This window comes from Mobula birostris, chromosome 9 (assembly GCF_030028105.1).
Source record: "Mobula birostris isolate sMobBir1 chromosome 9, sMobBir1.hap1, whole genome shotgun sequence".
Taxonomy (NCBI): Eukaryota; Metazoa; Chordata; class Chondrichthyes; order Myliobatiformes; family Myliobatidae; genus Mobula; species Mobula birostris.
The window spans coordinates 112,274,313-112,418,491 of NC_092378.1; the positions used below are offsets into that span (position 1 = coordinate 112,274,313).

Consider the following 144,179-nt stretch of genomic DNA (forward strand, 5'->3'; position numbering starts at 1 on the left):
TAACTCCCTCTTAAATATAGCCAATGAACTGGCCTCAACTGTTTCCTGTGGCAGAGAATTCCACAGATTCACCACTCTCTGTGTGAAGAAGTTTTTCCTAATCTCGGTCCTAAAAGGCTTCCCCTCTATCCTCAAACTGTGGCCCCTCGTTCTGGACTTCCCCAACATCGGGAACAATCTTCCTGCATCTAGCCTGTCCAATCCCTTTAGGATCTTATACGTTTCAATTAGATCCCCCCTCAATCTTCTAAATTCCAACGAGTACAAGCCCAGTTCATCCAGTTTTTCTTCATATGAAAGTCCTGCCATCCCAGGAATCAATCTGGTGAACCTTCTTTGTACTCCCTCTATGGCAAGGATGTCTTTCCTCAGATTAGGGGACCAAAACTGCACACAATACTCCAGGTGTGGTCTCATCAAGGCCTTGTACAACTGCAGTAGTACCTCCCTGCTCCTGTACTCGAATCCTCTCGCTATAAATGCCAGCATACCATTCGCCTTTTTCACCGCCTGCTGTACCTGCATGCCCACTTTCAATGACTGGTGTATAATGACACCCAGGTCTCATTGCACCTCCCCTTTTCCTAATCGGCCACCATTCAGATAACAATCTGTTTTCCTATTTTTGCCACCAAAGTGGATAACTTCACATTTATCCACATTAAAATGCATCTGCCATGAATTTGCCCACTCACCCAACCTATCCAAGTCACCCTGCATCCTCTTAGCATCCTCCTCACAGCTAACACTGCCGCCCAGCTTCGTGTCATCCGCAAACTTGGAGATGCTGCATTTAATTCCCTCATCCAAGTCATTAATATATATTGTAAATAACTGGGGTCCCAGCACTGAGCCTTGCGGTAACCCACTAGTCACCGCCTGCCATTCTGAAAAGGTCCCGTTTATTCCCACTCTTTGCTTCCTGTCTGCTAACCAATTCTCCATCCACACCAATACCTTACCCCCAATACCGTGTGCTTTAAGTTTGCACACTAATCTCCTGTATGGGACCTTGTCAAAAGCCTTTTGAAAATCCAAATATACCACATCCACTGTTTCTCCCCTATTCACTCTACTAGTTACATCCTCAAAAAATTCTATGAGATTCGTCAGACATGATTTTCCTTTCACAAATCCATGCTGACTTTGTCCGATCATTTCACCGCTTTCCAAATGTGCTGTTATCACATCCTTGATAACTGACTCCAGCAGTTTCCCCACCACCGACGTTAGGCTAACCGGTCTATAATTCCCCGGTTTCTCTCTCCCTCCTTTTTTAAAAAGTGGAGTTACATTAGCCACCCTCCAATCCTCAGGAACTAGTCCAGAATCTAACGAGTTTTGAAAAATTATCACTAATGCATCCACTATTTCTTGGGCTACTTCCTTAAGCACTCTAGGATGCAGACCATCTGGCCCTGGGGATTTATCTGCCTTCAATCCCTTCAATTTACCTAACACCACTTCCCTACTAACATGTATTTCGCTCAGTTCCTCCATCTCAGTGGACCCTCTGTCCCCTACTATTTCTGGAAGATTCTTTATGTCCTCCTTAGTGAAGACAGAACCAAAGTAATTATTCAATTGGTCTGCCATGTCCTTGCTCCCCATAATCAATTCACCTGTTTCTGTCTGCAGGGGACCTACATTTGTCTTTACCAGTCTTTTCCTTTTTACATATCTATAAAAGCTTTTACAGTCCGTTTTTATGTTCCCTGCCAGTTTTCTCTCATAATCTTTTTTCCCCTTCTTAATTAAGCCCTTTGTCCTCCTCTGCTGAACTCTGAATTTCTCCCAGTCCTCAGGTGAGCCACTTTCTCTGGCTAATTTATATGCTTCTTCTTTGGAATTGATACTATCCCTAATTTCTCTTGTCAACCACAGGTGCACTACCTTCCTTGATTTATTCTTTTGCCAAACTGGGATGAACAATTGTTGTAGTTCATCCATGCAACCTTTAAATGTTTGCCATTGCATATCCACCGTCAATCCTTTAAGTGTCATTTGCCAGTCTATCTTAGCTAATTCACGTCTCATACCTTCAAAGTTACCTCTCCTTAAGTTCAGAACCTTTGTTTCTGAATTAACTATGTCACTCTCCATCTTAATGAAGAATTCCGCCATATTATGGTCACTCTTACCCAAGGGGCCTCTCACGACAAGATTGCTAATTAACCCTTCCTCATTGCTCAAAACCCAGTCCAGAATAGCCTGCTCTCTAGTTGGTTCCTCGACATGTTGTATATTGGAAGGTTCCTCGATATGCTGTATATTGGAAGGGCATTCAATAAAAGAGCCATCAGAGCTAAGCTAAGGCTTATGTTATTCACTGACTGCACCAGTGCATGTCTGAAGTGTCAACATAACAAAATATGCATATTACCAGGGAATCTTATCTTTAATGAAGTCTAACTTCCCATGTTCATTTACACGTGCTGAAACTCCAATATAGTTGTAGAATAACACGCACAAAATGCTGGAGGAACTCAGCAGGTCAGGCAGGACTCTGATGAAGGGTCTCAGCCTGAAACATCAACTCTGTATTCCTCTCAATAGATGCTACCTGACCTGCTGAGTTCCTCAGCATTTTGTGTGTGTTACTTAGGATTTCCAGCATTTGCAAAATTTTGTGTTTATCTAGTTGTACAATCTAGTCTGCTCTCAGTAAAGCAACAAGTGTTTGGGACCCACCTCCCTGAAACCTGCCTTTTCTCCTGAGTGGAATCAGTGTGTTAGAAGTGAATAGTGTCCACATTGCTGTCTGGCCAAACAATGCCTCCACGCAAGGTTAGAGCAGTATATGTAACATCATACAGTGAAGTCAAAGTATAAAAACTCTGAAACATTGGGCTGAATTGAGCTCCGATATAGGGAGCGGATCTCAGGAAACCACCCTTACCATCCCTTCCCCAGTGTGCAGCATGTCTTTAAATTCTGCATCTATGTACTGAAATGCATTCTCAGAAGTACCCTCATTCTGTCTTCTTGAATTTACTTCTTCCACCACTTACATCATGTTCTTGGTGAATGGACGTAAGCTTCCCCTTGCCACAAAGAATGCTCCAACTCCATTCTGAGTGGCTGCAGTCCTGAGGATCCTAAGAGTTGATGGAAATGTTACCTTATTTTAAGAAGGATTAGAAAACATCAACATTTCTCTCTCTCTACCTGGCAATGACTATTGATTCACCATTACCAGTTCATACTTGACACCAATCCCTTCAGTTTTACATCACCATGCCAAAGAACAAGAGACAACCACATTCATTAGGATATGATGACATTCATGAAAAAAAATTAAACAAGGTTAAGTTTTTCTCTTTACATCAACTTATATTTTAATTCACAGTAGGCTGATATACTTTTAACAACTCATTATTTTTGTTTTGAAAGTAATTACTTCTTAAAACAATTTAAACTCCTTTGAAGTTTCTGAAAGAAGCTTTTACACAACCATTGGAAGATGCTTGACTGTAGAAAGTTGTCAAAGGCCATCAGATTGGCTGTGAGAGACAGGACTCAGTGTGCCAGATCTGTTGCCTCAGGGAAGAGTGACAGAGTGAAGATCACCAGTGTGATGAAACATATAGGTGTTATAACAAACAAGTGTAATTATAGGTGTTGTGTACAGATAGCAAGATGGATCAGTCAGGACCCAGTTCTTTAGCTCAGCCCATTGGACTGTTTTACATATTACATTTAACACAGATTTCAATATATTCAGTCTGAAGGAAGTGTGATTTATCTCTTCCAATCATATTTGGGTGCCATAGTAGCGTAGCAGTTAATGCGATGCTATTACAGCTCTGGAGTTTGGAGGTCAATTCTGGCACAATTCTGCAAGGAGTCTATGTATATCCTTTCCATAGAATGCATTGAGCTTCCTCGGGTGCTCCGTTTCCCTCCCACAGTCCAAAGATGTACCAAGTAGGTTAATTATTCATTGTCCCATGATTAGGTTAAGGTTAACTGGGTTTGTGGGGTTGCTGGGGCGGCATGGCTCAAAGGACCAGAAGGGCCTACTTTGTGCTGTATCATTAAATAAACAAATAGATATTTGTACAGTATAGGTCGGAACTCACTAGGAAATGTCAGTTCTTCAGAACTGAACAGTTGCCATTTCTACCTCCTCCAGGAAGCTTAGGAATCACACACAAGCATGGAAGGTTGAAGTTTACCAGCTGAGCTCCACCAGCAATTCTGCGGCTGCACTGTAAAGATTGCATGGAGCCAGTGTCAGACCACAGTCTCGCTGTAGTTTTCCAGCAGGGAACCTGCCCACTGAACCTGTGGCAGTCAAGTGTTGGCACAGGAAGGGCAGACCCATTGCACGGAGACAAAAGGCAGTGAGAGAGAAGAAAGAGTAAAAAAGCAACATACACTTCTTTGCAATAACTGTGTTAGCATCAAATTTCAATTGTTTAAAAGTGCTTTAGTGTTCTCATTCTATAAGTTTTAATCATTTTAATTGTCAATGGCAATCAGAAGCATTCAAATCCTCAGTAGGTTTATCAGCTGGCAAAGCCTACTATAGGTGGTTTTGTCAGATGCCAAGCTCTTCCAGTCATTCCTTAGGCAGGTTTTATTGTCAATAATGGATCTAGAAAACATGTTATTGGTGAGTTAGCCAATGGTGAACATAGACAGTTCGCCATCGGCAGCAAGTTTTAGCTCATTGTAATCTTTCAGAAGCTTATATAGGGAATACTACCCCAGTCCCGCCAAACCTGTGAGATCGAGACGACTCTCCCACCCCAAATCCCGGTCTGTGTGGATGCTGTGTACTTCGCTACCCTGTTACAACTCAATGCCAAAAAATAACAGATAGCACACTGCATTCAATTAAAGGACTTACATTTATGAATCTTACTTAAGTAAAGGATTAGAAAAGAAAGAAAAAAACGATTCATTATAAACAGTCAAATGTGCACAAGTTGGAGCTCATCTTGAACTTTGTCATCACTCGCGCACTGGGCCCTCGGTCTGTGTGAAAGCACATTCCAGCTTCCGAACGCTGCTCGCAATCCATCTCGAACAAACGGGTCTCCTACCGGGTTATATCTTACATCCGGTTCTCCCCAGTGTCTTCTCTCTTCACCTCCCGCCGAACAAAAGGACCCAGTTCACACCGGTGTCAGGCAGACAACACAAAAACACACTCCCCTCATTGGTTGGCTCACATTCCAAGGTGCCCGTAATCTCGAACTATAACCCAAATACTGCTTCTACAGAAAGACCATTATGTTAGCCAAGGAAACTTAAGTGGTGATATTTTAAGTAGTGCCCTGTTTTAGGCCACAATCATTAACATTATCTTCTATCACAGCATATACCCAGACCAATTGAAATGTCACATGTGCCCCTGTTGACTGTCTGTGTCTCACTCACTAGAATGCAGTCCTAGGGTCGACACTCTTCTTTCTCTTCACTCACCCAAGATTTGACATGAAAAATCTAAGCTCACCAAACTTCTATTCAGGGACAATATCAAATGCCGAAGTAACAAAAATCATAATTGTGCAAAAGGTGTGGACCACTTAAAAAATACTAAGGAAGATATTACTTCACAGGGATACAACTTAAGGGGTAACAGAAGTTCCTCGTTAAAATGTAATTAGGAGAAGTCGTTGCCCTGACCCCCATAGTGATGAAATATTTTGAAAGGCTTGTCAAGCCTCATAACACAGCCAGCCTCCCCTCATCACTGGATCCTCTACAGTTTGCTTATCGTCCAAATCGCTCTACAGAGGACGCAATATCCACCACACTGCACACAGTTCTCTCTCACTTGGACAACAAAGAATTTATGCCAGAATCCTGTACATTGATTTCAGTTCAGCGTTCAATACCATCATCCCACAGAGACTAGTGGAGAAACTGTCACTGCTTGGCCTTAACACTGCCATGTGTCGCTGGATTCTGGATTTCTTGACAGAGAGACCACAGTCAGTCCGTGTTGGCAGGAACATCTCTGACTCCATCACGCTGAGCACTGGATCCCCACAAGGCTGTGTGCTTAGCCCATTGCTGTTTACACTGCTAACACATGACTGTGCAGCCAGATTCAAGGAGAACCTGATCATTAAATTTGCTGATGATACCATTGTGGTGGGGCTCATCAGCAAAAATGATGAAACAATGTACAGGGAGGAGGTCAGAGAGCTGGTGCAGTGATAACAATTTGAAGCTTAATGTCACCAAAACCAAGGAGATGATCATCGATTTCAGACGGTCTTAGCCTGAGCACACACCCCTCAGCATCAGCGGCTCCACAGTGGAGAGAGTGGAAAACATCAAGTTCCTTGGTGTGCAGATCTCGGACAACCTCACCTGGTCCAGGAACACCACTGGGATTGTGAAACAGGCCCAGCAGAGATTGCACTTTCTGAGGAAGCTTAAACAAGCATCACTCCCCACTAACATCTTAACTACATTCTACAGAGGCGTGGTTGAGAGTGTGCTGACCTCTTGCATCACAACCTGGTACTCCAGCTGCAGTGCTGTCGACAAGAAAGCCTTGCAGAGGGTGGCTAAGGGAGCAAAGAAGGTTATTGGGGTCTCCCTACCTTCTGTCCAAGACCTCTTTCAGAGTCGACGCCTCCAGAAGATACGGTACATCATTAAAGACCCCTCACACCCTCTCCATGAACTGTTTGTTCTTCTGCCATCAGGCAAACGTTACAGGAGCATCAAAACTAAAACCACAAGGCTACTAAACAGCTTCCTCCCACAGGCAGTCAGACTGCTAAATAGCTGCTCCACCTGACTCTGCTTTGGACACTTTTAAATTGCACTGGACACTTATAACTTGATTTTAACTTGACATGTGGCTGTTGTGTTTTACTATTTATTATTATGTTTATTATTTAGTGTTGCATTTGTTATATTATGATTGCACTGCTCCTGGGAAACGCTGTCTCATTCTGCCCTGCAGAGCTGATGTACGGTTAGAATGACAATAAAGTTTTTTGAATCTTGAAAGCAGGAATGAATGCTAAGTACCCCATTGTGCCCTAGACATGGACGAGCAGTAGTGCAAGGACTATATTGGAGCATTTTGCTCTGATAAACATGTCTGGCTAATGCAATATCCAGACAGGCAGTGCAATATGCTCAGATGTGTCCTGCAAGCCATTCAGAAAATGAAAGGGTATGAATTGAGAGATGGGAGTTCCACTCATATGAGCATGAAGGGTCTTGCCAAGGACATCCTGTATACATGTGTGGCTTGGTCCAGTATCAAACATTTATCTTTTTTTTAAAATACTTTATTTTCAATATTTTCAAAAAGCAATATGTTACGTACCCTGTAACTGGGTTGCCAAACCAGCAGAAATGGACCACTTAGTTGGAGTCTGGATTACTAGAACTAAGAAAGTTTTATTAAAGAAATAAGCAACACAGTACTCTAATGGTAAGGATATAAATGCAATAGGTTAGCAATGAATAAACACACATGTACACAGAACTAGGATAATAGGATCAATCAAGCTCTATCGCAGTCTAGGGGTAAATAACCAGTTTCAAGTGACGCAAAGTTCAGTTCAATTGAGTTTAGTTCAGTTCGCAGTAATCACTGTTGTGCTGTTGGGTGGGGAAAAGGAGAGAGAGCGAAAGCGAATGAATATTCAAAACGGATTCCACACAGACCTTCGATATTCCTCGCAGTTAGCTTTCGGGCGAGTCCTTGGTAATGTCTTCTGAGGTCACCGACTGTGACCCCTCCGTTCCAGACACGATCGTTCTTCAGCGGTGAACCCGGCACCCAGGCAAGGGCGGACACACACTAGGTTCCCGCCGACCGTATCTTTCCACCCTGTGCGTCTATGGCTGGTACCGCGATCAGATCTCCAAAAACTCCCACCGACTTGTGGGGGTGCACCGCTTCCAGGGTCTCGTTACCTCGTGGTGTCGTGTGTGGTGTCTTAGCGAACCTGCCCCTTTTTATCCCCCTGCTGGGGTATCGCCTGTCCATCACACTTCAAACAGTTCAGGGTTCAAAAGGAGCCGGTCTTGACAACACTCAGACCGGTGTCTCCTTCCGTTAAACTCTCTCGTCTCTTCATTAACATTTCCAAATGCTGCTCCATTGTCTTACTTATCTCTCTCTCCTGAAGACAGGTGGCAGATCAACTGTTGATCCCAGGGTTCAAAAGGAGCCGGTCTTGACAATATTCAGACCAGTGCCTCCTTCCGTTAAACTCTCTTGTCTCTTCATTAACATTTCCAAATGCTGCTCCATTGTCTTACTTATCTCTCTCTCCTGAAGATAGGTGGCAGATCAACTGTTGATCCCACTGGTGCTAGCACAGGACAGTTAACATCTTAGTCTATGTGTACTTTTATAACCCTCTTTCGTCACAAATAAAATTAGCAGGAACGTATAAGCTCAGACATGTGTGAAAATAAAATGAGTAAAAAAGAAGAAAAAAGAGGACATAACATTAGAAGGATACCTGTTGTACAGAGTGCACAAAAATGCTAAACGTTAAGTCTCGAATGAGGGCTGTGAGAGATTAGCTGGGAGGAAATTGTTCATCTGCCCCCGGCCTCATCTAGGTGGGCAAGAAATGGATCCCAGATAGCCGAATGTTTTTTAATTGAATTGGTTCTCAAGAACCTGAGTCTCTCCACCTGTGTGACTGAGATCATGTCAGCCATCCATCTTTGGAAGGAAGGGGGAGAGGGTGATTTCCATTCCCTCAAGGTAAGACTTTTAGTGACAGTCATCCCCAGCATCAGAAACTGTAAAATTACTTTGAAAGAATTATTTAAAGGAGGCTGACAAGCCCTGAGTTCAGCAACAACTCCGGGGAACAACCATTGCAGAAGTGGCAACCCCTTTTCCTGAGATGAGGTGAAGGGGAGACGCCTTGAAGACCTGGTCAGTTCACAAGTATCACACATAAAAGTTGCTGGTGAACGCACCAGCAACTTTTATGTGTGTTGCTTGAATTTCCAGCATCTGCAGAATTCCTGTTGTTTGCAGTTCACAAGTATCACAGCTTTATAATGAAGATAGTGCGGATGATAAGAAAAGAGCCAAATGAAAAGCAATGAACTATTAAAGAATCCCTTTTGTTTGTTCTGATTTGCTGTGAATGTCATAAGGTTCAAGATTCAAGATTATTTATTGTCATTCATCAGTACTGAAGTGTAAAGGAGAACAAAGTGATTGTTACTTCAGATCAGATGCAGCATAAAAAATACACAATAAGCATAAAGAACACAATAAAACACATAAATGCATAAGATTGGTTTGTATACATAGACTGATTACATATAGATAGATAGATATACTTTATTAATCCTGAGGGAAATTTGGTTTCGTTACAGCCGCACCAACCAAGAATAGAGCGTAAATATAGCAATACAAAACCCCCCAACAATCAAACAACAAAATGCAAACTATGCCAGATGGAAATTAAGTCCAGGACCATTCTGTTGGCTCAGGGTGTCTGACCCTCCACAGAAGGAGCTGCACGTTCGATGGCCACAGGCAGGAACGACCTCCCATGCCGCCAAGTGTTGTATCACGGTGGAATGTGGCTGAAGTCCAACAGTAAAAAGTTCAATATTCAGTCTGCAAACACGTCCTTGATCGTAATATGCCCCGGATTGCACCATCTGTTGTTAACCAGATCAGTAAGCACCCAACTCCTTTACGTTTACTGCTCTCAGTGCACTTCCAGTCAGCCAGAACGGTATTACCCATCGAACTCCTCTTCTCCATAAGTCTCTGTTGTCTCGACCTGGTCCTCTTTCCTCAACTTTGTGATCCCCCTCTGCGTCCTCTGTGTGTTTTCCTCCGGATTTCAGCAGGGGTGTCCGCCGCTTTGCTCGCTAAACCAGCCAGCATTAGCTGGTTCCTGGAATACACAATGCAACCTTACTTCTGTCCCATGTGTCGGGATGTAACCATTTCCAACGCTAAAAAAAAACCAAATAAAACTCTCTCTACCAGCATGTTACAGAGGGTGCAGCTTCAACATGTTACCGTGAGAAAAAAAAATACAAAAAATAACGTAAATTAAAAAGTAAGAAGAAGAAAGTAAGAATAGATCGGAACGGCTGCACCAGGCTGCATGCACGACCAGTGCATGTGCACATAAAGCGACACTAGGTACAGGCGTGTCTGTACATAAGGTGCCTGTGACGGGACATGATCGGGACATGATGAAGTAGTGGGGGGGGGGGAGGTGGTAGGGTGAGTTAGTGGTTGGAGGTGTTGATCAGCCTGACTGCTGAGGGGAAGTAACTTTTTGAGCCTGGTGTTCCTGGTGTGGATGCCGCAGAGGCTCATCCCTGATGGGAGTGGGACAAACCGTTCATGAGCAGGGTGAGAGGGATCCTTCACAGTGGTGCTGACCTTCTTCTGGCACCTTTCTGTATATATGTGCTTTATGGGATTTAAGCTGGCGCCAGTGATGCATTGAGCAGTTTTAAGCTGTTGTACAGCTCTCCTCTCTGCCACCATGCAGCTTCTGTTCCACACAGTGACGTGTAGCTCTGTTCCACACAGTACTACAGCGTGTTTTCTATTTATTTATTGAGATACAGATGCAGGCCCTTCCGGCCCTCTGAGCCACGGCACCCAGCAATCCCCCAGTTTAACCCTAGCCTGATCATGGGATAATTTACAATGGCTAATTTTCCTACCAAACGGTGCATCTTTGGACTGTGGGAGGAAACCAGAACACCTGGCAGAAACCCATGCAGTTACGGGGAGAGCACACAGATACCCTACAGGCAGCGGCGGGAATTGAACCCGGGTTGTCTGTACCATAAAGCAATGTGCTGACCACTATGCTGTCAACAGCATGTCTGTAGAAGGTGATGAGTATTGATGTGGATAGTCCTGCTCTCGTTTGCCTTCTCAGAAAGTAGAGGCGTTGGTGAGATTTGACTATGCAGGATGAGTTCTGGAACCATAAGACGCTGCACTAGATATGAGCTTCCAGGGTTTCGAAACTGTTCACAGTTTCCTCTGCTGTGCTGCCAATGTGAAGATGAGTGTGAGTGGTGGGAGTTTTCCTGAAGTTGATAACCATCTCGCTTGTCTTGGTGCCACTGAGGAAGAGATTATTTGCCTGGGAAAAGGCCTGGAGCTCTTCCACCTCCGCTCTGTAGGCAAATGACATAGGGTCAGACAGTTACACGGCAACAGCAGCAGGCCCATCACCCAAATTTGTCCATACTGACCTGAGCTCATCCCTCTTGGCCTATATCCCTCTAAACACATCCTATCCACGTGCCTGTCTAAATGTATTTTAAATGATGTAGCTATACCTGCATCTCCCACTACTCATTCCACACACCCTCCATCCTTTATAATGAAGTGTCTCTTGGGTCCCTTTAAATCTTTGTCCTCTTATCTTAAATCTATGCCTCCAGCTTTAGACTCCTGCCCTGGGCAAGAGACTATCTATGCCCCTCTTGACTTATATACCTCAATAAGGTCACTATAATGTATGGATGTACTTCTTTTCGAGCAATAACCCCCTCCCCACACCACCCCCACCCAGCATATTGATCTGTGTCTACACATGCACATTGTTCTCTCTCTCTCACTGCAATGTGAATACACCAGTTCACGCCATGTCCTGCATGTATGCTTTTATTTAATTGATATGTAGTTGTGTGCAGACAGAACAAATTGGCGAGGGGGTATGAATCTGAACGTCAGAGAATATCACGAATTGTACAGACATTATGGAATGAAACAGACAGTTAAGTATCCTGAGAAAGTTGGAGGACCCGTGAATAAAAGTGAAAGAAGTGCTGAATTTAAAGTGAAAATAACGTGGCGATGGCTCCAGTTGGGAAAGTTGGTGAATTTGATAGCGCTAATGAAGGCTGGGAGTCATATGTTGAGAGGGCAGAACTGTATTGTAATACAAACAACGTGGAAGGGAAAAACAAAGCACCTACGCTTCTTAGCTTAGCGGGTGCAAGAACGTACAGTCTCTTACGCAACTCAGTAACCCCTGCAAAGCCAGCAGGAAAGACGCTCCATGAAATTAGTACCATTTTACAAAATCACTTGAGCCCTAAACTGTAACAGCTGTGCGATTTAGATTTTACTAATGGAACCAATCAATACATTGTACAAACTTTCTCAGTACTGTGACTTTAGATGCATTTAGGGACAGGCTTGTATGTGGCATGCATAGTCAAAGCACTCTAAAGAGGCTACAATCTGAAAGAGACCTCACTTTAGAATGGGCATTGACCATTGAAATATCATTGAAGACCGCAGCAAACGATGCAGAAGGACTACAGAAAAGGAGGTTAGAATGTGAAATGCACGAAATGTCCCTGAATGGTGCAAAAAGCCAACGATTTTGTTGATGTGGCAAATCCTTCCATGATGCAATTGACTGTTGATTCATAGAAAAAGTCTGCAGGAAGTGTCACAGACAAGGTCACGTAGAGAGATTGTGCAAGGCAGACAAAAAGCACAACTGGGTGAAAAGTCCCAAACACAAAACTTAGCAAATACATGAAGTTACCAAATAGAATCTGACAAAGGCGAACTGTCATGCCTAGAATTACATAGTATAACTGAAATAGATCACAAAATAATTTGGATAACAATAGATGTGTCTGGTGTAAAACTGAAAATGGAGCTGGATTCAGGGTCAGCTTTGTCCATAATTTCAGAGACCGACAATAACAGACTCTTCCTAAGACACCATTAGAGAAGACCTCGATGATGTTAAAGACTTATACAGCTAAGAAAATGTCCCCCAAAGGCAAACGGAAAGTAAATGTGATGTATGAAGGTCAAACACAGCAATTAGAGCTTCGTCCATTGAAAAGTGGAGGGCCAGTACTTCTCGGACGTGAATGGTTGAGAAAAATCCAACTAGACTGGCACTCAGTCAAAGGTCTCAGTGTGACATCAACAGGCAATAGCACCCCAAATGGGAGCACTAACCAGAGATTGACACAGCTGCTTAATGCTAATAAGAAGGTGTTTGAGAAGGGGATTGGTAAACTCAAAAGCATGAATCCAGAATTGAACTTGATAAAACAGCAAAATCAAGATTTCATAAAGCATGTCCAGTGCCTCACATACTACATCCTAAAGTGGATGCTGAACTTCTTCTGGTGATCAAGAAAGGGAAAGCCGGAGCCATTTGCATATATGGGGATTTCAAGGAGTGCTGCGTACTGTGCAGTATCCTCTGCCACAAATAGAAGACATTTTTGCATCTTTGGCACATGGCGAGAGGTTTTCAAAGGTTGGCTTGTCACAACCCTATCTGAAAATGGAGACTGAGGAGTCAAGCTGGAAGTTCCTCACAATCAACACTCAGAAGGGACTGTTCCAGTAAAATCATCTTGTCTTTGGCGTTGCATGAGCTCCAATAGTTTGGCAAAGGGCCATTGACCAAGTGCTCCAAGGTATCCCAGAAGGACAATGTTGACATCAGCATGACTGGCAAGAATGATGAAGAGCAGCTCCAGAAGCTTGGTAAAGTGTTTACCAGGTTGAGTGAGAGAGGTCTGTGTGCGAAGAGAGACAAATGTGAGTTTTTCAAGTATGAAATCTCATACTCTGGACCTGTCATTGACAAGAATGGGTTATGTAAGTCACAAGAGAAGACTGAAGCAGTGCTACAGGCACCCAAACCTGAAAATGTGTCACAATTCAGATCATAATTGGGCCTTGTAAGCTGCTACCACAGTTTTCTCCCAAACATTGCTGCAGTGCTGCATCCATTGAATGCACTGTTTCAAACAGGAGCAAAATGGAATGGTCAGAAAGATGTGAAGAAGCATTCAAGGGAACAAAGAGACCTAATCACATCTGATGAACTGCACACCCATTATGACCATCAGACTGGAATGCAACATGTCCCCTTATGGCATTGGAACCATTTTGTCACACATAATGAAAGATGGATCTGAGCGCCTGATTGCATTTGCTTCAAGATCACTGACAAGCGCAGAATGCAACTATGCACAGATCAATTGAGAAGCCCTTAGTCTGATATGAGGAATAAAGAAGTTCCACCACTACCTCTACGGACAGAGGTTTACACTAGTGACAGATCTTCAGCCCCTTGTGCCCATTTTCAATCCCAGGAAGGGAATTCCAGTGATGACTGCTACCCGGTTACAACATTGGGCACTATTATGAGGAGCCCACTCTTTTGACATTGAGTTCAAGGGTACCAGACAGCACAGCAGTGCCGATGAATTGTCATGTCTTCCACTATTGGAAACTGAAGAAGAAAAGTCTTCAAACTGTGACCAGCAGAAGTGTTCCACACCGCACTGGTGGACCAGTTGCCGGTAACAAATTCAGAAATACAAAGGAAAACAAGGAATTACCCAACATTGTCAAAAGTCTATGAAATCACCATGCAAAGACGGCCAGCTCATGGTAACCATATGTTTCCAGAGTTCTCAGTGGGACAAGACCAACAGTCAGGATGACAAAGAACCTTGATGTGGGGATCTCATATTGTTGTACCTTCTAAACTGTGCACCAGAGTGTTAGTAAATCTGCATGAAGGGTACCTGGGTACAGTCAAGATGATGAGTCTCACCTGGAGCTATGTGTGGTGGCCAGGAATAGACAAACTGATTGAAGACTTGGCCAAAAGCTGTTCACAATGTCAAAAAGTTCAAAATGCACCCCCACAGGCACCATTACACCCCTGAGAGTGGCCATCATCACCATAGCAAAGAGTACATACTGACTTTGCTGGGCCATTCATGGACTACATGTTTTAGATTGCTGTTTCAAATTGCTCATTCAAGGTGTCGGGAGGTTACACCAATGAAGTCAACCACCTTGGCAAAGACTGTCTCCATTCTGAGTTCACCCAGTAATTTGACATACCACAGGCTCTCTCTGTCACAATGGGGGCAGTGGTAGCGAACCCAAGTGCAAGACACAGACACTGAGATACAAGGAACAGGACTTGACTAGAGTAGGGACTTGACAGAATACAGACAAGGAGCAGGGACAAGAATGAAGGCTTGGGGAGGACCCCAAGCCAGAGACTGGACAAGGACCCAGAATCTGGGTCTTGCCTCGGGCTCGGGCCCCAGAACCAGGCAAGGACATGACATGATTACAGGACAGGATGTGGCTGGGGTCTAGAGGCTTGGATCTGCAGGCTGGGGTCTTGAGTCTTGAGGCTTGAGGCTAGGGTCTTGGGTCTTGAGGCTTGAGGCTGGGGTCTGGGTCTTGAGGCTTGAGGCTGGGGTCTGGGTCTTGAGGCCGCAGGCTGGGGTCTTGAGTCTTGGAATGCGGAGGCTGATAACTCGAAGTCTGGAGCTCGGAGACAGACTGGGAACTGTACATCAACATAGAGCCGGGGCTTATCCTTCAAAAAGCCAGGACTCATCTTTAACTCGGCACTAACATGAGATTGAACAGTACATAGACATAGGGCTGGGACTTATCCATAGACAAGCCAGGACTCAACTTTATCTCCACACCAAGGTGGGACAGGACCATCCGTCGGGTAATGGCAGAATGGCCAGACTTACCCAACAAAGGCAAAGACAAGATAAGAAAAGACAGGACCCTCCCACAGGGCGACAGCAGAATGGCCTGACTTACCCCACAGAGGCGAGGACAAGACAAGACAGATCCCCCTGCAGGGCAACGGCAGAATGGCCTGACCTACCCCATGGAGGTGAGGACAAGAAGAGACAAACACCAAAGAATGACAGACAGTTCCATCTCTGCATTGGGGTTGCTCCAAGTAGCAGTTATGGCCAGCAACCTTGGCTGGCTACAGAAACAGCCGGATCCCTACCTAGCTCGGAGTGGCTGACGGCCACTCAGCTGGCCCAGGAAATGGCCAAATCCATACCGCAAAGACAGCTCCGACTACTGACAGCAAGGCTCCATGAGGGGATGGTTCCCCCAGTCGCAGCCTAAAGATGGCGAGTAGCCGCTCTGGCCTTCCACCGGCAGGTTGCTCCCAGGGGATCTTGACAAGACAAACCAGCAGTCCACAGTTAACCCCAAGGCTACTTATATTCCAAGCCCCAAGACAGGAATCAAGTGCCTATGATTAACTCAACCAAAACAAGGGACAGCTGGAAGACCCGAGTCTTGAGTCCACGGACCGGACTGTGAACCGGAATGTGGACTTCACGGACCGGACCATGACACTGTCTCTCCCTAATAAGGGAAAAAAGAGGTGTCCCCATTTCACAGCGAGAGGGGGGACATAACAAACAACTCTCTGATTTACGATGTTAAAAGTCTGTTGCGTTGCCTTTTCTGAGCTCTGTGCCCAGAGACTTGGCACCAAAAAGCCGCAGTTCTCCGGATGCATAATCCCTGGCAGCTAACCCCCTGCTCCCGATGTTCTGTGTTCTCCCGCAACACTTCAGTCAGGGGCATCGCCCTAGAATCAGCATGTCCACAGAGCAACAAAATCTTAGAACCCTAAAAGTATGCTCCTCTTCCAGGCCTCGTCCTTGGGATATCAAAAAGCCGCTGATCATGAGGCCCTGAGAGCAGGTCCCATTCCTGCAAAGAACTGGAGTCAGAGTATAATTCCAGGTCAGGATCTTCAAAAGTACCCCCACACCCTGAAAAGGAAAAAAACGAGATATCAAAGATAGAAACAGAGCTGTTTCAAAAGAAGCAAGCGAAGGAGCCACTGCTTAGCGCCATCTTGACTTCACCCCGCCTTCAATCAGTTCTGGCCGACTCTTTTCTCATGTCTCTTTACTCCACTGTAATACTGATATATTTGGCTTTAGCTTCTCCTTCTCAAATTTCAGGGTAAATTCAATCATATTATGATCACTTTCCCCTCAGAGTTTTTTTTTCACCTTAAGCTCTATAAGCAATTGCATTTCATTGCACAACACCCAATCCAGAATAGTTGATCTCTTAGTGGGCTCAAGCAGAGCTGCTCTAAAAACCTCTCTCACAGGGATTCTAGAAACTTCCCCTCTTGGAATCTAGCACCAGCCTAATTTTCGCAATTTACTTGCATATTGAAATGCCCCATGAGTATTGTAACATTGCCCTTTTGGCATCTATTTTCTGCCTCCTATTATAACATGTAGACCACAGCCTTAATACTGTTTGGGTGTCTGTATACAACTCCCATCCAGGTCTTTTTACCCTTGCAGTTCCTTAGCTCTATCAACAATGTTTCAACACCTTCTGACCATATGTCACCTCTTTCTAATAATTTGATTTCATTTTTTACCAACAGAGAAACGCCACCCCCTCTGCATTTCTGCCTGTCCTTTCAACACAATGTGTATCCTTGGACATTAAGCTCCCAGCTATAATCTTCTTTCAGCAGTAATTCAGTGATGCCTACAACATCATACATGCCAGTCTGTAACTGTGCTACAAGTTCATCGACCTTATTTCGTATACTCTGAACATTCCAATGTAACAGCTTCAGTCCTGTATTCATCATTTTCAGTCTTGTCCATCTTTTATGTTGCAACTCATCCTGTTGACTGCAATTTTGCCCTATCATCAGTTTCTCATTTCTGGGAGATGCACTACACATTGCCTTTGTTTGTAAACCAACTACCTCATCTTCAGCAATATCACTCCGGTTCCCATCTCCTTGCCAAATTAGTCTAAACCCACCTGAATAACTCTCGCCAGCCTACCCACAAGGATATTGGAGCCCCTCGGGTTCAGGTGTAACCCATTCCTTTTGTACAGGTCATACCTTTGCCAGAAGAAATTCCAATGATCCATAAATCTAAAGCCTTGCCCCGTGCACCACTGCCTTAGCCATGCATTCACCTGCCAGATCATCCTATTCCTACTCTCACTAGCATATTACACAGGCAGCAATCCAGAGATTATTACCCTGGAGGTCCTCTTCTCAGTCTTCTACCTAGCTCTCTAAAATCTCTCTTCAGGACCTCCTTGTTGTTGCGTGAATGAAGTCACTGGAGCAAATTACTGGTAGATACAAAGCAGCTTCTTTTTTCGACAAAACAAGACACAGCAGGCATCATATGGAGATGCTTTCAGTCGAAAGGTCTGTTGGCCAACATGGGGCTCGATACTTTATGTGCCAAACATCAAATGACAACTCCATATTTACAATGCTTCCTTTGAAACTACATGCAACCTTCACCCCTCCTGATTCACATCCCTACCACAGACATCCAAATGAATTTTAATCAGCATTGTCTGGTCTGTGATCCACAGCTTTTAGGAACCCATTGTTCAGAGCTGCACTCTAAATTAAATGCACAATACTTTATACTTTATTGTCGCCAAACAACTGATACTAGAACATACAATCATCATAGCGATACTTGATTCTGTACTTCCTGCTCCCTGGATTACAAATCGATAGTAAATATTAAAAATTTAAATTATAAATCATAAATAGAAAAATTAGAAAAATGGAAAGTAAGGTAGTACAAAAAAACCGAGATGCAGGTCCGGATATTTGGAGGGTGCGGCCCAGATCTGGGTCAGGATCCGTTCAGCAGTCTTATCGCAGTTGGAAAGAAGCTGTTCCCAAATCTGGCCGTACGAGTCTTCAAGCTCCTGAGCCTTCTCCCGGAGGGAAGAGGGACGAAAAGTGTGTTGGCTAGGTGGGTTGTGTCCTTGATTATCCAGGCAGCACTGCTCCGACAGTGTGCGGCGCAAAGTGAGTCCAAGGACAGAAGATTTGTTTGTGTGATGTGCTGGGCTGTGTTCACGATCTTCTGCAGCTTCTTCCGGTCTTGGACAGGACAACTTCCATAGCAGGTTGTGATGCACCCTAGAAGAATGCTTTCTACGGTGCATCTATAAAAATTAGTGAGGGTTTTAGGGGACAGGCCAAATTTCTTTAGTTTTCTCAGGAAGTAAAGGCGCTGGTGGGCCTTCTTGGCAGTGAACTCTGCAATGCATTTTCAGATGTGAAGATTGGTAGCGAAAGCCAATTGCTAAATGTATATATCCTAGACCCAAAAATCGCTCTAACACTCCTCACCTTTCTCTACCTATGTCATTGGCACCAATATGTGCCAAGACCTCTGGCTGCTCATTCTTACCCTTGAGAATGCCAGAGACACAATCCAAGACATCCCAAATCCTGGCACCAGGGAGACAACATACCGTCCAGGTGTTTCTGTCGTGCACACAGAACATTGCCTCTGTTCCTCTGATGAAGGAACCTTCTATCAACACTGCAGTCCTCTTCATCTCTCTGCTCTTCTGAATCACAGTACCAGGCTCAATGCCAGAGACACAGTTGCTATGGCTCCCCCCGCCCTGCCGCCGGTAGGTCATCCCCTTCAATAGTATCTAAAGTTGTATAATTATTATTGAGCAGAATGCCCACAGGTGTACTCTGCACTGGCTGTGTATTTCCCCTCCTTCTCCTGACAGTCACCCAGTTACCTGTCTCCTACAATCAAGAGGTGACTACCTCTCTGTAGCTTCTGCCTACACCTCCTTATTCTCCCACGTGAGTCGAAGGTCATCGAGCTGCAGCTCTAGTTCTTAATACGTTCTCTCAGGAGTTGCATCTCAGTTCACCTGGTGCAGATGCTTTTATATGGGAGACCTCCAGTCTCCCAGACTTCCAACATCCCACACAGTACAAAACACTGCCCCTGGAGCCAATTTCATTAAGCTGCTATGCCCGAGTAGATGAGGAATGAACAAATAAGAACAGAGAGAGAGTAACTTACAAGATACTTTACCTCACCCAAGCCCGATGAGCCGAAGTCACTCTAAAGTCTGGCACACTCAAAGAATGGATGTTCCATTTGCATTTGTATTATTTTTATTGGCCCTTTCTAATGAATCCCTCTTGCTGACTGGTCATCCTCAACTCAGAGAAAGTGCCGTGAAACTCTACCGTTAAAATCTCGATTGCCGTCCTGATTAAAAGGTAGCCCTTTTTATGCACACCTGATGTGGATTGTCCGACTCAGAGAAAATTGTTTCAGAGCCCTGCTTTTTAAAGCTTGAACATAGACCTGACTGAAAGGTAACTCTTTTTACGCACTGCCTTATCCTTAAGATATCCAGTGTCAGTAACATTCTTGTGACCCCTTTCTGCCCCCTTTCCAGCTCAGTGTCGCCCCCCCTATAGATGGATGACCAGGACTGCCCACAATATTCCAAGGGTGGTCACACCAACATGACATCCCACCTCTTGCTCCCTGTTCCCTGACCAATACAAGTGTGCTGAGTGTCTTCTTAACCATCTTGTCTTGCTGTGAAATTTCTGAATTTTGTTTAGATTTCTTCAATTTTTGTGGAAACTTAATTCTATTAAGGCTTTTATTCACTGGCTGTGTAATACAGTTTTATTCATTTAGAGATACAGCGCAGACGGGCTCATCTGGCTCAACGAGCCTAATCACAGGACAATCTACAATGATCAATTAACCTACTAACCAATACGCCTTTGGACTGTGGGAGGAAACACACACAGTCACAAGGAGGACATAGAAACTCCTTACAAATAGCACCGGAATTGAACTTTGAACTCTGATAATCCGAGGCTGCAACTGCACCGTGCTAACCGCCATGCTACTGAATTAGATAGTGCAGCCAGAAAGGGGCCCCTTCCTCCATCTCCTCTCCCCTTTTCAACCCTTCTTGCTCTGCCTAACCCTGCTCTGTTGCTACATGAGCTGAGCCAATATTATAGCCACATTGTGGCTGCTGTGATGGTTGGGAAGCGGGAGCCAGCCTGTGCCAGCAGAACATATACTCAGCACTGTCTGTTTACTCAATAACATTGCAATTGGTAACGCTGTTGACATTTTAACCACGTTCACCACATTACAGTGGAACAACAATATTTGGCAATAAATTAGTTCAGTCTAATCTGCTTTGGTCCTTCTGCGTTCTCAGACACCACCTCACGAATGAAAAAGGTGGGAGAGGTGTACAGATTCAGCATTCGCAGAGAATTTCACAGTCACAGTTATCCTTCTGCATGTAGGAAGATGAATGGCTGTCAACCAGCAATATTGGAAAGAATATGTTTATTGATTTACTTATTTAAGGATAAGTGGATTGTTTTAATAAACCTGCATTAATCTTTATCTTCCTGTTTGTGAGCAGTTTGAAGCTGAGTTTCCTGAGGGCCTATGTCCTGGGTGGAATGTGACAGTGAGGGGCGAACCGACCTCAGGAGCCAAAAGGTAATTGGAGAGTCTGCTTGACTGCCTCAATGTTCATGCTTTCTGACTGGGTTCATATCTCTTGAAGCACTGCCAAAGATCTGCACGGATTTCCACTCCCGACCAGAAGTTCGCTGGATGCAGGCAGGTGTGCCCAGATATCAAACAAGTGCAGAAGCAAATCAGAGCCTGGAGCTCCTCCTACCAGCTGAATTGTTCAAATAAAATCCATAAATTAGACTCGCACATTTCCTCGTTCTTTTGTCTCTCCAGCTTCCACTGTCCTTTCGACTCGGAATTTTCTCCCGTTCCTCCACCTTCATTTCCTTTGTATTTCGATCAGCCACTCGCTCATTGTGAAATGCACTGAAACACATCAAAGAGATGTCAATCAACACTAACTCGCAGGGCTCTTGTTTAGGGATATGGCTGCAACACCATCACTGCCACTGATGCAAATATATTCCAGGCAGGGGCAGAGAGAGTGAACACCCAGTATAGTCTGATGAAAATTAGATCAATGCCAATTCCTGGAACACATCAAATCTTGGAGATATTTGCATATGTCTTTTCCTGTATAACTTTAGCTTTACTTAATGGCTTTAAAAAAAATCTGCCCGTGTGTACACTTTTGCTTGTCACATTGTAGGAAAGGTGTGAATCCACTGCAGAATGTATAGTGAATTCACCAGGATATCATAGAGTCAGAGACATAGAATTGTACAACATAGAAACGAAATCCAGACCTACGCCAGCATTTTGCCCATATTCGCTAACCCCATATGCATGCATTAGAGCAATGCTGCTATGTCCTGCCTATTCAAGTATCTGTCTAAATGCAGAAATTGTATCAGCTAATAGCAGCATGTTCCAGGTATCAACCACTCCCTTGGTAAAAACCTTGTAAGGTTTAAAGAAGGCAAATGCAGGCTGTGCCACTATCTCTGAGGGTTAATAGTTTTCATTTAAAAATATTACTAAGTTGTGAAAGATACTTCAGTTTAATTCACAACATTTTCTTTGATTATTTACAATCTGTAGGGCTTTTTGGCGTAATTTAGTTTTCATTTAATAAACCATATAACCATATAACAATTACAGCACAGAAACAGGCCATCTCGGCCCTTCTAGTCCGTGCCGAACTCTTACTCTCACCTAGTCCCACCGACCTGCACTCAGCCCATAATCCTCCATTCCTTTCCCGTCCATATAGCTGTCCAACTTAACTTTAAATGACAATAAGGACAATAAAGAGCTAGTAGGGGTTTTATTTCCTAACTCTCTACACTACACTTCAGTCCAGTTGGTGGTGGTAATCCACCTTTAAATTGGACTGCCAACTGCCATTAAAAGTCAGAAGAAGATCATCTTTAAGACTCCTTCCTCTCACATTAAACTAAAAAACCTTTGTCATTGATACTCCTAAAAGGAGTAAAAGGTTTTGACTACCCTATCTATGTGTATCATAATCTTATATATTTCTATCAGGTGATGGATGTTGCCTGGGGTGGAACATTTCTGTAATGAGGAGAAGAGACCAGGGATCTGCCTACGATCCTATTTTGTGCTACGCTGTTTAAATGAGATCATTTCACTTGCCCTCAGCATGGATGCAAGCACTGTAAAACAAGAGCAGTCCCTGTCCTACTGTCTCCAATTCATTATTTAGCATTTTCTCTCTGCCTGTCATTAGATCTGGGGTTTCTTTGTACATCTCACTCCATTAAACAGCCTTGGTCAAAGTACAGTTGTTAATTGGTTAATGTTGATGCAGCAGCATGATTTAGGAGCCAACAATATTTACATTTTGCTTAATTTACTTAACATCAAATGGCAGAGAGCTACTACTGGGAATGTAATGTTGCTCTGGAAGGGGGAGGACAGGAGAGACTGCAATCTTGTTCTGTTTGCAAATGCACACTGTGCATTGTCAAATGAACATCTGGCTGATTTGGGTAGTTTATGTTCAGACCAGCTACCTAATCTGGCCAGAATTCAGAAACTTTTTCAGGGTAACACTGGACAGTTCAAATAATGATTTCAAAAATAATTTCATAAAACATGATAAATAGTTCACTCTGTTATCCAAGACACCTCTAACATTTCGAGTGTGTTTCCTTGCCTTCCTTGCTGTCCAATATTGGAACAAAAGTGGAAAGTTGGAGCTGGTCAATGTTCCCTCTAAGGTGGCGTGTGTGTGTGTGTGCACTCATATTTTGCTACTAGCACACAAAGGAATTGAAATTGTGCACAAAAGGTTGTCACCCTCTACCTTGTTGGCATGTCAAGTATACTTCACAATCACATTACCTTTTCTAGTTTCTGATATGGACAGTGTTGACAACATGGAGTTTGCGATGATCTGTCTGCAGATCTGAGAACTGACCTTATTTATACTGTTTTTATTGAAGAATTTATTGAATCACCATGTCAAAATCCAAAGAAGCAAAGGAACTGCTAGGTCAGTTAAAGTGGAATGGCTTAATGAAACAGTAGAAACTGCTACACCGAAAACTCTTGAGGTCAGGAACGTGCAACTACGAGAAATATTTATGTACCATACAGAAACTGGTGTTACCTCTGTGTATTGTCACGATGCAGAAGTTGCTGAGGAATTTGCAAGTGAGAAGTGGAGTGATATTCTGAAACTTGACCTACTAAAGCATCATTTAGCAAGCAAGTCATATATGTATGGTATGCAAAAACTCCAGAAAGAACATCTTGCATTATCCACTACAGGCCTGCTACGTATGTCTTGTGACAGTGCAGATGAACAAGAGCGAAAATGGTCAAACCCAGACAAGTTCGAAGTTCTTATTGACAGTGTTTTGCTAGCTGTTAAATTGAATACCTCGATATATAAAGTTCAATGTGCACTTGTTGTCACTGGGCAAAACATTGCAGAGCACAATATTTTTACGCACACAGGTCATTACAATATAGAGGGAACACAGGAGCCTGTAATGTCACTAAACTCACTAATTCAGTATGTTCTCAAAGACTGAGTTTGCCATTGCTGTGGGATGAATCTGCTCTGATTGCTGAAGGATTATCCTATTCTTTTGCAGTTATTGGATAATTATCCAAAATCATTGATGTTTCACGGTGTTCCATGGGTGAATTAAATTAAATATTAACATTACGATGATAATTCTGCTTCAGTAAAGTTTAAATCATCTCATATATATTCATTTAGCTTAATTGAATTGAAAATAATTTTAATAAAAATATACTTTTCCAACTACAGTGGCATGCAAAACTTTGGGCATCCCTGGTCAAAATATCTGTTACTGTGAATGGCTAAGCGAGTAAAAGATGATCTGATTTCCAAAGGGCATAAAGTTAAAGATGACACATTTCTTTAATATTTTAAACAAGATTATTTTTTATTTCCATCTTTTACAGTTTCAAAATAACAAAAAAGGAAAAGAGCCTGAAGCAAAAGTTTGACCACCTGCATGGTCAGTACGTAGTAACACCCCCTTTGGCAAGTATCACAGCTTGTAAACGCTTTCTGTAGCCAGCTAAGAGTCTTTCAATTCTTGTTTGGGGGAATTTCACCCATTCTTCCTTGCAAAATGCTTCTAGTTCTGTGAGATTCTTGGGCCATCTTGCATGCACTGCTCTTTTGAGGTCTATCCACAGATTCTCGATGATGTTTAGGTCGGGGAACTGTGAGGGCCATGGCAAAACCTTCAGCTTGCGCCTCTTGAGGTCGTCCATTGTGGATTTTGAGGTGTGTTTAGGATCATTATCCTGTTGTAGAAGCCATCCTCTTTTCATCTTCAGCTTTTTTTTACAGATGGTGTGATGTTTGCTTCCAGAATTTGCTGGTATTTAATTGAATTCATTCTTCCCTCTACCAGCGAAATGTTCCCCGTGCCACTGGCTGCAACACAAGCCCAAAGCATGATCGATCCACCCCCATGCTTAACAGTTGGAGAGGTGTTCTTTTCATGAAATTCTGCACCCTTTTTACTCCAAACATACCTTTGCTCATTGCTGCCAAGAAGTTCTATTTTAACTTCATCAGTCCACAGGACTTGTTTCTGAAATGTATCAGGCTTGCTTAGATGTTCCTTTGCAAACTTCTGATGCTGAATTTTGTGGTGAGGACGCAGGGAAGGTTTTCTTCTGATGACTCTTCCATGAAAGTCATATTTGTGCAGGTGTCGCTGCACAGTACAACAGTGCACCACCACTCCAGAGTCTGCTAAATCTTCTTGAAGGTCTTTTGCAGTCAAACAAGGGTTTCAGCAGCCTTTCTAGCAATCCTATGAGCAGTTCTCTCGGAAAGTTTTCATGGTCTTCCAGACCTCAACTTGACCTCCACTATTCCTGTTAACTTCCATTTCTTAATCAGATTACGAACTGAGGAAACGGCTACCTGAAAATGCTTTGCTATCTTCTTATAGCCTTCTCCTGCTTTGTGGGCATCATTTATTTTAATTTACAGAGTGCTAGGCAGCTGCTTAGAGGAGCCCATGGCTGCTGATTGTTGGGACAAGGTTTGAGGAGTCAGGATATTTACAAAGCTTTGAGATGGCGGCGCGACGCAGTGCGCGCGGCCGCTCCGATATGATATCGTACGTGTTAACTAGGGGCCGTGCACAATCCTGATTTGATGGAAACGGACGTGAGAAGCATGGAGGAACACCTGGAGAAACTTCTGAAATGCCCGATTCGCTGTCACTGCTACTATGCGATCAAGAATCTCCGGGAGGAAGGCCCCAAATCCTCGACTTTGCCTATTGCCTGTTGCCGGGGCTAGGGTCAAAGCGCTCGGCAGAGATGGTGCTCAGTGCTCGGTGTCGGAGGGGTTGGTCGGAGGCTTGAAGTTTTTGGACAGGCTCAAGAGTCGGCTGTGGTCGGGTGCTTCCAGGATGCTGCATCAGCAAGTTTGCGGCGCTGGAAGCTCATGGCAGGAAGAGTTTTTTTTTCTTCCTTCTACCGTCTGCGTGAGATGATGGGACTTTCGAGAGACTTTGAGACTTTTTACCGTGCCCATGGTCTGTTCTTCATCAAATTACAGTATTGCTTGGCACTGTTGTAACTATATGTTATGATTATGTGTCTTTTGTCAGTTTTTTTAGTCGGTTTGTCTTGTGTTTCTGTGATATCATTCTGGAGAAACATTGTATCACTTTCTTAATGCATACATTACTAAATGACAATAAAAGAGGACTGCGTGTCCTCATAATCTAATCTAGTCTAATTTGCATCACCTGGCCTTTCCTAACAATGACTGTGAACAAGTCATATCCCTAACAAGCTAATTAAGGTCTGAGACCTTGGTAAAAGTTATCTGAGAGTTCAAATCTCTTGGGGCGCCTAAACTTTTGCATGGTGCTCCTTTCCTTTTTTTCACTCTAACATTGTACAAAACAAAAATAATACACTAATCTTGCTTAAAATGTTGAAAAGAATGTTTCATCTTTAACTTTATGACTTTTGGAGATCAGTTCATCTTCTACTCACAGTAACAGAAACTTTGACCGGGGTGCCCAAACGTTTGCATCCCACTGTGTATAAGACTTGAATCCAAACGCAACAGGATATTTATATATCAAGGTACTTCCTTTACAAATCAAAGTATTGAGTTCAGGAGATAGCATGTAATAATAGATTGGCGAGACCTAATTTGGAGTATTGTGTGCAATTTTGGTCGCCTACCTACAGGAAAGATGTAAATAAGGTTGAAACAGTACAGGGAAAATCTACAAGGATGTTGCCAGGTTGGGAAGACCTAAGCTATAAGGAAAGATAGAATAGGTTAGAAATTTGTTCCTTGGAATGTAGAAGACTGAGAGGAAATTTACAAAATTATGAGGGGTAAACGTAAGCTGACTTTTTCACTGAGGTTGGGTGGGACAATAACCAGAGGTTAGAGGTAAAACGTGAAAAATTTAAGGGGAATGTGCAGGGAAACGTCTTCAGTCAGAGGATCATGAGAGTGTGGAATGAGCTGCCAGGACAAGTGGTGAATGTGAGCTCAATTTTAATGTTTAAGAAAAGTTTGAATAAGTACATGGACGGGTAGGGGGTATGGAGGGCTATGGACCTGGTGCAGGTCGATGTGAATAGGCAGTTTGAATGGTTTGGCATGGACTAGATGGGCCAAAGGGTCTGTTTCTGTGCTGTCCATTTCTATGACTCTATGACTCTACAGCATTGCGGTTTATTTAATCGATAGTTAACCCAGACCACTGGACAAATGAGACACGTGAGATAAATAAGTTGAAATCCCAGAACATCAGCTTGGAAAATTTAAATTCAGCTAAAGAAATAACCCTAATAAAACAAAACTAGTGCCAGTAACATTGAGCATTAAATTCCGTTGTTTTATGAAGTTACTTGGTTTTCACTAAAGTCCATTAGGAGAGCAAATATTATTTGGATAATCAAGATGTGAGGCCAGACAACAATAATGGGGTTAACTCCAAAATGGCCCCAGGAAGTCATTCCATTTCTCCTCAGCACAACAACCAGACAGTTAACTGTGGATTAGAATGGTTTTCATCACCATCTTCTTACAAAATTACCTTGACAGTTACACCTACTACTGACAAGTGAATATTTTAAAACCTTTGATTACTATATCTATCTCATCTATCTCATAAATATTGTATTTTATTTTAGTGTCAATATACCTCCAATATTAGATTATTCCCCACAACACTTCCAAATCTGAAATCAATCTATGACCATTTTCAAAAAGCCTAAAATCCCTGCTGCCAACAATTGTATGTGTCGTCCCTTTCAGTAAATGCTTTATAATAACTCCTAGATATTGATGGGTTTGAGTTTGGAAATGGTGAGACCAATGACCAATGCTTGGTTATGGACTAGAAAGTTAGGGATATGTTAATACCAGAATGTATCTTTGGATGCTAGAGGAATGGGATTGATAGTGAGTGCAGTTAGCCAACAGGGAACAACTAAAATCAAAAACGAAAAGCTGCAGATCCCTCAGACTTTAAAAGAAACAACAAAATTCTGGAAGTACCCAGCAGGTCAGGCAGTAGCTGTGGAAAGACAAATAGAGATGTTTTTTTCCCGTTAACTGAGGCTTTCCCTCTACAACAGTTGACAGAGCCCTTGACTGTAAGCCAAATATTTCTTTTGCCTCTAATCTTAACCCTTGTGTTCTCAACCACCAACTTTCGCAATTTTTCATCAACTCTGACAAGATTTCACAATTAGACTCACCTTTCCCTCCCCCTCACCTTTCAACAGGGGCAATTAACCATGTTACTTCCTCCCTTCCATCTCTAATCACTCCTTCCTATAGCATGCTGCTATGCAACACCATCACATTACCTCATCCCTTCCCACCATCCAAATAGTCCTTTCAAATGACGCTGTTATTGACTTGTACGTCATGCAGTCAGGTCTATAGCAAGTTGTGCTCACAATATGATCTCCTCTACATTGAAGAAACTGAACACAAATTAGATGACCACTTGCCCTTGGGTAACCTTGAGCTTCCAGTTGTTTTTATATTCATTTTGTCATGCTCTGATCCAACAAGGCCCAATAAATGCTTGAGGAACAGCACCTCTTTTTCTGTATGCAGCCTTTTGAACTCAACATCGCAATCAAAAAGATGGCTCTTGTGTTTAATTGGAGTTTGCCATTTCTGTGGTAATGTTATCACAGAACTGCTTGACTTGCTGAGCACATTTCCAACATTCTCTTTCTGGCTTGGATTTCAGGAACAGGTCAGGCCAGTTCTTTACTGCTTTAATGTCCAATCATTTATCATCTCTCTCTAACTGCTTCAGCAACCAAATGACACATTAAACACTGGAATCAGCTAGACAACCCTGGCTTCAGCCTACTGAAGATATCTCCTTTACCCCTTTCCTCCCTCTTTCATATCTTACAACTAACTGATTTCCTTATTTTCCCAGTGCTGATGAAGGGTCTTTTATATGTAATGCTATTTGTTGTCTTTCTTCCACATATTCCACTCCTGCTGAGAGTTTCTTGCATTTTGCTTTCATGTAAATAACTATGGGAGCAAGGCGCAAGGTAGGAAGAACTCCTGTTTTGGCTGGTCCATGGCAATGGTGTAAAACATCTGAACTTTTTCTAAAATTGCTCTAACCTCTATTGATTTACAAGATCACATATCCTTGGAAAATCCTTCCCCAAAAGATTAAAAGAATGATGGATTGAATAAGATTGTCCTAGACTCTTTATATTATTCATCTCTGGCCACAGATGAGAGTTAGTAACCCCTTATCCCTAGATCTTGAAATGAGCATTTGTAGTTGCTGTTGAGATTTAAAACATTTTTGGAATTCACTGACTCCAGTGTTGCGTTAACTTCAACCAGACTCCTGAGGACACAGATTAATCTTCTGGTCAGGAAAAGCCTGAAGTACAAGTTAATGCCTCCAGGAAGGAAGCAATGACAGGGGCAATTATTCCAAAATTTTGAGCCGGGTATAAAATGACCTATGGGCCCATCAGCACAAAATTTGATGATTTTATGTTATGCTTTGGGAGAAGATTGATTCTGCGGCACAGACTATTGATAACATATGTCGACAGTACATATTTCATTGGTTTTCTGTGTGGAATATTATACTTAAAATGTTCACAAGATCCATATGTAAACAGAGTCTCCATTCTCCATGATGAAGCATCTGAAGTGCTTGTCTCAGTGTTTACTTTGGAATTTTTGTAAACAATCATTTTACATGTGCAGTTGTCCCAGAGTTTTAAAGGGGGTGACCAGTTTAATCTAATTGTGTTGATACCAGAAGAAGCTGTGGTTAGGATACTGGCCAAACTTTATGTTGGCTTCTAAATTTCATTGGCTTATTTTTAAAGTTCCCTTGGGCATTAACTGCTAAATCTGTGACAGATGGATGCCAGTTTAACATCTCACACAAAGGATAGCATTTAAACAATTAAGACCTCTCTCAGTGTTATGTTATTAACCCATTCAGTGGAGTTCCTCATGCTCTGACACGAAAGCAGGAATACTACCAACTGTGCCAAGTTTGCACTTAAACTGAGAGATGGCGTGGTAAAGTAATCATCAATTTTATCAGTTATGTCTTCTGTCTACGAAACTGATTTTTACATGAAGTGTTGAATTCCTCAAAATTTTGAGGAAAAATGTCATTAGTTTATGGATATTCATCCTGTGTCAATCCGTAATTTATACTGCTTGATGGAAGACCACAAATTGCTTTATGCCAATGAATCATAAAAGAATAAACCAGCCATGATTGCCTATCTTAAACACTTTGATGGTAGATATTGGATCAGGTTTGTGAGTGAAATAAATTAACTACTATCACTCAAGCTCAATATTTTATGTCAGTGGTCCCCAACTTCCAGGCCGCGGACCAATACATTGCCGCGAAGAATGCAGTGGTGCAGTGGTAGTCAGAACGCATCCAGCACATCTTTAAGAAAAAAGCCAAAATAAACAAGCTAATTAATTAGGTGCCACTCAGCATGTAAATGTCGCCTCTGATCTGGGCCAACATTTACGTTCCAGGCCGCACCTAATTAATTAGCTTGTTGATTTCAGTTTTTTTTCTTAAAGATGCGCTGGGTGTGTTCCGTCTACCGCTGCACCACTGCATTCTTTGCGGCAATGTATCGGTCCATGGCCCAGAGGTTGGGGACCACTGTTTTATGTGGCCAAGATACTGGTCTTGAGAGTTGGTAAATTGTTGAAAGCCAATAGTGTAACAAACAATGTCCATGGAAAGGTATGCTACCAAAAGAGCAATCATGAGTTGGGAATCAAAGAAAGAGAAAAATTACATTTTTGCCCTTCGTGAAGGATTAACCTAGTTAATCAGCTTAGACAATAATGTATGGAATTAAATGCAATCTAACTATGGTTTCTTTGCCAATAGGTTTGATATCAATTTTCTGTGTGACAGAAGCGAAGAGATAGCATTTCATTTTAACCCACGCTTTACGGAATCATTGCTTGTGTGTAATTCCTACCTTGCAAACAAATGGGGTAAAGAGGAACAGAGCACGACATGCCCATTCGAGGCTGAAGAGCCATTCCAGGTAATTATCCATGGGGTATTCAGTGCACAATTTAAACATAGCACTCTTTTGGTGAGGCTCTAAACTTTGCAACATCTCTTTCTTGGGAAGACAAAGCTTCACCTTCGGTGATTCTTTTATGTCATGCATATCAGAGCTAATGCCTCATTCTTCATCCTGCATCAGACTCAGTGAGGGTTGATTATCGTTCAGAATAATTCATACTCACAGAGTATCACTGTGACCCCTCTCTTCTGTGTTTTCATTCAGCTCAGCAGAATGCAGCTACAGTATATTGTTCTCTTAAGGAGAGTTCCCTTAATCTCCAAACCTCTTCCTAGTGACCAGCATAGCAAGTCAGAGCTTTAAATGCAGCTACCATCAGGATCTACACAATCCCATTTTAACAAACAAATCTGGATATAAACTGCAAACAACAGGAATTCTGCAGATGCTGGAAATTCAAGCAACACACATCAAAGTTGCTGGTGAACGCAGCAGGCCAGGCAGCATCTCTAGGAAGAGGGTCAGTCGACGTTTCAGGCCGAGACCCTTCGTCAGGACCTGACGAAGGGTCTCGGCCTGAAACGTCAACTGTGCCTCTTCCTAGAGATGCTGCCTGGCCTGCTGCATTCACCAGCAACTTTGATGTGTGTTGCTTGGATATAAACTGCCACTATTTTGTCTTTTAAAGTTTGTTTGGCCAATTTCCTAATTTTGTTTGTGGTGATTCCAGTTGGGCCTTACTCCTATAGCCAGCATAAGTTTATTGCTCAAAAAAAAGGGAAAAATTGAATTTTTAGGCAGATGTCTTGCCCATGAAGTGATACAGGTTGAAGTACATAGAACATAAGATAGAGTCCAGATCAAAACTGGAACAGGCTCGTCAGCCTACAACGTCTGTGCTAACCATGATGCCAGTCCAAACTATTCCCACCTGCCTGCACATGATCTATCTCCCTCCATTGCCTGCCTGTTCACGTGCCTGTCTAAATGGCTATTAAACATTACGGTTGTATCTGCTTCACTACTTTTCCTAGCAGCATGTTTTGGGCACCTGCCACTCTCTGCATGGGGAAAAAAAATTGCCTCTGAAATCTCCTTTAATTTTGTTCTCCTCACTTTAAGGTGATCCCTTTTAGTATTTGCCAGTTTCACCCTGGATAAAAGGCCTGTGACTTTTCTTGTTTATGTTTCTTATGATTTTAGGTACCTTTGCTGGGTCTTCCCTTAGCCTCAGGAGCTCCAGAGTAAATAATCCAAGTTTGTCCAGTCTCTCCATCAAGCTCAAACTCTCTAATCCAGGCAACAACCCGGGGAACCTCACCTACACCTGCTCTAAAGCCTCCACACCCTTCCCAATATGTGGGCCGCCAATGGTTACAAATCTCCATCACTCCATCATTATCCACGGCTTTGTATTGCCGATTCAGTCTACCAAGTCTCCATGGTTCACATGTCCCTTCATTTTCTGGATCAGCCTACCATTTAGAGACTTTTCCAAAGGATTTATTAATGTGTTGTATACATATCTATTGCACTACTCTCATCAATAATCTTTGGCAGCTCTTAAAAAAAAGACTCAATCATGTTTGTAAGACATGACCAGAACCGTGTAAAGCATTGCTGATTGTCACTAATGCTATTCCTGGTTGTCTTACATTCTACATCTGGTACACTTACTTGCGAAACATATTGTGGGCTGCATCCACACAGCAATGCAAGCCTCAGTGAAGAAATCAGTCTGCATTCAAACACTGAAGGGGAGTCAGGGAAGCTGCAGAGATTTGTTTCTCCATCCTCTGTCTGTTTGATCCACTCTAGAAATTCCCCAAGCTGAACAAAAATGCAGGAACCAAATGCAGTCAGAGGCCAGCTGTGCTTTCAGAGAACACTGAAAGTGTCCTTTCTAATCAGAGGGACATTAATTTTTCAGAGGAACGTCTATAACACAGCTGGTAGGGTTAAGAGAGACAGACTGCTCTAGCGCTGTATCATCTTAACAAAGTTAACAATTGTAGCCTTATACAATTGTGCCATGGGTTCTCTCTATTTTTTGAAGCATCTGAGCTATTTTTGGATACACTGTGGAAGGTTACACCTGGAGGATTGCTGCCTTCTGCGTGCTGCTTTATTTTTCTAACTGGTTTCCTCATCCTTGATAATGGGAAAGAGACGCATTCCCCTGGAAAACATACGTTATATTTCTGCTGCCACATCATATTGTTCATCATTAGAATCCACCCTATTATAGTTGATTTACTCCTACAAGAAAAACACTTTTTTAAAATCTATATGAAACTAGAGTGTTAAGAATTTTACATTATAGACAATTATACTCAAAAGACCTAGCTAAATAAACTAGCTAAAGGTCATTTTCTCATATCCCTACCAAGATCACACCTGAAACACCTAAGTGCATTTTTGTCTATAAATATATATATTTTTTACTCCTGCAAGATTTTTTAAATCATGGAGCAAGTATATGAGAATCTGCCAGTTATGTTTCTGTAGCATCAAATCACTTTCAAAGTTTGGAGGATTAAATGGTTAGCAGTTAACACAGTGTGGAGAGGCCTCTGTGTGACTGGAAATGGTCACGACTTGAATTATACAGGGTGTCCAGCCAAACTTTGATTATGCAAATTAGAAAGGGAAAGCTTACATTTACACAGCAGTTCGTTCACCCCCTGTTATGTTTCATACCTGATGGATCACCTTTGAGCAGCAGTTCCCATTACTGTGCTGACAATTAAGGTAGCCAATCCTCATTTAGTAAGGATTAACAATTCGAACATCAGAAGAGGAGTTTAATTCCCTCAGTAATGTTGTTCAGGAGGCATAAAGAAGGCTTTGTGTTTTTGGAATTGTACTGTGGGATTTCAGTAGTACATCAAATCAGCCAGGTCTGTAGTTTAGTATTGTAGATTTTCAGGAACTATGATATACACATTATGGATTAACCATGCACTACAGAAGCCATGGACACCAAAGAAAATAATATTCATAATATAGTGTTATTTCTAGGTGAAATCCAGTGCAATGATTTCAATGACACGGATACCTCTCCACACTGTAAAAAGGTATTGCTGTAGACTGCTTTCAACCTCAGAAAGAGGATTCTAGGCGAACAAAATTTTAAACTTGACATTTTTTTGTAATAAAATGGTAACTGAAGACACATAATCATTGATATGGACTAGAGTATGACAAATAGCATGGATCAGTTGCAGAGGAGGAATCATTTTCCAAAGTGTCCAGTGTAAAGCCAGTTGAAAAGGCAAGTCCAATGGTCAATGTGGACTCTGAGATTTATTGTATAAACACTTATAATTACCCTATCAGTAATGTCAGCCATTTATACTGTAAATAGATTTGCTTATGAACACGGAGGTCATAAAGGTACAGACCAGTGCATAACTACAGTACATGGTCTACAATGCCTGTGAAAAACAGCATGAGATTCAGTGGTTGATATAGAAAGTGGCTTCAAGTGAATTAAAGCAAATTGTTTTCTTCAAAACCATGCCACATTTTATAGGAAGCAAAGGTGAGGACTGAATTGGATACAAAGCATAACCACTCATTATCCTGATAATAGTACAATCAAATGAGGAGCTTTAATTGTTGACAATCATTTGAAATTGTTTGAAATGCATAATAAGTTCACTCGCATCTGAAAACAAAAGATCGGATTCAAGGCAGGCAACTAATAGGATCAATACAAATTCAGTACAAACAAATGATGAGGTAACAAAAACATATGAAGGGTTCAGGTACGGTTCCAATTTCCAACATTTCGATTGCCTGCTGAACTCAACTTTGTTTATTTCGGCTCCAAGTTTTTATTCAAACCACGCAGAGATCCTCTCCAGACAGCTGAATGTGAAGCCCAAGCTGTTTAACTGTCAGGCTTCATTAACTTTTACCTGCACTGCCTCCCACATGAGACCCACAGGAGTGACAACATGGTCAATGTGAAGGGGCAGGAATGAAAATGTAAACTGACACGTTCAGGGATCTAAGAAGGAGAAGCTGGCCTAGGGCCTGCGATTTTCAAGGACTCCATATGGGGACTTGACAAATTACTTTTCTTTCTATTGGCACACATGGGGCATTGGCTACTAGCTGTTGTTTCCTGACCCTGTCAGTTCATGCTCTTGAGTCCGACCCAGTTCCTTTCAAGTTCTGCCAACATCAGTGGTACAGTGCAGCAATGCTTTCTTCAATATAAAGCAGGTCTGCATCTGATTGTGATGGGCAGCACTCCTGTGCTTCATTTTCCTTACATACAAATGCGTTGAGAATGTGAGTAATCTCCTGACTTCCACTTTATTAAGCACATAGTCAAAATACAACCTTTAGTTTTTGAAGGGTAAGTTCAGCTAAGTTACACTTTGCAATTAAACCAATATAATTTCCATGGGTTTAAAGAGTTCAGCTACTTTATTCTGTTTTTATGACAGATAGAAATTTATTCCGACAAAGAATATTTCCACGTTTTGCTTGACGGAAGTGCAGTTTGTCAGTTCAAACATCGTGTGGAGAACCTGAGCTCCATCACCAGATTCCAAATTCTGAATGATGTCAAAATCTCGTCAGTGGAAATCACCAAAAATATCTGTATGTGATGTTGTGAGAAAACTTGGCACCCGGAATCCTCTCGCCATTGCTCAGCGTGCTGGATGGAAGAGTTTAGAGGAAGAAACTAAGCTTTTACTGGCAACCTTAATGAAGACCAAAATCTAATCACAGATCCAATACCACAGTGACCATTCCAGAAGGTCTAGAAGCTGCTGTGAATCATGAATTTATGATGGAATTCCCACATGTGATGTAACAACTCTTACTATTAGCATAACAAAATTATGAATTGGATAATAAATAAATGGCTTTGAATAAAATGGCATTAAGAGAAAAATGTCTTCTAATTACCTGAAAAGAAACAAGATCTGCAACACATGCTTACAAAATTATGGATAAGTTTATGAATAGAATGTGGGCAAAGTCATTAATGAAGAACCTGAAGTAATCTGGCCTTAAGATACAGAGTAATAAACTGGAGCAGAAATTATTTAGGTTCAAGAATTCTACACTTCACTACTGTCGGGAATGACTGCAGCCACTGAAGGTTTCTTCCCCAATGAATTTGCATTTTTTTTTGAGTTCCTTAATTGTTACACACAGTCAATAAGCTGCCTTGATAATGAAGGCTAACATTCTCACCTTAACTGTGAAGTACAGTTCTTCATGCCAGTTTTGGACCATGATTTTAATGAGATCTGAAAATGAGTAGTCCCCTGCAGGTTACTAACTCACTGTTGGCTGAATTAGGTTTGACTATTCTTGTGAAAAGGATAATTAGTAAAGTATTTGCCAATGGGACAACTACGGTACTGAAGCACCTTCAATAACTCCAAAAGACTGAAGTTGGGTAAAATACTGAAAGGCTTTTAATCGCTGTACAATACGACCTCCATGCTGAGTGTCTTCCCCCGGACTGATGGGGAGGGGCAAGGCAAAATCTCCTTTATACAGGAATCTGTGGGAGGAGCCACAGGGGCAGTCAGCAGAGGGGCGTGTCCAGACAGTTAACCCAGTTACAACATATATATGGTTTACCACAGGCACCATGACAGCATAGCAGTTAGTTCAGTGCCATTACCGTTTAGGGTGTCAGAGTTCAGAGTTCAATTCCAACACATTCTGTCAGCAAATATGTACGTTCCTTTCCGTGTAAACATGGGTTTCCTCCAGGTGCTCCAGTTTCCTCTCACAGCCCAAATATGTACCAGATAGTAGATTAAATGGTCATTGTTAATTATCCCATGATTAGGACGGGGTTAAGTTGGTGAGTTGCTGGATGATGTGACTCGAAAGACCAGAAGAGCCAGTTCTCTGCTGTATCTCAAAAAAAACTGGAGCAGAGACCTTGAGCATTATATGGGAGTCCCACAGCATTGTTGAACACAAGGGGCTTTGGCCACGTCTTGCTGTTGACTCCAACCCCTGTCAGTTCGCACTTGAGTCTCGCCCATCGCATCAGTGTACTCAGTCAATTCTTGACAATGCCTGGACAATGGCTGTACATTGGCATCTGCAATGGTGGAGATCTGTGGAGTAGACCAAAATGCAGGAATACTTCTGGCTGAGAAAGATTCCAAGTAGTTCAGTCACGTCTTTTGCATTAAAATAATGAACACCATAAGAGCCTAAAAGTATTTTAAAAAACCAGGAAAAGGTCACATAGCACTTCAGGCTTGCCAGTCCTGTATCATATGCACTTTTCCACATAACTCCTATAACCCTTGAATATCAAAGACTCTGAATCTGAGCCTTGAATATACATGGTGGCTGATCACTGCTGTCCTCGCCAGTAAAGTAATTCAAAATATTTACTAGCCTCTGAGCAAAGTAATATAAATTTCTCCTCACAACAATACAAAATGGACAATCTGCTATTCTAATGTGACTTTAAAATGGAAAAGAACAGCCTCTCTATATCCATGTTGTCAATCCCTTCCAGAGCCTTATTCATTACAATGAGATATCTCTCATTGTACTAAATTCCAATCAATGAAGGCCAGATGTGTTCGAATATACATCATGTGGAAGCACATTCATCTTAGAAATCAATTAAATGAATGTGCACTCTACCATTTCGAAGAACATAACCTTCTTTAGGGATGGCAAGAACTGTGTATAATGCTTCATTTGTTTTCTTATCAAAATACTGTACCATAGCAGCAAGATTCCCTTCCTCTTTGCTTTAAACTTGTGATATATCATCATTGATTCAATAGGAACAGCCTCTCACTGTTTATTCTACCCAGAGTCATCATCATTTTATGTTCAAATCTTTCCTCAACCTTCTCTTAAAAATAAATCTTATCCTTACAGGAAACATTTTCATAACTCTCTGAATCTTCTAAAAACCCTTCAATATGACAAATAAAATTGAACATAATACTCCAGCTGAGGCCAAATCAGTAGAGAACTTAAAATAATACAGCACAGGAACATGTCCTTCAGCCCACAATGTTGTACTAAATTAATCAAATTAGTAATCAAAGTTCAAAATATATTTATTATCAAAGTGCCTATACTGTAAGCCACCATATAATACCTTAGGATTCATTCTCAGATTAAATGCCCAAATAAACAAATCCCTTCTGCTCACACAATGCCCATATCTTTCCATTTCCTGCACATTCATGTGTCTGCCTAAGAGCTCTTGAACGTCTCTATTCTTTCACATTTGTCTCCATCATCATCCTAGGCAGCACATTGAGGACACCCACCACTCTCTGTGTAAAAGACTTGTTCCATGCGCCTCCTTTGAACTTAGCATTAAATGCATACCCTATGGTACTAGACATTTCAATCCTGGGAAAGACATATTGGCTGTCCAATCTATCTATATCTCTCATAATCTTACAGACCCTTATCAGAACATTCCTCAACCTCTACCACTCCAGAGAAAACAAACCAAGTTTGTCCAACTGCTCACTACAGCACATGCCCTCTAAGCTAGGCAGCATCCTGCGAAACCCCTTCTGCACCACTGGCATTCTAAGCCTCGACAGCCTTCCTGTGATTGAGTGACCAAAACTGAATGTAATACTCTAAATGCAGCCTAATGAAAGTTTTGTAAAGCTGCAAAGTAACTGCTCAACTCTTGAATTCCTCAAATAATAAAGGCAAGCATGCCGTTTGCCTTCTTAACCACCTTATCAAATGTGTAGCTACTTTCAAGGAGCTATGAATTTAAACACCAAACCCCCTCTGCTCATTATCACTGTTAAGAGTCTTGCCATTAAGAGTGCCATCACTGTTTTATGCTCCCACAGCACCACCAATTTTTGCATCATCTGCAGACTTACTAAATGTGCATTTATGTTTGCATCCAGGTCATTAATATATATCACAAACAGCAAGGGGTGCCAATATGGATTCCTGACGGTAACTAGTCACAGGCCTCCAATCAGAATAAGTTCCATCAACCACTACCCTCCGTGTCTTCTGTGGGCAAGCCAGTTCAGAATCCAAACAGCCAATTCACCATGCATCCTATGTGTCTCAATCTCTGGGTGAGCCAACAATGAGAAACTTCATCAAATGCCTTACTAAAAATCAATGCGTACAACATTCACAGCTCTACCATTATCAGTCACCTTCATCACTTCCTCAGAAGTCTCAATCAAGTTAGTAGGACATATCTTGCCTTGCAAAAAGCCATGTTGACTATCCCTAATTAGGACCTGGTTTTCCAGATGGTCCACTAATAATATCTTTAAGAATCTTCTCCAGCAACTTCCCTACCAATGGCAAGATATTCCTGGATACCCTTTGTTTTCCTCCTTCAATAATGGAACTACATTAGCTACCCACCAGTCCTCTGGGACCTCATCTATGGCTATAAGGGACAGGAAGACATTAGTCAAAGCCCCAGTAGTCTCTCTCCAAGAACTTGGAGTATATCCCATTAAGATCTAGGAAGCATCTGCCTTTATGTTCTCCAAGACACCCCAGATTACCTTCTTCTTTATCTTGAAATATCCATGCAAATTAACATGCTACAAACTAATTTCCCTATCTTCCACCTCTTTCTCCTTTATAAATACTGATGTAAAGTACTAATTTAGGATCTCAGCTACATCCTCCTTCACCAAGCATGTATTCCCTGATTTTCTCTTAAGTGGTCCTATCTGCTAACTAGTTTACCTTTTGCTCTTGATGTGCATATCAAACACTTGAGGTTCTCTTTAACCTACTTGCCAAGGACTTCTTAAGGCCCACCCAGATTCTTCTAATTTCCTTCTTAAGTTCTTCATAATTTTCAGGAGCTTTGTTTCAGTTTAGCTTCCTAAACCTTACACGCGCTTTCTTTTTCTTCTTGACTGAATTCACCACCTCTCTCATCATCCAAGGTTCTCTTACCTTGCCATTCTTGTCCTTCTTCTTGGAACATACCTGTCTTGTACTCTTTATAGTTGGTCTTTAATCACTATCCACAAGTCAGATGTGGACCTGCCCAGAAACAACTGTTCCCAATTAACTCTCCCTAGTTTCAGTGCCTAATACTCTCGTAGTCTACCCTGCTCTAATTTACTATTCTTCAGCAAGGACCATATTTATCCTTCTTTATAACTATCTTAAAGCAAAAGGAGTTGTGATCACTCTTCCCTAATTTTTCACCTACTGAAAGGTCAATCACCTTGCTGGGCTCATTACCCAACACAAGCTCCAATATGGACTCTTCGTTTGTTGGACTATATATAGGTTAATTTAAGAAACACACCTGGATGCACGGAACAAATTCTGCCCCATCTAAATTTCTTGCTCTAAAAAGGTCTATATTAGGGAAATTTAACCCACTGATTATTACAACCCTATTGTTTTTACACCTTTCCCTAACTTGCCTGATTATCTGTTCTTCAGTGTCCTTGTAGGCATCGGGGGATCTGTAGTGGTGTGGTGGTGGCATCTGTAAGTCTCGCGAGACCATGGATCTGCGCCTGGAAAGTCTTGCTTCAGTCTGCGTTAGAGCAGCGTCTGTTGTGGCTGTAGAGTCCCACACAGGAGTGACAGTCTCGGCTGCAGCGACCACACTTGAAGGCACTGTCCTCCAGTGTTGTCTTGGTGCTGTTTTTCCAACGAGTGCGCTTTTCTTCAGCAGCAAGCCTCAGCTTCTTTTCTCCTCTTTTTAGACCTCTGCGTAGTTCCAGCCTCCAGAGGGAGCGATCGCTTGCGATGTCCTCCCACCTCTCGACATTCATTTTCAGTGACTTCATGTCTCTTTTGCAAACGTCTTTGAAACGAAGATGGGGCCACGTTTGTGCTCTCTTGCTGGAGGCCAGTTCCCCATACAGCAGGTCTTTCGGGATCCTCCGGTCTGACATGTGGGATCCGTAGTATAATCACATCATAGTGATTGCACCTTTCTTTTTTTTTTTGCAGAGATTGAGATTTACTTTGTGTACCTCAATTGATGCATCTCAGAATTGTGTTTTTACAACCAGCCCTGCCACTTTCATTGCCTTGTGTACCCAGAAACCTATTTCCCTCTCTTCCTGCATCCTTTTTAGTCTATATTGCCTCTCTTCATTCTTTCAATAAATCATTTCAAATTTGCCCAGTAAAACTTATTGATTGTGTGTCCGTCCATTCCACTGGCTGGTTTATAGCATCACTACCGTCTTTGGAATTCATGGTCCTGTAAAGTTTTGGTTCATCGACAAGTTTAGAATTTGAAGGTTACTCCCTCGACTCTGGGTCATTAATATAGATCTGAAAAAGCTATGGTCCTAATAACAATGCTGGAAAATGCAACTAGTCATCTTCATCTAGTCCTAAAACAATCATTCACTATGAGTTACCACCGGTTGATTTTAGCCAACTTTGTACTCAATGTCCCTATGGTGCCATATGCATCATCTTAGCCGACGAGCCCGTTACACAATATGTTATACACCATAGCAAATGCAATACCCTCATCAAACCTAACTACTATATTATCAAAAAATTGTATCAACTTAATTAACTCTTAGTTAAAACTCAACAAATCCAACCTGACCTGTCTGAATCAATCCATTTTCCTCCAGGTGACTATTAATCCTGTCTCAGGTCCATGTTTCTAAAGCTTTCCCAGCACTGACTGACCTGTAGTGGCTGGCCATTCTTACTTCATTGTTTTTTGAACTACTGAATAACATTCACCAATCCCCAAGTCCTCTGGTATTATCTGTGTACCAACAGAGCATTGTAAATTTCCCCATATTGTCCTTTTTTTAAGTTCAGTCTGTTTTAAAAAAATATCTCTGCACAATCAATTGCAGAAATGCTGCCTGTCTGTTGGATCAGTCTGTGAATGAAATGAGGCATACACAAGGATTATGATGTTGGACCTTGGGAAGTTGGCTGAAAGTTGGAATCTGATGAATAGCACAATAACTACACCTTGAATGGTCTATAGGATACTCCCAACTTCAGTGCTAGTGACTTCCGTTAGTGAGCAGTTTTTAAGGGGTCAATTCAGCCATTGATTTGTTGGTTTCAAATAACAAAGATGGGTAATCGATCCAGTTTTTATTTCCTGTAATAATGACTTGATACAACTAAATGGCTTGCTAAGTCACTTGGAAAAAGAAGTATTCTTCCTTGCCTGAGGAAGGTTAACAGACCTGTTGATTTTGTTGCAATCTGATAGCTACATTTTACTGTTTCAGAGTTCATTTCATTTTTGTTTTCCTGACTTAAATCAAATTCACAAACTGTGTTGATGGTATTTGAATGGAAGTCTGCATTATTAGTCCACTGAATCAACCATTACACTATCACATTAGCTTGGTACCTTTGCTGACTCATGACTGCAGAAGTTATAATATCAAATATTTTAACTCTTTACTCTGCCAAAGTCCCACTATTTGTCTGCCTACTGGTGGGACTTCCTTTGATGCAGCTTAGAACATTTTCCTTCACCACATATATTATTTGAAACCCTGATCCACTTTCTAAGGTACCCCATGCTTTACATATATGCTTAAAACTAACAGTAGATTAAAACAATCTTTCCATATTTTGTTGGCATGGGAATAAAGTAGAAGATGACTTTACTTTTTTCCAGTAGTCATTGGACACCAAGTTATTCATAAGTAGCAGATATAGACTGTAGTTTTATTAATATACCCTTTAAAGGAATACTGGGAATGAGATTATTCTTTGGCAATGGTGTAGAATGGATAACAATTTGACAACACATGTTCCATCTGCCGAATGAAGAGGGAATTGATGAGACTTAAAATGGACTGTCATTTCAAAGTCAGCAAATGTTCACTTGAGATAAAGAAAAACAAGTAATAACTTTCCTGGGGTTTCTCATCTTTCAATGCACATAGACACTGATCCAATGGCAGTTCAGTGTTTTTTGCTGCAGCAAAGAGTTAGACATTTCTACACTTTGAAAATAGTCTTGGCACAGGAATACAGAATGTCAAGCATGACTCAGAGCTTTGCTAATAATTCCTGATCTGTTTCTGCTGGAAACTTCTATCTTTCAGTACATCTTAAAAATCATAATACAAAAACATGTCATTCACTGCCACATCTCTATACGAATATTAATTATCTACTAGGAAGATCCTCCCATATTTCTTCATCTAATACTATCAATGTCTCCCTCTATTCCTTAGTCCCTCACGTGCTTCCTTAAATTTCCTTTAAAATGTATTAATGACATGTAGTTCAACAAATTATGGTTCCCCAAGTAAAGTTTCCCTTGAATTTTTCATGAGATTTATTTCTGACTATTTTGATCCCTGGTTCTAATCTCACCTACAACTGGAAATGTTGACCCTGAATTTCACTTTTGTTTTTTAACTGGACCAGATGGATTTGAAGAATGAAATGCAATTGGGAGTTTTGTACAATCCTCTTAAGATTCAGTTATGATCTTGTGTGCACCTGATGACCCCATGAAGCTGTGAACCTTTCTCACCGAGCAACACCTTGATGTCGATCAATGCACAGAAAACATTGCTGCTGCAAGAGTGAACACCTGAAGAAACTGTATGGAATGGAATAGCAGAAATTAGTAGCCAGCAATTCAATACATGCAAACAGGAACCCTTATCTTCTATAAAATCTGGTTGCTATGGAGCTATGGAATCTTGTGGACCAATAAGCCAGATGTTACTGGATGCTCTGTATAACCAGATGATTCCAAATATTCTATGTCTAAGTACCTCCAACACTGCAATGCCTGTCACATTTGTTGTCACCTCCTTGTGATGGTACTGGTTCAGCCAGTTTCCATTGAGAAACACTGCTTGAATTAATTACTTTACTTTATTGTCGCCAAACAATTAATACTAGAGCGTCCAATCGTCACAGCCATATTTGATTCTGCACTTCATGCTCCCTGGGGTACAAATCGATAGTAAATAGTAAAAATTTAAATTATAAATCATAAATAGAAAATAGAAAAGGGAAAGTAAGATAGTGCAAAAAAACCAAGAGGTAGATCTGGATATTTGGAGGGTACGGCCCAGATCCGGGTCAGGATCCGTTCAGCAGTCTTATCACAGTTGGAAAGAAGCTGTTCCCAAATTTGGCCATATGGGTCTTCAAGCCCCTGATCCTTCTCCCAGAGGGAAGAGGGACGAAAAGTGTGTTGGCTGGGTGGGTCATGTCCTTGCTTAACCTGGCAGCACTGCTCCGACAGCATGCGGTGTAAAGTGAGTCCAAGGGCAGAAGATTGGTTTGTGTGATGTGCTGCACCATGTTCACGATCTTCTGCAGCTTCTTCCGGTCTTGGACAGGACAACTTCCATACCAGGTTGTGATGCACCCTAGAAGAATGCTTTCTACCGTGCATCTATAAAAATTAGTGAGGGTTTTAGGGGACAGGCCAAATTTCTTTAGCTCTCTCAGGAAGTAAAGGTGCTGTTGGACCTTCTTGGCAGTGGACTCTGCTTGGTTGGACCAAGGCAGGTCATTTGTGATATTGACCCCGAGGAACTTAAAGCTTTTGACCTGTTCCACTTGCGCACCACTGATGTAAATGGGCTTCAGTAATGGTGGGAGCTTGCACACATAGGTTTGCTTTTTTGTGCTGTTCTTCATATTCAATGAAATAACTGCACTGAAAACCTAAGACTTGCCCATTTTTTCCCTGACCCTTCATATGCAAAAGAATATCAGTCTGCCCCCTCCCCACCCAAATGACTATTCTGAGCTAAATGCCAATTTAGTACACATTTTTATGCAATCTCTCCACATTGCCCTCTAAGATCTTAGGTGATCTATCAAACCTGCCCCCAGTCTGCCTACCCCCAGGTTTAATCATCTATTTGAGTAAATATATTTTGCCACTGTATTTATATCTTCTGATATCATAGAAGCATAGAAAAGCTACAACACAATACAGGTCCTTCGGCCCAGAACGCTGTGCAGAACATGTACTTACTTCTTAAGTTCTGCTTACTATTGGCTCCACTAGAGTGATCCTCCTTTGCTTGTTTCTAAGTTCTACTCAGGCTTCACTGGATGATCCTCTACGCACTGTTGTTACATCAACCCATATCAAAAGGCAACACTCCATCCTTGCTTGGCACTTCTGCATCCCCCATTGCCACCACATACTTCCCATAATGGGGCCACTGAAACAGCACACAATACTCCAGTTGCAACCCGACTAGAGTTTTATGAAGCTGCAATATAACCCTTGAATTCAGTGCCTCAATTAATAAAGGCAAGCATGCCGTAAATTGTGTTTACCCTGTTGACTCCGTTAAAGCCTACAAATGCTAATTTATGTTTGCAACACATTGGGAAATGAAAAAGATCATGCATGAATGCAGCAAGAGCTGATTGACATTCGGTAAGGGCTGGTGAGCAATAAGTCACATCCACAATGCAGAAGTGGATACTGTTGGGGGGAAGTGGGGAATGACCTAACAGAGAAAAGTCACACTGACCAGCAGTTAGGCATGGTGAAGAAAGTGACTTCCTTCATCTTTACAATACATACTTTACAACTTGAGACAGTAACACTAGCTTACATCTTAACTTGCTAATTTTAGTCTAATCGCCTACATTTGACATTTACTGCCCTTAATGTTGCTGAATATGCCTCTATCCACTGAAGGGACATTGTCAAGAAACTCAACTGAACCAGCCATGTAAATACCAGAACAGGTCAGAGGCCGGACATACTGCAGCAAGTGATTCCCCTCTTGACTTTCTACAATCTGCAAAGCACAAGTCAGGACTGTGAAGGAATTCTCTCCACTTGCCCGGAAGATTGCAGCTCTCACACTACCCAGGAAGCTCAGCACCACCCAGAGCACAGTTTCCTGCTTGAGAGGGAAACTCAATCGAATAATGGATATTTAAAACTCGCCTCTGGTTTTGCTGGCAAGCTGCTGACCTGCAATAACAGGATAGCTGTAATCTAATCCTGCATTACTCTCATTTTTAATCTACATTTTCATTCTAATAATCACCCAGACTTGTTCCCCATTTTTGTAACTGTTATGATCATGGCCCCTTTGTAAAATACCAAACAACTCCAATAAAATCCCAGAAGTAGACATGAAAATAAAATTATAAAAATTACATTGCAATGTTACCATCTTTGAGGTTATTATTACTTAACCTTCTTTCTTGAAACTGGAAATGAAACCAAAATGTGAAATGAAAGCATTCATGCAGACAGATTTTTAATCATCTCAATTTTGAAGTAAAGCCTAAAACCGTGATTCCAATCTTCTGTATACCAGTCAGATGGTAAACCACTATATTCAAAAATCCTTATCCATTCTTGTAACCATCTAAAGCAGAAGCAAGTTCACCTTAGCATTAACATTTCATGTCATTTCGTAGGTTGTATTAAACGAGTTAATCCTCTTACTACAACATTGTAGGATTATAAAATGACATTGCTACTCTTGTACATGAATTTAAAGCACAGAATTTACAGTTGTGCATCTTAAGTGGATGAATATAATGAAAATATAGGATAGGAATAAAATGATCAAAATAATATTCAATCCCTCTGGGCAAATCTGTTCCTCGTCTCTACTTACCTTTGAACATATTCCCTGACACCTTAAGAAAAGTAAACCAATTGTTTTGAGGGGAAGCATTTCTAGATTTCCACTACCTCTTGGGTGAAAAAGTGCTTAGTAATTTTACTCCAACATGGCCTCCTCTGACTTTAAGATGATGAGTTCTTGCTTGGCAGTGCTCTATAAGATAAAAATTCTTCTCTGTTCCATCATCAATCATATTATACGTCTTGTCTAGATCACCTCACCATTTTTTTAAACACAAGGGAAAGCAAATCAAGTTTAATTTATATTCCACAATAATTATTTGAGCCTTATGATCATGCCACCTACCAAAGCCAAAATATCCTGCTGAGCAAAAATAGCTGAGAGCTGGGGTCTACCTAAGGTTATGTAAGGATGAGGTGTAATATTTCCATTTTTAGATTCCAATTTAATCATTTTGATTTCTGTCATCTCACAATTAATGGCTTTTAGTCCAATCAATCAGATTCAAACCACAGTGAATTCCATCCACAACTCTTTTGGTCCAGATTCCCATCTAGCCTTGTTCACTCATAATGCCCCTGCTTTTAGATTCCACTTCTGCTCACTAATACACATTGAGTCAGGCTGTGTTTGAAACAACCCATCACCTTCACATTACTGGGGCAACATATTCTGTTTGGCTCTGAGGGACAAAACAAGCTGAAGCCCAGATCGTCACCCGAAATTCAGCAAAGCATCATAGAATGTTGTGGCCTGGAGGTGGATCCCAAGGCCAGGGTCCAGAATATCCTCATGGCTTTTTAACAGCTGAGAATACTACTTCTCATGAACTACACAATTACTTCTGGCAGGTATTTCTTTATATTGAAAACTATAATTCTCAAATCTACACCTAAAATGCATAATTGATTTTCAAATCCATATTTTTCAATACATATTGTAAGAAAAGTGAACAAATGACAGAGATTTGCATTGTAAGAAGTACATTCCAGAAGATCCTGATAAGGTGTGTCTTTCTTCTCAAACGAATACTTTTGTATTCACTGGAACATACATACTGTATGACTCATTTTGAAACCAGAGATGTGTTCATGGCTGCATCTGCAACAGATGAAATTTCACATTATTCCACCCTTTAAGAGTTCAAGGTTTATAATATTGAAACAAAGCGCAGTTTAAATTATTAAGCTTTACGTAATACAAGTGGAAATCATGCTTATGATAAAAGAAATGACAGCAAATGTTTCTATTATGAAATACTCTAAGGTCAAGTATGACAGGACACATACAAATGATGAATTACACCAAGACACAGCTTTCCATACACTTCACAAGCCTCTGCTATAATTCAGCTCAAGTAAAATACTCATTGAAACTTTTCTATTTATCCCATATAAGGGAATCTTTGTAATGTCAATGACATGAACAATGGTGGGAAGAATGATATCTATTTATGGTATCTTTTCCACTTGACTATTATGGACTTACTTTCATGAACTTCAGTTGTTCGTTTGTTTTTGATGTTTGCATGATTTGTTTTTTCTTCTGCACATTGGGTGTTTGGCGGTGTTCTTTTTAAAAATGAGTTCATTGGGTTGCTTTGTTTTGTGGCTGTCTATAAGGAGGTGAATCTCCAGATTGTATATAGTATACATACTTTAATAATAAATGTACTTTGTACTTTGATCTTTTGGAAGGTCACATTATGCTGGTTTTAGGGACTCTTTTGCAATAGGAGCAAGTGCTGATTCATGTTTACTTTCCAATTCCCATAGATTTCAACATCAAGAAATCTTCTTGTTACAGCAAGCTTCAATTAATGTTCTGCGTTCTCTTTATTAGGCTACTTGAATTGTTTAAAACATCAGTAAAATAATTAATGTCACACATGCAATTATATAAGTTGGTAAGCACACACTTGGAGTACTGGATTCAGTTTTGGTCACCATGTTATCAGAAAAAGTTCTTCCCTACACTTTGTTTGGCACATCAGACGACACCTTTGCTGTGCCTTTAGCATATGTCTGTTTTACAAGGCCAAGTTGCTAGCTCGAAACTCAACCCAGCTTGGATGGAAAGCATGCAAGGAGCTGGCCAGACTTGAACCCAGACTTTTTGTTCTGATGTCCAGGTGCAGATACCTCTGCAGCACCAGCACAGACTATGTTATAGGAAGGATGTGGTTAAACTGGAAGGCGTGCAATAAAGATTTACAAGCATACCAGGACTAGAAGATCTGAGTTACAGTATAGGAAGAAGCTGGCCATGTTGGATATTTAATATTTGAGTAATAGTTGTAAATATATTGTTTGATTAAGCATCCTATGTTGTTTACATAATGCACTGCAGTTTATATGTAAAAGTACATAAGTAGCATATGTCATTATGTTGCCACATCATAAGTGCACGCCTCGTTTAAAATTAAAAAAATGAAACGTATACATTTATTCCTGGCTCCATGTTTTCATTCAATTAGGTCTTATATTTTGGAGTTACAAAACTTAACAGTGGCGACGAGGAATTTTTAAACAAACTCAAGATGACTACTTCCTATTGAAGCACAGTGAGACTTTCAAGTTAAAAACAAAAGCACAGCACTTTTTTTTCTTCCAAGCAGCATATCTTCTTCAATAAAGAGACAGTCAAGTATTAAAACATGGGCAGAAAATGGACAAATTCACAGGTTCCTAAACAGGGAGTCTCGGTGAAAATAATCATTAAGAAAAAGTAGGAATTGCTGGCTACATCAGAAAGATAAACACACTTGATTGCACAAGAGATAACTGGTTATTGTGTATGGAACAAATTGAGCAGTATTTTCAAGCAAACGAAACAGACAATGAGAAGTGAGTGCAAGTTTTGCTGTGTGCATTGGGTTTAAACATAAACAGTTTTCTTAGAAGTTTTACTGTTCCAACCAATCCAGCTGAGATTAGCTTTGCAGGTACCAAGTAAGTAATGCAGGAACATTTAGAACCAAACTCATGGCTGATTGCAGAACCCATTAGGTTTCAAAAGCAGAATCAAAAGGAAGGAAAATCCATTTCAGCACATGTGGCTGAATTGAAGAAATTGGCTGAGCATTGTCAGTTCAGTGATGGGCTAATGATGCACTGAGAGAGTGTTTAGTTTGTGGAATCTTACAAGGAAGCATTCAGAAATGGTTCCTAACTGAAGCACAACTTATACTTAAAAGAGCAGTTAAAATTGCAGTATCAATGGAAACAGTAGCCAGAGATGCAATTGAGTTGCAATCAGGAATGAAAGTGAGTGTGAACAAAATTGTATCATCTAGATGGAGGGCTGACAGGCTGAACAAATTGTGTTACTGCAGTGTCAGGAGATCACATACACTAGACCTGTCACAATGGAGGGGGGGGGCATTGAGAGCAAGGGTGGACCCAAATGCAAGACACATCTTGTGAGATTAATTAGATTTAGTTTATTGTTCAATACCAGGAGAACAAGGCAGGAGCAGGAATAGCGAGCTGGACAAAGACTCAGGACTATGACTAGGCTGGGACTAAGGGTCTGGGCTAGGACTCGGAATCAGATCCCAAAACTAGAGGTGACATGAAGAGGCTACGGTATGGACTCCGAGCTAGAGACTGGGCAAGAACCCAGTTCCTGGGTCTTGCCCTGGGCTCAGACCCCAGAACCAGGCATGGACATGACATGGGCTAGGGAGAGGAGGAACATGGAAAAACAGAGCCTCGGTCTCGGGAGAGCTGGTACATGGAACCATGGACACATACACAGAACACAGAGTCGGGACCCCTCCTTGGGTACAGGACTTAGGGCCGGGACTCACACACAGAAAAGAGAGCCGGGACCCCTCCTTGGGTACAGGACATAGGGCCGGGACTCATGACCCCCTCGCAGGGCAACAGCAAGACGGCCTGACTTACCCCACGGAGGCGAGGACAAGACACGACAAGACATGACGCCCCACGGGACAACGGCAAGATGGCCTGACTTACCCCACAGAGGCGAGGACAAGACAAGACCAAGGCGAAAGAACACCAGACAGTACCTATCTAGCTCCAGCAATAGAACTAGACCGAGGTGCAGACGAGGGCTACAGGCGAGAGGAGCAGAGAAGGGATTCAGACGGGGGGTAGGACAGGAATCACAGACCACCAGGGCCGGAACTTGACTCGGAACTTGGATGCCGCCAGGGACGGGACTCGACTCGGTACGTGGATGCCGCCAGGGCCAGGACTTGACTGGGTACTTGGATGCCCCAGGAGCTAGGACTTGACTTGGAGCCTCCGGGTAGTGGCGAGCTCTCGATTCAGCCCGGGAACAGTAGACAACGGTTCTTGATTCCCTCCGGCGGGTTAACTGACGGACCCATCTCGGTGAGGAAACTTTGCGGGCTCGCTTTGGCGAGGTAACTTGACAGGGTTGCTCCGGTGAGGAAAGGCGAATTACCGGCACTTGCTTCGGGTGGAGACTAGGCTTGCTCCAGCCAGATGACATTGGCACGCCGTGACTTTGGTGACTTTGCAAACGCTCTCATGCCAAACAGTTGAAAGCCGGAGACTATAAACTACCGGTTCAGCCGAGAGTAAATTGCCTCTAATCACCAAGGCCGAGGGACACGGGAAAACAGGGAACCAAAGGGAAACAGGGAGTCAACGGTCCGGATTGTAACATAAACAAAGTAAATTTAAAGAGACCCCAATCTGGACCATGACAAGACCATGCAGGTTTAAAGGTGAAACTTGCTGAAAATGCAACAAATTAGGACACATACAAAGACCGTGTCAGGTAGTCAAAAGCAAATGGACTGCACAGGGAAGAGAAAAATATAAAAAGTCAAGCTGCATTTCCAAAGAGCATAATCTGCATGTTGTTGATGAAAAATCTGATGAAGGTGAGAGTGACATGGGGCTAGTAATAGACAGGCAACATGGCAACTACACCAGAAGTGAATGGCAAATTAATTAAAATGCAATTGGGCAGTGACTCAGCTGTTTCAGTCAATCCGCAAAATGAAATAGAAAGGCACTGCAAATATACTGAACTGAAGTCTGCAGATATCCAACTAAGAACTTGTACTGGAAAAAAAGATAATACCTGTGGGAATGACATTCATTACAGTGAAATGCAACAGCCTATATGCCACATTGTATGTGGTAAAGCAGGAGAGCCAGAACTGTGGAGACATGACTGGATAAAATAACTATAACTTAATTGGAGATGAATCTATCATTTACGTGCCACTTCCCCTGCAAGAAGGTCAACTGAAAGCAAATTAAGAAAGGTGCTGGATATGTCTTCAGAAGTGTTCAAGGATGGCATTGGAAAACTCAAACATATCAAGGGTAAAATTGTGTTAAATGAAAATGCAGCACCTAAGTTTTTCAAAGCCATTCCAGTTCCTTATACCATCTGTGATAAAGAAGCCAGTGGGAAACACCAGTGGTCGCAGTAGCCTAGAAGAACGTGTCTGTCAGGATCTGTAGTGATTTTAAGGTCACCGTCAACCTACTACTGAAAACAGATAAATGCCCTCTGCCCAGGATATCTCTGCAATCCTTCCTGGAGGGAAACACTTCAGCAAAGTGGAACTAGCTAAGGCTCACCTACAGATGGAAGAATAATCCAAAGTGTTTCTCACCATGAACACTCACAAAGGGCTTTCTCACTGTAATAAGCTTATTTTTGGAGCAGTGTTGTCACCTGAACTCTGCCAGAGATCTATGGTCTGGGTGCTGCAAACCCAGGCAGTCAGTGTTACTCGCATGACATCATTGTTACCAGTAAGGATAACAAGGAACATTTCCAAAATCTCAAGACAGTGTTAAAAAGATTGGAAGATTATGAGTTCAGAGCACAATGCAATATGTGCGAATTCTTTACATCAAGCATCACTTACTGTGGTCACACCATTGACGCACAAGCATTACACAAGTGTGCTGAGAAAACTCAAGCAATGGTGGATGACCCAAGACCAAATGACTTATCACAGTTGTGGTCCTTTTTAGGATTTGTCAATTACTGTTACAGCTTCTTGCCAAACCTGGTGACTCTGCTCCATCTCTTGAACTCATTACTACAGATCAGGAAGAAATAGCAATGGACAAAGCATGTGAGGTGGCTATCAATAAGGTAATGGAAATTGAAAGTGACCCCCCATAGCCTTTTCATCACATTCCCCTACAGCTGCAGAGAAAAACGTGCACAGATTGACAGCTTGGGGTGTAAACCATTTCAACCAGTGGTTGTTTGAGAGAGAGTTTACCATCATTACTGATCATCAACCACTCGTGTCCATTTTCAATCCCAATCCACAGAAGGGTGTTCCACTAACAGGAGCAATACAAATGCAGAGATGGACTCGGTTTCAAGGGGGGCACCATTACAAGATCGAATTCAAGAGGACAACTAACCATGGAAATGCTGTGGATGTCTACATGGTAGTTGTATTATATAGTATATTGTATTATATATATATATAATCTGAGATGCATTCTATATTGAGTTGGACTTAATAGCTAAGCAAGGTGGAATGTTGTGTATTTAATATTTAGTAGTATTTGAGTAATATTGTAAATATAGTATTTGATCAAGTATTCTTTGTTGTTTGTGAAATAGCCTGCATTCTGTGGATACTGTGTCATTTGCTATCCTGTTACAAATTAATGCCACAAAATAACAGACAGCACACTGCATACGATTAAAGGAATTATATTTATGAATCTTAACTAAAGGGTCAGTAAAGAATAACAAAAAGAAAAGGGCCCATTCTAATTAGACAGCGAAATGTGCACGAGTTGGAGCTCATCTTGAACTCCTCTGTCACATGCACGCACTGGTCCCTTGGTCCATGTGAACGTACACACTACCTTCTGAACGTCGCTCACAATCCATCTTGAACAAACAGGTCTCCCACCGGATCGTATGCTATGACCAGTTCTCCCCAGTGTCTTCTCTCTTCATCTCCTCCTGAACAGAAGTTCCCAGCCCAACCTTAGTGTCCCTCACCCAAGAAATCTCCCCTTAATTGGACCATCATAACTGGATGGCACACATTTCTTCTCATCTCTTATCTTCAACAGTAACTCAAACAAGCATGAAAACAGATCAGCCTGCTCTTACAGAGCTGCCAAAATGAAATATGCACAGCATAACAGTAAAAATATGATCCAGGGCATTATAGTTACATAATTCGTTACAGGTTATGTATAAAAGTATGTAAATGGCACACATCATTACGATGCCACATAAGTGCACAGTTTGTTTAAAGTGAAAAAAAATGAAACATATGTATTTATTCCCAGCTCCATGCATCCCTTCAATTAGCTTTTTATGTTTTGGAGTTACAAAACATAACAGGCCAGGTTAGGTCTTTATGTTTTACAATGTAGGAGATTAAAGAGGCAACCTTATGGAAGTATTTAAAATTACGAGAGGTATACATAAGGTAAATGATAACAGTCTTTTCTCCAGGGGAGTCCAGATCTATGGGGGATAGACAGAGTGAAGGGAGAAAAGTGAGACCCGATGGACATTTTTATCATACAGAGGGTGGTGAGTATATGGAAGGAGTTAACAGAGGAAGTGGTTGAAGCAGGTGTAATGGTGTCATTTGAGAAACACTTGAGTAGTTATGTACAGGGCAGGGCTTGGATGGATATGGCCTAAACACAGGAAACTGGGATTAGATGTGTGGGGTACCTTGGTCAACATGGGCTGCTTGGACAAAGGGCCTGTATCTGAGCAGTACTGTTTTATGACTCTACAGGAAATGATCCTATTTGTTTGCAAACTGTTACATGCCCCGTAACTGGGTTGTCAAACCAGCAGAAATGGAACACTCGTTGGAGTCTGTGATTACTAGGAACTAATAAAGTTTTATTAAAGAAATAAGTAATACAGTACACTAACTGCAAGGATATAAATGTAACAGGTTAGCAATGATAGTATACATATATACACAGAAATAGGGTAATAGGAATCAACCAATCTCTATCGCAGTCCAGGGATAAAATGATCAGTCTTAAGGTGAAGCAGAGTTCAGTTCAGTCTAGTGCAGTTCGAAGTAATCGCTGTTGTTGTACTGTTGGAGAGAGAGAGAGAGTGAGAGATGCAGTTGGTTTCAGGCAAACCTTTCGATGCCTTCTGACCCAGCTGTGGTCACCGACTGTGACCCCCTCCATTCCGGATGCGATCATTCTTCCGTGGTGAACCCGGCACCCAGGCAAGGGCGGACACACACCAGGTTCCCACCGATCGTACCCTTACACCCTGTGAGCCTGTGACCAATTCCCGTGAATCGGTCCTCCAAACTCCCACCAATTTGTGGGGCACAATGCTCTTTCCAGGGTCTTGTGGCGTGTGTCATACCTTAGCAGACCTGCTATTTTTATCCCCCTGATGGGGTATCACCTGTCCATCAAACTTCAAACAGTTCAGGTTCAAAGCAAACTGTCTGTGGCAGATGCCAATATCTGAATTATGTGTCTCCTTCTCGTTAATCTGTCTTTTCTCTCTTATTAGCATTTTGAATGGTTCTCCATTGTCTCTCGTTATCTCTCTCATTAGCATCATCCGTTCTGCAGCTCTGCTTGGCTTCACACATGACAAAACAAAAAAATGATCTAGTCACTTGATCTTGATCTAGTCACTTCTTTTAAGACTATTTAGCCTTATAAGAAGGGCAGTGTAGCCTTAAGTGCTTACTACTAAGACAAAGATTTTGAGTGGTATGACAAGCACGGAACTCAAAACTGAGATGATACACTTATTTTTATATTTATTTTTGCTTCTTTCACTGTGACAGAGAAAGATACCATTTGACCCATCAAGTTAATGCCAGCTCATAGAGAAATTGTCTTCCCCTACTCCATTTCAAAGTAACATTCTTTTCAATATTGGAACCCAAGTGCAGAGGAAAGACAGACTTTGACGTAGAGGTGGCGATGACAGGTTATTCATAATAATTCCAAAAGAACATCAGTGGTTTGGCCATGCGACACTGAGAAGAAACATTCTCAAAAATAGCGCCCTGTGATTAGTGCTAATCGGTGTCTGCTTACATAATACAAGTAACATGATATCCCCAAACCTATCGAAATAAACTTAACAAGAGTACTTTCATTAACCACTAATTAACCATTTCAGGTGCCATAAAAACCTCAGAGCCCAACGCTTTCCAGCACCCCACACAGGCCCGAAAAGCTCATTAGATTACCACTCCTCTCCCTGTGGATGGTTTCTGAAGGCCATGGAGACCTGTGGAACTCGATATCCAAGGATTACTCAGGAGGCCGGGGAGCTCAAGACAGAGGGACTTCAAGAGAGCCCTGGGAAATCTCAAAGGAGCTCGAGATGCAGGGAACCTTTGAGACATTGAGAGGCAGAGAAATTTGGGGACCTTGAGAGAGACATGGGAACCTTGAGGGACTAGGGAACCTCGAGGGGTATCTTAAGTGGGCCTGGGACCATCAAGGATAAGCTCAAGAGGGAGGCCTAGGAATCTTGGGAGTCCTCAAGACAGACTTGGAGTCTTCAAGATGAGGACATTGAACAAACCTTGGAAACCTTGAAAAGTCCTGGGAAGCCTTGAAGTCCTGGGAAACATTTGAGTCTTGGGAAACCTGGAGGATCATGGGAAATTTGGAGGGATAAGGGAAACCTGGAAGGCCATAGCAGGCCTGGAGAGCCATGGGAAACCTGGAAGACCATGGGAAACCTGGAGGGCAATTGCAGGCCTGGAGCGCTAAGGGAAGCCTGGAGGGCAATCGCAGGCCTGGAGAGCGATGGGAAACCTGGAGAATGTTGATGACTTGGAGAAGCTTGATGACCTTGAATGCTTAAACTGGGACCCTTAGACCCAGAAAAAGCCCTGAGACATGGAAAATCCTTGACACCCAGAAAAATTCTTCAGCCCAAAAACCTGACTCTTTGAAAGCATGAAACTCAACACTCAAAAATTGAAACCTTGCAGGATCCTGGAAGGACCTTGCACACAATGTTTTACTCTTCACTATTTTACCAGAGGTGATTAAGATACGGACGGCTGTACTCTCAATTTCACCAATTAAGACAACATTGTCAGACTTTTCTTTTCACTGAGCTAGCTGTTTCACTGTAATTCTGTTTCATTTGTTACATAAAAATTCAATTTTCACAGTCAGTACCATGATTTTCATCAAACAGTTAAATTTAAAGTAGCTTACTCTTCACTGGGTTGCTTTACTGTGTGCTTGCACACTCCAACCAGGAATCAGATTTTGGAGCAGGGCACTACAGGTTTGCAAGCTCACCTTACTGTTTTAGGAAGTTTTTGTACACCGGAACATTTGCTGCCATTAGTATCACTCATCAGAACACACATACAGGAATTAAAAGGTTAGTCCATCCCATCCCACTGCAGTTGTTAGCATGAAAGCTTATTTCAATTATTCCGGATAGTGTCCTTCTGAACATTGATTTGACATTACCAAAGGCATACCATCACGTGCAAGGAACAACATCAAGAAAGAGCAAGTTCTTCCAAAATTGACGTTGTTGATTTGAGTGCTGATTTGTTGAATCAAACGAACCATTAATAAGCTGCTTAAGCATTCAATTGTTACACAGACCTGACTCACGGGACCCCAAAGCTAGGAACCCCGGTACTCATGACTTGAAAAGCCCAAAACGGAGACCAGAGAAACTCAGAAAGTAAACTAGACAAGCTCAGAGCATGGGCTTGAGAAACTCAGAATGTAGACTAGAGACACTCAATTCAAGTCAAGTTTATGGTCATTTAACTACATGCATGTATATAACGTAAATAACCATATAATGAATATAGAAATGTGACAAAGTTTCTTTGAACCAGGGTGTGAAGCACAGTAGTACACATAACACATGATAATTAATGAAGGTAAGGGTAAAGCCTACAGATGAATCACACATAAATAACAAACTAAAGTGCATTAATATTAAACATTGTAAGGTACGGGACAGATTAACCAGTGACACTACGATTATGATGCGGCATGGAGTTCAGAAGCCTTTTGGCTGGGAGAAGAAACTGTTTCCCATCCTGACCATTCTTGTTTTTATTTATCGAAGTCTCTTGTCTGATGGTAGAAAGTCAAAGAGGATACAGGATGGGTGGGTGGGATCCTTAGTAATACTGAGGGCCCTGTGTATGCAATGCTCCTGATTAATGTCCCTGATGGAGGGTAGGGAGACACCGATGATCCTCTCAGCTGTTCTCACAGTACTTTGTAGGGACTTCTGGTTCGATGTTCAACTGGTTCCATACCAGATGGAGATGCTACTTGTCAGGACGGTCTCAATGGTGCTCCTGTAAGATGGAGTGGGTTGGTGGGGGGAGCCTAGCTTCTCTCAATCTTCCTAGGAAGTGGAGGCACTGCTGTGCCTTCTTGTTCAGGGAGGTGATATTAAGGGACCAGGTGAGGTCATCTAAGATGTGAACTCCCAGGAACTTGGTGCACTTAACACTCTCTACAGAGGAGCCATGAATTCATCTGCACCTTGCTGAAGTTCACAGTGATTTCCTTTGTCTTCTCCGCATTCAGACTTCAGTTGTTCTTCTCACACCAGTCCATCAGCTACTCAACTTCCTTGCTATGTCTCATCATAGTTTTTGATAAGGGCCAAACACTGTTGTGTTATCTGTGATGACACGGTCTGAGCTGGGTCTTGCGACATAGTCATATGGCAGCAGTGTGAACAGCAGCGGGCTGAGCACACAGTCTGGGGAGCACCAGTGTTCAGCGTAATGGGACGAGAGACATTTCAGTCCACGTGGACTGACTGTGGCCTTATTGTTATGCAACATAAACTTGAGAGACTCTGACCATGGACTTGAGAATAGATGGCATTTTCACCTAAAGCCAACCGATGTTAAAACACCACTGTTCAACTTCCACTGTGTCCATTACTTGGCAGGGTCCTTCTGCTACATTGTGTGCTGGCAATATTGGAACCCAAGTGCAGAGGAAAGACAGACTCCGATGTAGAGATGGTGATGAGAGCTTATTCATAATGATTCCAAAACAGCATCGGCAACTTGGCTGAGTGATGCCGCGAGAAGTAACGTTCTACAAACTAGGACCCCGTGATTAGCAGTAATTGGGCATCTGCTTAAATAATACAAGTAACACAGAATTCCCAAGCCTATCCGATAAGATTAGCAAGCTTAAACAGAAAGCAACAGGAGACAGCATTACAAAGACCGTGTCGCTTGAGAAAAACACAAGGAATTCTAAACGATTTAAGACTTTCATTAAACAACAATTAACCGATTCAGGTGCCCTAAAATCCTCAGAACCCAACACTCTCTGACATGCTGCACAGGCCCGAAGACCTCATTACATCTACTTACTCTACAGGCAATTTTACAGAGGCCATTTATACAACCAAACTGCATGTGGGAGAAAACTCAGAGGAAACCCAAGACGCACAGGACGATGAGCAAACTCCACACAGATAGTGCCAATAAGCATGATTGAACCTAAGTTTCTGGAGCTGTGAGTTAGCTGCGTTACTATCTGTGCCACTGTACCACCTTAAGTTCACTTATTACATCTGTGCTTTAATTTATTGATCCAAATATTCTGCCCTTCGTTGCATCAATTAATTAACACATTCACCAGATTTGAGAAATTGAGTTAAGTTCCATATTTTTCTGAATATGAAAGCTCAATCAATAAACAATTTTGAAATAAGATGGACTATATAAACTGCCATCTGGAGTTTGCTTCAATATCTGCACATCTAGAAAGGCAAGCTGCTGTTATATGAATTTATCCTTTTTGATAACGTGGTTCCCTTTACCAAATTTATTGCAGTGGGAAGTCATTAAGTGATATATCAGCTACAGAACTGACGTAGATCCTGTACAAAATAACATTGTTAATTCAGTAAATATGTACATGTCTTAATAATTTCTGCTAAAATCCTCTTTAAGCTATCCTGGTTTTAGCCACTAGTGTAATTAAGCTTTGCACCTCTTCCTTCAATTCATTTTTAGAATTTGTACATTATGAGTATTTCCTTGTTAAGCTGTCAATAGCTAACATCTGAAAATGCTGCCTCACTGCTAATTAAGATTTTCTGAACTGTATTAAAAAGGACAGATATTTACATTCTATATCTGAATCTTTCATCTAATACATCACATGGAAAATTATACAGCACTTACTAGTGCTAAGAAAACAAAACATTATTCTTCAGAGGCTAAATAAAACAATTTGTTTTGAAAGCGCTGATAAGAATTGATCGTGTTTTATTATAGAAAACCTCAGACAAAAAAGTTTGTCAGCATTCACCGCTTCCCTTCCAAAAAAGCTCTGAAAGCAACACTTTACAGGAAATCCATGGCACTTCTGTTCACAGACTCAGCAGCCATTTTCTCTCAAGCATGAGAGATAAAGCACCGTATCTTGTAAAGAAAAACCTGAAGGCAAGATTATCTCAGTTAGAGAAAGGTACTAGCTGGCTGTAGGGAGAAGGACAATAGAGGACGATTGGAGGGTGATTAGACAAGGTGAGGTAAATGGGCTGGGGGAGATAGTATGCCCAAAAGATGCAAAAGAGAAATCTGAAATTGGTGTGAGTACCCATTTAGCAATTGAGTTTTTGAAAAAGGAACAAATTGCACAAGTAGCAAAAAAACAGACAATATACCTAAAACACCAAACCACAAATAGTCAAACAGTCCAGGCATATTCAGTTCAGCACAGTTCGGTTCAATCTAGCTCTGTGCTGCTGGTCAACTTCAAGTTGTCTCAATCAAAATTGCACAAAATAGCAACAACAATGGAGCAACAAGAAACCAGGAACACATCATAACATAAACTACAGAGTCCAGTCCACAAATCTCCTCGATTAAATCTTGCCCAAGTTCCTGGGCTCCAGTACCATCCTCCGGCAACATCGAGTGAGACGGAGGGAGAGAGAGAGAGGGACCATGCAAATGCAGGACCCCTACTCTGGGAGCAGTGAATGAGAGGAAGAGAGAGAGAGACAGACACATGCAGGCATCTTCCTCCGGCAGCAGCCCACGAGAGGCTGGTTGACGGCACTGAAACAACACAGTGACACAGTGAAACAATGTGATATTTGCAATTTATTTTTACAATCTAGCGTATTTTCCATTTCTTACTGTGAAACCTAATTACAAAATCCATTTAGTCATTCAAATAACATAACTGAAGTTCTTAATGGGAGTGATATAAACACACACAGTATTGGACAGGTGTGCAGGAACCTACCAAGCAAGAAAAATGATGAGAAGACCACACGTGAAATCAGTGAAAGGGTATTTGTGCTGTTATCAATAATAAATGACTTGTGGAAGACTGAGTAAAAAATAAAGATTCAAATGTGACTGATACAAAAAGGCCAAATTATTTCCAAAACACCTTAAAAGGCTGAAAATACTAGAATTTAAGGAAACTTACAGAAATGTCAGAACTTGCCTAAATGAAGACTGGTAGACATTCAGCACTGAAAACATAGATATCATATCATCAAGTTGAAGACAAAGTATTGTCACTCTCTAATCTGGCTCCATGCCCACCTTTCTGTTACTCCCATTTTTCCTGATCTGATTTGGGCTATTTATTTTCGTACTTTCAGCTTCCATCTATTTCAAACTCTTTTCCTTCCTCATTTAATTTTGTTTCCACTTTTACGAGGTGGAGTGAGGTGTTGACTGATGGGGCAGAGAAGTGGCAAATGGAGTTCAGTCTGAAAAAGTGTGAAGCAATACACTTTGCAAGATCAAATTTGAAAGTGGAGTACAAGGTTAATGGCAGAATTCTTAGCAGTGTGGAGAAACAGAGGAATTTTACATTCCATGTCCATAAATCTCTCAAAGTTGTCATGAAAGTTGATAGGATGGTTAAGGTGGCATGTGATGTGTTAACCTTCATTAGTCAGATGATTAAGTTCAAGGGCTGCATGGTAATGTTGCAGTTCTATAAAGTTCTGGTAGACCACCCTTGGAGTATTGTGTTCATTTCTGGTCACATCATTAGAGGAAGGATGTGCACACCTTAGAGAGGATGCAGACTAGATTTACCAGAATGTTGCCTAGATTAGATACTATGTTTCATGAGGAAAGATTGAGCAAGCTTAGGCTTTTCTCTTTGGAGTGAAGGAGGAGGGGAGGCAACTTAATAGAGGTGAATATAATTATGAAAGGCATAGATAGAGTGGAGAGCCAACACTTTTCTCCGAGGATGACAATTGCCAATACTAGAGGACATCTGTTTAAGGTGAGTGGAAGAAAGTTTAGGGGAGATGTCAGATGTAGGATTTTTACACAGAGAGCCAGCAACCCACAGCTGGCGGGGTGGCGGTAGAGGCTGATAAAATAGCAACATATGAACAAGAGACTCTTAAATAGGCAAATGGCCATAAGAAGAATAGAGGGTAATGGGCTGTGTAGGAGGGAAGGGTTAGATTGATCATATAGACTAGCACAATATCGTGGCCCTAAGGGCCTACGCCATGTTCTACAGTTCTATGTTCTATGTACAATGTTAAAATCTTAAGTGGGTCACTGAGTTAAAATCCAGTTACTGAAAAGATCAAAAAAATTGAATTCATTTATCTCAGAAAACATAATGAATGATTTTTGTGTGAACAAAAAAATGGCACCTAACATAATTAACACTGGGAATTTTGTTAAGTGCCACTCTCTCAGGTAGGACTTCCCAACCATTTTTAGGCCATGAACCAATACCAACAAGATTGGTCCATGGACCCAGGTTGGAAACCCCTGGTCTAAGGTAGGAGATCAATTTAACAGTTAAGTAGAAGTTTCAACAAAGGAGTTTCAAATACATTTTTAAATGGCAATTTATGATTGAAACTCTGAATCTATTCATAATTAGCTTTAAAGAAAACATAGAAACAAAGAATATTTTATTAGTTCTTATAGTCACTAAACAAATTGTCCTCTTAATTAAAGTTCACAATGAACAATATATAAATGTAATTTGCTGCTTTCACACTTGCACTTAACTGTTACTTTGTCAGAGTTATTAACTGCCAACATTTTTACTCTAAGCCATTTTATGCCTCATAATATTTTACACTGTATTGACTTCAATGGAGAGTAAAATTTGGTGCGGTGTAAACTGGGTATCTGAACCTTGCTTGTTTTCATCAGGATTCTGTGATGAGTATCCCTGTTAATTTGCCAAAGACATCATGTAATCAAAGGAAGTTATTATTCCTTGCCCAATGTTTGCAACTCACCAACTTTATTAACAAATTATAACTTTAATATATTTATGTTGAATAAGGTCACTTTCAAAAAATGCATAAGCTCCTGTGTGACGGCTGTAGTCAGGTCCAATTTTAACCTTTGGAAGAAGTGTCGAATCAGGCTGGGTCTGATCTGAGCCACCCTACCGCTCCCCCACCTCCATTTTCATCAGATAGTTTCATTAAATCTTTGACCTAGTACTTTACTAACTGTTTTAGCCATCGGTATGGCTTTTTGGAATCATTCTATCTTCACGCTGTCACTATAGAGTGATTTGCTTAAGGTTCTAGTTAAAATTCATAGATCTCCCTTACGTCTGAACTGTACTTGGGAGTTTGGGTGACGTGGTCCCTGACAATAGCCTGCAGTGTATTTACTCTGGCAAGTACAGTATGATACTTAATGGCATACAATAACATTGAAGGAATGCTGGAGGTTTCAGAACAAGTACTTCCAATTTACAAAGTACAAATGGTAGCTTACATGCAATCAAACCATTAAAATGCACTTAAATGCCACAGTTTTATTGCAATAATCTTCAACATGTCTTTTAAAGGGGATATATCTTTTATCCTTCTATATATATATATATATATATTTGCTCTTTTGGGTTTTAACAGTCTTTTTTGTGCAATTCTCTGGAAGATTCTGATATCAGTTTTTGCTCCGCGGGCATTCATGACAATGCAAATTAATGTTGGATTTTGCAAGGAACCTGGCCAGGGAGGCTTATATTTTCAGAAACCAGATTACATTTTCTGTTCTAACATTGATATAATTTATCATTTGTTGATTTGAAGGCCGAAGAAAACAATAATAATTTGCAAGTGGACATAACCAGATTCACGGGCACCTTACTGACATAGTGCATCATGTAATGCTTTAAAATGTGCAAACAACAAGATTAAGAAATAACAGTGTTATAAAAACATCAATTCAGCCATCAAAATTGTTGATAGCCTAATGTAAGTAGACATATTTAAGTTCATATCAAGAAGGTAGATATACTAGAATACAAGAATTATGCAACAATCCGTTGCTCTGTTGCAGAAAAATCTGCTATACTCATGTTTAGTATGCCATCCGGTTCACCTGGAGCTGTTTCCCATGCTCCCTTTAAACTCACTAGTGCTTCGTTCCCACACTCCTTTAAAACTTCTCACAACCCAGTTCCCACACTCCTCTTAAACTCACCAGATCTTCTTCTTGCCATTTCTTTAACTCACCAAAGCCCTGTTTCCCTCACGCAGTTGAAACTCACTGAGGTCCCTGCCAATATTTCTTCTTCATTAACTGGGCCCCTCTTTCCCCACTTCACTTTAAGTTTTCCTTATTATTATCCTATTGTGTTACAAATTTAAACAAAATAATAATTGTAAGTGTGTTGGTCTATTAAAAGGAATAAGGTCCAGTTACTCCTGAACCTCATCCTTAATAATGGTCTCCAAAGATCTTCTCAACCACTGATGTCAGGCTAACCTGCCTTTAGTTTTCATTCTCCTGCCTCACTTCCTTCTTAAAGAGTGAAGTGACATTTGCAATTGCCACTATTCCAGAACCATTCTAGAATCTAGTGATTCTTGAAAGATCACTATTAATGCCTCCACAATCAATTCAGCTATAAAATCTCAAAACTCTGGGGTATAGTCCATTTGGTCCAGGTGACTTATCTATCTCCAGACCTTTCAGCTTCCCAAGCACCTTCCCCTTAAGGCTGATTTATACTTCTGCGTCAAATGTACACCATAGGTAAAGCACAGCGGCATATCCTATGCTGTACGCTACGCCAAACCCTACACCGTAGCCTAATGCGCACCTCTCCCAAAATGTAACTGCACGTTGCGGTGATGCAGACCTCAACAAGTGTGATTGGTCTGCTTGGTAGCATTGCATTTCCTCCTACGCTGCAATAACTTGCCATTGGGTGACTGAAGGGCAGGGAAGGAACTCTGGCTGCAATGCTTTCCATAAAGCTTTACAGACCTCTGAAATTATGGAGGACCCTGTGCTTGATGCCAGTTTGTAACTAGCTGCTAGAGCCTGTTGGCTTCCACCTGAAGCTAAAACTCAAATGGTGATTGCCAGTCTTTGAGTATACTATGCATACACTGATGCAAAATAAATGGTTGGAGACGATGAACCAAATCGTCAAATCTACCTGTCGACATCCAATCATATTTGAAATGCATTTCCTCGTCCATGTCTCTCAGTGGACGGACAAGCACAGAAAATACACTCTCCTTCAGTTTCAGTCGCCATTGTTTGAAGTTTGAGTTTCTTCATGTTGAGTTTCAACACGAAGAAACTCAACACAGTGGCATAGAAACCCCACCGCCAACTAGTGTTTTGGCGGTGAATTGCAGAGCGAAGCAGACACACCAACGCACAAGTATAAATGCTCACAACTGCGTAGCCCACTTGCGTAGGCTACGGTGTAAGCTAGTACACACAAGTATAAATCAGCCTTTAGTAATAGCAAATACACTCAGTTCTTCCTTCTCCAATGTCATATTTGATATCCAATGTCAAATATGCAAAATACTTATTAAGCTCATCCACAGTTTCTTTGTCCCCATTATTACCTCTCCAATGTCATTTTTCAGTAGTCTGATATCCACTCTCAACTCTCTTTTACTCTTTATATACGTAAAGAACCTCTTGGTATCCTCTTTTATATTATTGACTCGCTTCCTTTCATATCTCATCTTTTTGCTCTTTATTGCTTTTATAGTTAACTTCTGTTGGTTTTTAAAAGCTTCCAAACCTCTAAAATTCCCTTTAGTTTTTGCTATGTTAAATGTCCTCCTGTTTGCTTTTATACTGACTTTGACTTTCCTTGTCAGCCACAGTTGGCTTATCCTCCAATTAGAATACGTCTTTTTTGGGATGTCTGTACCTATGCCTTCCGAATTGCTACCAAAACTCAAGTCACTGCTGTTCTGATATCATCCTTCCAATCAACTTTGACCAGCTCATCTTTCATGCCTCTGTAATTCCCTTAAAGTAATATCCACTTTACTGTAGTTACTCTTAAAGTGCAGCTACTGTTGGCAGCAGGTTATTAAAGCTGCGACAGATAAGGTTTCCAGGGCGCAGGCCTGGGCAAGGTTGTATGGAAGACCAGCAGTTGCCCATGCTGCAAGTCTCCCCTCTCCACGCCACCGATGCTGTCCAAGGGAAGGGCACTAGGACCCATTCAGCTTGGCACTGGTGTCGTCGCAGAGAAATGTGTGGTTAAGTGCCTTGTTCAAGGACACACACACTGCCTCAGCCAATGCTTGAACTAGCGACCTTCAAATCAGTAGATGAATGCCTTAACCATTTGTAATTATATAAATAAGTCACATGTACATGTGAGGTAATGAAGTAAACACAAAGGATAGTTATAGTGATTCTGCAATAAAGAATTAACACATTTCTAAAGCTTCTATAATCTTCTATACATTATTATAGGTAACATTTACTAACTCAGTTACAAGAAAGGGAATAGAATTAGTCAACAGAAAATGATTTATGCAAACAGAGTGTGAACCAGTAGCTACACTAGCTGGATTTAATTCATTGTGTGGAATCATGCACAATGCAGAATGCACAATTAAGGAGTTGGGTTAGTGCTTGTAACTTTTAATGAACCTGAAGATATATATGTATCAGCTAAGGATCCATACTCATTTTACTTCTATTTGATCACCTAATGAGATGAAATGCTATTTAACAATCCATTAATTTAGAGCCATTACCAAGGAAATCTTGAAAGGTGAAGTTTGTCAAGTCAAGCCAAGAATGGTCATTTAGCTAACTTTCTAATCAACCTAATCAAATGTGGTACAATGCTGAAAAATGCTTGAGAATGTGGTTTAAAAAATAATTGGGATCTTTGGTTTTAAAGATGAAGGCAAAGAGTACAAGAGCAAAGAGATCATGACATGGTCTAATAAAAACACAATTCTAATGTTGCCTTCATTTCCAAAGCCTCACTTTCAGAAAAATATAAAGGCTTCAGAGAAGATGCATAAAAGAAAATTGGAAATCAATTCCTAGGATGAAGAACTTTAATTATTTGATAGACTGGAGAAAATGTGCTTGATTACTTTGGAATGAGAGGTGGCTACAAATGTGTTTGAAATATGATATAATATAGTACAGGCAGAGTAAATAGAAAGGAATGTAGGCAGATGAGTTAAAATCAGGGGCTCAAAGTAAAGGACTTGGGCAAAATAAACCTGAAAATGACATCAGGACAAATTTTCTTATGCACTCTATGGTTTGCCAAGGGCAGTAATGGTGCCAGATTCAACAAGAGACACAGTACTATAACCAGTAGGGCTACTGTCTCACAGCATCAGACAGCCAGGTTCAATCCTGATCTTGGGTGTTATCTATGGGGAGTTTGCACACCCTCTTTGTGTCTGCGTGGGTTTCTTCCAGATCCCAAACGTGGGTAGATTAGCAGGTTTACTGGCCACTGTAAGTTTCCCCTAATGTGTAGGTGAGAGGTAGAACCTGAGGGTAGTTCATGGGAATATGGAGAAAATGAAAAAAATGGCATTGATGTAGGATTATTGTAAGTGGGTGGTTGACAATTGACCCAGACTTGGCCACCTGTTCCTATGGCGTGTGCTTCAGTAACTCTATGACTCTACCCACAGCGTTCAGATGGGATAAGCACCTGCAAGCAAAGAACTTGCAGGATAATGAGGAGGGTTTGGAGGCACTGGACTAGCGGGATATTTGTTCCATAGATCTGGTGCTATTGACTTAACAGCCTGAATAACCTCCTTCCAGGATGAATACTACATTCCTCAACAGAATTCAATCCAGCAGGCTGCTGATGTGTCCGAGACCTCAAATGAGTATGAAATTACTGCAGCCCCTTTAGGGGAAACAGCAGATGATAGCGGATGAAGCAAAATCATCTCACTGGGCAAGTGCAAACAGAAGAAAGTCAAGCACCTTGCCATTGAGATCAATAGACAAATACAACACAGAAAGGAGGGATATTGGTGAGACAGCAGACATATGCAGTGCTAAATTCCAATCTTTGGAGCAAATGATAGAAGCCTCCAAGTTATTGTTGTAGCAGACGTTCCAGAACATACTGAAGAAATATATAATGATCTTTTTATCTGTTATTTGGTTGTAAAACCAATCACTAAGCAAGATGCACCAGTCAATAATGAAGTTTCTTTTTGTTTGAACATACCTGGGAAAAGTAGAAATTGGTGGCAATGTCAGGGTTTAATGCCTGTCTGCAATTCTCAAGGAACTGAAGATACAATTAAAAGTGAACCATTTTAGCGGGTCCAGTATCATGTGCAAGGAGGAATGGATAAGTCTGGCAGGTTTCCTTTCCTGCAAGACAGCAGTGGCAATTCAATAGTTTTGTACAATCACATTATGTCAGTCTTTTTTTCCCAAGGATGGAGGAGTCTTCTATTTAAGGTAAAAAGGGAGAAATTTAAAAATGATATGAGGGAGAAATTTTCATGTAGAGTGTGCAGGTTATATTGAATGACTTACCATAGGAAATAGTGGAGATAGATACAGTTATATTGATTAAAGGGTATTTGGACAGTACTTGGATTTTTAAAAATAGAGGGAATACGGGTCTAATTAGCATTGAAAGACATCAGTTGTCATGGCTGAGTTCGGCAGAAAGACCCACTTCTGGACAATACCACTCTGTGACTCTCTAACTCAACAAGATGGCGAAAAACTGTACCCACCTTTAGTATCACTGGAAACAGCAGTTAGTTATCACAACAAGTGAAATTAACTAACTACAATCACCTTTCAAATTTACTTTATTATCGTTGTAAAAAATACAAGGAGTAAAAGTATAGGGAAAATTAAATAAATAATATCAGATGACAAGTTGGCCAGTGAAGAGGCAATCAACACTGAAAATAACGGACTACATAGTCAAACCACTTTCTACTTAGTTCCTGCAAAAGAGAAGTCAGAACTTCTTCGCATAGACCATGCAAAAATGAATCGAAGCATCTTATCCTCTGCCTCTCACACACATTTTGCCTATTAGATAGAAGCAGCATTCAATGAGATTGGGAAGCTGCAGCCAAATAACTTAAAAGAGCTTACATTGGAAGTACACCAAGAGGGTGCAAATGATCCTGTAAAGAGATAAACAGAAACAAGGAGGAAATATTACATTGAAGTTTTAGACACAATGGAAATTCAAACCTTGAGGAGAACAAAAAGTGTTAGAAACAATGAGCTGCGGGCTGCTTCTCTGTGAATAGAAACAAAATTAATCTTTCAGATTGAAGACAACTGAATTTTGCCAAAGGGTCTTTAAATTGAAACATTCATTTTGTTTCTCTTCCCACAGATGCATGCTGACCTGCTAGGTAAGTGCAGCATGTTCTGTTTTTTTTAAATTTTCAACATATGTAATTTAATTTTCTAACCTTAAGAAAAGATTTAAATGTGGAAAAAGAAAAGTTTTTATATTTTAACCTGTGCACAACCATGAAATCATTGAATAGTTTCACCACAGAAGGCCATTCATTCTATTGAATCAGTGCTATCTCTCAGTTCATCCCCCCATCCCTTCTCCAAGGTCTTTCAAATTTTTCCTCATCAAATGTTGATGTCATTGCTGTGAAGTAGCGAGTGAGAGAGTGACACCTTGCAGGGCGGAGCCACTTGAAAGCTGCAAGTCTTGTCAGGAGTGAGCCAATAAAGAGAAAGCTACTAAAGGAAAAGGAGGCAGAAGCTGAGTGACCATTGTTGGAGTGGGGCTGCATTAGAATGGTCTGGCTTAGGCTCAACAGGCTTAGGCAAGCACAGATGCAGGCTCTAAGTAAATTTCCAGTAAGTTTTTTTTCTCTCTGTTAGTATATAGCTAGTGCACTGAGAGTGAGTCCAGAGTTAGTGATATGTTCCTTGTGTGAGATGTGGGATCTTTGGGAGACCTCCAGTCTCCTTGATAAATACAGCTGCATGAAGTGCCCTGAGCTACAGCTCCTTAGAGACCACGTTAAGGAACTGGAGCTGCAGCTCGATGACTCAGCTCGTAAGGGAGAATGAGGAGGTGACAGATAGGTGCTACAAGGAGGTAATCACCCCTAAATTGAAGGAAGCATGTAGCTGGGGGACTGTCAGGAGATGGAAAGGGAATAGGCAGCCAGTGCAGAGTACTTCAATGGCCGTTTTCCTCAATAATAAGTATACTGCTTTGGATATCGTTGGGGGGGGGGGGGGAGTTACCTACCATGTAGAAGCTGCAGTGAACAGGTCTCTGGCATTGAGTCTGGATCTCTGGCTCAGAAAGGAAGGAAGGAGAAGAGGTGAGATGTAGTGATAGGAGTTTGCTGGTTAGGAGAACAGAAAGGAGGTTCTGTGGATGAGAACAGGATTCACGGATAGTTTATTGCCTGCTGGGTGCCAGGGTCAGAAATACCTTGGACCAGTTCCACAGCATTCTTAAGTGGGAGGGTGAGCAGCCAGAGGTCATGGTCCACGTCGGTACCAATGACATGGAATGGCTGGGTGACAAGGTCGTGCAAAATGAACTCCAGGAGCTAGGTGCTAAATTAAAATAGAGGATCACCATGGTTGTGATCTCAGGGTTGCAACCCATGCCACGTGGTAGTGAGGCCAGGAGTAGGAAGGTCATACAGTTTAACTCGTGGCTAAGGAGTTGGTGCAGAAGGGAGGGCTTCAGGTTTTTGGATCATTGGGCTCTCTTCCAGAGAAGGTGGGACCTGTACGGAAAAGATGGAATGTACCTGAACAAAAGCAGGACTAATATCCAAGCAGGAAGGTTTGCTAGTTCTGCATGGGGGGTGGGGGGGTGGAGGGGAGGGGAGGGGGGAGGGGGAAGGAGGGAACGTCGACTCAGACCATGGGAGGCCTGCTTCGGGCATCTTCATGCCTTACAAGGCGCAGATTGGAAGTCTATGTGGGGTGCCAATGTGTGATTAAGTGCCTTGCTCAAGGGCACAAACATGCCGCCACAGCTGAGGTTCGAACAAGCGACCTTGAGATAACTAGATGAATGCCTTAACCACTTGGCCACATGCCCAATATGTGGCCACATGCTGCATGGGGGTGGGGGTGGGGGTGTTGGTTAAACTAGAGTTGCAGAATATGGGAACCAGAGGGCCAAAACAGATAGTGGAGTAGTTGTGGAGAAAGACGTTGATAAGCCTACATACAATGCCAGGAATCAAAAGTTTAAGCATGGTGCGGCTAATGTTCTAAGCTGAGTATATTTCAATGCAAGGGGTACTGTGGATGAGCTTAAGGCATGGATCAGCATGGAATTATGGAGTTGCTGCCATTGGTGTGACTTGTTTACAGGAGGGGCAGGACTGGCAGCTCAATGTTTTAGGGTTCTGTTTTTACAGATATGATAGAGTGGGAGGGATTGAAAGGGGGAAGGTTGGCATTACAAGTCAGGGAAAATGTCACGGCAGTGCTCAGTCAGGACATACCAGAGAGCTCGTCTAGTGAGGTCTTATGAGTAGAACTGAGGAATAAGAAAGGTATGACCACATTAATGGAATTATGTTATAGATCACCCAACAGTGTGCAGGATTTAGAAGAGCAAATTTGTAGAGAGATTCCAGATTGTTGCAAGAAATATAAGGTTGTGATTTTAACTTTCTACATATTGACTGGGACTCCCATACTGTAAAGGGCTGGATGGGAAAGAGTTTGTCAAATGTGTTCAGGAAAGTTTCCTTAATCAATACATTGAGGTCTCAACCAGAGAGAGTATGATACTAGATCTCCTATTAGGGAATGAGACAGGGCAGCTGACAGAAGTTTGTGTAGGGGAACACTTTGCATCTTGTGAACATAATGCAATTAGTTCAAGGTAGTTATGGAAAAAGACAGGTCTGGTCCACAGTTTGATATTCTAAATTGTAGAAAGGGCAATTTTGATTGTACCAGAAAGCACCTGGTAAGTGTAGTTTGGGATAGGTTGTTTTCTGGCAAAGGTGTACTTCGTAAGTGGGAGGCCTTCAAAAGTGAAATTTTGAGAGTGCAGAGTATGTATGTTCCCTTCAGAATAAAAGGCAAGAATAACAGGTTTATGCAGCTTGGCTTTGCAGAGATATTGAGGTCCTGGTTAAAACAAAAAGGAGATGCATAGCAGGTATCGGCAGGCAGGAACAAATGAGGTACTTGAGGAGTATAAGAAATGCAAGAAAACACTAAAGAAGGACATTAGGAGAGCTAAAAGAGTACATGAGGTTGCTCTCTCAGACAAGGTGAAGGAAAATCTTATGGGCTTCTACAGATATGTTAAGAACAAAAGGATAGCAAGGGACAAAACGCAAACACGAGGAAATCTGCAGATGCTGGAATTTCAAGCAACACATGTAAAAGTTGCTGGTGAATGCAGCAGGCCAGGCAGCATCTCAGCAAAGCTGCCTGGCCTGCTGCGTTCACCAGCAACTTTTATGTGTGTTGCAAGGGACAAAACCCTGGTAATCTATGCATGCAGCTGAAATAGATGGGGGAAATTATAAATGGACTTTTTGCATCTGTACTTACTCAGGAGATGGACATAAACTTGATAGATGTGAGGCAATGCAGCAGCGATGTCATGGACCATGTACAGATTACAGAAGAAGAGGTGTCTGCTGTATTGAGGTAAACTAGAGTGGAAAAATCCCCAGGGCCCTGATTAAGTGTTCCCTCAGACTCTGTGGAAGGCTAATGCAGAAATTGCAGAGGCCCTAACAAACATATATTAAACATTGTTAGCCACGGGAGAGGCGCCAGGGGATTATAGGAAAGCTATTGTTCAGTTGTTTAAGAAAGACTCTTAAATTAGCCAGGAAATTATAGGCCTCTGAGCCTGACATCAGTAATTGGAAAGTTATTGGATGGCATTCTAAGGGACCAGATATACAAGTATTTAGATAGACAGAGACTGATAAGGAATAGTCAACATAGCTTTGTGCATGGTAAATCATGTCTAACCAATCTTACAGTGTTTCTGAGGAAGTTACTAGGAAAGTTGATGAAGGAAAGTCAGTGGATATTGTCTACATGGACTTTAGCAGGGCTGTTGACAAGGTCCCACATGGGACGTTAGTCAAGAAGGATCAGTCACTTGGCAATCAAGATGAGGTAGTAAATTGGATTAGACATTGGCTTCAAAGAAGAAGCCAGAGAGTGGTTGTAACTGGTTGCCTCTCTGCCTGTGACTAGTGTTGTGCCCTGTGCTGGATCTATTGTTGTTTGTTATCTATATCAATGATCTGGATGATAATCTGGTAAACTGTATCAGCAACTTTGTGGATGACAACAAGACTGAGGGTGTAGTGGACAGCAAGGAAGACTATGAAAGCTTGCAATGGGGTCTGGACCAACTGGAAAAATGGGCTGAAAAATGGCAGATGGAATTTAATGCAGACAAGTGCAAGGTGCTGCCCTTTGGGAGAACCAATCAGAATAGGCCTTACACAGTGAGTGGTGGAGTATTGAATAACCAACCAGGATAGGTCTTACACAGTGAGTGGTGGAGTACTGAGTAACCAACCAGGATAGGTCTTAGACAGTGAGTGGTGGAGTACTGAGGCATGTGGTAGAATGGAGAGACCTGGAATACAGATCCATAATCCCTCGAAATCCCTTGAAATTGGTGTCACGGGTAGATAGGGTTGTAAGGAAATATTTTGGCATAATGGCCTTCATAAATCAATGTATTGAATAGAGGAGTTGGGATGTTATGTTGAAATTGTGTAAGACATTGTTGAATATTTGGAGTATGTATCCACTATTGTTCACCTACCTACAGACTTACAGGAAAGATGTAAGGAAGATTGAAAAAGTGGAGTGAAAATTTATAAGGTTGTTGCCAGGATTTGAGGACCTGAGTTATAAGGAACAGTAGAAAATGTTAGGACTTAGTTTCCAAGAAGATTGGGAGGAGATTTGATAGAGGTATACAAAACAATGAGGGGTATAGATAGTGTAACCCTCAGGTTTGGCTAGCGGCTTAATCTAGGGGAAGACAGCCTCTGGCCTGGCCAAACTTGAGAAATCTTGCCTGGGTAGATGCTGCGTGATGTGTTCCTCTGTTACAAATCAGTACCACGAAATAACAAACAGTACACAATATGCAATTAAATGACTGAGCTTTATCATTCGTAATTTGACTATAGGGTTAGTAAAGAAAAAAAAAAAGAAAAAAGGCCCATTCTCACAAAACAGTCTAATGTGCAACGTTAGAGCTCACTGTTTTCCCGTCTGTTTGTTCTCCATCGATTTCCCTGGGCATCATTAACTCCTGACCCCATTCCAAGTCCGCTCCATCCTGCAGTCTATGACTTCCCCATTCTGGCATCTTCTTTCTCCATCTTCCGCCAAACAAAAGCCCCATGAATACCTTCTCTCAGACCCACAAGAAAGAAGCAACACGCCTCTCATTGGATGGCGCACATTCCAAAGCCCCGTTTTCTCTAGTCATAACCCAAACACTGCTGTTACAGAAAAATTATGACAATAGCAGGGAAACCTTACAGAGTGTTACGATAGGGTAAATACAAGCAGGTTTTTTGCACTGAGTTTGGGTGAGATTATAATTAGAGGTTCGTGTGTTAAGGGTGAAAGGTGAAATGTTTAATTGGAACATGAAGGGGAACTTCTTTACTTAGAGGGCGGTGAAAGTGTGGAATGAGCTGTGAATGCAAGTGGGGAATGCAGGTTTGATTATAACATGTACGAGAAATTTGGATAGGTACAAGGATCACAGGGCTATGGTCTGAGTGCAGGTCAATGAGACTAGGCAGATTAACAGTTCAGCACAGACTAGATGGGCCAAATGGCCTGCTTCTGTATTGTAATGTTCTATGACAGTAGGTCCAATTCCCTCTTGAAACCAAAATAGAAGCAAGTCACCACATCCACAAGCTGGTGTAGCAGTTTCTAAGCACATGCTGTATAAAAATGCATTTCCTCATTCATTTTTAATTCTCCTCCTGCAAAAGGAACTATCCACCATCCACTCAATGTAGACCCTCTTCATCAAATGTACAGTAACCCATATGTTACCGCAATTCCAAATGGAAATTTGTCCTCGTGGAATTCACAAATTACTTCCAGAAAATATGAGCATGGAGTAAGAATTTACCTATATGAATTTTTTATGAGGAAAAAAAGTAAGAAAATAAACATAAAAGCTATTTTTTCTATTTGCTTAACTTGACACATGCACAGATGATATGGCTTTGCGTCACGGAAAACTGTGATAGTGACTATTTTGTAAGACTGTAATCCATAAAAAATAAAGAGTCGCTGAACTTTTTTTGAAAAACCCCTCATCCTTCTCAAAAGAAAATTGCCCAGGCCTCTCCAAACTATCCATGGAATTGTAATCTCAAAATTTTTTCCTGTAAATCTCTGGGGCCTCTCCAGTTCCACCACAACCTCCCTATAATGGTGCAACTGGAAATGAACACACAACTCACGGTATTGTAGTGGTTAGCACAATGCTATTACATCCAACATTAAGTATTTTTTATATTTCCGGCAAATCTAACAATGTGCCCGTGTGTCTGTGAGAGAGAGGCTGTGTGTGTTCATTTACATAGATTTTATGTAAGTGTATCTGGAAGAGAACTACAAATTATACAATATTCTAGTATTAGCCACCACGTAGTGTAGCAGTTAGCGTGACTCTATTACAGCTTGGGGCGTTCCAGAGTTCAGAGTTCAATTCTGGCGTTGACTGTAAGGATTCTGTACATCCTCCTGGTGGAAAGTGGGGTTTTCCCCAGGTGCTCTGGTTTCCTCCCACAGTCCAATCATGTAGCAGATAGGTTAATTGTCATTTTAAATTGTTGCGTGATTAGGTTAAGTTTAATTGTGTTTGTCAGGAGTTGCTGGGGTGACGTGGCTCGAAGGGCCCACTCCACACTCTATCACTAAAAAAAATAAATAAATAAACTCCAGATGACATTGGCCCCAATGTTTTACAAAGGTTGAACAAGACTTCCCTACTTATAGGCTGATGAACTCTGACCACATAGAGCAGGAGAATGGAAAACATGGCAATGTATAAAAGCAAAACCCAATAATAAAATTGTCAGAGAAAATTGAAAGAGTTTGAACAGATCGATACACAATGAATGGGAAATAGCTTTTCTAAAACACTTATAGGAGGGAAAATGTAACAAACATTTTGGACAACTGGACCTTATTGGTATTACTTAAAATTAATGACTTCAAATTTGTGATAAATACAGCACAATCACAAGTGATTGGATTTGTATTGCAATCCATAACGATTACAAAACTGAATATGAATAAAGGAGTTAACTCTGGACTTAGGTGAAGTTGGGAGAACAGTTGTTAAAAATGCAGAAATAAATGAGTGCTTTAAGAAGAAGAAAGTATAATAGCAGGGAAGTAGCAGTGTTACAGAAAGATGAAATGGTGATTTGATAACAGTTTTAATTACAGAAAGTGTCTGATTCATGTAATTGGAGCAGCAGGAGGTACACTCATGTTGCCCAAGAAATTAGGGGTTAGCAATGAAATGATCATTAGGGAGCTGGTGTATTTGAATATTCATAAGACAACAGGAGCCAATGGAATGGATCCAAGGGTACTTGCAGAAATTAGGGCAGAAGTGGGTAAATTGTGCCAGAAATATTACAAAGCTTATTGAGCACAGAAACTGTGATCAGCAAATTTGGAGGCAAGATAATCCTGTTCAAAGCTTTCAAATGACAGAAGCAATGATCATGGGAATTATAAGCTTGCTAACTCTACATTTTATGATGGGAACCATATTCAGAGCAATTCAAGCATGTCTAATAGGAGCACTTGAAGTAAATTTTAATCTATTCAGAAGATTTTGGTTGGCACCTTGTGAAATAAATTTGCTGGCATTTTCTGAGTATGGATGAGAGTAGGCATTGTGCAGATGACTGCAATTTGATAATGTTAAACATTATACAATGGCTCACAAGAAAGCTTTGGTAAAGAAGACAGGTTTTAGGATAATGATCAAGAAGCTACAGTACTTCTTCGGATCTCTTCCTCCCTATCATAAGCTCACACTGTTCTCCAACTAAATCATCCCTCTTGTTCCCAAGCATACTCTCTGCAAAGAAAATAATGTGAAATTGGATAACTATTTATTAACAATCCTGACAAGGATTTCGTGTCACAAAGATGAGAACATCTGCAGATGTTGGAAATCCAAGCAAAAAACACAAAATGTTGGAGGACCGCAGTAGGCTAGGCAGCAGCTGTGGAAAAGAATAAACAGTCAACATTTTGGGCCAAGACCCTTCACCAGTCCTGATGAAGGGTCTCAGCCTGAAAGGTCGACTGCACTCTTTCCCGTAGATGCTGCCTGGCCTGCTGATTTTCCAGTATTTTGTGTGTGTTGCCAGGATTTAGTATAATATTTAGCCTCAGTGGCTACTTTATTAGCTACCTCCTGTACCTAATGAAGTGGCCACTCAGCGTATGCTCATGGTCTTCCATTGCCGTAGCCCATCCACTTCAAGGTTTGACATGTGTATTCAGAGAAAACATGGTTATTTGAATTACAGTCACCTTCCTGTCAGCTTGAACCAATCTGGCCATTCTTCTCTGACCTCGCTCATTAATAAGTCATATTTCCCCACCGAACTGCTGGTCACTGGATGTTTTTTTCTGTTTTTCATACCATTCTCTGTAGTGCAGAAAATCCCAGGAGATCAGCAGTTTCTGAGATACTCAAACCTCCCGTCTGGCTCCACAGTCAAAATCACTTAGATCACTCTCTTTTTTCTCCATTCTGATGTTTGGTCTGAACAACAACTGAACCTCTTAACCATGCCTGCATGCTTTTAATGCACTGAGTTGTTGCCACACAATTGGTTGATTAGATATTTGCATTAACAAGTAGATGTACAGGTGTACATAATAAAGTAGCCACTGCGTGTATATTCAGTGACTATGTCATACTTTGGGCAATGCATAGGAAGGAGGATTTGAAATGGAAAATCACAAATTTTATTTTAATAAGCAAGAGGGAGGGGAATATTCAATATTGATAAATGCATTTCATCTTGAAGAGCCAAAATTATTACAAAATCAATTTTATATTGTTAGCTATCTAAAACAGATAAGGCAATTTGATCTCATGACAACAGCTGTCCAGGACTCCAAGTTTGATAATAATATAAATAAAAGTTAATTCAAGGAAATAGCATGTTGGAGAGAATTGGTGCATTAGCCTAAACTGGAGCCAAGGAAGTGAAAGTGAAGCTCCTTACATCACCAGTGAAGCCGGAATTGTATACGCCCAATATGTCATACCATGTGACTTTAAAACCAAAACTTCAGTTACTTATAGTTCAAAGTTCTTTCTTTCAGTCATAGCACAGTAGTGGGACCCAAATGTTGTTGTTTAAACTTGTACTCCAGAGACTGAAACAATTAAATCGAGGTTGATGTTCCAGGCCAGTACTGAAGACGTACTGCATTGACAGAGTAGTTACCTATTGATGTAACCTTGGATTGATCAGCCCTGGCTTGTTCTTTTAGGAAGACTTAAAAGATGCCATATCAGTATTCTGAGGAAAAGCAACATAGCTCAGCAATAACTCTTCCAGCAACTAACTAAAAGAATATTACTTGGATACTGTCACAAGGATGATCATTGGACCTTCCTCAGTCCAAATTGCTACCACATCTCTTACATTACAACAGTGACTGCTTCTGGGTATAACTGGAAAGCCACAGGAACTTCAATTCATGAAGGAGCTCCTGTTGTTGGACTCTTACACAATACTTAATTCAGGTGTAATACCTAATCATCTACTCTTTAGTCTTTGTCAGTAAAGTGAGCAACACAATTCTGCTGTAGAAAAAATTGTCATATTGAATGTTTTGGCCTATAAGAGACATTAAATATCCAGGCAATATTAACTTAAAAGCTGCATGGGCAATGCTACATATCAAGCGATAATGAATTACAGCCTATTTCATTGACTAGTAAGGAAAAGAGGAGGATGCAAAGAAAGCTGTGGATTGTTACTACCCCTTTATAATTTTGTATAAGGCTAATTACCACCCATGTATAATTAGGACAGAAGTGGGTAGGATAAAAATTTACAAGTGACAAAGAAATAAAATGAGCTTCAAGCAAATGACAGTGTCACTCAAGAGCCTTTGATATGGTAATATGTGTTAATGAACATTTAAAATTATATAAAAAGAAAACTACTAATATAAATAATATATTGGCATTCCAGGAAATGTGCAGGGGCAAATTTAAATACCTAATATACACATGCTGTATTGCACGTTGGAACAAGTACAGAAGGATGTAAATATTTCATCATTCAGTTGCAAAATAAGGATATTGTTGAGAGTAAAATTACTGAATCTAGCAAAAATGTTTAGTCATAATGTGACAGGGCAAACTCCAAGATATGACCTTCCAACCATATTCAGAAAGTTACTGTCAATGACTATGTCATGAAATTTTGATTTTTGTTGCTTAGCTTAGGAAGAGTGCAAATCTCCAGAGAGTTCTGGATGGTCAATTAATTTTCTTCCAAGTATCCAAACCAGAAAATCTTGCACATAACCATGTATCAGAAGAAGTTAATACAGTGAATGAACACCTTACTTTTGGGTAATTTCTGCAACCCATTCTCAAAATCTTATGTTTCCCATCCACAGGTCAGTTCAAGCCCCAAAGCATTTGAACTGTTCCACTCTTAAGTATAGCATTAGCTGTCTATCACTCAGTTTAATGAAGTATGGCATCATATCAATGGTTTTTTATTAATTTATCCATGGAACATGGACATCACTGGCAGGGTCAATATTCATTGCCAATTGTCCAGAAGATAGGACTAAACTGTCCACTTGAATTGCAGTCTGTTGAAGTAAAGGTGTTGGGAGATACTTGCTATTGAAAGGATGATGGAGGAAAGATAATATATTTCTAAATTAGGATATTGGAGGGAAACTTGTGGTTAGTGATATTGTGTGCCTCCTAACCTTGTCATTTAGATGGTAGAGGTTTCAGGTTTTGGAGTTACTACCTAAAAACAGTGGCAATTTGTCACTGTGCATTTGATAAATGAGACATGCTCAAGCTACACTGGCTCAACAGTGGAGAGATGAGTCCACTGCCAAGAAGGCTCACCAGCGCCTTTACTTCCTGAGAAAACTGAAGAAATTTGGCCTGTCCCCTAAAACCCTCACTAATTTTTATAGATGCACCGTAGAAAGCATTCTTCTAGGGTGTATCACAACCTGGTATGGAAGTTGTCCTGTCCAAGACCAGAAGAAGCTGCAGAAGATCGTGGAACACGGTGCAGCACATCACACAAACCAATCTTCCGTCCTTGGACTCACTTTACACCGCATGCTGTTGAAGCAGTGCTGCCAGGATAATCAAGCACACGACCCACCCAGCCAACACACTTTTTGTCCCTCTTCCCTCCGGGAGAAGGTTCAGGAGCTTGAAGACTCATTTGGCCAGATTTGGGAACAGCTTCTTTCCAACTGTGATAAGACTGCTGAAGGGATCCTGACCCGGATCTGGGCCATACCTTTCAAATATCCGGACCTGCATCTCGGATTTTTTGCACTACCTTACTTTCTATTTTTCTGTTTTCTATTTATGATTTATAATTTAAATTTTTAATATTTACTATCGATTTGTAATCCAGGGAGCGGGAAGCGCAGAATCAAATATCGCTATGATGATTGTACGTTCTAGTATCAATTGTTTGGCGACTATAAAGTATAAGGTATAAGTATGATCCAAAGATCCATCCAGAATTATCTTAGTATCAGCAACCTACCAATCATAGATGCAACTACTTATGAAGGTTCTGGTAGAAGTAATAGTCACAGTGTCCTTGCAAAAACAAAGTCCAGACTTTACAAGATTTATGATATAGTAAAATAAGAACAGGAGTTGACCTTTCGGGCTCTTGGGTCTGCTGTGCCTTCAGTGTTTGTGGCTGATCTACTCATTGACTAACACTTTATTGCTTGTTTATTATTATTATTATTAGTTTATTCTTGTCACATGTACTAAATTACAGTGAAAAACTTTATTTTGCAAGCCACCAATACAGATCATTTCATCACATCAGTGCATTCAGGTCGCACAAGAGAATTTAATAACATAGTGCAGAATAAAGTGTTACTGTTACAGAGAAAGTGGATGCAGGAAAACAAGTTGCAAGGCCATAACACCATAGATTATGAAATCAAGAGTCCACCTTATTGTATTGAAGGACCATTTAATGGTCTTAGAACAACAGGATAGAAGCTGCCTTTGAACCGGATGGGGTGTGCTTCCAGGCATTCATACCGTCTGTCCAATGGGAGAAGGAAGTAGAAAAAATGACTATGTTAGGTGCAGTCTTTGATTATGTTGGCAATTTTACTGAGGCAGTGAGAAGTGTAATCAGAGTCCATGGCGGTGTGGATGGTTTTTATGGTGTGCTGAACTGTGTGCACAAATTTCTGCAGTTTCTAGCACTCTCCATTTCCTGTCTGATCCTCATTCCCTTGTTTACTCTTACGTCCAAAGAAAATCAATAAATCTCAATCCTTGAAATTGCCAAATGTCTCAGGTTAATTCCTTTAGGAGACACAGTAGCCTAGTGGTTAGGTTTTACAGTACAGGTGACCTGGGTTCAATACCCACCACTGCCTGCAAGGAGCCTTCTACGTTCTCCCTGTGGCCTCATGGGGGTCCTTCGGGTGCTCTAGTTTCCTCCTACAGTCCAAAGACGTTACAGTCGGTAGGTTAATTGGTCAGTGTAAATTGTTCCATCATCAGGTTAAGATTAAATTTGGGGGATTTCTGGGTGGTGTGGCTTGAAGGGCCAGAAAGGCTTAATCCACACTCTATCTCAATAAATAAATAAATAAAAACCACTGCTCTCTTGGGTCGAGAACTCCATAGATTCAGATTCTGAAAGCTTTCTTCATCTCATTCTTAAACGTTTAGTTATTTCTAAGACAATAATTATAGACAGAGACATAGAGAAAAACAGCAGAAAATCAGGCCCTTCAGCCCACTGGGTCAATGCTGATCATCAACCGTCCATTTAAACTAATCTGCATTTGTAATAATTCCCTGAAGATTCATTGCTCACTTACAGACTGGGGGCAATTTACAGTGGCCAATTAACCTAGCAACCCACATGTCTTTGGAAGGAAACAAAGCAACAGATGCAACATAAGAAATCAAAGAACATCATTAAAACTCCACACAGGGACCTTCTAAGGCCCTGATGAACGTAGGCCTCTGACGCTGGGAGGCTCTACTAGCTTCGCTACTGCGTTGCTTATAGATTTGTTATAGATTATGCTCCTGTCAAAACCTCTCCCATCAATGCCTCCCACCCACCTCCTCCACATGTCTGAAATACATATCAGACTAACTAAGGCTGGCAGATTTTCTTTCCTAAAAAGGATTAGCGTTCAGATGGGATTTTGAACTACCATACAATCCCATGATCAATGGCAGACATTTTTTTTTTATTCCAGATTACTTAACAAACCTGATTCAAAATGTGCAGCCACCATGATAGAATTTACACAGAACTCTGGATCATTCATCGAAGACTTATAATTATTTCCCTTGTAGTAGCAATAACCTAACATTGAAAGATCAGTGACTACATTTACGTTATTTGTAGTATCATGTTCTTATGTGGTAAGACTTGGTTATGGAAAATCAAAGTTCAGCAAATGCTAGAAAGCTGAAATAAAAGCAAAAATGATGAGGCTCTATTAATGGAAAAGGAAACAGATTTAATGTCTCAGATTAAAGACCCTTTGTCCTATCCAGACTTGGTCAAGGTTCCTGTAAGATCACATTTTTCCTTCCAAAGATACTATAGCTGGCCCGGTGTCATGACCATCCAACATGTGGACCCTTCTACAGATCAATGAGTTTCTATAATCTTATGTTGTATGTGTTTTTAAAGTCATTCAATACAATACTATACAGGTATGGTTACTATATTGAGTAATCTGTGTTTTTATGACTTATTGACACAATCAAATTCAGACTTCTGTAAAATTGATCATGCTTTTTGCCTGGGGTTGGCCTACAATTCCCAAACATTTGAATTATTTCTTTTCTATTTCCACTTACAACTAATTTACTTTCTAAAAGCCATCTGTTGTCCTCCAGCTCTTGGTGAAAGTTAATAAAAGACTTCATTGAAATCTTCGTCGGTTGACCTTGTTGGAGGTATAATTTACTGAATAATTTTCTAGTATCTGGGCACTACCCTGTAGCCCATTACAAGCTCATTAATGTATAGTATATAAAAAAAGGAGCAGAGTAGACTATTTGGCCTGTTGATCCTGTTACACTATTTAAAAAGATTGTGACCGATCTGGCCATGGACTCAGTTCCATCTGCCTGCCCTTTTCCTAATTAATTCCTCTGCTAGGCAAAAATCTATCTAAATGTGTCTTTAATGAGGTAGCCTCCACAGCTTCCCTAAACAGAGAATTCCCTGACTCACTACTCTCTTATCTCTATCTTAAATCTATGTCCCCTAGTTTTAGTCTCATTTACCAGCGAAAACAATTTTTCTACCTCTATCTTTTCAATTCCTTGTTATATCTTTCTATAATATCCCTTGTCATTCATCTGAATTCCAGTCACAGGCGACGCAATCTCTCTTCATTGGTTAAAGCCCACATCTCCAGAATCATGCTGGTGAGCCTCCTCTGTACTGCCTCCAAGATCAGTACGTCTTTCCTCAAGTAAGGAGACCAGAACTGCAAGCAATACTTCAGGTGCAGCCTCACCAGTATCCTGTACAATTGCAGCATAACATCCTTGCTCTTAAATTCAATCCCTGGCAATGAAGCAACATTCCACCTGCCTGCAAACCAACCATTTCTAATTTATGGACAAGCACTATGAAGTCCCTCTGCACAACAGCACACTGCAATATTTCACCATTTAAATAACAATCTGGTCTTTTATTCTTCCTTCCTCATATTATCAATGTTGTATTTTAATTGCCAAATACCTGCCCTCAACCTACCTACATCTCTCTGCAGCATCTTTCTTGATTATTTAAAAACATATTTCTTCAAAATTCATACCTCTGGTGTACAGTTATAATTATTTTGTCCAAATGGTCTGAGGGTGGATAAATCTCCTGGACCTGATGGAATGAACCCTCGGGTTCTGTAGGAAGTAGCTGGAGAGATTGCCGAGGCATTAGCAATGATCTTTCAAGTGACAGATTCTGACATTGTACTGGATGACTGGAAAATTGCAAATGTTACTCCGCTATTTAAGAAGAATGGGAGGCAACAGAAAGGAAACTATAGACCTGTTAGCCTGACATCAGTGTTGGGAAGCTGGTGGAATCAATTGTTAGGGATGAGATTACAGAGTACCTGGAGGCACATGACAAGATAGGCCCAAGCCAGCATGGTTTCCTGAAAGGAAAATCCAGCCTGACTAACATACTGCAATTTTTTAAGGAAATTACCAGCAGGGTAGACAAAGGAGATGCAGTAGATGTGGTGCACTTGGATTTTCAGAAGGCCTTTGACAAGGTGTCGCACGTGAGGCTGCTTAGCAAGATAAAAGCCCAGGGAATTACACAGGAATTAGTAGCACGGGTGGAGCATTGGTTGATCGGCAGAAAACAAAGAGTGGGAATAGAGGGATGCTATTCTGCTTGGCTGCCAGTCACCAGTGGATTTCCACAGGAATTGGTGTTGGGACTTCTGCTTTTTACAATGTATGTCAATGATTTCGACTATGGGATTAATGGATTTGTAGCTACATTTGCCAATGATACAAAGTTAAGTGGAGGAATGAGTAGTGTTGAGGAAACAGAGAGCCTGCAGAGAGACTTAGATAGTTTAGGGGAATAGGCAAAGAAGTGGCAAATGAAATACAATGTTGGAAAGTGTATGGTCATGCACTTTGGTGAAAGAAATAAACGGGCAGACTATTATTTAGATGGGGAGAGAATTCAAAATGCAAATATGTAAAGGGACTTGGGAGTCCTTGTGCAGGATACCCTAAAGGTTAACCTCCAACTTGTGTTGGTGGAGAAGAAGGCGAATGCAATGTTGGCATTCATTTCTGGAGGTATAGAATAAAAGAGCAGGGATGTGATGCTGATGCTCTATAAGGCACCTGTGAGACCACACTTGGAGTATTGTGTGCAATTTTGGGCTCCTTATTTTAGAAATGATATATTGACGTTGGAGAGGGTTCAGAGAAGATTCACGAGAATGATTCCAGGAATGAAAGGGTTACTGTATGAGGAACATCTGGCAGCTCTTGGGCTGTATTCCCTGTAGTTCAGGAGAATGAGGGGAGATCTCATAGAAACAATCCGAATGTTATAAGACCTAAACAGATCAGATATGGCAAAGTCATTTCCCATGGCAGGGGATTCTAGGACAAGAGGGCACAACTTCAGGATTGAAGAACATCTATTTAGAACAGAGATGCAGAGAAATTACTTTAGTCAGAGGGTGGTTAATCTGTGGAATTTGTTGCCACGGGCAGCTGTGGAGGCCGAGTTATTGGATGCATTTAAAGCAGAGATAGATAGGTTCTTGACTAGCCAGGGCATCAAAGGGCATGGGGAGAAGGCAGGGGAATGGGGATGACTGGAAGAATTGGATCAGCCCATGACTGAATGGCAGAACAGACTCGATCGGCTGTATGGCCTACTTCTGCTCCTATATCTTATGGTCTTATGATCAAATTTTACAGAATACAGGATAATCTGCATGTTCTTGCTTCACGAGGGCAGAATGTGCAATAGTTTTTTTAAAAATACGGAGAAAATTTCTAGTCTACTGACAAAATAGGTATTCAGGCTAATAAGAAATAATAATGTTGGAAGTTTTCAGCAGTACGGATAGCCTCTGTAGAGAAAGATACAGGATCAGCACTTCTGAAAATGACCTTACATTTGAATTTTGACAGATTCTGAGAGACAAATTAAAGACGATGACAGTAGTTTGACAGGAACTGCTTATTAAATATTAACTGACTGGTCTCAGCTCCCAAATCCCAAGCCTTCCAGTAGCCATGCCCAGTTCTCCACACTTCTCAGCCCCATAGGCTTTCTATTGTAGTTTATTGTGCCATTGCCTTGGATCCTTACATAGATTTAACAACTACTGCCAAACATAAAAATATCTTAAACAGCACACACAGAATGCTGGAGGAACTCATCAGGTTAGACAACATCTATGGAAATGAATAAACAGTCAATGTTTCGGGCTGAGACCCTTCTTTGGGACTGAAAAGGGAGGGTGAAACACCAGAATAAAAAGGTTGGGGGAGAGGGAAGTCGATAGCTGGAAGGTGATAGTTGAAGCCAGGTGAACTGGAAAGATAAAGGCAGGAGAAGAAGGAATCTGATAAGAGAATATATGAAAATATGTTTCCCTCCTTTTAACAGGCTGTAGGCATCACACTCCCTTGCAACCCATTCTATTATTCATGTAACATCTTAGGGGGAAAAGGGGACATTACAGGGAAATTTGGTGGAGAACGCTGCTTTTCTGTGAGTCATTGTAGAGCCAGTGGGCTGAAATGTCCCTCCTTTGTGTCCCAGCAAGATATGGTGAAAATGCCTAGAGTATCAGGGATTGATTAGGACAACGCAAGGCTTTTTTTGCATGTCAATTAATTGTTTAAATAGAAATGAATTCAGACAGACTGCACTGACTCCTTCCTTGAAGGATTTTGCAGCCGCGAGAGCAGGCATGTAGGTCTCTCAGACCTCAGTTGTGGTAGCAAAGGGATATCAAGGAGCTCTTCACCTCTATTCTACAAGTACTTTACAGTATTTCAGTGATTCGCTTCAAAGACTCACCCAACAATCAGTGGATGAGTGCACAGTGTCCACACCCCCGGTAATGAGTCAAGTCGGCAGTGAGATTTTAATCCCGGTTGTGCGACCCATACGGGAGACTCAACTGACTCTGACAATTTGGGAAATGGTTAGAACCATCGCATCCCGCCCGCCCGCATCAACAACGTGTCTTCTGTTCAGCCGGCAGTAAACGCCGAACTCTTGTACCTTCGGCTGCCCGCAGGTGCGTTACTACAGGCGGGTGTGGGGGGGCGGGGGGCATTGTGGCGGGTGTGTGGCCGAGACACAGCGCAGAGGGACAAGGTTGCCTTTCATCCGCAGAGCATCAGCCATCCACGGCAGGGACCAATCGCCATTCGCAGCCCAGTCTTGACACAGAATCTCTTCAGAAAAGTTACCGAATTGTACGGTTACTGCCTGGGGTTGCATCGCGCTCTTTCATCTAGATGGCGACTGTCAACAGCTCGTCCTGACGAAGTGTGTTGGCAAAGACCCGAGGCTGCAGGTGTCAGCCCTCTCGCTGTGAGCACAAGATTTGGGCTGAACTTCCGACCTTTTTGTCTGTGCTAAAGATTATGTTTTTTTTATTTTATTCACCCTTTGAGTGGATAATTAGATGAGGCGAAGAACAACACACGGAGAGAAAGAGGGCGAGAAATCCAGAAGCAACATCTAATAGACGAGGAGCAGACAAAGGGAGAGAATGCAGGCAGTGAACATCTCTATTCAGTCCGAAACAGGGATGAGTTAGAGTGAAAAGTAAATCAGGGAGTGCGGAGAGTGAGTGAGTGAGTGAGTGAGTGAGAGAGAAAGAGAGAGAGAGAGAAAAAGCAAGAGAGAGAGAAAGCGAGAGAGAGAGAGAGAGAGAGAGAAGAGAAAACCGAAAAGTAAAGCTGAGAGAAAGACAGCGAAAAGCCACAAGGAGCAAATCAGAAACGTGATACAACCTATGTGAATCGGAACTGCAAAGCAATCGAGAAAGGGAAAAGGGTTGAAATATGTCCGATCAAATGGTAAGAAGGCGAGCCATGACAAAATGAATTTACTGTAAAACGAATTTTCCAAATTTAGAGCGTAAAAAGTGAAAAAGAGCGCACGGAGATATTAGTTTCTGGCTGTTGACGCTGAAAGGGGGAAGCACTATGAAGTTTACATTGCATTCGATGAATCTGCAATGTTGAGAGTAGGTCCTACAATTGCTCGGATCAGCGACTGTTGGGCTATGTCGCTGTTCTTTCAGCACCGCACATCACCAACTGAAAGGCGCAGCCGGAAAACGTTTAAACCCGTAAGAGATTGTAACTATCAGTAAGGATTTTTTTGTTTGGTAAAAATCTGTTTAAAGTAAACCACTGTTCTTCTTTTGTTTGTTTGTCTGTTCGTTTGTTTCTTTAGAAGATGTATCAGCGCACCTGTGACGTAACCACAAAAGGAACTAAAACACCGGCGAAGTTTGTCTCTCCAACATGCTGCCTATGAAGATCTCGCCCAAGAGGAAAATGAATTCTTCAAAGATTATTACCTATGCACATTTCCCAGTGATGGAACATCTAGTGCGAAACAATTTTTCCTTCTACGTGCACGAAGACCTCGGCAATTTGGAGAATATTCTACTAACCATCCACGAGCCCTCCACAATCGCCCTGACGGTAATGTACATTATATCTTTCATTGTTGGCTTCGTTGGGAATGTTATGTCTATCAAAGTACTGACCAGCAAAAGGAATACCAGGATATCCGGGGTGAGTGCCACTCGCAGTTTGCTAATAAACCTTGCCATCTGTGATCTGATGGTGGTCTGCGTTTGCATGCCCACAACTCTAGGTTATCAAATCTATAAAGCCTGGATTTATGGCGACTTTATGTGCAGAGCGGCACCTTTCACCCAGGCCGTGTCTGTCTCAGCCAGCGTCCTCAGCATCACCGTTATAAGTGTGAACAGGTACTATAATGTCCACAACCCATTAAACGCTAGATCATTCTTCACCTGGAGAAAAATATTCTGGACCATTTTCGTCGTGTGGCTGCTCTCATCTGGTATCTGCATGCCTCTTATATTTATGAACAAGTTAAAAGAGATTGACCCCACTTTTGGGGTTCCATTTTGCAGTGAAGTTTGGTCCCAAGTCAAGTTGAAACAAGCATACAACTTTATCCTCTTCTGCGCTCTTTATGGTTTGCCTGTGCTATTTAACCTAGTGATTTGCTTTCTTACTTGGCGTAGACTATGGAGCACATCCAGTCACTTTAAAGAGTGTGATACCAGGAACCAAGCCCTTCCAGCTTCAAGATTGAAAATCCGCAAAAAGATTGCCAAGATGGTGGTTGCTTTGGTGCTTCTGTTTGCCCTTTCATGGTTACCCTTCTATATGGTAGATATATGGATAGATTTCAACTCCGAAGATGCTTCAAAGGAGAATGAGACATCTTCAGAGTGGATCATGAATTTTCGACCGTTTGCTCAATGGCTTGGTCTCACTAATTCTTCCCTCAATCCAATTTGCTATTGTTTTGTTGGGGACCTGTACAGATCAGCCAAGGAAATAAAGAGTAAATATAGAAGAACACTGATTTCTCTCTTCAATTATTCTTTATCTGAAAGCTCCACGAGGTCATCCATCCCTAAACTTCTTTCCTACAAAGAATCTTGTCAGACAACAACAAAAGAATTCAAATTTATTGAGACGAAGGAGGGGAAGTTTAAGGATTGTTTTTCAGCCCGTGGCATTTGTGAGACATCATTGAGCACATGCAAGCCAGTTCCAAAACATACTCTTGAAGCTGACAAAAATGACAGAAGGAACAATAAGTAGATATTCTATGATATACTGTGGAATTAACACCTTGTCACTAATTAATCCAGTGCTGTCACCTTTATTTTAACAATATCTTGAATGCGACCAAGTTGTGAATAATTGGCTTTGTTAGATAGCCTCTGCATAACCATACAGAGTTACATAAAGCCAAAGATTGTGACATATGTAAATTCATCATTCGTATCTCGGAATACCCAACATCATCCATGATTAACCATATTAGTCCTTACTTATATATGTGCTTCTATGTATATATTTCCTCTTTCTGACCTGGTAGACCAGATTTGCGTCAGGGCAAGAAGGCCATTTTCTCCCAAATATGGCCATCATTCAGGCATTACTCTGCACAGTTATCATCAATATGCCCATGACCTTATAAAAGCATCATATAAATTCTTAATGCATGGAAATACACACTTCACAGCACAAAGTCATACATGACAAGTCAGAAAGTAAACAACTTTTTAATCCTATCCATGAAAATGGAATTAATTATTGTTCCTGTGCTACTGTATGAGGAGAGATTAAGTAATTCAGTGCACTATTGACAAATAAGAGAAAGTCTGCAGATCCTGGAACAATGTACTACAGTATTGGATTCAGGATCATGTCTCTGTTTGGCCCAGTTCATACTGACACCTCAGATACACAGTAAGTATAAGAAAAGACTTGGATTCAGTTAAATTCACACATCTTGACCACCACAGTGATTCATATCAATAATGGATATATTAACAACTTGCAAGTTTATTAAATTCGATCTTTCTGAAGCAGGTGTTTTATCTTGCGTTGATTATGCAGTCTGGCTTTCACTTAGAGCTGGATTGATCACCTCTGTTGCTCTTACATTTCTAACTGTCCTTAAAAAGGGGCAATTTTCATTTAGATTAATTAATATGCATTGTTTCTCCCTCACTGCTCTTGAGTACTGATGCACAGCTTTGAATCTATAGATCCCAGATTCAATATGTAAACTCACCCAGATGAATTAATGTCATAAATATTGTCTTGGGGTGGGGGGGGAATGGGGGGGGGGACTGTAATGCTGAATAATTTCAATGACTAATTTTCAACAATTATTGGAATGGGTAATTATTTCATGGATAATTATTGGAAATACAAAACTTGGATGAGTTTCCCCTTTTATTAATATTCCCACCCTTGTTTCATGTCTCACTGCTTTGGTAATATTGATCTTTTTGTTTGTACCTGTATATTGCAGAGAATGGTATATCTAGCAATGAGTGTTTAGCACAAAATGACTTTCACTTTCAGAGTGTTGATCACAGAAGTAAAAAGCCAGGCATGCCCTTAAGGGAAGCTCAGTACTGATTAAATTTATGCCGGAACTGAAATGTCACTTTAGTATCATGACCATTTTATTGTAATTGCTTATGAAATGTTGACTTTGCCCATAAATTTCTAGATCAATAGGTTTGTTGGTACTTATTACAATTATTGGTAGGAATTCTCATTAGGGAAGTTTAAACCATAACCATTGGAAAATATCAAGTTGGTTTGAAATTGTGGAAAACACCTTTATATCTCCTTTCCAAACCTGCAATATGTTAAATAAAATGATAGCAAATCTAGCCAGTGCCTCTGATGATTAATATTTCTAACCCTTTACCTTATGGACAAAAAGGTGACCTTTTATGCTTATGCTTTTCTCTTTAACACTACAAGACAGGTGCAGAATTAGGCCATTCAGCCCATCGAGTCTGCTCCACCATTCCATCATGGCTGATTCTGGATCCCACTCAATCCCGTATACCTACCTTCTCGTCATATCCTTTGATGCCCTGACCAATCACGAAACTATCAACTTCTGCCTTAAGTATACCCATTGGCTTGGTACTCTAGTGCAGTCTGTGGCAGAACATTCCACAGATTCACAACCATCTGGCTAAAAGAATTTGTTCTTACCTCTGTTCTAAAAGGTCACCCCTCAGCTTTGAGGCTGTGCCCTCTTGATCTGGATACCCCCAACATAGGAAACATCCTCTCCACATCCTTTGGTAGGTTTCAATGAGATTCCCCTTGCATTCTTCTAAATACTGGCCCTTTCTGTTTGTTTCTTTCTCTTTCATTCTGTAGTTAGATTTTTTTGTTTTCTATGTCTCTTTCTCTCCTTTCTGAAAGGTTATGAAATTCTTTTGTGTATCTTTTCTCCGCATCTCATTTTTATTTCATATTTTTCTATTCTTATGTCTTAGCAGTTTGAATCCCTATGTCCATTTTTTGCTTCTTGGATTCAATACAGAATGTCATCTGTAAAGCACTAAAAATCATGACTATTCATAGGCATCCGTTAGTCTCGTGAGACCATGGATTTGCGCCTTGGAAAGTTTCCAGGGCGCAGGCCTGGGCAAGGTTGTATGGAAGACCGGCAGCTGCCCATGCTACAAATCTCCCCTCTCCACGCCACTGATGTTGTCCAAGGGAAGGGCATTAAGACCCATACAGCTTGGCACCGGTGTCATCACAGAGCAATGTGTGGTTAAGTGCCTTGCTCAAGGACACAACACACTGCCTCAGCCAAGGCTCGAACTAGCGACCATCAGATCACTAGACGAACACCTTAACCACTTGGCCATGTGCCAACACATTATTTACTATGTGGTTTTGTTAATCTAATTCATCTGAAATATAATCTGCCCCATACATCTGAGGATAGGAAAGTATTGAGAAGCAAATAGAATTGTTTGCTTCTCCAGATTGGCACCCTGCAGTTGAAGATAAAACCATACTTCTGTCATTTCTCCCTACCATTCCACACAGTTTTCACAAAAGAACAACAAATATACCGCTGAATAATTGAGAAAATCATGGCAGAAGCACCGATATTTTGATTGGGTTTTTGTTATCAGTCCAGCTTTTTAAAATGCAATGGTATCCAACCAAAGCTGGGTGATTACATTAGCAACAATAATTCCTACTAATGGCAATAAAGACCCATACAACAAATCTACTGATTTAGAAAAGAATGGGGACTATCAGCTTTTCATATCAAATAAGTCACTGAAGATTATAATAATATTTTTGTTCTGTCATAAATATAATTACTATTGAGTTTTGCTCCAGGGTGGTCTTGGCTTCTTACTTCCATTTTCAACATTCTAAATTAATTGCATAAGTATGATAAACTCACAGTTCACGGGATATCTGTAATTGGCTAGCTGTACTTAGTTGATCTTGTTTCCAGGACTGAAGTAAAGTTCATTTGCAATAACATTGCTATCTGTTCATTCATCAGATGTTTTTAGAATACTTACAATTATTCTCTTCTGCATGATACAATGACCCACTTTGGATAGGAGATGCAAAGTTATCTATGAATTGTAAATTGTTTTTCCTTTATCAGTAAAAGCAGCGTGGCTGAGAAGAACGAAACCAGGTGTGCCTTAGAGATTTAGCACTCAACCAGCAACTCAATGACATGCATTGCATCTTTCTTCTCAGTATTTCAGTTCGAGCTCTGAAAACTTGGTTTTAATAATAGGCACACTCAAGTAATACAACCTACTTATGTAACTGGATTTCAGTTCAGCAAGTGATATACTGTATTTTACCAATTACTTTGTGTGAATACTTGTGTACTTTTGCCACAAATAAATTATCTGGCTTAACCAATTCTCAACTGTAGTATTTAAAATTTCCTAAGATCATATAACCATATAACAATTACAGCACGGAAACAGGCCATCTCGGCCCTTCTAGTCCATGCCAAACTCTTACTCTCACCTAGTCCCATCTACCCACACTTCACCCATAACCCTCCATTCCTTTCCTGTCCATATAGCTATCCAACTTAACTTTAAATGACGACATCGAACCTGCCTCAACCACTTCTGCTGGAAGCTCATTCCACAGAGCTACCACTCTCTGAGTAAAGAAGTTCCCCCTCATGTTACCCCTAAACTTTTGCCCTTTAACTCTCAACTCATCCTCCTTCTTCTCTTCACAGCACGTAAGCTTTTGTCTACAAAACTTTTTGGTTGTAAGTAATCTATGTTAAAAGTATCTCATAAGCATCTCATTATATTTAAACACAAAATACTCTGCAGATGCTGGGGTCAAATGGAGTCATTATATTTAATGCGGGAGGACTCACAATTTATTCATGCAAGCCTCTTCCAAAAAGGGTAAACTCAAACAAATTACTGTCATTGCAACCACCTGCAACTTCCTTTAAAATAATTTGTAGAACTTCTAAAGGCTAAATAATCACTGAACTACTATCTTTTCACAATGCAAGGTATCGATCATTTCAGAATCAAGGTGCAGCTAGTACAGATTAAGTTAAGTAAGTTCTTAAATTTGTGAGATGACAATTTGTCAGGTTTGCTATTTCTTAAAACTCAATTTTAAATATACTTTTAAATGTTTAATTGTGGCTGACAATCAATTGAAATATTACTAGTATTCACACTATGTTGTAAAAACATATATGAGTAAAAGAAACTTGAGATAATTGGCCTAGACTTAAAAGATCAACGTACTGCAGTAGCGATGTCTTTATTTTTCTACTGTTCCCAGGAAAGTAGCTGGAACTTGGGCTCCCAGCCAGGTACAGGTATCAAATATAACCAACGTTTTGATGGCAAACTCTGCCATTGTCTTCAGAGATGTTTGTCATATGTGTTGGGAAAACACTAGATCCTTTTTTAGCTAGAACTTGTCCCCCCACCCCGCTTGAATTTCTGATGGAGACATACATTAACAAATTATGGTTTCTCCTACTTTTTACTGTGAAGCAGCATTTTTAATATAGGTTCTATACAGAAAAGATTAATTGCAGCTAAATGAAGAATAAGGCTTCACTTACATTTGCTTAAGTTTCTCTGTACATTTATGACTGTTATTCACATAATATAATGGGTAAAATATGTCAATTACCTGACTGTGCCATTCCTTAAATAAAATGAAATATCTAGCTTTAGGAGCTAGGCCAAGTAATTCATAACTAATATGGGATAAAACTCATTATGTGCAACATTAAGTTATTGGTTGATTCTAAATCTGTAGCTACATCAACAATTGGGATTCATGCTTTCCAGCCATTGCTATTGTTGTACAATAAGGAGATGTTTTAATTCTAGAACTTATTTACATCTCCTCAACGCCCCCAGCTGGTGTTGCTATCATATGGAACAGAGAGAATGAGATCTGTGATTGATAAAAAAATCATCAACATGTCACAACTTCTGATGGATAAAAGCTGCAGCTAATCAATTGCCAGAATGCTTTAGATTTAATTAAGTTTAGCAAACTAACTGAGAAAATGGAGTATAAGCTGAGAGAACATGATATCCTTAACTCCCATAGCATGCTTACCAGTTGAGTATTTAATCTGCTGCTACATTGCTCATTTAGGTATCACAAGATCACAAGACAAAGGAGCAGAGGTAGGCCATTCGGCCCATCGAGTCTGCTCCACCACTCAACCATGAGCTAAACTATTCTCCCATCTAGTTCCAATTTCCAGCTTTTCCCCTTATCCCTTGATGCCCTGAATAATTAGATACCTATCAATCTCTTCCTTAAGCATCCTCAATGATCGGGCCTCCACAGCTGTATGTGGCAACAAATTCCATAAACCCATGACCCTCTGGCTAAAAAATTTCTCCTCATCTCTATTTTAAATGGGTACCCTCTAATTCTAAGACTGTGGCCTCTTGTCCTGGACTCACCCACCAAGGGAAACAGCCTTTCCACATCTATTTTGTCCAACCCTTTCAACATTCGAAATGTTTCTATGAGATCCCCTCTCATTCTTCTATACTCTAATGAATACAATCCAAGAGCTGACAAACACTCCTCATATGTTAGCCCCTGCATTCCAGGAATCATCCTCGTCAATTTTCTCTGAATTTTCTCCAACATGAGTACATGCCTTCTAAGATAGGGGGCCCAAAACTGCACACAGTATTCCAAATGAGGTCTCACCAGTGCCCCGTAGAGCCTCATCAACACCTCCTTACTCTTATACACTATTCATCTTGAAATAAATGCCAACATTGCATTTGCTTTCCTTACTGCCGATCCAACATGGTGGTTAACCTTTAGGGTATCCTACACGAGGACCCCCAAGTCCCTTTGCACTTCCGATTTTTGAATTTTCTCCCCATCTAAATAATAATCTGCCCGATTATTTCTTCTTCCAAAATGTACAACCGTACATTTCTCAACATTGTATCTCATCTGCCATTTCTTTGCCCTCTCTCCTAAACTGACCAAGTCTGTCTGCAACCTTTCCATTTCTTCAACACTTCCTGCTCCCCCACCTATCTTGGTGTCATCCGCAAACTTAGCCACAAAACCATTTAACCCATAATGGAACAACTCAGTCACATCCAATTATATTAGGTAGCCAGATTGCTAATTTCAAATGCTATGAGTGGCTACCATGTATTACTTTGGTTAATCAATTTTTTGCATTGCCCCCTGTTAAAATATGGAATTATCTTACAATGATTGCAAACATTTGCTGAGATTGATGGTTTTAAATTGTCGCTAAATCATACAGCATGAAAATAGACATGCTGGCCCAGCTGGTCTATGCCAAGCAAGATGTCCAAGTGAGTCCCATTTGCCTGCATTTGGCTCATATCCTTCCAAACCTTTCTTATCCATTTACCAAGTGAAAACAATTAATAGTTTGCATCAATACAAACTAGCGTCACGATATACTGAATAAATCATCTTATTATGTGTGTCCATCAGTATGATGTAAATATGACACTGATATCATCAAAGGTGTCAGTGAATGCAATGCCAACCTGGATATCTAAAACACATCTAAAACCATCTTAGATTATATGTGACTCTGTCATATTTGCAGTGCAAGCAATGTATCTATTAATAAAGCTCACAAAGTGACCTATACTACCATGCTTAATTGCAAGAAGTGGTCCAAACAGTGCATTAATTTATGAATGAAATTAGCTTGTCATGTTTAATCAGGAGGTAAATGTTTTGGATTGCTGTTGCTTTTAAATATTTTTTGGTATTTTAAACCGTGTGAAACAATGTTTTATAACCTTAAATGTACTACTTTTGATCTGCAGATAGTTGTAAAAGCATACAGCACAGAAGGCCTACGATTTGGTTTATCATGCCTCTATCTAATTGCAAATGATGCTTGCTCCATTAGGTGCAAAATAATGCAATGTTCCCAAAAGTGATGACTGTAATATATTGTTCTTATATATAAAAATAGTGTATCATCAGGGTGGCATTGTTGCCATCAACTACAAAGGTCTTCCCATAAATTAAGAGATCGAAATAAGGTGTATGCCTTTACAGAATGAATATTATTTAAATTAGAACTGCTGGACATTCTGGAACTTTGTCAGTCTTAAGTAGTTTCACATATCATTATTACCGTTTTAATTTATACTATTAGCACTGAAATTACTGATTAATGCAAAAAAATAATAATCAATGCAGTCCTCTGCATTGATATCTTTTCATACAAAATGATCCTTCACCAGGAATTAACTAGTAACTAAATTAATTTTAAATCATTGCCAAGGAGGATAGAATAAAATGAAGGATTTCATCTTTATTTGCAACTCATCACTGATTGGTCCTTTCAAGGTCTGGGATCTGTATTGATGGATAATCACATTACATGGCGTAAATGCAAAACTTCCAGACCTGCATAGCACTTGTAAAGGTTTCATGAATATAGTTCATGAAAGGCTTAGGTAAAATGAAAACATCCATTATTGGATATTTCCAATACTGAGTGAGACTAGGGTCAGAGGGAACAGCCTTAGGATAGAAGACTCCCCTTAAGAACAGATATGAGGAGGAATTCCTTTAAACAGAAGGTGGTGAATCTGTGGAATTCATTGGTAGCCACAGCTGTGGCAGCCAAGTCATTGGGTATATTTAAAGCAGAGGTTGATTTTTGATTAGTAGAGATGTCAAAGATTACAGGAAAATGTGGTTGAGAAGGAAAATAAATCAGCCATGATCAAATGACAAAGCAAATTCAATGCGCTGAATGGCCTAATTCTGCTCTTATATTTTATGATTTGATGTTGTTATCATTTCTGAAATATCTTTGCTTCATATTGAATCTGAGTACTAAAATACAGCTTAAATACCTGGGCAATTTTCTACATGGAAGTAGTTCAATTTGGAATAGTCATTTTACCTCCTAGTGATATCAGTTCATATCAGTTTGTACAGTGGAAGATTTATCACTCTGTATTATTCAATATCTGTAAGTGGTGTGAAAATAAAATAATTTCTGTGTTCAACTTGAGAGGAAATATTGTCTCATATGTATTTATTGTCAATTAAGAAATAAGTTATAAATATAACATTCAGAAATGCAATTCATAAACCACATTGAATATCTTGAATATTTTAATGCTCACAATTATCTTTGCATAATATTAAATTGAAAGTCAGATGCAAGAGAATTTGTAGAATCAAGAACTCTCAGAAAATAATATCTTCATCATTAGCTGTCAGGAAATATAGAGGACACTTGACACAAAAGCAGTGGAACAGAGACAATTTAGTCATAACTGATAAAGTTAATAACAGACCACAAAATAACAAGCTAAGAGAGACCACAAAACAAGAAAGAACAGACAACAGACACACTAAACAAACTAAACAACAGGGCAAATCTTAAGCAGTGAGAGTGAAAGCTAGAAGCAACTGGTTCAGTTAGTGAACAAGTACTGTGGATATAGACTGGGGTTAAAGAGGCTGCAGGTGATGAGTCTGGAATGAGTAGCAGGTGAACTCTATTAGCTCAGTAGAGATGGGGAGGAGCCTGTATGTGTGGCCTGGGAGGTATTGACAAGAGCAGGCCTGACACTAACAAATACTTCAATAGGAAAACTGTATTTTAGTTTGTCCACTAGTATCTAGTATGGGGTGTGTGGGTGTGCATGTGTGCAAAAGTGAATATTAAAAACAAATGAACTTCTCTGTGATATCTCTGTTGGAATATCTCTGTTCCGTACAAATAAAAGCCTCATGGGCAAAGTAGCAGAAGATGGTAAAAGGAGAAAAAAATGGATAGAAAGCTGTCTAGAAAATCTTCAAATCCTCGAAAGTAGAAATTTTCACGAAGGCTAGGAACTCTGAAACTTCACCAGGAGCTCACTACTCTGCATTTTTTTGAGTAGATATGTTCAGCACCAAACAAATATCTGTTAAAGTTCCAAAAATAAAAACAATTGTTACATGGTGTGAATGAGGCAGCTTGTATATTGAAAAGAAGTCCAGAACTTAGGCTAGTAGCAGACGTTAGTTCTTGGCAGCATTCACTTCAAAGAAGACTTGAGCTTATTTAAAATACCCTTTTGCAAAGTTTGGGTGTTCTGAATGTTGACTATAAATGTCAAGTTGGGCTCAAGAAAATAATTTCTACAGCAATCACTAAGGCAATCATTAAACCCGTGTTTGAAAAATTTGAAGCCTGAGGATGTCGAAGTTCTGTTCTTGACTCTTTCAGAGTTGAATGGTCCCAAACAACCTACTGCCTTGGTCATCTGCAAACTGTTAAATGTCCCATTTCCTTGGCTCATCCCTTGACCATCCACTGTGCCTCTGATCACCTCCTTGCTTCTACATATGTACCAGGGCAACAGCTGTTAACAAGATGCTCAAAACTGAATTTCCCTACTAGTGAATAGACAGAGGACATTTCACATAAGGTGAAGTTCATAAGTCATGTATAAATAAGACCTAAGGTCAAATACTGACTTTATCCTATCACTTCCAGAGCTGAAATTCATGCTAGCAATTATGTTTCTTGTTCAAGTCTTTAACATATTTAAATTATTGCTCAGACAATATCAGTCCAGTCACATAACCACAGCACCACCAGACCCTTGTATTTAATTGTACAATTAACAACTCATGCTCATCAGAGTTTGATAGATTCTATTCAAAAAAAACAATTTCACATGAAATGTTACATATGATAGGAATACCCTGTATCTAAATCTAAGGACATAGATCACAGGTACTTTGTTTTTCATTTGCATTATGTTATGCCTGAGCAAGGTTTGACTAGGAAGTAATCTACTGGAAATGTGCATACTTAACTTCAGTCCTAATGGATAAATCTCCCAGTTGACACAAAGAGTACTCAGTGAATTAACAGTTTTCTACTCAGAACACTCTCCCCAAGAATGGTGGAAATTTATCCAGAAATAGAATATATTTCAATAAGTACTTCTGTTAATTTAGACCTTCAAAGTCACAAATTGTATCCGGGTATTTGACAAGGTTGCTCAAATTTTTGCAGGAGTGAATTAAAGAGATGTTAAGGCAAGTAAATGAAGCAGGCCTTAATGAGGCCTTGAAAGGGAAATGGGGCAGCCATGTAGAAAGGATTTCTTTGAAAATTCCACAAAGGGCATGGGTGGTAATTAAAATCAAGAATAAACACATAAGTGCGCTGAAAAAAAGGACCAAGAGTAACGACCTGTCCACTCTTGCCTGCTCTGCCCTTCAAATAGATCAGGACAAATCTACCATCTTAATATTTTCATGCTCAATATGCTTGCACCTCAATATCCCTAATATCCAGAAACCTATTAATTTCGGTTGTGAGTGTTATGTAATCAGCAACAATGAATATATAATTGAGTCAGGACTTTATAAACAAACAAACATTTATCAAACTCTGCTCAACAATAGCAAAAAGTATTTAAACGACTAACTTAACCGGAAGTTAACTGCTATACGGCAGCTCGGGAACAGTTCTTAAAGTGGTAAATTCAAACACAGTTCTTAAAGTGGTAAATTCGAAAGTCCATGTGATTTACACAGTCAATAAGGAGAGACTTCTCTGGAAACAGATTTCTTTGAAGACGTGACGCTATTGCTGATTTTCCAAAGGATTCCCGATGAAGGAAATAAAACAGCTTAAAGGAACTGACCTTTTCCTGGCGAGTGAAAACTGCACAAATTTCCCTGCTCTTGCAGGGGTTATCTCAGATGCATGTCAATATTTCTGAACGAAGACTCAACAAGGCCGATCCATTATAAAACCGCCAAACGACTCCAACTTTAATCACTCCTTTCTTCACTCCCCCATCCTGGACTGTAAAGGAATAATTATAGATGCAACACACGAAACTGGCAGCGATTGGCGAAACTGCCAGCACCAATCTTTGCACCTTAAAATAGAAAGTAAAACTCCATTTTAAAACGAAACTGCATCAAGAGACAAATGCGCAGCATAATGGAGTAACTGATGAACTAAAAAAAAAACAGCGTAACAACAAGGGTTTCCCATTATATACCTGTTGAGAACAGGTCATCATGTGATCTCACACTGGCGGAAAAATTACATCATGTGACCTCCACAAGACCATTACATCATGCTCACAAGATACTCAGTTACATCATGGTCATAAGACAGTCAGAAGATACCCACGAGGTATGTAACATAAGTGAAATTAATTACTGAGCCTTCTTGAATGCTCCAAAGAATTCCAAAGATTCACTAACCACAACAAAAATAAAAGGTTCTTTTTATACTACATATTACTCTGGGACCAGGACACTTTGTTTTGGACTCATCAGAGAAGAGAAACACCCTCCTTATATATATCCCATTGAGCTCTGTAAAAACAATTCTGTACACTGCAGTTAGGTCCCCTCTCATTCTTCTGAACTCCAAAGGATAGGAATGTGGCCTGTTCATTCTTCTCCTTGTGATAGAACTGCTCCCAGGGAACCAGCCTGGTGAGGATTCCCTGTCTTCTCTCCTTTACAAAAATATAGTTTCTAAAGCAAACAGACCAAAATTGTACAAAATACTCTAGGTGTCATCTCACCAAGACTCCATAGATTTATTGTAAGATATTTTTACTCTAGTACTCAAATCCTTTGATAATGAAAGTGATTTACTTGCTTTAGTTCTATATCCCCTAATAACCTTAACTCCTGCATTTCTATCCTCCTCTGTAGTTAGGTGAGTGCTCAGTAATTTTACAATAACAATAGAAAGATAATATATTAATGGTGTATGGAAAACTTTAAATATTTTGATTGATTGAATGGACCCAAATATTCAGATAAATAAGATAAAGAGAAAGATGTGACAAATGGAGAGGAGAAGATGGCTGCGCGACGCAGCGCGCAGCAGCCACTCCGGTGAATGATATCTGTTATCTGTCAAGTAGGGTGCCGTGCACAATCCTGATTTGATGGAGGCAGACGTGAGGGCATGGAGGAGCATCTGGTGAAACTTCTGAAATGCCTGTTTCGCTGCCGCTGCTACTATGTGATCCAGAATCTCCGGAGGGGAAGGCCCCGAGTCCTCAGCTTTGCTTGTTGCTCGGCAGCTGGGGCGGGGTCAAAGCACTCGACCGAGATGGTGCTTGGTGCTCGGTGTCAGAGGTTCAAAGTTTTCGGACGGACTCAGAGTCGGCTGTGGTCAGGTGCTTCCAGGGTGCTGCATCGGCAAGTTTGCGGCGCTGGAGGTTCATGGCAAGGAGCGTTTCTCCTTTCTACTGTCTGCGTGAGATGATGGGCTATTGGGACTTTAAAACTTTTTTTTAACCATGCCCAAAGTCTGCTCTTTATCAAATTACAGTATCGCTTTGCACTCCTGTAACTATATGTTATAATTATATGTTTTTTGTCACTTTTAGTCTTGGTCTGTCCTGTGTTTCTGTGATATCATACTGGAGGAACATTGTATCATTTCTTCATGCATGCATTTCTAAATGACAATAAACGAGGACTGAGTGTCCTCATAATCTAATCTAACCTAAATGTTTCGGTGCCTCTTCTCTAGGATATAAAGAGAAATGCTTTTCAGCATCACACATGTCATTGGCCTTTTAAATTCACAACGAATATTACACTTTATGCACTTTTCCATTGGAAGCACTCATTATTTAGTGCATTCCTATCCAATGAATGACAATCAATCTTTCCTTCCCAGAGCTTCTGAAGAAAATAGAAGTTCGATTCCAACCTGCTTTTCTGGTTCTTTATTGAGCTAGGTTATCTCACTTGTCTCCTTCATGGCCAACTTACCACCGTCCAGACCATGTTCGTTTCTTGCTGCTGCCATCAGGAAGGAAGTACAGGAGCCTCAAGACCCACAACACCAGGGTCAGGAACAGTTTTTACCCCTCAACCATCAGACTTTTGAACCAGAGAGGAAAGTTTCACTCAAATTCACTCACCCCCAATGCTAAACTGTTCCCACAACCTATGGACTCCCTTTTAAGGACTCTTCACCTCATGTCTTCGATATTTATTGCTTGTTTATTATTATTATTAATTCCGATACTTTTCTTTTTGTATTTGCACAGTTTGTTGTCTTTTGCACATCAGTTGTTTGTCTGTCTTGTGAGTTGTTTATCATGAATTCTATTGTGGATCTTTATATTTACTATGAATGCCTAGAAGAAGATGAATCTCAGGGTAGTTTATGGTGACATATTTTCACTTTGATAATAAATTTACTTTGAACTTTGAACTTTTTATAACCAGTTGTTTTCTATGCTTCCTGAATCTGGTAAGCTGGTTTGATCAAAAGTCAGAAACAAATACTTTTAATTAAGTCATCTTTCCATTTCATGTTGGCATTTTGTTGAAATCTATTAACCAAATAAGCTTGAAACTTTGATATCATTTGATGGCTTCCTGCCACGTTTACAATAGTTTAAAAAAGTTTGTGAACCCCTTAGAATTTTCTCTGTTTCTGCATAAATATGACCTAAAGTATGATCAGTTCTTCACGTAAGTCCTAAAAGTAGATAAAGAGAACCCAATTAAATAAATAATACAGAAAACATACCTGTTCACTTAGTTATTGAGAAAAACAATCTAATATTATATGTATTTGTTGGAAAAAAGTATATGAACTTCTAGGATTATTAATTCATTTAAAAGGGTAATTAGAGTCAGGTGTTTCAATCAATGGGATGACAATCATATGTGAACGTGGGAGGCCCTGCCCTATTTAAAGAACATAAATCTGGGTCTTCACTATCAAAGTCTGATTATGAGGACCTCAGAAAAAAAAAAAGGTTGATGCTTGCCAGGCTGGAAAAGGATACAAAGCCATTTCTAAAGAGTTTGGACTCCACCAATCCACAGACAGATATACGGCGTACAAATGGAGGAAATTCAACACTGTTATTATGCGCCCCAGGAGAACCCCAGTGTAACATCTAAGGAGCTACAGGCCACTTGCATTAGCTAATGACCGTTTTCATGAGTTTACCATCAGGCAGACGCTGAACAACAATGGTGTGCATGGCAGAACTGCAAGGAGAAAGCCACTACTCTACAAGAAGAACATTGCTGCTTGTCTAAGGTTTGCTAAGGACCACATGGATAAGCCAGAAGGCTATTGGAAGAAAGTTCTGTGGATGGATGAGTCCAAAATAGAACTTCTTGACTTAAATGAAAAGTCCAATGTTTAGCAAAAAGCAAATACTGCATTCCAGCGTGAGAACCTCATCCCACCTGTGAAACATGGTGGTCGTAGTGTAATGCTTTGGGCCTGCTTTGCTGCCTCGGGACCAGGATGGTTTGCCATCATTGATGGAACTATGAATTCTGAATTGTACCAGCAAATTCTGTAGGAAACTCTCAGGGTGTCTGTATCCATCAATGAATGGAAGCATAACAAGACAACAACCCTAAACACACAAATCAGTCTACCAAAGAAAGGTTAAAGCAGAAGAAATGCCATGTTTTGGAATGGCCAAGTCAAAGTCCTGGCCTTAATCCCATAGAACTGTTGTGGAAGGACCTGAAGCAAACAGTTCATACAAGGAAGCCCACCAGCATGTCAGAGTTGAAGCAGTTTTGTAAGGAGGAATGGCCTAAAATTCCTTCAAGCTGAGGTGCAGGACTGATCAACAGTTACCAGAAACATTTGGTTGAAGTTATTGCTGTACAAAAGGATCACAGCAGTCACCGAAAGCAAAGGTTTACATACTTTTTCCAACAAATACATGTAATATTGGATCATTTATCTCATAAATACATGAACAAGTATAATTTTTTTGTGTTATTTATTTAATTGGGTTGTCTTGGAGGAAAGAGGTCCTGTCATAGAGTGAAAGTGGTTGTCTTGGAGGAAAGAGGAATCTGTGAGTGGTCCCCCACATCCTTCTCACTGGGCAGTGGTTGCTCACTGACCAAATAGCCCAGCCGTTGATGCCATTATGGCATTCTTCCGCTTGTGCAGTTGTCATTATAGCCGTTTTGAGATGTGGACATACAGACGGATCCTCAGGGTATCATACATTAAAAGGAGATCCAACAATTTCATCCTAGAAAAGATTGGCACGAGACCAATACTCCTGAAAACCGCTATCCAAAGGAAACTTCGCTATTTTTGACACATCTCAAGAACTGATGACACACTGGAACGCACTGTGCTTGAAGGCAGAGTAAAAGGAAGCCACTCCTGAGGCAGACAGAGGACAACCCAGATCAACAACATCAGGAAGTGGACCAGCCTCACTGCCAGAGATGCAAGAGGTTTGACTGCTGACAGATCTCAGTGGAAGAAAGTGGTAGCCAAGGTTCTGGCAGAGTATGGCACATGATGATCATGATTTAATTGGGTTCATTTTATCTAGTTTTAGGAGTTCACATGGAGATCTGATCACATTTTAGGTCATATTTATGCAGAAAGAGAAAATTCCACAGGGTTCACAAACTTTCTAGCACCGCTGTATTTGCATCCAAAATACCCCAAATCATGAAAACTTGTATTTTTAAATACTGGTAATTAACATAAATTTACCATGCAAATATCTTTAATGAGCGCCTTCAGGATGCCCTCACAAAATATCTTTCCTTAATGTATTCATGCCTGGATGCCATATGCTTATTAAGCACATGAGGCTTTCTTCTCTAAATTATTTGCATCAATGAAACACAGGCAACTTAAGTAAATGGTGAATCTGGAAAAATACATTTATGTTGTGTATTTCAAATTTACAGCCACTGAAAGTGTAACTTGTAGGAACATTACTATAAAATAAGACAAAGGAACAGTTAATCTGCCTTGTTGTCAGGGACAAATGCCAGTCCGAATACTGGGACTGCCAGAAATATTCCGGCAGCCTTGGGGCTTTGATGAAGCTGGACTAGCATATTTTCTCAAGTGTTAGATATTATACCTATCAGTACCCCAACGCATTTCTTAACAGCTCTTGTTCCCGATAAACATTACAATTAACATAAAGCCAGAAATCACAGCAAATAGTCCATAGGTTAGGTAGCAACTGTGGAGGAAAAAGCAAAGACCCATCTTCAGACATTACATCTTGCAACTCCCACTCCATTTATAATGGTACTGGCATCTTAATTGTGACAAAGGCTGCCCCTGACTTGAGCCAGGGGATTCTTGCCTTCTGGCAGAAACTATTATTATTGCATACATATCACAGGCATAATATTGTAGATTTTGTTCTGGGCCTGTTTCCAAGATATCTAAATGGTCCAGAGGAAAAGCAATCTCAATAATACTCAGTGAGGATGCGATTGTGCTGGAGTCAGTCAGAAGTGATTCAAAGTCAAAGTTGAGTTCATTTTCATGTACACAATTACATGTATGCATAAGTGCAATGTAAAACTCAATTGCTGCAGCATCACAGTATTCACAAAAAACATTCATTAGCAGCTACATTAAACACTGCCATAGGAAAGCAGCATCCATCATCAGAGATGCTCACCACTCAGACCATGCTCTTTTCTCACTGCTGCCATCAGGTAGAAAGTACAGGAGCCTCAGGACTCACACCATCAGTTTCAGGAACAGCTATTACCCCTCAAACATCACGATTCTGAACAAAAAGGGATAGCTGCACACATTCTGTTTGCAGAGTTTGTAATCTCCTGTTATAATTTCTATTCTATAGATTTGCTGAGTATGCCTGCAGAAAAATGAATCTCGGGGTTTTATGTGGTGACATATATGCACTCTGATAATAAAATTTTTCTTTGAACTTTGAAATTAAACCTAAATTACACAAAATTAGAAAAGAAGAAAACAATTAGGACAACAGATAACAAAGTCCATTGTAGTGCAAATTGGTCAAAGAAATCATAGTGTTACTGAGATAGTTATTAATATAGTGCATCTGAATGCTTCTTGAATTGGAGTGATTGAGTTAGGAGGAGGAATTAATTCAGCTTGATTTGTTTTCCTGGGGGTAAAGAAGGCTGACGTGTATTAGATTCTGAGAGGCACAATTATGATAATTGATCAAATTCATTTACACCAGCAGGAAGGCTTAGATTTTTGAAAGGAAGGAGATTTAAAGGAATTGGAGGGAAATTTTTAATGGAGAGACTGGTTGGTATATCCGGAACACGCTGCCAGAGGAGGTAGTAGAACCGGATATAAAATCACACTTAACAGGCATTTAGACAGAATACAGAGAGATATGTGGGGCATATGGAATGATTGTCAATGGTCAAAAGTGTCACTATGGACGTGGTGTGCCAGAGTGCTTTGTAGGACCCTTTCTGTGTTGTTAAGATCTATGACTCTAACGCTAAGCACGTGCTGTCAGTGCTGTTATGCTGTCACAGATGACTTGCATGTGGATGGGGAAGCAAGGGCGGGCATGAGTTACGGAAGTGAATAAGGCTGTTTTCACTTCTGTGACACCAGAGGAGCAATTCTGTATCTAATAGTTCCTCATGATGGTCCTTGCATGTTAGTGAGACTACAAAAAACCCCATGTGTGTTAGATTTGAATCCTTCTGCATATTTTGCATACAGGCCCTCATAAATTTAGGGAGCTATTATCTCAAACAGCTGCTCAGTATATTTACAACAGAACAATACAACTTCAGCAAGGGGATCAATGTTACTGCCGTATCAGTCTTCTTTGTGCTTCTGGTGTATCTGAAAAACGACTTTACTGCTTCTGCGAGCTTTCTCTGTATGAAGTAGCAGCTTTTCTACAGTACAACTGTGAGTCAACTTCAAAAAAGATTTTATTGATTGCTAAATTTTGTGAAATATCACAGGGACAGGGAAAACTCAATGTAGACACTGTCTTCCTTAAGTTATGAGCGCTGGTGCAAAAATATTGGTTTTACTCCTTGAGTTTGGGAAGGTGTGATAGATGAGCTATTAAAACTATGGATGAATTTAGTAAAGTAGGGGAAATTGAAGTGTTTCCTTTAGTTAGGGAAATCAGAATGAGGAAGGCAAAATTTTAAAAATAGAATTAAAATACAAATAACTGTACATTCTATGGTATGACAGAGCAGGTTTGGAGGACTGAATAGCCTTCTCTCATTGTCTTGAATAGACTCAGAGAGAGGACAAACACTGATGTATCTCAGAATTCTTTATGAGGGAGATGGAGCCCTTTTGTTAATTAAAGCCAAAGCTCAAGTGTCTCTTACTATTAATGGCTATTTTATTAATTTTACACATTAGCAAGATTAGTGTCTAATTAGCACCCCATACTGTTAAAGCACCTCCTTCATATGATGTTAACACCAGATGTCTGAAAGGAAAGAGCAATCTGTCAATACAAACATCCAATCTAATTAAGATCTTTATTAATTTACTTCATCTATTGACAGCAATGTTGTTACCTCTAACTAAATCAAATTTTGATCTGTTTTGCATCTATGTAAACATATGAGCTTTTCGTGTTGTAATGTTTAAAACAATTAGCCTTTGTTGCCATGGGAGATCTATCCAAATATCTTAATGAAGGCATTAACTTGCAGTAGATAAGGGACAATTTTCCTCAGAAATGGCGTTCCATATGGCAGCATTTCTCAAAGAATCAATTAAGCGGTAATCACCTATAAATAATAACCTGTGGAATCTGTCCACTGAACTTGGTTCAATCCCAACATAATAATCATTCTGCATCTCCGTGTATTGGAATGGACAACAGTCAGAAGTGCGGAAGGTAACTGGAATTTTTTTTAATTGATTGTGACTGGTGCCACAGTAACATAGTGGTTAGCATGACACTATTACAGCTCGGGACATCAGAGCTCAGAGTTCAATTCTGCAATCCTCTTTAAGAGTCGGTACGTCCTCGCCATGGAATGCGTGTGTTTTCTCTGCGTGCTCCAATTTCCTCCCACAGTCCAAATACAGACCAGTTAGTAGGTAAATTGGTCATTGTAAATTGTCCCATGACTAGCTTAAGGTTAAATCAGGGGTTGTCAGGGGTTGCTGGGCAGTGTGGCTCAAAGGGCCAGAGTGGCCTATTCCATGTGTACATCTAAATAAAAATAAAATAATGTAAATGTTGTTTAAATTCTTTAAATATTTATCATTAATTCTTTTAATTTTTAAATAATGTGATTAATGTTGTTTGTGAATGCCAGCAGTTTTGACGGGCAGTTAAGTCTTAGGGTATTCACCACTCTGGTGGAGCCAATGTGATTAGATAAGATTATTAGATTACAAGGACACGCAGTCCTCTTTTATTGTCATTTAGTAATGCATGCATTAAGGAATGATACAGTGTTCCTCCAGTATGATATCACAGAAACACAAGACAAACCAAAACTGAAAAACTGACAAAACCACATAATTATAACATATAGTTACAACAGTGCAAAGCAATACTGTAATTTGATAAGAACAGACCATGGGTGGTAAAAAACCTCAAAGTCTCTTAAAAGTCCCATCATCTCACGCAGACGGTAAACCTCCAGCGCCGCAAACTTGCCGATGCAGCATCCTGGAAGCATCCGACCACAGTCTGACTCTGAGCCCTTCGGAAAACGCCGAGCCTCCGACCAGCTCTCCGACACTGAGCACTGAGAACCATCTCTGCCAAGCGCTTCAACCCCAGCCCAGGCAACAGGCAATAGACAAAGTTAAGGATTTGGGGCCTTCCCTCCGGAGATTCTCAATCGCACAGTAGCAGCGGCAGCGAAGCAGGCATTTCAGAAGTTTCTCCAGGTGTTCCTCCATGTTTTCACGGCTGTATCCATCAAATCAGGATTGTGCACGGCCCCCTAGTTAACACATAGTAAGGCCAGTGATGTTGTGGGGATGGAACTGGACTCTCTCATGGTGGTGTCTGAAAAGAGGATGCTGTCTAAGTTGCATGCCATCTTGGTCAATGTCTCCCATCCACTACATAATGTACTGGGTGGGCACAGGAGTACATTCAGCCAGAGACTCATTCCTCCAAGATGCAGCACAGAGTGTCACAGGAAGTCATTCCTGCCTGTGGCCATCAAACTTTACAACTCCTCCCTTGGAGGGTCAGACACCCTGAGCCAATAGGCTGGTCCTGGACCTGTTTCATAATTTACTGGCATAATTTACATATTACTATTTAACTATTTATGGTTCTATTACCATTTATTATTTATGGTGCAACTGTAACGAAAACCCCCGGGATCAATAAAGTGTGACTATGACTATATCGATATCATTCGGAACAGTTGCGCATGCTGCGTCGCGATCTTCTCCCTCCCTCGAGTCATGTATACCTGAATTTTACTGGTGAGATTGCAGTTAATGTCCAAAGTTCAACATTTAAAGTAACTTTATTGTCAAAGTACATACATGTCACCATGAAGCACCTTGAGCTTCATTTTCTTGCAGGCATTCACAGTTGCTACAAAGGAATATTACACAGACAGACAACTAATGTGCAAAAGTGCCAAGCGTCCACGTGAATCCAAACATAATAATGCTACTGGGCTCCAACGAGAGTGTTAGACCATTGATCCAGAGGCAAGCCTTGGTGTCACCTATTTACAGCCACCCAGGAGGGAGACGTTGGAGCTGGTGTGCTCCAAGTGTGGCGTGGCATCCAATCTGGAGTTCGTGCTGCCCCAAACATTCGCTCAGCAGAAGACAAGTCATGCAACACACATCAAAGTTGCTGGTGAACGCAGCAGGCCAGGCAGCATCTCTAGGAAGAGGTACAGTCGACATTTCAGGCCGAGACCCTTCGTCAGGACTAACTTCGTCCTGACTTTGATGTGTGTTGCTTAAATTTCCAGCATATGCAGAATTCCTGTTGTTTGCGTTTTTAGAAGACAAGTCATATTGTGTTCAGCTGCAGACTTGGACTCAGAGCCTTGGACTATATCTTTCTTCTGTGACTGTATTTTACTGATACTTTATATATGCTTTTTATCTTATACAGAACCAAAATCAGAATCAGGCTTAAAAATCACTGGCACGTCATGAAATTTGTTAACTTTGCAGCAGCAGTACAATGTAATGCGTAAAAAATACAGAAAAAATGAATTACTGTAAATATATATGTATTTAAATAGTTAAATTAAAATAAGTAGTCCAAATGTCACAAGGGGTGCTGGAAGACAGACCCAAATGCAAGACACAGAGACTGAAGTACAAGAAACAGGACTTGACTACAGTAGGGGCATGACAGGATTCAGGCAAGGAGCAGGGACAAGAGCGCAGACTTGGGCTAGGGAAAGCAGGACCAGGACTAGGAACCATGGACTAGGAGACAAGGTTTGGAGTCCGAACCCGAGACTGGACAAGGACCCAGAACCTGAGTCTTGCCTTGGGCTTGGACCCCAGAACCAGGCAGGGACATGACATGGCTGCCGGCTGGGGTCTTGGGTCTTGAGGCTTGGCTTGAGGCTGGGGGATCCTCGAGGCTAGGCTTCTCGGAGCTTGGCCGCGGAATCGCCGAGGCCTGGCTTCTCAGAGCTCAGAGACAGGGAACTAAACATCAACATAGAGCCGGGACTTATCCTAAGACAAGCTGGGACCCAACTTCTCCACATCAAGGTGGGACAGGTCCATCTGTTGGGTAACAGCAGGGCGGCCAGACTTACCCAACAGAGACAAGGACAAGACAAGACATGACCCCCCCCCACAGGGCAACAGCAAGACAGCCTGACTTATCCCAGAGAGGCGAGGACAAGAGACAAACACCAAAGAGCAACGGACAGTTCCATCTCTGCTCCGGGGTAGCTCCAGGTCTCAGTTCAGCCAGCAACCACAGATGGCTACAGAAACAGCCGGATCTCTACCTAGCTCAGAGTGGCTGGCAGCTACTCAGCTGGCCCGGGAAACAGTCGAATCCATGCCGCAAAGACCACTCCAACAAGTGGCAACAAGGCTCCATGAAGCAGTGGTCCTACAACCAGGCCTAGAGATCACAAATGGTTTCATCAGCAGGTTGCTCCAAGGGAATCTTGACAAGACAAACCAGCAGCCCACACTCAATCCCAAGGCTACTTATATTGCAAGCCCAAAGCTGGGAATCAGGTACCTATGAATAACTCAAACAAGAGACAGCTGGAAGACCCGGAGTCTTGAGTCCACAGACCGGACCATGAACCGGAATGCGGGCTTCATGGACCGGACCATGACACCAAAGGAGAAATGTTAAAAGAAAAGTAGTGAGGTGGTGTTCATGGGTTCAATGTCCATTTAGAAAGCGGATGACAGAGGGGAAGAAGCTGTTCCTGAATTGTTTAGTGTATGCCTTTAGGTTTCTGTACCTCCTTCCTGATGGTAACACTGAGAAGAGGGTAAGAGGGTATAACCTGGGTGGTGGGGTCCTTGGTAGTGGAAGCCACATTTCTGAGGCACCTCTGCTTGACGCTGTCTTGGATACTGTGGAGGCTAGTACTTATGATGGAGCTAACTGATCTTATAACTCTCTCTAGCTTACTTAAATCCCTTCCCTTCCTCCAACATCAACTCTGCTCTCAAACGCATCTCTCCCATTTCACGCACATCTGCTCTCACTCCATCCTCCCGTCACCCCACTCGGAATAGGGTTCCCCTTGTCCTCACCTACCATCTCACCAGCCTCTGGGTCCAACATATTATTCTCCATAACTTCCACCACCTCCAACGGGATCCCACCACTAAGCACATCTTTCCCTCCCCCCCCCCCCCCCGCTTTCCGCAGGGATCACTCCCTACGCAACTGCCTTGTCCATTCATCCCCCCCATCCCTTCCCACCGATCTCCCTCCCGGCATTTATCCTTGTAAGCGGAACAAGTGCTACACATGCCCTTACATTTCCTCCCTCACCACCATTCAGGGCCCCAGGCAGTCCTTCCAGGTGAGGCGACACTTCACCTGTGAGTCAGCTGGGGTGATATACTGTGTCCGGTGCTCCCGATGTGGCCTTCTATATATTGGCGAGACCCAACGCAGACTGGGAGACCGTTTCGCTGAACACCTGCGCTCTGTCTGCCAGAGAAAGCGGGATCTCCCAGTGGCCACACATTTTAATTCCACATCCCATTCCCATTCTGACATGTCTATCCACGGCCTCCTCTACTGTAAAGATGAAGCCACACTCAGGTTGGAGGAACAACACCTTATATTCCGTCTGGGTAGCCTCCAACCTGATGGCATGAACATTGACTTCTCTAACTTCCGTTAATGCCCCACCTCTCCTTCATACCCCATCCCTTTCTCTCTCTCTCTATAACTCCTTGCCCATCCTCTGGGCTTCCCCCCCCCTTTCTTTCACCCTAGGCCTCCTGTCCCATGATCCTTTCCCTTCTCCAGCCTCATATCCCTTTTGCCAATCAACTTTCCAGCTCTTAGCTCCATCTCTCCCCCTCCTGTCTTCTCCTATCATTTCAGATTTCCCATCCCCCACCGACCTTCAAATCTCTTACTATCTCTTCTTTCAGTTAGTCCTGACGAAGGATCACGGCCCGAAACGTTGACTGTACCTCTTCCTATAGATGCTGTCTGGCCTGCTGGGTTCACCAGCATTTTTATGTGTGTTGCTTGAATTTCCAGCATCTGCAGATTTCCTCGTGTTTGCATTTTGAGATTAGATGTTTCTTTCAAATTCCTAAATAAGCAGGTAGTTCACACTTCATGAAATCCTTTGAAAGTGATTCTTTCCTAATGTTTGGTTTGAGAAATTTGTTTGTCAGCTCCAAAAACTCGAATCCTGTTTTGCTAAAACATGAGTTAGCCTGGACCAGAGCAATATTGTACACATTTTTATGTTCCTTAAAACCTTTTGAAAAATTCATCCCTGCAGAATTTTGTGTTCTCACTCACACTTTATTTCTGACATAAAACTTCCCCAATTGACATGAACAATAATGAAACATGAAAAATTCATTTGTATTGAGATTTTAAACCACAATGGCTTGAAAAAATTGCAGGTCTTAATTATTCATATAATAACCAGGTCTTACTGACCCTGCTTCCACAGAATTTGTGCTATTTAAGTTTAAATTATGTTCTTTGATCTTACTGTGATTTTTGTCTTTTGACAAGTAGAAGCATAGCCTCATCTGTATGCCTTGACTGTTTGCCCCTGGAGATCAAGGTCAGGATTGCTCTCAACTTCTTAGCCTCAGGGTCATTCCAAACTGCTGTCATTGATGCCAGCTACATCTCAAAGCTTTCTGCTCACTGCTGCCTACAGGAATTCCCCCAGCTCCAAGCTCAAGCCGAGGAGGCCTCACTTATTTTGCCTCAGCCCATAGAAATGACTACACAGCCCTGGACATCTGCAGGCTTCTCCACAGGGCAGGCAATCGGAGACTGCACACGTGCCCTTACAGTGATGTCTCTGGTAATCTCCTGTCAGTTTCAGTACAGCTTTACACGGAGAAATCAGCAAAGTGATCAGTGAGCCTCATAATTCCCCAAATTACTTTTACAATCAATGTCGTTAGGCCAAAATACTGCTGAAACACCAATAAAGAAAGGATATGGGTCGTTTTATAGGTCTCATAAAATAAAATTATGACAAATTGAAAACCTGATTTTCATGAGAAAGTTGGCAGGCTTAATTCCTGGATAACCTGTCCTGGGCCAAGCACATAGATATAATCATAATGAAAGTACATCAGCATCTTTACTTTCTTGGGAAGTTAAGGAGGTTTGGCTTGTCACTGAGCACTCTAATGAGCTGCTACAAATATATCCTGACTGGTTGCATCATGGTTGAAAGTGCAGGAACGCAAGAAGCTACAGAGAGTAGTGGACTGCCCGGTGCATCACAGGCACATCCCTCCCCACCATCAGTGGAACCTACAGGACAGGAGCTGCTGCCTCAATAAGGCAACATCCATCATCAAAGACCCACACCATGCACTATGACCACTCTGATCACTTTGCATCAAAATGGACATTTTTGGTTGTTCTAATTGTTTTGCTTTTCTTGTAAAGACTGTGTGTAATTTATGTTTGTATCTTTCTTGTGAATGCTTTTTTATGGTGCTATGTGCCTGCACTGCCTTTGCAAGTGAGTGTCTCGGTGCACCTGTGTGTACGTGAGGCAGTGCATATGTCACTAAACTCAGCTTGACTCAATCACAGAATCTGTTTCACCACTTCACCTTCTCCTTTTTGATACTCCTTTCTATCTTTCCTCTCCACTCTCTGTCCTGATGTAAGGTTTCAACCAGAACATCAACAATTCTCTTCCCCCACAGATGCTGCATACCCCAAACAGATTGACTCTTGCTCTGGATGCCAGCGTCTTTTGTCTCCAAGTGATTATACACTTGGGGGTATACACGGGGGCCGTGGTCGAGTGGTCAACGACTTGGCCGGCTCCCCCAACAGACTTAGTCTGGTGAGGAGGGTGTGAGGACACCCAGCAGGACTAAAAAAAACAAGACCTGACAAAGGGCGGATGAGCTCCTTGAGCCAACGGCCATCTTCCGTGGAAGAGAGTAAAGCCTCACCATGTATCTACGAATCGTATGCTATGCACCTAGTTAGTAGAGACATGATGAACTTGGGCGCTGCACCATGTGCCTGGACCTGCCCAAGGCCTCCGCCTAAAGAAGGGCCGAGCTCGAAGAAGCGGCCGCGGCTGGAGGCCGACATGGCCTCGGGCTTGAGGTTGGTGAGGGTAGCGGCGGCAGGCGGTGCCAAGGCAGCCAGCGAGAACAAACTGGAGGAGAGGCTGTACTCGGCACTGTCGCAAGATTGAAGAAGATGGAGGTGCATAGCCGCCAATCCCGGATTCGGGATGGCACTGACTGACTGGCTGACCGATTATACATAAAATTTAATAGATAGCAACTTATCACCACTGAACACAGAATCTGTGGAGATATATGAAGAAAGAGCAATTACAGTAACTTAACTATTACTGATCCAAATCCCTTGCTATATTTTTCCATTCTCCAACCTTCTCATCCTAAATTTGATTATGTTTGTGGGGGTTACAGTTTCAGTGTAAATAATCCATGGCTTTTGTAAACTTAGTCAGCTCGAACATGGGCACCAGCTTCCCCAGCAACCAGGACCAGGATATCTTCAGATATTTTCTTCCAATTTCTGAATGGACATTGAACCCTTGAATGTTACCTCACTACTTTTTTTATTTTAATTTTGCACTACTTACTTAATTGAACTATTATATATAGGGATCAGCCATGACTGAATGGTGGAGCAGAATTGATGGGCCAAGTGGCCTAATTCTGTTCCTATGTCTTATGGTCTTTTATAGATATATCAGGCCCGGAGTCACCCCATAGTGCCCGGAACCTCCAAGTGTTGCAAACTAATCCCTCTAACATGAAGTCTAACAGGAGGCGGATCAAATGGCCTGCAGCTAACATGACTTCACTGTGGAAGCAGTTTGATGAAGATGTTAACCAAATTCTGGAGGCAACGACGAAGAGAGGGGTTGATAGGAAGCTGCAAGCCATGACAACGATTATTGTCAGTATCGCAGCCAAACGGTTCGGAGAAGAGGAGAAGGAAGGCTCCTAAACATCTTACTTGAAGAACCAAAGAGCACTGAGGATCCACAACATCAGGCAGGAGATGAAAGCACTGAAGTCCCAATACAAGGAGGCAGGAGAAGAGGAGCGCATTGGCTTGACCCAGCTGATGTGCATATTACGAAAGAAGATCAGGGTACTCCACCGGGCAGAATGGCATTGGAGGCGGCGTTGTGAAAGGGCCCGAAAACATGCTGCCTTTATCGCCGGCCCCTTCAAGTTCACCAAGGAGTTGCTGGGGGAGAAGCGCAGTGGGAAACTGGCCTGTTCACAGGAAGACATAGACCAACATCTGAAGAAGATATATAATGATCCTGAAAGAGAGCAGGGGTTGGGAGAGTGCGACATCCTAATAGACCCACCTGAACCGGATGTGTAGTTCGACATGTCAGATCTGCAACTAAAGGAAGTCAGAGAGGTCGTCCGCAAAGCAAGGGAAAACTTGGCTCCAGGACCAAGCAACACCTCGTACAAAGTGTACAAGAATTGCCCCAAGCTCCTGCTGCGTCTGTGGAAGATCCTGAGAACCTTCTGCAGAAGGGGGAAGATCCCAGAACAGTGGAGAGTGGCTGAAGGGGTGTGGATCCCGAAGGAGGAAAATGCCACCCAGATAGATCAGTTTTGCATCATCTCCCTGCTGTGTGTCGAGGCGAAGATCTTCTTCAGTGCAGTTTCTAACCAGCTGTGCACCTACCTAGCAAAGAACACCTATATTGATACATCAGTCCAGAAGGGTGGCATTTCAGGGATGCCAGGCAGTCTGGAGCACATTGGTGTGGTGACACAGCTCATCAGGGAGGCCAGAGAGAACAAGGGCAACCTGTCAGTGTTGTGGCTCCACCTGGCAAATGCATATGGCTCCATTCTGCACAAGCTGGTGCAGCTCACACTGACCGAATACCACGTCCCCAGCAGAATCAGAGACCTTATCGCTGATTATTACAGCAACTTCAGGATGAGGGTCTCTTCAGAAGCAATTACATCAACCTGGCACAAGGTGGAGATCGGCATCATCACAGGGTGCACTATCTCAGTGACACTGTTCTCCCTAGCCATGAACGTGCTCGCTAAGTCTGCTGAACCAGAGTGCAGAGCGCCCAGAATGAATTCCGCTCAACAGCAACCACCTATCAGGGCATTCATGGATGACCTCACAGTCACCACAGAATCAGTCCCAGGCTGCCGGAGGATTCTGCAAGGGCTGGAAAAGCTGGTGGAGTGGGCCTGGATGCGTTTCAAACCTGCCAAATCAAGATCGATGGTGCTGAGGAAAGGGAAGGTGGAGAACAAGTTCCGGTTCAGCATCGCAGACACAGCCATCCCAACTATCACAGAAAAGCCAGTAAAGAACTTAGGCAAAGTTTTTGACAGCTCTTTAAGGGACACAACATCCATTCAGGCAACCTGAACTGAGTTGGATGGCTGACTGAAATCTGTGGACAAGTCTGGCCTACCTGGGAAGTTTAAAGCCTGGGTGTATCAGCATAGCATTCTTTCCAGAATCCTGTGGCCCCTCCTCATCTATGCAGTTCCGATCTCGACAGTCAAAACCTTAGAGAGGAGGGTTAGCAACCACCTCAGAAGATGGCTGGGGCTACCAAAGAGCCTGAGCAGCATCGCAACCTATGGACACCGCAACAAACTGCAACTGCCCTTCATATCCTTGGAGGAAGAATTCAAGGTAACAAGAGCCAGAGAAGTGCTACGATATAGGGACTAAAGTGACCCGAAGGTGGCTAAAGCAGGGATCCAAGTAAGTACTGGCAGGAAGTGGAGGGCAGAGGAAGCTATTCAGGAGGCAGAGGCGAGGCTGCGTCACAGGAGGCTGGTGGGAGTGGTCACACGAGGCCAAGCTGGGCTAGGATCCTTTTCCAACTCCCCAAATGGACACCAGAGGGAAGGAAAGGCGTCGTCTAGTTCAGGAGGAGGTGAGAGCAGTAGTGGAGGAGATGAGAGCCTGCAAGGTGGTGGGAATGAAGCAACAGGGAGCTTGGACAAGATGGGAGAATGCGGTTGAGAGGAAAGTGACCTGGGCTGATCTCTGGAAAGCCGAACCACACCGCATCCAATTTCTCATCCAGGCAGTGTACGATGTGCTTCCAAGCCCATCAAACCTGCACACATGGGGCAAGGCAAAGTCATCTGCGTGCCCACTGTGCTCCAAGCGAGGAACCGTGCAGCACATCCTCAGCGGCTGTGCAAGGGCACTTGGTGACGAACGGTACAGGTGGAGGCATGATCAGGGCCTGAAGACCATCGCTGAAGCTGTCAGCGCAGGAGTTGAGTGGGCAAAGCGGTCCCAAACCTCCAAGCAGACCATTGCCCCAACCATATCGCAGCCACCACCCTGTGACCAGACATTGTCCTAGTGTCTGAGTCTACTAAGTAAGTGGTGCTGCTGGAGCTGACAGTCCCATGGGAAGATAGCTTGGAAGGGGCCTTTGAAAGGAAGCTGTCCAAGTACGCAGGACTGGTCAGCAACTGTCAGCAGGCTGGATGGAGAGCGAGGTGTCTCCCAGTGGAGGTTGGTTGTAGGGGATTCGTAGCCCGTTCTTTAGTTAGAGCCTTCAGCATTTTGGGCATCAAGGGAGCGAGGAGAGCCATCCGCAGTACCACCAATGCGGCAGAGAGGGCCTCAAGATGGCTGTGGCTCAGAAGAGGGGAGCCATGGAGTCATAAGTAGCTAGCCATCTGAACACAAGCTGGGGTCTGATCAGCCCCGGCTGGGTCACCTGGAGGAGGCTGTATGATGTTGAAAGATCCGAAACACCCGATGATTCCAGGAACATCACTGAAGATGTGTCCAGAAGCATCAATAGATGTACGTACTGTATATACATATACACATATATATACACACACACATACATGTATACTCAATTTAATTCCTATTTTTCTCTCTATTATTATGTATTGCATTGTATTGCTGCCACAAATACAACAAATTTCATGACATATGATGGTGATATTAAACCTGATTCTGATTCTGATGCTTATAAGATGATAGCTTCCAAGGACAGAAGAATCAATTTCCCTTCTACAACTGTGTAGCATTTGAAAGCAGTAAATCTGTGAAATCATGTTGTACTTAAGGAGGTTATGGGGAGAAAATTTTACTAGGGCCAATGATGGACTCACATAGATGGTTACCAGCCTGTCAACTTTTAAAATTTACCAAAAAACTGAAAGCATAAATGTTTAATGTAAATTCACAGTAACACACATCTACTACACAATAAGAGCTCTTGATTACATGTTAGCAGTATACTTAAAGAATGAACATTTCTTGTTTAATTATGATATTCATCACATGGAGAAGTACAATTACTGATGCCTGTAGTGTTAACTGTTAATCAGAGAAATTATATTTTAATGATTAGAACTTGAAGTTCAACTCACAGCATTTGATTCACCAAGTTTATCATTTCAATCATTAGTTTTCCTAATTTATGATCAATCTATGCCATTATCAATCTACAACAACGTTCCCATCCTTGGAGGCCCTTGAGACGAAGTGACAAGCCATCATCTGGAAATGCTACAATGCGGGAAAATGAGGATTCTTCCACAATGAGAGGTTTTTCAAAGGTTTCCACCGAACAACGAAAAAAGAATGACAATATATGCCAATGTTGGAATGGTCTGTAAAGAGGTGTTATTCCCAAACACTAGCAGCCCTTATATTCATGGTACAAAATACGATGTTTGGGAAATGCTGTCCAAATAGCCTCATTACTGTAGTTTTCTTTCAGTACAAACTGTTACTGGTACTCACTACAGCCATGTAAGTGATGGGGTTAGATATTTAGTCATCAATCAAAAAGAATACTTTTTTCTACATGGCATCCAGCTTCTTATATCAATACAAATGAATCCAGTCAAATGGAACACTATTTCATCACTAGCAGACTTGTATTTATGGTGTTGAAGAGGCTTTGAATTGTTACCTACCTAAGTCCCATTCATTTATGTTAATGTGCCCTTTAATTATATTCAGAATACTAATAAGTCCACACACTTTTAACTTTCTTTGTGACATTACATCAATGACTTTGATGTGTTGCTGGTGTAAAAGTAAACGTGATCAGAAATAAATCCTTATATATAACAAGCTAATGAGGAAATCTGACGAGTCTTTGAAACACATTGGCTGCATCACATCAAAGCATTCTGTATTATTTATCACTGGCTGTAAAAATACTCACTGTGTGGTTTAATTATCGCCAAATAATACTGCAGCTGAATTGGATGAATTCTAATGAAAAGCCTTGGTCTTCTAAAGACAGAAACATTTTAGTCCAATTCTATTTAAACTTGCAGCAGAAGATTTTGGTTCAATGCTGCAGTATATCTTCCGAGCAAGTAGTTAAATTAGAAATATGTTTATTAGTTCAACACATTTTATAAAGTTTCTATTGACAGAACACAAACATACACTCAGTGGCCACTTTATTATCTCCTGTACCTAATAAAGTGACCGCCAAGTGCATGTTTGTGATCTTCCACTGCTGCAGACAATCCACTTTGAGATTTGATGTGTTGTGATTCAGAGATGCTCTTCTGCATTCCACTGTCGTAATGTGTGGTTATTTGAGTTACTGTCGCCTTCCTGTCAACTGAAGCAGTCAGGCCATTCTCCTTCGAAATCTCTCATTAACGAGGCATTTTCACCGACAGAACTGTTGCTCGCTGGATTTTTTTCTACCACTACTCTGTGAATTCTAGAGACAGTTGCTTGTGAAAACCTCAGGAGATCAGCAATTTCTGTGATACTCAAACCACCCTGTCTGGCACCAACAAACATTCCACAGTCAAAGTCACTGAGATCACATTTCTTCCCCATTCTGATCTTTGATCAGAACAGCAACTGAACCTCTTGACCATGTCCGAATGCTTTTATACATTGATGTGCTCCCATGATTGTCTGACTATATATTTGTATTAACAAAGAGGTGTACAGATGTACCTAATAAAGTGTATATCATATATTGACTACATATTCATGAATATGTATGTATATGCTATGTGATAAGCTCAGGAAAAAATAATGACTTATTATTAAGACCTTAATATTCTTCAGCAACCAGGAATAAGATTAGACAGCATGCTTTCTTTTTATATATTTATGTAGTGAACCCTACCAAAGTGTATGTGTGTATGTGTGTGTGTATATATATATATCAGATGTGTACATCTTTGATCTGAGATGAAACAGGAAATAATTTCATGGCATGCTTGGAAATTCCCAAAACAAACCAAGTAAAAGATCAAAACTTTCATACAAAGTCTGTCCACCCACCAGCTAAAATCCCATCTCATTCATTTTAAAGGGGCCAATATTGAAGTTCTACAGTGAACTACCCAGAACTCTTATTGCAGAGATCAATCAACAGAGGCGTGAATAATTTCATTGCAATCACAAGAGCTTCTTTATGTCATGCATAAACACAACATTCCTGTAGAACTCTCTGATAAGGAATCTTCCTGTTTTGGACAGGCATATGTTCCTATGTATAAACATTAGGCATGTCCACAATGCGAATATTTCTCATCAGGGAGATAATCAGGAAGTCTAAGAAACTGTTGTTCTCAATATCACAGTTGTCTTCTATATCCTTGACATGCTGTTTCTCTGTTCTTTACCTCCTTATGAAATTCTACACTCCATTATAAAGTATCACATCTTGAAGCTGTAAAAGGCCAGCTTAAATATTAAGAGATTGCATTTTCTTCATTATTCTTTGTTTGAATGGGTTCCACCGGAAATTATATCATGAAATTTAAAACATTCCATTACTGTGTGAATGTGATTTGCTTACATAGAGGTAATTATCACTAGCCAATACATTAATTCAATCCTATTCATCACCAGTAGCAATGTCTATCCAGTATCAAGATCAGTAATAACTTCATTGTTAATGGTAATGAAAACTGTAAAGATAATAGAATTAATGTGAGATTTATATAAGTGCTTATTGACACACGTCAATATTACATCCACTTCATAATAAGCAGTTGAGTGTGTAGGTTTTTCTTTATGATGTTGAGTAAATAAATATTAAATTATGAAAAGTGACCAGCTCATGAATTCAGGCATGAGAAAGCAGGTAATTCATTTTCCATTGTTTTTAGAATTAAGTGTGTAACATTGTTATTAGTAATAAAACATACTCTTATTACAAGAATCACCCCTTGTAATAATGATCAGTGAGGCACAGAGGATCTGTAGTTACCGACAAGTAACTTGTACTGTTTCAACTAAAAGCACGTGGGTTCACAAACTGTCTCTGTGTGCTCCATACTCGAATTCCCTGATATTCTGCAACCGTTTCCCCATGACTTGTCTTTGCAGAATATTAGGCATCAGATGGCAAGACAAAGTACCAGACACTGAAGTTCTCTCTGGAGCAAGTCTGCCATCAGTCCACACACTGCTGATGAGAGCACAGACCCGGTGGGCAGGTTGTGTCATCCGCATGCCAGCCGAGCGCATACCCAAGCAGCTCCTTTTTGAGGAAATCTCTGCTGGAAGACACTCGCATGAAGGGCAGAAGAAACATTACAAAGTCACACTAAAGACCTCCCTGAAGTCGCTTGACGTAGATATGACCTCCTGGGAAACGCTGGCACAAATCCGCCCTACCTGGCGCGGTCTCATCCACAAGGGCTGTTAAGCTTACGAAGCAAGGTGCATTGCTGAAGCACAACATAAGCGCGAGCTGAGCAAGTCCAGAGCCACCAGCGCAACAACTGCAGTGCCTACACATCTGCCCAACATGTGCCAGACATTTCATGCCGGAATTGGCCTGACCAGTCATCTTCGGACACACCGCATCCAGTCTCAAAATGACTAATGGTGTCGAGGTCTTCATCGACAATGATGGATGAACCACTAGAATTCCCTGACAGTCCATGAACAGTCAATGAAGAGAAAAGGATATTACCTGGGAAAAGAGACTATGCTGGCCAGGCATTCCTCGTGGTCCCGATCTCCACGTGTCCGTAGTGTCCTCCTTATCGGCAATGGTTGGCGTCTGGCTGCTGGAGAGTTATCGCCCCTGCGTATTTGGAGCTCCTGAGTCTTATACGGTTCCTCATCTATTGAACCATTGGATCTCCACCCCATTGGCTCAAGGTCACCTGACCTACCTGGGTCATTGTACAGGGGCTACAGCCAACATAGCTCCATGGCTCTGCCCACCCCAGCCGTTTGTATTTGTGTCTTTACACTCTGACTGGTCCAAACCAGTTAAATGAGGCAACCCAGACAGAGTCTAACGAGATTACCGATTGCAGGTCTGGCATTTTACAGAACAAGTAGCTACTCCTCTGAGAATGGTCTCAGGTATATTGCTCTGATTAGATTGTCCCAGACCAAGGATCAGTTCAGAGTCCATTCCCTTTACATAACGAATGGCTATTTGTTTGAGAATAGTCTCAGGATTAGCAGATCATTACACATCAAAGTTGCTGGTGAATGCAGCAGGCCAGGCAGCATCTCTAGGAAGAGGTACAGTCCACGTTTCGGGCCGAGACCCTTTGTCAGTCCTCGTGTTTGCGTTTTTAAATTACCTGAAGCCTCCTGTGTCCACATTCAGTTGCTCTGATTAGATTATCCAAGAGCAAGAAACTGTTCAGAGTCCACAAAATGGGTGAAACAAAGTAACTTGTCTGCTTCCCCTGTCCTTAATCAGACTGCAGTTTCTTCTGGCCAACACTCTGATTACTTAATGGATTTAAAATTAGTGATAGGTTTTCTGTTTATTACAGAACTCTTCATATATTTTTAACTAGTCGGCATCATTTTTGAGATATATCTTCTGTGTTACATTAATAGAAGCAAACAGCTCTATCACCTGCTCTACTTAAAGTGTTGTTCTATCATGAGTGACCATCACTGTCACTATACATCACTCTGTTGCTTTTGCAAGCCTAATACTGCGATTTCTCTATCTATCGTATATCCCATTAATAACTTTATCAGATGTGAATTAAAAGTGGTTCTTCCTCAACAAAAATCTATTTCTCATTAGGTTCCTTCTCTTTTCACTTAAATGCACCTTTTTCAGTTTGGAGCTCTAAATAATGTCGAGATTGTTGATTCCAATTTACCAAAATAGCAATATTAGCAGGTCTTCTGCTCTTATCATTTCTTAATATTTAGGAGTTGGTAAATGATAGGATTTACTAAATCAAAGAGTGAGTGAAAAAAAAACCTCTAACAGTATAATTGAGGCTGCAAATATTTTGGAAATAATGCAAATTGCAATACATGCTTAGCACATTACACCCACCCTCTAAAACTTAATTTGCTACCTTCATTGGATTTGAAATTTGGAAGCAGAAAATGATGTAATCATACAACAGAAATGGTTCTACAACAAATGATGAATTCTTTGGCAATTACCTTTTGATGCTACTGCACAGCAATCTTCATGAGTAATAAGTTAAATATCCTAAAATATCTTCAATTTTGATAAATACAAGCTACATTTTAATTCATATTATTGGAAAGAAAACTTCCATGAAGCAGATTAGGGACCGAGGTGGAGATAGTTCCTTCTATGGCACTAAGGGCAAGGAAATTTAAATCTTTTACTTTTGTTAACAGGTAAAATACCAAACCAAATGAACCACAGGTGCTGGAAGCAAGCAACTGGAGAAACTCAGGATCCTGAAGTGTCGATAAAGTACCGATGAAGGGTCTAAGCCTGAAACATCAACAGTTTATTTATTTCCACAGATGCTGTCTGGCCCACAGAGTTCCTCCATGATCTTGTTTGTGGCTCCAGAATGCAGCATCTGCTGTCTCCCATGTCTGAAAATCAGGTATCCATCCAATAAAACGGAAAAAGATTTTCAAAGTGTTCCAAAGACTGAATGCTCATATTATTTTTGCACAAGAGGCTCATGTAAGGAAAGAGGACAATCAACGCTTCTTTAAGTTTTGGAAAAAACAGCAATACCATTCAAATGCTCAAGCCAAAATTAAAGGCGTTTCAATTTTTATTGATCCCTCAATTACATTTATTCATCAAGACATTATTTCAGATCCTAATGGCAGATTTCTGTTAATTACTGGGGTACTTTTTAATAAAAAGGTCGCTATGGTTAATGTTTACGCTCCGAATGTGGATTATCCTGAATTTTTTAAACACTTACTCACTTCCTTTCCTAATTTAAACGAGTATATGTTGATAATGGGCGGTGATTTTAATTTATGTTTGAATCCCATGTTGTACAGATCCATAGGTAGTCCGGCTTTACCGAATAAGTCGGCTACTATTATTAACTCTTTTATGTTGGATTCTGGGATTTCAGAAATTTGGAGATTTCTATATCCAAATGATAAGGAATTCTCCTTTTTTTCACATGGACATCGTTCTTTTTCCCGAATTGATTATTTCCTGATTGACTCTCGTTTGATTCCATATGTAGTTGATTGTAATTATGACATTATTGCTATTTCAGATCATGCTCCAATGAAACTTTCCATCAAATTAATGGATACTTCTTGAACTAGCAGACAATGGCGATTTAACCCTATTTTGCTTCAAGATCAGGACTTTGTCAAATTTATAAAGGAGCAGATTGATTTCTTCTTTTCAACTAATACTACGGAAGAAGTTTCCAATGGAACTGTTTGGGACGCCTTTAAAGCTTATATCCGTGGTCAGATTATTTCCTATTCGGCCAGTTTGAAAAGACATATTAACAATGAAATACTTCTGTTGGTTGATAAAATTAAAGAAGTCGATAAAAAATATGCTATTTCTCCCAGTAAGGAGCTGTACAAACACAGAGTTGAACACCAATTGGAACATAGCTTATTATTAACATCCTCGATCGAAAATCAATTAATGAGAACTAGAAGTGATTTTTATATTCATAGCGATAAATCGGGTAAATTACTGGCTAACCAATTGAAATTTGATTCGGTTAAATGTCAAATTACTAAGATTTGCAAACAGGATGATACTTTCACAGTTGATCATGTTGGGATAAACCAAACCTTTCAAGAATTTTATACCTCTTTATATCATTCTGATTTTCCTCATGATTCTAATTTCATGCATGATTTTTTAAGTAAATTGAGTTTTCCGAAACTATCTCTCGAAGATTGCCTATCATTAGAAACTTCCATTTCAGAGGAAGAAATAATAACTGCAATCTCATCATTGAATTCCGGTAAAGCACCCTGTCCAGATGGGTTTACAGTGGAATTTTTAAAATTTTTTTCCTCCATTCTTTCTTCTAAGTTGTCTAGAATATTCAAGGAAGCAATCAGTTTAGGTAAATTACCACAATTGTTTTATGAAGCTCTATTTCCTTAATTCTTAAAAAGAATAAAGATCCTACTGATTGTGCATCATACAGACCGATATCTCTTCTGAATGTAGACTCTAAAATTTTTTCAAAAATTTTAGCAACTAGACTGGAGAAGGTGTTACCTCAAATTATTTCCATGGATCAAACCGGATTTATTAAAAATCGCTATTCATCCTTTAATATTAGGAGGTTAATGAATATTATTTAAACCCCCTCATTTACTACCCCAGAATGTATTATCTCATTAGATGCTGAGAAAGCCTTTGACAGAGTTGAATGGCCTTATTTATTTAATGTTCTTGAGAAATTTAATTTTAATTTGACATTTATATCTTGGATTAAATTGTTATATTACTCCCCAGTAGCCTCGGTTTGTACAAATAATTATAGATCTCCTTTTTCTCGTCTTTTTCGTGGTCCTAGGCAAGGTTGCCCTCTTAGTTCTTTACTATTTAATATTGCTCTTGAACCTTTAGCAATTGCTATTCGTGACTCGCCAAATATTGTTGGTATTACCCGTGGAAACGAAATACATAAATTATCATTATATGCAGATGATTTGTTGTTATACATCTCTAACCCGGAGAAGTCAATTCCTGCTATCTTAGATCTGTTAGCTCAATTTAGTAACTTCTCTGGTTACAAATTGAATCTTAGCAAGAGTAAATTATTCCCTTTAAATAAGCATGTACCTATTTATGGATGTTTACCATTTAAATTGGTTACTGATCCATTTATATATTTAGGGATAACAATTATGAAAAAATATAAAGATTTATTTAAAGCTAATTTTTTACCTTTAATTGATCAGATTAAACTTTTATTTACCAAATGGTCCCCAATCTCTTTGTCTTTGATTGGTTGGGTTAATGCTATTAAGATGATCATTTTGCCCAAATTTTTGTATATATTCCAATCGGTTCCAATTTTTATCCCAAAATCTTTTTTTGATAACGTAGATTCAAAAATTTCCTCATATATTTGGCAGAATAAAAATCCTAGGTTAGGTAAAAGGTATCTACAGAAATCTAAAAAGGAGGGGGGGCTCACCCTCCCGAATTTTAGATTCTATTATTGGGCAATTAATATTCGATATTTAAAATTTTGGTTACAAGATTTGGACGCATCTTTAAACCCTCATTGGGTAAATCTTGAATCTAATTCATGACAAGGGTTTTCCTTGGGTTCGGTTTTAGGAACTTTACTTCCTTTTACTTCTTTTAAATCATATAAACAAATGAACAACCCAATAGTTAAGCATACTTTACGTATATGGTTTCAATTCCGAAGATTTTTTGGGTTTAGTCAATTTATTCTAGCAAGTCCCATTATATCAAATTTTCTTTTTCAACCTTCCACGATGGATCAAGCTTACTTTGATTGGAAAACCAAAGGTATAATATCTTCTTGCGATTTATTTTTGGATAATTGTTTTATGTCTTTTGATCAACTCTCTAATAAATATAACTTACCCAGATCTCACTTTTTTAGATATCTACAGATTAGAAACTTTTTAATTACTGTCTCCCCTAATTTTCCACACCCATATCCAATGGACACTTTGGAAAAAATCTTAGATTTAAATCTCTCTCAGAAAAGTGTAGTAGCAATTATATAAAATATAATTATGAATCTATGTCCTGATGCTTCTAATAAAATTAAAGCTGACTGGGAAAGAGAACTTGAGATTAATATACCAACTGAAAAATGGGAAAAAATTCTTCAGTTGGTGAATTCATCCTCTGTATGTGCTAAGCATAGGTTGATACAGTTTAAAGTAGTCCACAGGGCTCATATGTCCAAAGATAAACTATCTCGTTATTACTCTTCTATTAATCCAATATGTGACACATGTCAATCCGAGATAGCTTCTTTAACCCACATGTTTTGGTCATGTCCCTTGTTGGAGAAATATTGGAAAGATATTTTTGATATTATTTCAACGGTCCTAAATATAGACTTACAACCCCATCCAATTACTGCTATCTTTGGACTACCAATGATAGACTTAAATAATTTAACCTCTTCATCACGAAAGATGATTGCATTTCTTACTTTAATAGCGAGAAGGTCCATTTTGTTGAATTGGAAAGAGATTAATCCTCCTACTGTATTTCATTGGTTTTCACAAACTATGGTGTGTTTGAATTTGGAGAAAATTAGAAGTGCGGTTTATGACCCTTCCATTAAGTTTGAAAAAACTTGGAGGCCATTCATTCAGCATTTTCATTTGATGTAATTTGATCATTTCCAAACTTGTTTTATCTCTCTGTACTGCTGTTGGAGGGGAATGGAGTCGTCGACACTAAGGTTTTCTTCTTTTCCATTTTTAAGTTGTTAGTTTTGCCCAAGTCTTTTAGTTTAGTTGATTAATTTTGTTTTACTTTGGGGATGGGGTTTGCTTTTTTTTTTGTTTTGCTTTTTTTTCTTTTTCATGATTTTTTTTTCCAGTTTTTTTTTTGCTTTGTATTATCCATGGTTAGTTCTACATGTTTGGGAGCTTTGTTAATTTACACTACTTGGTTTGGCAATTACTTTTTTTAAGTGTAACAATATATCTCCTACTATTTGTATTATTGCTATGTTTTGTTTCTATATTTTGAAATTAATAAAAAGATTGAAAAAGAAAGAAAGAAAAATCTGAATACATTGCATTTGAATTTAGATGTATTCTTATTTACAATCAATTTCATAGAAAGCAGTAACATTCATTTATTGAAATTCAATGCTTGTGCTTATGTAAAAGTTATGATATATTTTATTAACTCTTCTGCTGACTAGAGCTTCTCGTACCTTAGATCAAAAATATGTTGGAAAGTTACATATCTAGGCAAAGCTATTGCTAACAGATAAATTTATAAAAATTTGTTCTTGGATGTAGGTACATTTCTTACACAGTTACAGTTCATTTGCAAGTTAACTACATTGTTTGGAATTAATATGATTGTGAGTTACACTAGTTGGGATGACTGTTCATTCCCCTAAAGAACATTATAAATTTGTACTTTATCACAAGCAACAGACACACACATATGAATCAGCACTGATGATGTTGCCTATGGATACTGAGATCAAATAAAGTCAATGTGATTGATATGTGGCATAAAGTGTCAGTTTTGAGGAGAGAATGGATAATCTGAGTTTTTTTGTTCTTGGAGCATAATGGCTGCAGCTTAAGTTGTAAGAGGTTTAGAAAGCATCTGAAAAAGATATTGTTTCACCCAGAAGGTGGTTAGAATCTGGACTGCACTGGCTTAATTGCTTCTGGTAAGATGGTGGTGTGCTTGGGTGCAGCAGCTTCTACGAGGTCAACCGAAGGTGTTATATCTTTTTTAAATGTATTTTTTTTATGATCGAAAGACCCTGCTGGACATTAAAAGCTTGAAGTCCTGCTGGTCTATCCCATCGTTGGTGGAGAGAGTGAAGGAACCAGACTTGGTGTGGAACACGATGCTGTCTGCAACAGGGAGGGGTCGGTCAACAATGGAGGTGTGCAGTCTAACAGAGAGTGCTTTTCTGGCGATCACAAGACTCTGTTGGACATTGGAGGTATGGAATATTACAAGTCCATTGGTTTATTTGCAAGCAGGAGGGACAGACAGTGGGGCAGCTGCTTGGTAGTAATGAGGACTAGACCTCAAGCCATTGTTATCACCTGTTTGCAGCCTCCCAGGAGGGGGAAGTGGAGTCGGGTGCTCCACCAGAGTGCCAGAGGCAGAGAGGCATGATGTCCATGCTGGAGTCAGTACTGCCCCCCAGTGTTCACTCTGCAGAAGACAAGCTGCATTCTGTATGACTGCAGACTGCTGCAACAAACATGGACTCAAAGACTTGGGATTTTTTTGGTATGTGACTGTATTTTACTGCTATTTTATACATGCTATATGTACTTTGTGCTGCGTGTGATGGTTGGTACTGTGTTTTGCATCTTGGCCCTGGAGTAATGCTGCTTTGTTTGGCTGTATTCATGGATATTCGTGTTTGGTTGAATGACAATTAAACATGGCTTGAAAGTGATAGAGGCAGGTACTCTCAGAACATTTAAGAAGAATCCGAATACATACTTGAATACAAGTATACAAGCCACAGACAAAATTCTGGCAAGTGAAGTTAGCTACTCGACAGCACAGACATGGTGATCGGAGGGCCTGTTTCTCTGCCATATGACTCTACAGCTATGATTCTAGTCAAATGCAGTTGGAATGCTGATACCAAATGAAAATATAAAAATGAATTTATCATGTTACTGTGCATTTTTTCAAATTTCTTTTCCTAAGTGGAAAAATGCAATGTTTTGTATTTGTGAAATTCAAGCTACCAACATCAATAAAATGTGCAGCTGGGCATATCTCGGAAGGATGTAATGGCAGAGTGAATGAATATTGTGCTGGGGTGCTGCAAGTGTGCTAAATGAGCAGTGCACAATGGATGGTATGATTTCCTGCATGCCCTTGATGCCAAAAGTTATCTGTTCAGTGGCAGATGAATGCCAGGCTGAAATTTTAAAATTGCACCAATCACACGGTATGAACATATTTCCACCAAGTATGCTTAAAAACACAGATATTTAAATGCTGCACAACACAGCAGGATTTCTTGGCCTACATGTCTATTTGCTAGGCATAATTTACATTATATATTCAGTACCATTCCTTATTTTCCTTTATTTGTGTACATTTGCATTATATTACAAAAATATTAGCACAAGCACGTGGGATCAAAAGCTATTCATTTTCAGAATTAAGGCTATTGGAGCTCTGAAAGAGGTGGCATCAAGGAAGGTTATTTACCAAAACAAAATGAAAGGAATGCAAATAAATAGTCGAGAGTTTGTTTTTACATTAAATTGCAAATGAAATCTTTAGGTGTCAAGTAAAAACGTTCAGTCATTGGTTTTCAAAAATTTTTTCACACATGCACTACAGCTTAGATATTTGCATGGTTATGATGCTGGTAATTGTATTAATATTAATTTACTGCAATGCAGTCCATGTTCCTGGCTAGGACAGTTTTGGTCTTTGCATGGTCCCTGAGTGCAGCCCAAGCACACCATCATTATGTTACCTCGATAGTACTCAAGTCAAGAGTTAGGCTCATTGAATATTCCTGGGTGCTAATTATTGCAGGACACTTTGCATTTCATTGCCTCCATCTAAATGACAAAGGTGCAAATTAACCCCAGCACATCTTCATGGTACCATGAGTCAAATAAGCATTGCTTTTCAAGTTTATTTCCGTCATTTTCCCTTTCAATGCAGTGACAAATTATAAATATTAAGAAAACATTGGTAGCTAAATACCATGTCTGATGTTTCATTGCAATACACTTGATGACAATTCAACAATCAACTTTACACTTAAATTTTAGAACTCACCATTATTGAAGAAAATTATCCATAATGACTGAGTTAAAGTAACTGAAATAATGTCAACTCTGTTATTCACCAACTCATGTTCCATCTAGGTAGCTTCCAACTTGATGGCATGAACATTGACTTCTCCTTTCGCTAACTTCTATTTCCTTTTATTTTTTTCCCCTCCCAATTCCATCTTCTTGTATTGCCCACTCTGGCCTCTTTTCCTCATCTGCCTATTGCGCCCCCCCCCCCCCCGGTGGCCCTCTTTCTTCGCTTTCTCCCATGGTCCACTCTCCTGTCCTATCCGATTCCTTCCCTTTCAGCCCTTTATCTTTCCCACCCACCTATGGCTTCACCTGTTACTTTTTAGTTATCTTCCTCCCCCTCCCACCATTTTTTTATTCTGGCATCTTCCCCCTTCCCGTCTAGTCCTGTCTAGTCCTGGCCCAAAACATCGACTGTTTCCATAGATGCTGCCTGACCTGCTGAGTTCCTCCAGCATTTCATGTATGTTAACTCAGTTTGCTGTTCCACATACAATCCAACCCAGTAAATGTTTATCGTAATGTTGCTGTTTATATTGTATTTCAAGCATCTGTAGCATTTTGTTTTTGTGCTATGAGTAGAAAAAATGATTTTGAAGTTTTGAAGCAAAGAAGCTGCTATAGCTCTCTGCAGGGGTGAGAAAAGTATCATGGTTCCTGCAAAGATTTGGATTTGGATGACAGAATTGATGGCTTTGTGGCCAAATTTGAAGACAGTATGAAGATAGGTGGCTGGGCAGGTAGTGTTGAGAAATCAGGAAGGCTGAAGAAGGACTTAGACTAGGAGAATGGGCAAGGAAGTGGCAGGTGGAATACAGCACCAGGAAGTGTATGGTCATACACTTTGAGAGAAGGAAAAAAAGTGTAGACTATTCTCTAAATGCAGATAAAATTCAAAAACCTGGAGTGTAAGGATATTTAGAGTCCTCATGCAGGGTTCCCTAAAGGTTAACTCACAGATCAAGTCAGTAGTGTGGAAGGCAAATATAATCTTAGCATTTATTTTGAGAGGACTAGAATATAAAACCAAGGATGTAATTCTGTAACTTTTTAAGGCACTGTTGAGGCTGCATTTGGAGTATTGTGAGCAGTTTTGGGCCCCTTTTCTGAAAAAGGATGTGCTGAGGTTGGACAGAGTTCAAAGGAGGTTTACAAAAATGATTCTGAGATTGAAAGGGGTATCATATGAGAAGCATCTGATGGTTCTGGGCCTGTACTCGTTGGAATTTAGAATGAGGGGGCATCTCATTGAAAACTATCAAATGTTGAAAGGCCTGGATGATGTGGATGTGGCAAGGATGTTTCCTGTCGTAGGGGAGTCTAGGACCAGAGGGCACAACCTCAGAATAGAGAGACATCCATTTAGAATAATGAGAAGAAATTTCTTTAGCCAGAGAGTGGTGAATCTGTGTAATTTGTTGTGGGTGCCAGATCACTGGGTATACTTAAGGCAGAGGTTGATAGATTCTTGATAAGTCAGGGCATGAAAGGTTACAGGAGATGGCAAGATATGAGGTTATGATCAAATGGCAGAGCAGACACAATGGGCCAAATGGCCAAATTCTGCTCCTGTATCTTATGGTCAAAGCACCATTTCAGAAATATAATTTAGCTCGAGGAGGTGGCATCCCTGTCACAGGCAGCCACAGACCTTCTGCAGCTGGCTTTTGACTGCAGATGATATTAGAACACAAGACAGTGGAACAGAACCAGGCCATTTGGCCCAATGAGTCTGCTCCACCATTCCATGGTGGCTGGTTTATTTTTTTCTCTCAAACCCATTCTCCTGCCTTCTCCCCATAACATTTAACACCTTTATCAATCAAGAATCTATCCACTTTTGCATTCAGTGTACCAGATGACTTGGCCATCGTGGCAGTCTGTGGCAATTAATTCTACAAATTCACCATTATCTGGCTAAAGAACTTCCCCTTCATCTCTGTTTTAAGGATACATCTTTCTATATTGAGGCTTTATCCTCTGGTCCTAGATTTTCCTACTATTTGAAACATCTTCTCCATGTCCACTCTATGTAGGCCTTTCAATAATTGATAATCTTCAATGGCATCCCCCTTACTCTTCAAAACTCCAGCGAGTACAGACCGATAGCATTCAAACACTCCTCATATGTTAACCCTTTTATTCCTAGGATCATTCTTATCTACCTCCTCCAGGCCCTCTCTAATATCATCACATGCTTTGGAGAATATGAAGCCTAAAACTCCTCACAATGCTCCAAATGTGGTCTGACCACATGAAGTCTCAGCATTACATTCTTGCTTTTATATTCTAGTCCTTTACAGATGAATACCAATATTGCGTTTGCCTCCCTTAGTGCTGACTTAACCTATAACTTAACCTGCACTGTGTCTCCCAAGTCCCTTTGCACCTCCACTTCCTGAATTTGCTCTCCATTTAGAAGAGACCTTATACCATTATTCCTTCTACCAAAGTGTATGACCCTACACTGTATTCTATCTGGCACTTCTTTACCCATTCTCTTAATCTAAGTTCTTCTGCAGATTCCCTGCTTCCTCAGCACGACCTGCCCCTCCACCTATCTTCACATCATATTGAGGAGTTAAGCCCATGCCTCTTTTCTGCTGGTCACAAAATCCATCCCATTGACATCTTACAACTCTCTACAGGGTTTGAGTTTACCTTCTAGTTCACTGTCCAATGGATTACACTTAGATTTTCATTAGCTCATTCTTGCAAGAATTTCAGTCAAACAGATCAATGGCAGCACTCGGATTCTTAGGGATTCTGTCGTTATGAATTACCTTGATGCATCAAGGCATGGCACTAGGCTGTGCCTATATCTTAGTTCAGCGTTACTAATCGGAAGGCGTGGATTGAATTATTTAATTAGAGAGTTTCCTTAAGAGATCGGAAAGTTTGCAAAATGTAGATGTGGAGTCTGGGAAGGATATGGATACATTTAATAACACCATTTGCTATCAAGCATGGGACTGCAATGAGAAAAGACTATAGCTTCCAAGTAAATACACTTATATTTCTTGCAATTTAACCATGATAATGGGGCTAGTGATAACACTCAATTGATGTGATCTCCTGGATTAGCTTTAATTTCCTGAGATGGTCAGATAAATACCTTAGGGTCTTTTCTCTTCATTGACCTTCAGATTTCTGTTTTGTCTTACTCAGGAAGTGCATGTGGCTGTGGAGCCCAAGGGACTCATGGGTTTTCAGAATATTTAAAATACTGGCATCTATAAAATTCCAGGAACCCTCAAGGAACCATTTGCTTCTTATTACTTTGTTTGACACCTACTGAAAGTTAAGTGCCAATCCTTCAACAACAGATCACCCTTACAATAAAACCAACCCTAATCGATAAAGGTCATTTATATTATAAGGCCCTACGTAATTAATCATTAGACAAAGAATCCAATCTGATTTGCCAAACTGTTTCATTCACTAGTGAATGTAATTTTAGCTCAGTAAGTTTATCTGTGCACTATACACAAAAAAACGCTGGTGAACACAGCAGGCCAGGCAGCATCTATAGGAAGAGGTACAGTCCTGATGAAGGGTCTCAGCCCGAAACATCGACTGTACCTCTTCCTATAGATGCTGCCTGGCCTGCTGCGTTCACCAGCATTTTTTGTGTGTGGTGCTTGAATTTCCAGCATCTGCAGTTTTCCTCGTGTTGAAGTTTAACTGTGTTTGTTTTTTGGGAAACCAGTGGTAAACCATTTTATCCCAACATTGTCATCCACTTATATAAGCTAAAGATATTTGGCCTGTCCCCTGAAACCCTCACTAATTTTTATAGATGCACCGTAGAAAACATTCTTCTAGGATGCATCACAACCTGGTATGGAAGTTGTCCTGTCCAAGAGCGGAAGAAGTTGCAGGAGATCGTGAACACGGCGCAGCACATCACACAAACCAATCTTCCGTCCTTGGACTCACTTTACACCGAACGCTGTCAGAGCAGTGCTGCCAGGATAATCAAGGACACGACACACCCAGCCAACACACTTTTCGTCCCTCTTCCCTCCGGGAGAAGGCTCAGGAGCTTGAAGACTTGTACAGCCGGATTTGGGAACAGCTTCTTTCCAACTGTGATAAGACTGCTGAACGGATCCTGACCCGGATCTGGGCCGTACCCTCCAAATATCCAGACCTGCCTCTCGGTTTTTTTGCACTACCTTACTTTCCCTTTTCTATTTTCTATTTATGATTTATAATTTAAATTTTTAATATTTACTATCGATTTGTACTCCAGGGAGCGCAAAGTGCAGAATCAAATATCACTGTGATGATTGTACATTCTAGTATCAATTGTTTGGTGACAATAAAGTATAAAGTATTTTCCTTTGAAATTAGTCAAAGAGATAATCAAACAAAGTACAAAGCTCATGGCTTGCTTTGAGCTTCTGCAATTTCAAGGACAGAATCACAGTTGAGGAGATAATATTAACATTAATTCCAGCAGGAATCAAGTCACCATGCATTACCGTACTGGCTATCTGAGGAAAGATGTTTCTTGGCAGTTTGGATGGGTCCTTCCATCTTAGTACTACAGATGGCCGTACAATGCTGAAGGCTAACAAGTTATTGTTGTTTGCAGGTTCCTAGATCTCCTGCGCACCTTCCATTCAGCATCTGCTCATTAGATGTTGGATTAAAATGTTGGTCCTTGGACTTCAGATGCCTTTACAGATGCTTCTTTGCTTTTGGTGCATGGTAGAATTTGTGCTAACTTGTTCCAGGAGTTCCTGGATCTACTTGCCATTACACTTCACTTCCAACGAGCTTTCCACCAGAGTGGAGCAAATCTACTGGACCGACGAGAAACTGTTCATGCCATGCCACCATTCCAGAACCAAGGTCACTCCTTCTTCAGTCATTGAGCTGTAGTGTGCAAATGACGGCTGAAAACTTGAACATTTGGAGTCCAAGCTGCAAGCTATTATTGTCACACAGGTGGGTGCCATGCTGGGTTAGAGTTGGTGTCATCACAGTGACTAGTGGATTACCAGGGAGTCTTAGACTAGGTGGACGCAAGTGCAGTGGGGACCAGAGACAAGGACGGAATGGAACACAGAATCTTTACTTGCCAACTGGTTTGTGAAGACCACAGAGCAGGACTCGAAGAATCACAACACACCAGGTAGGTAGGATAAAGACTGAAAAAAGATAAACAAAATGGAGAGGATTTAGAAAGACAAACAAAACAAGGCACCGGTGCACTGAAAACTAAAGCAAGACATAAGTGAAAACAATCAACTAATAATCAGGGAGGTGGGGCCTGGAGGACTCTGACGCCCCCAGGTGGTCAGATCAAGGCATGATCATTGTTGAATTGTTCATTGATGCTGACAAGGTAGGGGGCCTTATATCTCATACACAAAACAAAGGTCCTGAATCAACTTGCCCAACACTGAACACTGGCCCCTGACAATAACAGTCCAAAATGTGATGCTGAGAAGCCCAGATCATTCCAATATCTCAGCAACTGCGTCTACCTGCAGCTAGACATTGGTGATTAAATTTACTATCAACTTCAACCAGAACAGCCCTATTGGACATCTGAGGAAGAGTGGTCAAAGACCAAACCTTGAACCCTGAGCAGAGTTCATGGTCCATACAACATCAGTAGTTCACTATCTCCTGCACACTCATAAAATGTGCAACAAGCACTTTAAGACACTACAGCACCAATTCTTTCTCCACAGCATCCTTCAAATCCACAGGATAAGTTAACCAATATCCTCAACACCAAGACCCTAACTGCACTGTTGGTTCTGAAGGACCAGCTATACCAATGAACAAAAGAAGACAAACTGAAAATAGAAATAATTCTGAGAACATGAGTTGAAAAGAGTCCCTGAAACTGAGTCCATAGGTTGTGGAATCAGTTCGGAATAGTGGTGAATGGAGTTATCCATGCTGGTTGAGGAGCCTGGTGGATGTCGGGTAATAACTACCTTGAACCTTGACATGTGGGATCTAAGGCTTCTGCCGCTCCTGCCCAATGATAGCAGTGAGAAGAGGGGATGGCCTAGATGGTAAGAGTCTTTGATGATGGACGCTGCTTTCTTGTAGCAGGGTTCCATGTAAATGTACTCAATGGTGGGGAGGGTTTTTCTTGTGGTGAACTGGGTTGTATACATCACTTTCTGGAGCTTTTTCCATTCCTGGGCATTGGTGTTTCCATACCAGGGACAGTGATGTAACCAGTTAGAATACTCTCCACTATGCATTTATAGGAGTTTGTTAAACGTTTTGGTGACATGTCAATTACTGTATATGCAAACTTCTATGAAAATTCGAGGTGCTCTTGTGCCTTCATTGTGAAGACAATTATGTGCTGGTCCCAGGACACATTCTCTGATATTTTAACACCAAGGAATTTAAGGCTACTCCATTTCCCTAATGAGGTCTGGCTCTTGGACATCCAGCTTCTTCCTCCTGGTGTCAATAATCAGCTCTTTGGCTTTGCAGACATAGAGTGAGAGGTTGTCGTTGTGGCATCGCTTAAGCAGATATTCAGTCACCGCCTCTGATTCAGCCAACAAGACCCCCAAGACCTTGTGAATAATGCTGACATACAACTGTCAAGTTCAGCTATTACTGTGCAGCCTTTTGGTTTAAAGATATCAGTGATGAAAAGTAATCAGTGGCAGGTTACCTCTTATTCTTCTAAGCATTGATCTTCCACTCTTTCATCTTTGAAGTCTTTTTGTAATTTTGTCACATGGCATCTTATGAATGGGCAGCTTCTCTTTTAAACTCAGGATTGTACAGAACTGATCCTTTTGTTTTTCCTGCAAAAGCATTGAAACAAGAGGAGATATTTTGGGGTGAGGCTATTTAATTCTCTCTTATTTCAACATACAACTAGGAATTGAGTCGATGGATTCACTTGCAGTCCGGCGTCAAATATATTTTTTAAAATAGTGTGGAACAGTTGTTCATTTACTTGTAGCCTAATCTGCATTGCTCCCAAAGATAAGTCAGCTTGATTCAATTAAAAACACTCGCATTTAAATTGCAAAGGTTTTACGTTCAAAACTTCCTCTTGTACTTGTGTATAAATCAGTGCCATGGCAAGGGAATGCTGCACTTTTTAAGATATATTCTGGCTGAATTGTAGCATTAATCTCATTTAATATCACATCTGGTCTAATCTCATATAGCACAACTTTACCTGGGCACTGCAGAGAATTGGCAACCCTGCTTATAAGCAAGTGTTTTATTGAAGAGCATTCCCCAGAGTAGACTGAAATGCAAGGCTGTCGCAAGAGACTGCAGTTTCTGGAACATAGAAACGCGTGATTGTTTGTCGCTCCAGTCTTCCAATAAGTTAAGCACCAACTCTAGCATCCGGTACTACAGTGCAGATCCCAGGCACCAAGCCAGTCTGGGATTCCATTCACCTGCTTCTGTTCAGAGAGCCCCTGCAGTGTTATACAACTGGCCTGTTAGATTAGCTGATTGCCAGCCTCCAGGTAGAAACAAAACATCAAATGATACTGGAAGGAACAGCACATACAAGGTTGTGAGGCCTGTGATTATGTGCTCAGCTGAAGTTGGTTCTTAACTAACCTTCAAAGTTCAACATCCAGAGTAAATTTATTATCGAAAAATACACGTCAGCAACTCTGAGATTCATTTTCTTGTGGGCAATCAAAGTAAATACAAGAAACACAATATAATCAATGAAAGAGCACTCCCAACAAGACAGACAACAGCCAATGTCCAAAAAAAAACAAACACTGCAAATACAGAAAGAACAAGAAATAATAATAAATAGATAAATAAGCAATAAATATTGAGAACATGAGACAAAGAATCCTTGAAATGTTGTGGGAACAGTTCAGTGATGGGGTGAATGAGGATGAGTGGAATTATCCTCTCTGGTTCTAGAGCCTGATGGTTAAAGGGTAATAATTGTTCCTGAATGTGGTGGTGTGGGTCCTGAGGCTCCTGCCCTCTCTTCCTGATGGCAGCAGAGAGAAGAGAGCATGGCCTGGATGGTGGGGGTCCTTGAAGATGAATGCTGCTTTCCTGTGACAGTGTTCCATGTAGTTGTGCTCAATGGTGGGGAGAGCTTCACCCATAATGGACTGGGCCATATCAACTGTTTGTTAGATTTTCTATACAAGGGCATTGGTATTTTCATACCAGGGCATAAAAGAATCAGACAAAATATACATTCCATCACACATGTATAGAAGCTTGTCAATGTTTTAGAATACATGCTGAATCTTCGCAAACTTCTAAGAAAGTAGAGGCACTTTCATCAAGTGATATTTCAAGTGGTATCTCAAATGTGATTCCAGCATCACTGAAGAAAGACAATTACTCATCATGGGATGAGATCCCATATAAATTTATTACATATATAGCACTGACATCCCAAGGTGCTTATCAACTAATGAATTGATTCTGGAATCAAATACAAAACTGGCAAATGCAGTAAATTAAGAGATAAGGAAATATCATCTTTCTATTACCAAGATGATTTATTAACAAATGTAGTATCAGGAATATAAAATAGTTGCTCAGTAAAGACAAGATTTTCTCAGTTTAAGGTAATTGCTAATATGAGAACTTTGTGCGCTGGTGCTCAGAGAACAATCTGTCTCTTAACACAGCAAAGATGAAGGAGCTAGTTATCAATTTTGGAAAGTCACGGGATGATGAGTACACTCCAGTGTACATTAACGGAGACATAGCGGAAAGAGTGTCCAGTTTCAGGTTTCTGGGTATACATATCTCAGAAGACCTTACATGGTCCACTAACACCACTACAATAGTTAAGAAAGCACAGCAACGTTTGTTTTTACTCAGGATGCTGAAGAAAGCGGGTCTACCAAACAAATGCTGTTGACCTTTTACCACTGTACCACAGAGAGCATCTTAACATACTGCATCTCTGTGTGGTATCTCAGTTATATAGCAGCTGATAGGAAAGCGCTTCAGCGGGTCCTCTCTCGCGCTCAGAAGATCATCGGGACACAGCTCCCAGCCCGGGAGGGCACCTACAGCTCTCACTGCCTAAGGAAAGCTACAAACATCTGTAAGGACAGTACACACCCATACAATCATCTGTTTGAACTTCTTCCATCTGGCAGATGTTATAAGATTTTCTATGCCCAAACTACCATACTGAAAAATAGCTTTTCCCCCAGAGCTATAATTGCTCTGAACCAATCAATCAAGCATCATCCATAAATTTGTTATATTGCTACTTTAATACTGGTTTTACGGTTTCTGGTTGTACTGGCTGGTTACTTGATTTTATTTATTGTTTATTTATTTTATTTGTGTTTTATATCATTGAGTATGGGAGTTGCAAACTCATTTTTGCTGTATTGGTGCATGACAAGTTGTACTATGCAATGACAATAAAGATATTTCATTTTCATTTCATTTTTTTCATTTTCATATTGCAGTATATGTGTTAGCTTTTTCTCATAGCACCTTTGTCACTGAGTCATACAAGGGTTTGTATCTTACTGTAGAAATTAAAAGTAATTGGACACAAGCAAGAAGTTTTCCATGGACAACTAACATCACTGAAACAGAATATACAGTTATTTTCACTACACTGCTTGCAAGACTTTGAACAGGTTTCTTGCTACATTTCCCCAGACTACAGCAATGACTACAGTTCCATCAAAATTGTTTGGCTTTAAAATATCTGAGAAGTGCTGTTACATAAAAAGTAACTCTTTTTATCATGACAATGAAGACTAAAATTCATTTCAGTTTCCTGTTATCCTGTTTTGTATCCAGCATCTCCAGATCCTGGAGTCACAATCAATCAGAAAGGACAGACAAGTTGTAACAATATCAATACAGTATAACAGAGCAAGTTCCTAGTTTGAGAGCCTGCTTGCATTTCAGGACATGTTACATTTCAAAGTGCATTTGTTTCAGGCACATTATTTTGAGCAATATTGAGTCACTTCTCTGTGGTTCCATCAGCTAACCACTGTTATCTGAAAAACGTTTACTTTCACTGGCCTAGTGAGGTCATTAAACTTGTTTCTTTTACATAGATACTTTTGGTGTTCTGGAAGTCCAGCTCATAGCTGCAGTCACTTCATTTTCACATTATGCACTCTGCATATGAAGATCTCTTCCCTGGCATCACAACCTTGGTTTTTATCCACTGAGGACGAGTGCATCACCAAAAAAGGCAGTACTAATTGCCCTTGATCAGCCTCTTAATTGTCAATCTCAAAATTGGGTTTGGAGCTAGATTATGCAAGGGTGTATCAGATGGTAAATCAGATGTATCAGATTTGTGGCTATCATTACTCTGTCCAATTGGTTGTGCTGCCAAATTCCAGGTTATCAATTGAATTTTAATTACACAGTTTTTATGATGGGATTTGATCTCTGATCTTTGCTAGTGCAGGCCTTCCTTTATTAGTTTGGTAATTTAATTTATACACCTTGGGTACAATTACAACCCCTCTCTTTCATTTCTCAAGCAGATACAAGAGACAGCAGGCGCTGTAATCAAACAACCTGCTGGAGAAAATAGTTGGGTCAGGAAGTACCTTGGGACTGTGGATGCTGCTCAGTCTAGCAGATTGCTTGTTGCTTATTCAAACTAAAGGCTGACCTTTTCCTTTCTGTTGTATCAGCTACTGACAATGAGCATGGTTATCAGGAATTACAGAGGTATCCCGATCAGCTGAGTAAGTGGACTGAGTAATGGCAACTGGGTTTTAATTTGGATTAGTGCAATGTTCTGCATTTTGGGAAGACAAATCAGTGTAGGGTACTCACAGTGAACAGTAGGGCCTGGGGAATGTGATGGAACAGAGGGACTGCAGAGTATGTTGTTCTCTGAAAGCAGCATTACAGATGGATAGGTGGTGAAGAAGGCTTTAGGCTTGATGGCCTTCATCAGTGATGGCTTTGAGTACAGTTATTAGGATGTTTTGTTGCAGGAGTACAAGTCATTGATGAGGCCTCATTTAGAATAATCTATTCATTTTTGTTCATCCTACTATAGAAATTATGCCAGAGTAGAGGTGACTTTCAGGGATGTTCCAGCATTTCAAGAGACCAAGTTATGATGAAAATTTGAGCAGGTTGGGACTTTCTTCACTGGAGTGTAGTTCAATTAAGGGGTGGTTGTTCTTATAAAGGTTCATTAAATCATTGTCTTTTTCCCAGTATTGGAGAACCAAGAACTAAAAAATGTACACTCAGTGGCCTCTTTATTAAGTACCACCTGTACAGCAGCTCGTTAATGCAAATATCTAATCAGCCAATCATGTGGCAGTAACTCAATGTATAAAAGCATACAGACATGGTCAAGAGGTTTAGTTGTTGTCCAGACTAAACATAAGAATGGGAAAGAAATGTGTTCTAAGTGATGTTGACTGTGGAATGATTGTTGCTACCAGAAGGAGTGGTTTGAGTATTGCAGAAACTGCTGATCTCCTGTAATTTTTATGCACAACAATCTCTAGAGTTTACTGACAATGGTGTGAAAAACACAAAACATCAAGTGGGGAAAAATCCCTTGTTAATGAGAGAGGTCGGGGAAATGGCCAGACTGGTACAAGCTGACAAGAAGGTGACAGTAACTCAAATAACCACACATTACAATATTGGTTTGCAGAAGAGCATCTCTGGATGCACAGCATTCCCCAAACCTTGAACTGGATGGGCTACAGCAGCAGAGGACCATGAACATACACTCAATGACCACTTTATTAGGTACAAGAGATACCACTGAGTCCAGGTTTAAGGTGTGCGAGATAAGCAATTTCATTGAAACCTGAGGGGAAACTTTTTCATGCAAAGGGTAGTTGGGATATGGAATGAGTTGCCAGAGGATGTAGTTGAGACAGGTACATTAACATTTAAAAAGCACTTAGACTGGTACATGCATAAGAAAGGCCACACCCTGTCGAATGGGACTAGCTAATATTGTTCATCATGGACCAGTTGGTCTGAAATGTCTGTTTTTGTGCTGTTTATCTCTATAACTCTTTAACTCTGTTTCGTGTCCACCCTGAAATGTCTCACTTGTCTTAAACTGGGTGCTATCATTTGATATGAAAGTTAAACACGTATTTCATCTTACCCAACATCTGTTCCCCCTTCTGCAATTCCACCCCACTCTCACC

General features: G+C 40.8%; 1 protein-coding gene across 1 annotated transcript; it reads left to right on the plus strand.

The window, feature by feature from the left end:
• Nucleotides 1-88,264: 88,264 nt before the first annotated feature.
• LOC140202435 (QRFP-like peptide receptor) lies at nt 88,265-89,611 on the plus strand. The gene has a single exon (XM_072267301.1). The coding sequence runs from the start codon at nt 88,265-88,267 to the stop codon at nt 89,609-89,611; it is 1,347 nt and encodes a 448-aa protein (XP_072123402.1).
• Nucleotides 89,612-144,179: the final 54,568 nt, after the last annotated feature.

What these genes read in the sequence shown, in the direction of transcription:
- LOC140202435 (XM_072267301.1), top strand. Translation starts at nt 88,265, where the DNA reads ATGCTGCCTATGAAGATCTCGCCCAAGAGGAAAATGAATTCTTCAAAG.